At 34.2% G+C, this 121,896-nt stretch overlaps 1 protein-coding gene across 1 annotated transcript; it reads right to left on the reverse strand.

Annotated features, from left to right (window-relative positions):
- Window positions 1–54,335: 54,335 nt before the first annotated feature.
- Window positions 54,336–113,342, reverse strand: LOC145243997 (uncharacterized). The gene is made up of 6 exons (XM_080107144.1): window positions 113,238–113,342; window positions 103,177–103,343; window positions 82,506–82,614; window positions 65,986–66,257; window positions 59,647–59,812; window positions 54,336–54,719 (listed from the first exon to the last, which is right to left on the reverse strand). Exons 1-6 carry the CDS (start codon window positions 113,254–113,256, stop codon window positions 54,517–54,519), a joined length of 936 nt encoding a protein of 311 aa, XP_079963270.1. The 5' UTR covers window positions 113,257–113,342; the 3' UTR covers window positions 54,336–54,516.
- Between the last annotated feature and the right edge of the window lie 8,554 nt (window positions 113,343–121,896).

Below are 121,896 nucleotides of genomic sequence, written 5' to 3' on the forward strand. Positions count from 1 at the left end.
TTTGCCTCGGATTGCCTGGGACCGGGTGTAACAGTTACCGGCCTAGTTCGCTCTCATAAATAAAGTTATCACGCCCACTCTGCCGTTCGGCTCTGTTTTATTAACAAAATACCAACAACTTCATTTCATTGATCAATTGTAGCCTAAATGAAAACTTTCTAGTGTTTAACTTTACGCGTCGCTTGAAGAGCTTCAGATTGTTCCCCTTTCTTGACGTTGATAATACAGTGAGGGTAGCATAATACTGTTACGTCGTAGAAGTCGCGTTTTAACGGAAACATTTAGAGGTCAGGGTTCAGTGGGGGGGGGGGGGCGGGCGAGTAGAAATTACACTAACCATATGATTTCCGGGTGGGCCCTTTTAAAAATAATTTTTAAAACTTTTTTTTCACGCCAAACCAGGGATATTGCAACTTGGACGAAATAGGATACTATTTGGTATCATGTATGTATGATAACGAACTGTGGGGAGTTGAGTTGTGAAGACCCTCGTTCTTTTTCTTGACTGGTGAGACTTGAATAAGTGTTTGCGTGCTGTCCCTTAAAGTGGGGACGGCAGGCGAAGGGTGGCTTGAGATAGTGAGATCTAATATACAGTAGCGGCCAAAGTTAAGGAACGGTCGATTATTTTTGAGTGGCTTCTAACTTTATCTATGAAATAGAAAAAATTTTTTTGGTTGGGTGAATTTTCCCATGTTTAATAATGGTAGTTAAATAAAATATATTTTTTTGATTTTGAATACATATTAGCTTTTTTTACATATAAATAAATTTAAATTACAGGCGTCCAAAAATTAAGGAACGCGGAAAATTAATACAAACTTTATCAATTTTAATAACAACATAACAAAATGTCGACTCCGAATATTCGAAAAATCTATCGATACAAGAAAAACAGCTTATTTGACCATTATGATGGGAGGGGGGGGGACCATAGGGGTGATTGCTAAAATATTGAACAGGTCTAAAACCGTTGTTTTTTCTGGTTATTGAAAATAGGGAAAAAGTTTACCATTGACTGAAAAGAAAAAAATTGGGCCGACCCCGAATAACTAAGACGGAGGATAGAAAAATCATTCGATCATGATCGCTTTAAAACTGCGGCTTCGATATTCCGGGACTTTATATCCGAAACTGGACAAAAAAAAAAAAAAAAAAAAAAAAATCCAGACAACCGATCTCACGAAGATTAAACGAAGTTGGATTATTTTTAAGAAGTCCATGCTCAAAGCCTTTAATTTCTATTAAAAATAAAAAGGCCAGATTGTTATTTACCGAAAAACATTTGTTTTTTTTTGGGGGGGGTGAGAAAATTCACTCTTTTCGGATCAGACAAAAGACCACATGTCAGAAGAAAAAAAATAGAGAAAGATTGTCCCCTAAGTGCGTTAAAAGTACAGTAAAATTTGAAGAGGAAGTTTAATGGTGTGGGGCACGATATCTTCAAAAGGAACTGGCTCCTTTGTGAGGATTCATGGAAAAGTAAATGCCCGAATGTACAGAGAATTGATTAGAGAACATGTGGTTCCTAATCTTTCTGATATCTTTATACAAGACAGCGCACCGGCGCACCGCACCGACCACCGTGTCATAAAGCAAAAATAATTTTAGAAGAACGAGATTCAATATTGGCGTTATGGATTGGCCAGCTCAGATACCCGACCTTAAGCCAATTGAAAATGTATAGAAAATTATTGGTGATAATCACAGACCCCCTCCCCCCCCCCAAAAAAAATCTTGATTATGGGAATGTATAAGAAAATCCTGGAATGATATCTCACCTATAACATATGAACGATTAGTTCTGTCTTGCACTTGCAGCAAAAGATGCCACTGTGTGATTGAAAACAAGGGGCTTTTCATTAAATACTGAAAGGATTCTTTGTTTATTTAGTAATAATTTCCTCCGTTCCTAAACTTTTGGACGCCAGTAATTTAATTAAATTTATTTATATGTAAAAAAAAACAAAAACTAATATGTATTCAAAATAAAAAAAATATATATTTTTTTTAATTACCATTACTAAACATTTGAAAATTCACAATTTTTTTCCACTTTTTCATAAAGTTAGAAGCCATTTAAAAGAACATGCTCGATCGTTACTTAGCTTTTGGACGCTACTATATTTATGTTACCACCCCCTCCCCCTTCGAGCGTATATTTTCTTTGTTTCTATCGCGAATAATTCAAACTAGTCAAAGATCGAGGCGCATATATCCAACTAATAAAAATAACAAATATTCAAAATGTATAGATATACACACACAATACCAATATTCAACCTCGCATCTATATAATATCCTGCACGTTCCATCCTTAGTTAATCCATACGTTATGCTTTGAAAAAGGTCAAATACAATTTTTTGAAAGCCAAACTGCTAAAAAAAAAATTGGCTTTAAAAAGTCCAATGTGAAAACCCTGGACAGGGAGATGAGAGTGGCCTCCCTTTGATGTAACCTCGTTTTCGAATATCAATATAATAATGGTGTAAGAAAGGAACTCGCACGAATTTCGACGTGCAGTGGCTCTTCAGCGAAACATAAAAAGGGAACATTCGAAAGAAACAGGACAAAAAAAGAACATTGTCTGCAAAGAGGTGCTGGACTGAAGAAGTAAATTAAAGTGTCTCTTACAGTGTGATTTTATTATTTGCATTGGACTTTAAACTAAAACACGGATCGGTTTTAGTTTAGTCATCTTTGTGGGACGAAACTGTTCCCAAACTAAAATTACTTGCGTCACTTGCAATGTATATTTTCTTATTGGGATTCGAATGCGTCAAAACAAGGTTTGACGTTAACGCAGTTTTTAGTTCAACGAATGCCTTTTGGCAATCTTGTCCAACTCTACATATTTTTAGTAAATGATTTAATGAGGCCCTTAAAGTATGGATATTCAATATATAGCTGTTGTAGTAATTTGCTAAACCTAAAAGTGATTGTAATTATGTCACGTTAGTCAGCGCGGGCATGTATTTTTATTGTCTGTCCGTTTTGGATCAAAAGTCGTACAGTTTTAATTAATTATCTGTTCTAGATATTTTATTTTTTGTAGACAAATGCCACATTTTTTTTTTTTTTTCGAACTCGGTTTAAAACCAATTTATATTTTTACCACTTCATTACATGGTTTTCATGTTCTTCACGATTTTCGCTTTTTATTTCAATATCATCTGAATAAGTTGTTGCGAAGTCTAAGTCTGCTAACGCTGTATCCATCTTTCGTTGGAAAATAACTGGTGGCATTTTTATTATTCCATATTGCAGTCTTTATTTCAAATTATCCTTTATGTATATTAATGGTTTATAATCCGGTACACTTTTCTTCCACTGGGGGTTTCAAATATGCCTCTCACAAATCTAATTTGCAAATATTTCCTCCGCTGCTGGGAGGGAATAATTTATTTATTTCAAATCTTTAAGATCGGTAGAATAATTTGCGCAAATTCTGATTTTATTATTTAAGGGTTGCACTTGCAGTGTGTCTTTTTTTTCTAATTATTCGGTATTATTATACAAACACCGTGACAGCGTTAGGGTTAGGATTAGGGGTTAGGGTCAGGGTTAGGGTTAATTCGCTGTCACGGTGTTTGTATAGTTTTACCAATTATTCTTCCTTATTAATGATTTCTGTCGACGCTTTTAGATCCGAAAACTGTCATTACATTTTCATTCAATTCGAACTTTGCATTAGCTTTAAAACAAATTCCAATTCTTATGAAAAAGATTCTGGTAAATCTTAACTCTTATTTATCTGATTTTTTTTTTTTTTTTTTTTTTTTTTTTTGGTACTAGTGCAAGTGCACATATTGATCCGTGCTGAAATAACTTTATTTAAAAAAAACATTCTTAACATGGGGAGGGTGTTTTGTAACTATTCTATACCTTACAATTGAAGAAAAAAAAAAAAAACTTTAATTAAAATTGGAAATACGATTTAAAAAAAAATAGCGCGGATCAGTAATTACACTAGCACCGATTTTTTTTTTTAATTTTATCAGAATTTGTCGCAATACCATCTATTTTATTGCAGAAATTATTCATTGAAATGTTAAATAAATCGAATTCTTACATCCGCTTGGTTCTCATTAAATTGTGATTTTTTTTTTTTTTTTTTTTTTTTTTTTTCCGTTAAAAGAAATATTTAATCCAATTTCACCCATAAGTTTTAATTTGTCACCGGTAAAACTTCTGGAATCTTTTAGTTACTTAGTGTTGGGCATTTTATTTGTTTTTCCAAGTCTAAATTCTGTTGAATTTCTATAAAGAGAACAAATGTCACGCAAGGGGGAAGACTTAAGTGGGGATTACTTATAAAATTATAACGAATGGATGAGGAATATATATATATATATATATATATATATATATATATATATATATATATATAAAATTAAATGAAGGGCGAATGGGATTACGAGCGAGTGAATTATACGTTGTAAAATATTTACGCGATAAAAAAAAAAAAACAAAGCACAAGGTAAAAAAAAAACGTATTTTAAATTTAATCCTTGTTAAGGCTGTGAGGAATTCCATTTATATTAATGATGTCCATTTAAAAACAAAATCTGCTATGCCTGTGAATTAAAAGGAAATACATTCTTCAACAAAGGCAACAAGTTTTTTATAAGTAATCCCCACTTCAGTCTTCCCTCTTGCGTGACATTTGTTCTCTTTATAGAAATTCAACGTTTGACTCTTGATGAGTTTGTTGATGAAAGGGGTCCCTAGAGTCTTTATAATTTGTGTACCGTAAAACACTTGTTATATATATATATATATAACAAGAAAACCTTACAGCTTTATTTTAAGTTTTATTGCAAAAATCAATTCAGGTAACTTTATTAGTAGAGCTTACATTTATACAACGTAGTCGCCTTCGGTCTCAATCACCACCTAAATACCGGTCCGGAGCTGGGAGCAGGCCTTTTCTACAAGCGCCGGCGGGAGCGCGGTGAATACTCGACGGGTTGGCGGCGATCAGGCTGGCTTTGGTGTTGTAGGAGGTCATGTTGGTGATGTTCTCGACATATAACCAAATGAAGTAGTTCAGTGGGTTCAGGTCGGGGGAGGAGGGGAGCCAGTAAGAGAAGGGTATAAAGTCGTAGCATTTGAAGCCAAGCCTATGGGTCGGCACTGTCCTTCTGCCATATCCAGGGTCTGCCAGTGACCACCTGATTTTACCAGGGGATCACCACACTCTTCAGCACGTCCAGATATACTTTGGTCTTGACTTTCAATTTAGTCATTTTGTTTCATAGTACATCAACCCCTTTGGGTTATTCATGTCACATCTGGTTATTTTGTAGATGTTTTTATTAAGCTCTTTGTAATTTCAATCACTAGTTTGTAGTTTTTGGTTTGGTTATTTTATAATGGATTCTGGTTTTGTTCTCTGCCTTGCAGAACATGAATAAGTTTTGCAATGGGAGGAGACGAATTACAATATTAATGTTTGACGCGTTTTAAGTTAGGAAACTAATCAGAAAGTGGGGAGGGGGAAGGGAAATGGAAAAAGGGGTGGTTGTTGTTTCAAACCGATTTCGAAGATGTAAAATGAGGGTGCTGGCAATGGTCCTGTTGTCATAACTTGGATCGGCAGAGAGCATGAATTGTACGGCGGTGCATTTCTGATCTCGCTCGTTGAACATAGAGCGACAGAAGGTTTCTATCGTTCTTGGAATTTGTACAGAACTGGCCAACTAGTAGATGGTCTGCAACAAAGAAAATCGGTATTCATGAAACAGAAATTAAATCAAGTTGTCTTTTCTAGGGCGACAATTTTATCGTTCCACCCTGTATTTTCTTTGAAATTTCTCAATTGTTATTTTGTCAGCCGTCAACTGTACGGCGCTTTTACTTTTTATTTTTACTCCTTTCGCAGTTTTTATTTTTTATTTTTTTGCTTTGTTGAAGAATGTATGTCTTTTGAATCCACAGGCATAGCAGGTTTTGTTTTTAAATGGACAGCATTAATATAAATGGAATTCCTCACAGCCTTAACAAGGATTAAATTTAAAATACGTTTGTTTTTTTTGTTTTACCTTGTGCTTTTTTTTTTTTTTTTTTTTTTATCGCGTAAATATTTGCTATATGATTTTGTTCGATTTTTGTGTTTTCAATTCTCAAATTTAGAATTCTTTGGTATTTTTCTGTTAAATTTTGGAGAGTAATGTTTTGATTCTACTTCATCTTTGTTAGTAACCTGGTCTTTTTTTCTGGTGGGAAGGTTAAACCTTGTATGAATATTAGACATTTAAACATATCGGACGTTTTCTCGTTTAAGTGGAACTTTTCACGGTATCTATTTAAAGAATTAGCATACATTGTGTTACTCTCCGAATATTTTTTTTCGTCAGGTTTAGGCATTGCTCTCTAAATATCTTCATATATCTTAATATTTGTATTGTTCCTTAGAACGTTACTTTAACGGGGCGCCTTGCCGAATAAAGATCGTCTATTTTTCATGTTTTACTGGCCCGGAATTTTCTAATAAGAATCTTATTCCCTCCAGTTTTTACGATCTTTTTCAAAAACATTTTTGGTACTTTAATTAAATACCTTACAAATTTGGTACAATCCTATTCTCTCAGTAACCCGTAGTGACTGGTGCAAACCAAAAAAGAAAAATGGCTGTTGCTTCTCACCTCATGCAAATGAATATAAATATAAAAAAAAAAAAAGCTTTATTTTATTTTTTTTTTTATTTTTTTTAGAGATTGGGTGGATTTTGGAGTAATAAGTCTTGACATCAGTGTCGCATTTAACCCCGGAAATTGTCAGTCGAAAGTGTGGCTTAGTTAACACTTGATCATTTAACCTCCAGTTATTTCGGACGATTAGTTTTTTGTACGGAAGTAAAATGGAAAAAACTCTTGAAAGTGAACAGCGATATCGTGAAGACGTTCAGTGGAAAAGGCATTTAATAACCTGATTGGCAAAAATGAAGCTGTTTGCAAAGCTGGAGACAATTCATGGCCTTAGAAGTTTTGTCGTTTCTAGAAGAGGACGTTTTAACCCTGCATCTCTAAAGGAGGAAGATCAATGGGATGTAAAGAAGATAGCGGCGAAACTAAAGGCGATGTTTACTGAAGGAATTTTCTCTGCATACGCAAAACTGGGGAAGACAGACTGCTGAGGCAGTCGATGTATATACAACAATGTACAAAGATTAGCGGAATTAACAGGATTCCAGGGCACAAGACAAGAGCAGGTCGTGAGACTCACTTTTGTTCGCGAAAAATAATTCTATGGCACTACAGCAGTTACCGAATGCGAAAGAACTGCCGATCAGTGAAATAATTTCAAATGCCAGGGTGCTTACGGCCGCGGGGACTCCGGAAGTTGCAGTAGTTACGAAACGAGAACCTTAGAGAGCGTAAACGGGTTGATGATAGATCAAGAATAAGGAAACTATTTAGCGGCGAATTGTACTACAATTGTAAAGGTTCTCACCTAGCGATGGATAGCATAAACGGCGTATGATAACTTATGGCAAATCAAAGCACTACATGAGTTTCTGCCCACAGGGAAACAAAAATGGGACAACCGATGCGTCGGCGGTTACCCCTTTACATCAATGTCGCAAAATGGATTACTACCAACATTAGGATTGTTAGTAAATGACATAAGAGTGAGAGCCATCATCGATACTGGCTGTACTACCATGTCAGTTCGATCAGGTCTTTCAAGTGATTGTAGGGGCAAAAGTACCATAAAAGCGGTGAACATAAGGTTGCATGCAGAGGAATTAGCATTGTAACATTGGAAATACACGAATGAACGAGTATCGAGGCAATTCTACTGGAAAATAATCATCGATGGTGTTGATATAATAGTGAGGATGGATATTATCTGCCAACTTGGAGGGGGTATTATCGACGAAAATGGTAACGTGGAGATTAGAGGAAGAGATTGTGCTACAAACATACATCTACACCGAGCGAATAATAATAATAAAAAAAAAACAATGTTAAGTGGTGGACACAAAGCGCGAAATTTAATGGAATAGGGTGGACTGTTGAGTGGAAGTAAACTTCAGAACCCCCAATATTAAAAAACAACGTTGATCGTTATTATACAAAGCTAACTGAAGAACAAAATGTTGATTTCGATAATAAAGTTAAACGGTGGATTTCATAAGGAATTGATTGGGAAGATAGGGCAGGTAACAAGACGAGAAGTTGTGGAAGAGGTTCTACAAATATGTCCGGTTCAAAGGAAATGACATATTCTCAAATTAGAAAAAGGCATTGTATGGTGCGATGTAATCAGCATGGCCACTGGCGTGTGCGTTGAAACTGATGGTTTGATAGTCGAAGATTCAGCATTGGTTAAGAAAGAAATGTGATTACAATCATATCAACATCACTGATCTGGAACCTACGGAAAAGGATGTGAATCTTGTATTAAAATGGAGTCTGAAATAAATCGAGATTTAAACTGATTTAGTTGCTTTTCGTAGCTGAGTTAATTTTATGGTAATTGATGAGAAAAGGATCCAAGCAAAAGGATTAGCAGAATTAATTAACCTACGACGTTTAGGGATTTTAAGAGAAATGATTGAGGAGTTTGACTTAAAGTTAACTGTAACATTTGTGCTTTCTAGCAAAAATAAGGGCGATATTCTGACCAGGATGAAAAAAGTTGGCTTGAACTAGAGAGAACGATTACGGCAGCGTGCCGTATCGAACAATATAAAGTGAAGGAATAGCCCTAGCTACACATAAGAATAGAAACTTTATCTAGTGTGGAAGTCTACCCGGAGGTGACGACGGATAGTGTGCAAAAGATAGTCAGAAACTGATTAATGTCAGACGATCGACTCGCCATCAACCATTCCTAAACCACAAGATGTTCAAGTGGCCGCCGATTGGACGCTGTTGTCTATTGACGTCACACTATAAAGGAGGAATCTATCTATCTATCTATAGTAGATCGTAGCCCAGGGAGATTTGCCATTTAGAGAGAGATTCAAGCAGTAACAACGGACATAATTGCAAGAGAATTGCAAGAAAGAAAAATTTTGAGCATGGACCAGTCGAAGAGGCGCTGATGAACAATGAAGCGGCGTTCCGTTTGGAGATATTTCAGAGGAAGTTGGATAAGTGGACTATCAGGCAGTATTATAGAGCAGCATATCTCCCGAGTGGAAATGGTATCGTTGAACGGAACCATAGAACTATAAAAGCTATTGCTGAGAGAGGGGGAATATCACTTATAGAAGTAGTGTTTTGGTTCAATATGACATCTAAATCTGGGAAGCTTGGAAAAACACTGCCGCATAGGGCTATTTTTTAATACGAATGGCAACACCCTAGAGTTAGAGTTGAAAGGTGGTGTGGGTTTAATCGCTTGGGACCTACTGCACAACAAAATGCACAAAAGGTACGATTACTAGGACATAGTTGCATAACAATATCGAGATCGACGGTGTACTAAGACATCTTCTTGACATTAGGTTGATTGGGGAGAGATTCAGAGGACGATTGAGATAATGAGCAACAGGAAGCCGAACAGAAACATTGCGAAGTTTCCAAAGAGAACGATGTCCGCTGAGGTTGGATGACTATTTAATGTGAGTGATCCAAGAGCTAAGATTGAATGCTATAAAAATGTTGTACAAACCTGTTCTCTCAGCAGCCCGTAGTGTGTTGTACAAACAAAAAGAATAAAGAAAAGAAAAAAAAATGTGTCTGCTGCTTCTCTTTATATGCCGCCGATCTTGTCACCTCGTATGAAAATGAGATGCTTACGGTTTAAATATTAAAAAAAAAAAAGCTTGATTTTTCATAGACTGGGTTGATTTTGGAGTTGGATATCGGAGTAGCAAGCCTTGACAGCAATCTGTCGCATTTAATCCCGGAAGTTTTTAGTTGAAAGTTCGGCATATTTAACACTTGATCATTTGATTTTAGGTACCTGCAAAAGAACCTTTCGAATGTGACTTCTGGTTTATAAATGAAATTGCCGACTGAATTTATTATCGACTCCTGCAAAAAGTATTCGAGTATGTGGAATCGATGCCTTCTTTGCCAAATTGTTCTAGTAGTTTCTCAAATCATTTTCCCTGTCGTTCGGTATTTTCTTCAAATCTTTTTTCAACTTTTCTGCTTCGTCCTGGCGTAATTTCTCTTCTTGTAGAAATTCTAGAAAACAGATTCTGAAGTTTTCCATTTTCTCGTTTTCATTCTTGAATGACGTTGTAGATTTATTTTAAGTTCGTAATAAATTCAAATTCTTCGATCGCCATTCTGTTGTTGATTCGTAATAAATTCGAATCTTCGTCGCCAATCTATTATATTGCACACACACACACACACAAAACAAAAAAAACGATAAAACAGACAGAATGTTAAAAACTACTTTAAGTAGTCTCACAAGAAAACGTAATTATAACAGTAGCTGTTAGTTACAAATCCATATTAATACAATAGGTATTCTCTTCTGTGCACCTTCTTTTATATTTTCGGGTAACCGGAAGTCATATGGTATGAGCTACGTCACAACACTTTTATTAATAATGTAGATTTCATATCCATCTCTCTGAAATGGAAACCATACTATTACTTCTATTAATAATGTAGATTATGTATCTATCTGAATCCCAAAACTATATCGTTATATCTATTAATGTTGGAGATTTCCTATCTGAAGCCGAAACTATACTATCACTTATATTAATAATGGAGATGTGGTTGGTATATGTTAGTCTGAAACTAAAGCAATACTATTGTTTATATTTGAAGCAAGATCTATATTATTACTATCTTTATGGTCAATTTAGTTTACTATACCTTTTCAGCCTTTATGTACGTTTTCATCGATAACTTTCCTCCTATAAAACCAACATTTGGATCTGGTTCATCAATTTTCTTGCACATTGTCATTAAGAAGAATAAACTGTAATTTGATTTAATTCCTCACAGAAAATATTTTGTCTGAGTCGGAATCATTTTAACGTAGCCACCATATTAAAAAAAAAGGGGGGAAACAACTCATTTCATCTTAAAAAAACCTTAGTATTTGATATTGGTACATCAGTTTTTTCTTGTGGATCATTGCAGCGGGTCATTAAGAAGAATAAAAGGTCATTCGATTTAATGAACAGAAATGAAAAGTTCATGCACTGAATTTCGGTACTGAATATTTCTTGTACTGTAATTGGTTGAACGAAATTGCTTATTTACACTTTTCTTCAATCAAGAGTCGATATGATAGACCAACATTCACTGCCGCTGCTGCTGCTTCCAACATGTTATTTTCAAAAGTCAGAACATACGACATATAATTACGTTTGACTGATCTTTGTGGAAGTGAGAATAAACAGCCAATCTCCATATCATGACCAGGGCTCGACTCAATCTATGATCCTTTCCTAAAAACATTTACAACAAACACTCGTGCAGCTGAAACCACTGTCAACAATTTCCCCCACTCTCTATCTACGCCTAAATCTAAACGCAAAATCCATGAACAAATCTTTTTTCCTAAAACTGTCCGCTGGTTTGCTTTCCAGTTGACTGCAATATGGTCGTCTTTAAGTCCAATATAAGCAGGTTCGTGTTGAGTTGTCGTCTTAAATAATCAATGTTTTTTTTTAATTGCTATTACTAACGATCATTACGCTGTTGTCTCACTGATCACTTCACACTCATTAACCCTTATCCTCGAGTTGCCTTAAGGCCTTGATAAATGGTGACTCCCTTATATATATATATTTATTTATTTCTGTAGAAATATATTTTCTTATAATATACATCAATCCTTGTTTAAGAAGTTCAATGTAATTAGAGAGCAATATCAAGAATAAATGACAAAAAGTTATATTCCAAAATTCATAATGTTGACCATCTTATAATTTATTCTTTTAATTCAGTTGACTTATACAAGAATTATAGAAGTCAGGTGAATTAAAGGAATGAATTCATGATGTTGACCATCTTATAATTCCTTCAATTTAATTTATTCCTTTAATTCAGTTGACTTATACAATTCTTGTATAAGTCAACTGAATTAAAGAAATAAATTATAAGATGGTCAACATCATGAATGTTGGGATATAGTTTTTGTCATTTATTCCTCCTCTCTCTCTCTCTCTCATCCCCCTCTCTCTCTCTCTCTCCCTCTCTCTCTCATCCCCCTCTCTCTCTCATCCCCCCCTCTCTCTCATCCCCCCTCTCTCTCTCATCCCCCCTCTCTCTCTCATCCCCCCTCTCTCTTTCTCTCTCTCTCTCTATCTATATATATATATATATATATATATATATATATAATTATTTTTTTACTATAATGTTTTCATTTATTACCTTTAATGAACACGTGTCGATAAATTAAACAAGTCATAAAAAAATATTCTCGTTTTGCTTTCCTTCTTTCATATCATAAAGAGAACTTTTACTGACTGTTTCTGTGATGTGTGATTGTTATTTACCTGCCTTCCCGCGAGGGCTGGGTATGATACAAACTCGTTTGATGCAAGATATAGTTCTTTTTAATATTATATTCTCAAATACCTCACACTTAAATGTGAAAACTTGCATAGTTGTCTAGCTAACCTATTCGCTAGCTAATCGTTGTGCGCCTATATATTACACATAAATGGTCGCTTGATTTAATGGTACCATTCTAGTCTTCATAGTTCTTCATCTTTTTGAGTTAAAAATAGAAAGCTTTACTTTTGGAACGACCCTTGTATAACGTCTATGCACAGCCATCGTTCATCGATGGCAAAAGACCCAGCTCTCGTTTTGTGGAATTCCAGATGGTTTCTGTTGATATAATCCCTCCCCCGGTTTGTATAATTCAGGATGTTGTCTCCTTGCATGTTACCCCCCCCCCTCCATTGTATGTAATTCTGATGTTGTATCCTGCGTGTGTTTATCCCCACCCCGCTTTGTGTAATACGGGATGTTGTCTTCTAGTATGTTAAATCCCCCACCCCATCCCGTTTTGTGGAATTTTGGATGTTGTCTCCGAGTAATTTAAGACCACCTCCTACTGGAATGTTAAGACCACCCCTTCCACCGTTTTATTTATTTTTAGTTGTTTTTTTTTTGTTTTTTGTAATTCGCAGTGTTGCCTATTTATATGTTAAGACCCCCACCCCCGTTTAGTGTAATTGCGACATTTTCTGGATGTTGTCTCCTGGTATATTAAGACCTTCCGTTTTATGTAATTCGGGATGTTGTCTCTTGGTGTGTTTAGACTCTCCCCTGTTTTCTATAATTCGGTATGTTCTCTTCTGATCTATAACTTTTTTGTGTAATTCGGGATGTTTTCTCCTGCGTGTGTTAGCCCTCTAACCCGCTTCATATAATTCATAATGCTGTCTCCTGGAATATTAAAACGCCTCCACCGTTTTGTGTAATTCGAGATGTTGTCTTTTCGTATGGTAACACCCCCTCGTTTTGTATAATTTGCAATGTTTTCTTCTGGTGTGTTCGTATAGTAAGAGCCCCCCTCTTAGGGACGTTATCTCCTGTTACATTGATATCCCCTCCTGCATTTTATATAATTATGTAATTTGAGATGGTGTTTCCTGGCCTGCTAACGTCCCCACCTGCCCAGTTTTATGTACTTGTGGATGTTGTCTCTTAGTATATTAAGACTCTCCCCACCTATTTTATGTAATGCGGAAATGTCTTCTGGTATGTTAAAACCACCACCTTTCGTGTAATTTGGGATGCAGTCTCTTAGCATACAATCACGTCGGGAGGTGTTTTTACAATCCTGCTTCACGAGACCAATTAGTGCAACAAGGCCACCCCCAGTCCTAAACACAGGGTCTAACCCTAAGTCCCTGTGGCTTCACTAATATCTTCATCTAGTGATGGACCCTTAAAAATGTAACCAGACACTTGTTATTGGAACTACTGGTCTGATGATCAGAGCGCACAAAATGCGCCTAAGTCTGGGTGGCAACATTTTTATCTCGTAGGATGGCCGTTCGTCGTCAAACGCTGTGGTTGAGTTCTTCTCGTAATGATTTGGTGAATGGTTGGTATATGGCTTCTTTCAATGCAGTCTGGGCTGGTTATGGTATCGACGCTGTAAATAACTGTGTTTTCAAATCCAAGGAATTCAACCATAAATAATAATTCAGAGATCATTTTCTTACAAACGGGAATAATTATTCATAAGATACGTCAGTGTACACTTTGTGCAAAGGAAAGTTTAATTATTCGGGTTCTTAACAGTTTCAAGATGCAGGATTTTTTTCAACTTGGATTCTTTCGGATGGTTTCTCAGTCAGAGGAGGAAAAACTTTTCAACTTGGATCTTTAAGGGAGGCTTCCAGTTTTTTGGGTTAAAGCCCCCAAACCGGTGTGTACTCTTCTATGACCAGCAAGCAAATCCGTCATCTACTAAAGACAATCGTTTTTATGCAACCCTAATTCCGACTACCATCTCTTTGAGATTAATATTTCCTCTTCTATCGTTTGAAGATACCTTCTTCCCTTCTATCTTTCTCTTCTCTTTTCCTTCTTCTTCTGAATCTCTTTTCTTTCTATATCTCTCTTCGTCCATATCTCTCTTTAATTCGCCCTTTCTTTCTTTCTCTTAAACCCCCTTTCTCTCTCCCTTTCTTCTCCTTTGCCCCAAATAAACTTTATTATTAAACTACGCTGGACGTCTGCTCGTGTTATGTGTCCATAAGCCTCCAGCTAAACAAACATGACAATCCCTGACGACGTGTTATGAAAACCAAATCAAGAAACAGAAAACAAAGTCCGTCTAAAATCCCCTTTTCAATGTAACAGATAACTTGTTGATACTTCGCTGGGGAGTTCTCATCTCAATTATCATCGACAGGCTCATTTTTCTACCAGTTTTGAAAAATACATATTATTTTATCATTCTGATAAAGTATCTGGGTTCTTTGACCAAGTGTCAGCACCCTCACTATTAAATCTAACCCTTAGCCCGTAAGCAAGGTAATTTGGTACTATTCGGCGCATGCAACAGCGTTACAGGTATATTAAGATACCCTCATTTTGAGTAATTTGTAATGTTGTCTCCTACTATGTTAAGAACCCCTCCTCCATTTTGTGTAATTTGTAATGTTGTCTCCTACTATGTTAAGAACCCCTCCTCCGTTTTAATTTTAGGATGTTTGTAGTATTTCTTAGATGCATTTACAACGTCTATTAGTTGCGCTGTCCGTCGGTCCGTCTGTCATGTTTAAGTTTGAAATAGCATTTTCATTTGTCTGTAACGATTAAGTTTGAAAGAGTATTTTTGTAGGTCTGTCACGTTTAAGTTCGAAATAGTATTTTCGTCCGTCTTTCATACTTACATTTGAAATAGAATTTTAAAAGGTCTGCCTCGCTTAAGTCTGAAATAGCGGGGGGGGGGTCAGTTTATTACCCTTATTTTCGTCGCTGTGTAATGCTTAAGTTTGAAATAGAATGTTCATGGGTCTTTCAGGCTTAAGCTAATTTTATCGTCCCGGAACTTAAATTATTAACGTTTCTTCTAAAACTGCACTGGTTTGTCCTTTTGACGACTGACTTCACATGTGCGTTCTTGGCTGCTTCCCAACATTTTTTTTTTCTCAGTTTTTTTTTTTTTTTTTTTCAATTTTTGATCACCTGAAGATAATTTGACGTAGAGTGGAAACCGTTTATTATTATCTCCGGCATTAAACTGCCTTCAAGTGGAGACCCGTTAAATCGACCAGATGAGCCAGTAGGGAACTTCAGTTTTCTACTAATGTTGGGACGATTAATCGAAATCGGAATCGGGAATCGAAAAAATCGGAACTTTTGGGTGTATCGGAATCGGTATCGGAATCGGAAAAGGCTCAAATTATGTCGACAAACCTTACTCGTTAAACTGCAATGAATGAAAAAGTAGCATTCGATGCTCCTTGTCCAGTTATCGCTTCGGACAATCACATCGGTTCTGCTTTGGTTGACAAACGAGAACTTGTTGTAACCGTTTGATGTAATGTTTCACTGATAACATTAAAATCATAGCGTCTCTGTTCTTCACATGCTGCACTTCAATTTCTTGTTCTCTATCAGTGGAGGAGAAATCCTTCACGACTGAGACAATTTTTATTTTTGTTCCTTTTCTTCACGTTAAAAAACGACCCTGGTGTCTAACTATGTCCTGTGGGGAGGCATTGTAAATAGGAACATTAAAATCATAGTTTCACTAGATATAAAATAGCTATTGTAAATGACGTACGATTGATTACAAACGCATTCTGCTTAAACACTACGCAACACACAAATTAACTAAATAAATACCAGTTTTTCAGTCGGTGTTAAGTTATCTATATAAACATAAAGAGCATTCGTCTGTATGCCAGTGATACATTTTACGATAACCAGAAAAAGCAACGGATTTAATATATGGACTCTAAGCAAGTTTTGATGAGAAAGAAAGACCAAGAAGTTTTAGAGTCGATTTCTTATCGAGAGCAAAGCCATCCATTAGAATATAAGGAAAAAAAGGAACACGCCTGTGATTGAAAGACCATAGCTGAGTCTTTGCAGAATTAAACCCAATCCATAACTGAACCCAGATCAACTTCTAGATCAACTGCTTATTTCAACTGATCCGAAAAAGATGGACAAGAAGCAATACCAGAATAGACGATGGTGTCATCAGCATAAATGTTGATTCTCTTAATAATATTCTCTGGAAGGTCACTGATATAGATAAGAAACAGTGTTGGACCTAGAATATAGCCCTGAGGAACACCGGCATTGATAGAAAAAGAAAATGAAGATACTCCATCAAGAATTACTCGTAAGTTTCGATAAGAAAGAAAAGACCTAACAATATCAAGAACTTTACTACCAATACCATAACCTCGAAGTTTATTTAGAAAATCAGGATTCTACACTCTGTCGAACTCTTTCGAAATGTCAAGCGCAATGACACTCCCGTCGCCTGAACCAAAGACGAACCATAAACAAGAATGTTTACATCATTTCATTTCTAGTTTTCAGCTAATCAAATTCATTCTTTAAGAGATGATGTTTTTGATTCAATTATACGGATTGTTCCAGAAGTCTTGGACGCATTTCAAGTTCTTATATTTGTTAAACTAGGAATGCCAGTGTAAGATGAAACTGGTGTCATTTTTTTTTTTTTTAAGTTAAATCAACTGTTTTTTTGTTTTTTGTAATTCTGACGATTTTTTCATATCCCTTTCAGATGCAGTATTGGCGTTCATTCAACCAGAAAAGGCGTCTTACGTTCTTGAAATTGCAAAATCTGAATCATGAACACGTGTTCAACGTGCATTTCGCATAAAATTCTAAAAAGAAAAAAAAATGCACCTAGAAGAACACCGATATTGAGATGAAGTCGTAAATTCATGAAGGATGAGTGTTTGTGCCCAACTAAGGGAAAATGGGAATCTTCTTTAGAATTTAACCCATTTCCAAAACAAAAATACAGAAAAATCTTTTTAAAAACTCCTTCGGGTACGTACCTGTCACGGAACAAAGATATCATATTCCAAAAGTCGCGTACATTGATCAAGTATTTTTTTAAAGTAAGAAAATCAAATTTTACGACCAAGCGAGACATTATGTTTTGATCCGCCATGTTTTATAAATAAAATGACAACTTAATTCAAACTATCGAGATCAAACTCAGCTATGCAATGGCTAATATTTCCTAGTAAACTCGCTAAAAATCGGAAAGAAAATAATTTTCTGTATAAAAAACCATTTGATCAATTTATGTGATTTCTGGAATATGGATTCTGCGTTCCGTGTCGGGTACGTACATCATAAATATTTTTCTGCAATTTAGTTTTAACCGAACATGATGTTGCTAAGGGAGTTCAAACTGCCTTCAAGCTGAGACCCGTTAAATCGATAAGAAGAGCCAGTAGGAAACTTCAGTTTTCTAATAATGTTGGGACGAGTAATCGAAATCAGAATCGGGAATCGAAAAAAAAATCGGAACTTTTGGGAGTATCAGAATCGGGAAATGTTGTGCCTGTTTCATGGTGCTCAAAACGATTCCTTTTATCGTTTTTCATCGTTTTTTAAGTTCATTTTCCACGGCTTGTATTAATGAAATGATAAATATTTAGTTTAAACTATCAGTAAAAGTAAACTCTGTAAGTCACATACATAAGTGTATATTTTACATTTGCGAAAATGTACACACATTTTACATAGGGTTTTGCGGTAATCCGACCTCCCCTACAACAAAATCAACTCTTTATTTAAAAATTTAAATAGAATTGAAATCGGTAATTGTATCGGAATCGAAATAAGCAATTATATCAGAAGCGGAAAAAATATTGGAATTCTCCCAACACTGTTTTCTACAACAACTGTTGTGCATGTCTTAAACAGCTACACACGACATCTTACACGCTACAGTTAGCAAATGACAGACTTCTGAAACACCCTGTAATTTCCTTTCCAAAATACTGAAGTTTCGTCTTCAACAATTTTAATATTATTTTCTACAATTAAAATTAGAATACCGTTTATAATCAAGTAGTGAGAGGCGTGTATTGCCCGGGAAAATGTGTAAGCCAAGAAACACCTGCTCCTAACCCTGAATCTCATATAAGAATTTTTACTTGATTTGCTTAAATTACCAGTAAGTATTGTAGCCTCTTTCAATTATAAAATTTATAACTAATAATGTGCATATAAACGTTCGTATTATTTCAGAATCAAGAAATAACATCCTCATTGCAGTTATGCAATGATTACTTTTATGTTGTAATTTTTAGGGGGCGAGAATGGACGGAAATTGTAAATTATATTATCTATACACAAACACTTGAAGGAAAGTCTTATTTGGTACAAAATAAAAGTATTATTTTAAAGTAGATCAACCTTTGATTAAAATTACATTTGAAGTAAAATAATAAAAAATAATAAACAGAAATTACATGTCTAAATAAAAATTAACATTGAAACGTTCATATTACGCTATAACTAAGAACGGGCATCAACGTACGTTTTTATGTTAACCGACCTACTTTCTTGCATGATGCGACAACTACGCTAATGCCTCTGATAACTGACTGGTAAAAAAAAAGAAAACGGTACTTGATAGCTTGAAACAATGTGAGAGAAATACTCGTACACAAAGCGTAACAACCAAGCGTGAAAAGTATTATATAATGGTTACTAAGTGTTAGTTTCAAACAAAGAAGTATAGGGGACATTTTGTTATGCGTATTATAAGAACACTATGTGGAAGAAAATTGTGGATATTTTTGCATTGTTTGCAATTTGAAATCATAACTGTGGAAAGTTTTTTTTATTAGCGTCGTACTTCTTGCTGACGTGAATAATGATTAATAAGAATGAGGATATATATATACATATATATATATATATATATATATATATATATAAATTAATAAAAAGTGATTCTAACTAGAAATTAAATTTATAATGTATTTCTAGAAATATTTTCATGACCAAAACAGTGTGTTAAAACAACTAAACTTTAAATAAACGCATGCGTTGCATATGCTTTTCTTTTTGTTTTTTGTTTTTTTCAACAAATGTTTACCCACTGCACTTGTGGGTTATCGCCGGTAAGCGATCAAAAAACGATTCAAATTAAATAAAAATCTTTTTGTTTTACGTACGTGTTTCTTCATTCTTTTTAGCGTCACTTCCCATACGTGTGTGGCCGTTGATCTTTCAGTTGCTTTTAATCTTCTATTAGTTCAACACGGATAAAATTCATGCATATAGAAACAAGAAGACTAGTTGGTAGTTTTAAAGGCTTTATTGAGGAGAGATTCGTTCACAAAAATTAACTCATTATAAAACAAACTAGCTGTACATTCCTGGCGTTGCCAGATAAAAATATATTGCCAGGCGAAAGGTTTCGTTACATACTATTTAAGATACACCAACTATCCTAAGTTGTTGCGAGTTTCCTGAAAGTTGACAGTATTTTGGATTTTTGGAAGCATAAAACAGTCATTTTCATCTATGAAATTCGAACACGGAAAAATCTCCTAGTTTGAAGGGAAATAACTCATAGGTTAAATGAAAACTTCCTTCCGTGTTTAAATGCAGCTGATGTTGGCTAAATCAAATTAAATGTAAATTAAGTTAAAAATAAATTAATGAATCTATTTTATATGATACTTCTAAATAGAATACGTAAAATAATTCTATATCTTACCTCCATTAAAATTTTTGAGCTAATTTTTAAAATAGATTTCCTTTAATGTAATATATAAATAAATAAATCCTTTAATGTAATATATAAATAAGATAGAATCTTGAATGTTGATTCCTTTTGAATAAATGGCATATATAGAAATTATGCAGATATAGAAGTATATAAGAGTTCGATTTCAGTATAAAAATCAATTTGTGAAACTGTACCTTTTGTATATATTGTAAGTTGTGAAAAAAAATAAAAGGAAACAAAAAAGCACAGAGACAAGAATATGACTTTATTATAATGGATATTACAAGTACTCCTTTCTTACTTAATTTCTTTACTTAATTCAAAATTGATCGACGAACGGAGTTTCAAGGAGATTCATTTGATATCTGCATTGTGAGGACATGTGAATTGACTTCTTTCTTGCTACAAACTGTTCTAAAACCTGAGTCGGATACGTGATGCATTTCCACTCACAATTTGGCACTTGCTTTCACTTGCTTTTGTATTGTCTTGGGAGTTGACCTCTCAACGCCTATCGCCTTATTATGCACTGGTTCCATTTCCGTTCGTGGCCAGGCCGTACTTACATATACTTCATGGAACACTCTCGAAATTCATACTAGTTGATATAATCTCTACCTACCGGCGTAGGTCCCCAATATATAATATTTATTTTACTGTGTTTGGGTCGAAGAATGAGGACTTATTACTATCAGAGTAGACTCTCCTACTCTTGCATTGAAATCAATAAGCAAAGAAAAACAGCTGAGTGAATTAAAATATACAAATCTGTGAATTTGAACGAAAGTTTGGGGAAAGTACGTACCGATAATTGGACTAAAGCGAACACGAAGTAGAATTCTATGTACAGCTCCAATTTGTAGAGTTATATCTACGAAACAAATAAGAGAAATCTAGGCACTTCTGCATTTTAGTTTTCTTTAGCTTTCATTTTTGGAAGAGTTCGATTCAGAGCAAGTGGAGACAATCACGAAATTTGCGGAACTTTTGTGAAAGTTTTCGAAATTTTTTAAAAATACGTTAAAACAGTAACATTGTGAGATAACAGTAAGTTTTGATCACCGGTACATTTATTAAATTGAATGATTTTGTTAACAAACACTTAAAAAAAAAAACAGTTTTCGTAATAAATCAAAATTTTGAAGTAAAATAAAACAATTTCCATATGAATTAAAATTTTGAAATTATAACAATAAAAGTGTGAAACTTTTGTTCTTGTTTTGTATGAGAATTCGAAAAAAATTAAAACAATAAATATTTTATAGAGAAAGATTTATAAATAATTTAGAGTATTCAAGCCCATTTCAGAATAAATTATTGACAAAAGTTTCGTAAATTTTGTTATTGTCTCCCCTTGCCCAGAATCAAACTTTTCCAAAAATGAAAATCAAAGAAGGCTAAAGAGTACCAAAATTTACTTTATACATAAAATAAGAAAGAATAATCTCTACTCGAATGATTTCAGGAGTACTATTTGTTAGCCTATTATTGCTTATGAATAAAGAACTACTATTAGCTGAATCAATAATAAAAAACGCTAACTTATGCAACAACTAGATTTTTACTATTCATATAACCTATTGTGTGTTTGTCTTCAATTAATCTTTCAATTTTCGTGTTAACTACTTTATCTTCACTACTACGGACCGACAGTTAATCACACACATAATATACTTAGTAGTGTATGAGTCACAACACCTGTAGCTTATAACACACGCACGTGCGCGTTAATTCGAAATAAATTTACATATACAAATATAACTCTATTTGTTCTCTAAAATAAACATTGTACATTTTATTTGCATAAAATAAAATATAAACTTTGTTAACTTTCTTTACACTCAGCTACAAAATCAACTTCATCCATTATTTAAAATATACATAGGCATATATATATATATATATATATATATATATATATATATATATATATATATATAACTACTTAATTTACTCAGATAAAATTAGTATGTGAAAGTATAAATTTATGCGTAAAACTTTAAGTATTTACTTCAAAAGTGCTCAATACATAGGTAGAGCTAGTTAGTAAGTTATAAAATATATATGGCGATTAAGCTACACTGAATATTCCGCGTTTCATCTACTCTAGGACTCTTCAGGCTTATGCGCGAATTTTGCGGTTGTTTGTCGTTTTTATATACGCATCTTCTATTGAGATTTTAGTTAGCGAATCATCTTTCTAGTATCCACCGCGCCCTTCGTATCAGCCAATGAGCATGCACTTATCGGACAAAGGCCTATTCGACATCTGGTTGACCTGTTCCTTTGTGTGTGCTCTATTTAGCCTAGTTTCTTGGTCTGTTTTAAATCTAGGTTAGGTTATTTTTTTCCATGTTAGTTTATATATAAATATATATATATATACTGCTGATGCTATTCTCTATCTATATAAGAGCCAGGTACGTCCAAGGATGGAATACTGTTGCCACATCTGGGCAGGAGCTGCTAGAAAGGACTTGTCCTGCCTTGATAGAGTTCAAAATAGACTTCGTAGCCTCGTAGGAGATGTCCTTTTCTCCTCCTTGCAACCTCTATCTCACAGAAGAGATGTTGCGAGTTTGTCTCTGATGTATCGTTATTTTCATGGAAAGTGTTCGACTGAGCTTCAATCTATGGTCCCCCCTCGCCAAACTTTCACAAGAAACACTCGTTTAGCTGTAAACACTATCAATAATTCCCCCCACTCTTTATCTGTGCCTAAACCTAAACGTAGATTCCATGAACAAAGCTTCTTTCTTAGAACTGCACGCCTGTGGAATTGTCTTCCGTTTTCCTGCTTTCCGGCTGACTACAATATGGTTGTGTTCAAGTCTAACGTAAATAAGTTCTTGATGAGCCATTCCATATAAGTTATCAAATTTAGCAAATTTTCATTACTAATGATTACTATATTGTCCAATTTCTACTGTACACTCTGTAACCCTTATCCTTGAGTGGCCTCTTGGCCTTGATAATGTGGTGATGCCTATGTAAAAAAATACATATATGCACATATATATATATCTATATATCTATATATATATATATGTATATATATATATGTATATATATATATATATGTGTGATCGTTTATGTATATTCATGTTAATTTAATTTATTTGTTTATTTTCTATTGTTTTTGTTAGTTTTAAAACTATTTTGTATCGCTATCCTAGAGTAAATTTTATCTTGTGAACACAGTTGTTTGCTATCCTAGAGTAAATTTTATCTTGTGAACACAGTTGTTTGCTATTTCTCTTCTACAGTTTAATAGATACGGGGGTTCTTTAAAATACAGGATAGCAAATTTTTCATGAAGGCATAATCTACATGAGTCGTCTAGGTCCCTACACGTGGTAGCTTGTCTTATTATTTTCCATTCGACTACCGGCGAATGTCCGCTTTCCTTGAGTTCCCAGTATTTATTTGCTAGCGTTGTTTTCATACGATGTTTTTTTTATTGTTGAATGAACTTTTGTGGTCATAATATCGAGTTTTGAAATCTAAGGAAGTCATACCTACGTAATATTTCTTGTTATTCGGGTTTTCTTTCGCAAATATTGTGGCCTGGTAAACTACGCTTTTGGTTAGACATTTATTTTGAAGTGGGCAAAGTGTGCGGTGTTTACAGTTGCATTTATCTTGCTCGTTATTAGTATTTTTATTTCTAGTATGGTTGTTCTTGTCCGGGGTTAGTTTATTATTATTATTATTATTATTATTATTATTATTATTATTATTATTATTATTATTATTATTATTATTATTATTTCTGCTAGTGTTAGTTTTATTTTTGTCATGGTGTCTACTTTTTTATTGTTTATTTTGTTGTTGTTTACATTGTTTTTATTTAATATTTTCTTATTATGTGCTTTAATTATCATCTCTAAATTTTCGTAACAACTGTAGGATAACTTTAAGGTATTTTTATTGAAAATTTTGTGTAAGGGGTTGGTTGCGGGAAAGTGTTTTTCAGTAAGATCTAGAAATTTATTGTTAAGTTTTGTTTTTAACATTTGATTGTATGGGGCCGTATACCAAATTATAGTTCTTTTTCTTCTACTTTTAATTTTATTATAGTTATTGGTGTTTTGTTGCTTATATTTTATATCGATATTTTTGTATCCACTATTTTTAGGGCCGTTTCATAGATATTGGTTGACCTGTTAAATGCATTTTCATCGCTTGAGTTATTACTGAGTCTACTTACGATCGAGTTAGGAATCTGTTTTATAATTGATGGTGGGTGATTGGACTTAGAGTTTATGTATATTGGAGTAGCGTTATCTTTTAAGTAGGGTTCATATGTGTTTTTATCTAAATTTAACGTTACGTCCAGGAAGTTTGTTATTTTTATGTTAGCTGATACGTCTGCTTTTAGGCCTAATTTTTTTCATTTCCTTGTGTATGATTTTCTTAAAGTTATCTCCCTTGACTTTGTTGGAGTTTTTTTATTATAGCTAGTCCGTCATCTCTATATAGGCCGATGTCTGTAGTATCAAATATGCTTATGAAGATATATAGAATGAATAATCCCACAAGATCTGATGCCTCTGCAGAATCCCTGGCACCCATCGCCAAATCAAAGGAATTTTTCATTTTAGTTTTTATCCATTCGTTATTGTTATTTATTAGAACTGATTTTCTACATTTTTTTTAATGATGTTGATTTCTTCCGAGGATATATCAGTGTATGCCTCGGCAAATTTTAGGGCAATGTTAAAAAGTTCTTCGGATATCGAGGGATAGAAGTCTATGATGTCGAACTGTATAAACGTACATTTATCTTTGTTTTCTATATTTTTAAACCAGGTGATTGCTTCGTTAGTATTTGCCCACTGGTTTAGTTCTAGGTCTTGTTTGATTTGTTTGTTTACCCTAGAAAGTATAGTTTTGCTAATTCTACCTATTTCTGGTTTAGTTGGGTTTATCAAACGGGTGCTGGGATTATTATTAAAGTCCCATTTGTGGTCTTTAAGCAGAATGTATGCCTCTCTAGGTTTCAATTTGCCAACTTTATCGCTAATTTTTAATTCATCGGTAATTTGTTTACTTTCAGTATTTATTATATCTATGTAGTCGAATTCGTTTGTATCTAGTTTTTTTGTAATGTTTTCTGTGATTAGTTTGTTATATTCTTGTTTATCTATTTCATAAAAGCTTCTAGTTTTATCTGCTTTTACAAAGATTTTATTAGAGTCGTTTATGTTTCTAACGATTTTGTGTAGTTTCCGTTCGAAATTGTAAGGTTGATTGTGGAATTCTAGGTTTTTAATTACGTTTAAAAGGTCATTTTCAAAGTTTATCAAAAGGTCTACTGTTTTCGCATTTTTAAGGGTTTTAAAACCATAGGGTTCTTTTTTGTTTACGTTTTCATTTTTAAGGAAGAAATTTGCTCGCCATCGCATTCGGCGTATTAGTTCATCTGTTTTTTTTAATTAATTTAATAATATAGCTATGCTTGCTAGGTGTGGGGATGTTTTTTAGTGATGTTTCGAAATTAACTCTTTCCATATCTATTTTTAATGTGGTGAAAGAAATTCTTTTGAGAGTTCTCAACTGTTTCAGGAGCTAAGTATAACTACTTAATTTACTCACATAAAATTAGTATACGAAAATATAAATTTATGCGTAAAACTTTAAGTATTTACTTCAAAAGTGCTCAATACGTAGGTAGAGCTAGTTAGCAAGTTATAAAATATATCTGGCGATTAAGCTACACTGAATATTCCGCGTTTCATCCACTCTAGGACTCTTCAGGCTTATGCGCGAATTTTATGGTTGTTTGTCGTTTTTATACACGCATCTTCTATTGAGATTTTAGTTAGCGAATCATCTTTCTAGTATCCACCGCGCCCTTCCTATCAGCCAATATATATATATATATATATATATATATATATATATATATATATATATATATATATATATAGCAGATCCGTTAACCGTCATGAAAAATGAAAGTACGGTTGTTGTTATTGTTGTTGTTGTTGAACCTCCAACCTCCTCATATTAAGAACGGTTTTCGGAATAAACACCTCCAACCTCTTCATGTTAGAAACGGCCTTTGGAATGGTTACCCACAACATCTCCATGTTAAGACCGGCGTTCGGAATAGATACCCCCTACTTTGTAAGTGGAGATGTGTGTCAAAATATTTGCCACAAATTTAACCTTGATAATCGCTGTCAGAATCCCCACGCGCAAATATTATGAACCAAAAAAAAATTAGATGTGGCAGATCGGATAGAATTAGATTTGTTCTTCGTCCGTGTGTACTAATCTTGTGGCCAGTGTTTTAAAGTGCATAATACAAGGCTCTATATCTCGGAAGGACTTGTATCTGGCAAATATAAATGAGATATTCTTAATCAGCATAATGGAAAACCTATTAGAATGTCGCCATTTTAAAGAAAAGTGTGTAGGTGGAACTAAAGTAAAAAATTGTCTTAAAAATAAACAATTAGTCTATAAGCAAACATATAAGAAATAAGTGGTCTCGTATGCAAATTAATTTAGTTTAAAACATACCTGCAAAAAGTATTGGAGAGTCAGTTTAATTGTAAGCGGTTAATACTGAAAACGAAAAATAAATAATGGTACCCGTTTTACATGAAAGGGCTGCCCCCTTCTCGTGTAAGTAAGAAGACAGACTAGATAAGTAAAAATGATATTATAAAAAGGCTAGAATCGACCTGTGGGTAAGTGGATAATTGAAATCCTAGGAATGTTAATTCTTTTAGAAGTAGCTAAATATTTTTTATGTCCAAAAAGAAAGCGATTGACCATTCTTTTAGAATAAGTGGATATTAAAAATGTCAGTTAAAAGAATGGACAATGCGAGTTAAAAAAAAAAACATTGTTTGAAAATAGGTTAGATATTAAACAATTACAATTGAGGATGCTTTGTTTGCCAAAAGTGTGTTTGGGCAGACATATGTAAATCCACGTGAAAGTAGTCACGTTGGGAACCACACTTCTGACGTCATAAACAAAGGATATTTCTCAATATAAGAATCGAGGGTTTGAAGTTGATGAGCCGTATTAGGATCAGATAATCAGAGCAGATCACACACGGTGATAGAGTCAGTTGGAGAGTGGGAGCCCCTTAGAGACGAAGGAAGAAGAGTAGACCATGTAGTCGAAAAGGCTTGAACTCCTGACATCACTAATCGGCCGACGAGAAATAAAAAAAATCATCAATAATTTTGTAAATGTGTTTTGTATATTCATCTATAAACGAACTTTTGTAGACCCCCCCTACAAGTAACTAACCCTAACCCTTCATCATAAGAATGAATCTCCTCTCCTCTATATGTATTAAGAACTGTTGCATCCTGTCTCCCAAACTGTATTAATATGAAGTTCCAAAGAATCACCCCAGTCTGATATAAATGTCTCTCCCCGTATTTATCATCGCAATCGTCATGATGTTCAAACTCTTATAAATGTCTTCCCCTTATTATCATCGTCATCTGTTCTGAATCCCCATTATACATGTCACGTTAATGTGTCTCCGATATGAACCCGTCATCTCTTTCAATATGTATCTCTATGCAACACCCGTAAATGGTCATGTGGTGTTTTAGGGTTTGATTTGTGTTTTTTTTTGGGGGGGGGGTATCTGCGAGATGTTACGGTGTGCATAACTATAGGAAAAAATAAAATTACAAAAAAAAAATGACGAAAGGCCCCGTTATAAGACAAAGTAAAAGAAAAAAAAAGAAAGAAAAAATAGCATCGTTGTCTGTTCGTTAATGAGAATCGAAATCGAAAAAACAAAAAAACAACAAAAAAATGTTACCTGTTAATATTATGTTTCATGAGGTTTTTTAAAATTGTTTTTTGGGGGGAGGATATCTGTAGGATGTTAATGCGTGCATGGATATAGAAAAAAAAGAAAGAAACGCCTTGTTCTAAAACAAAGTAAAAGAAAAACCAAAAAATAGCATCATTATCGGTTCGTTAAGGGGAATCGAAATAAGAAAAAAAAATGCTACCCGTAAATATAATTGTTATATTACAGGGATTTTTAAAAAATTGGGGAGTGGACATTTGCACGATGTTAATGTGTGCATAGGTATAGAAAAAGAAGGAAACGCTCACTTATAAAGCAAAGTAAAAGAGAACAATCTCATTATCATCGGTTCTGTAAAGAGAATCGAAATCGAAAATAAAAAACAATGCTACCTGTAAATATTAATGTTATGTTTCAGGGTTTTTTTTTGTTTTTGTTTTTTTGTTTATTATTTTGGGGGGAATATCTGCTAGATGTTAAGGTGTGCATGGGTATAGGAAAAAATAAAATAAAGAAAAACAAAACAAAAAAGGAAACAAGGTAAAAGAAAAAAAAATAGCATCATTGTCGGTTCCTTAAGGAGAATCGAAACCGGAAAAAAATATAATGCTAACCGTAAATATTATGGTTTTGTATCAAGGATGGTTTTTGGTAGATGAGTAGTTGTGTAGTGATAATGTGTGCGTAGGTATCGGTAAGGGTACCAGTACCTAAGTTTCTGATTATGTGCGGTTAATATTTTTGTATTTGGTTTAATATTTACAAAACGATTGCCTCGTGTAGCAAGGGACGCCATATTTGAAAAAGTTGTTGACTATTCGTTTATGAATTAAGATGTGTAATCTGGAGTAATGGATTTGTCAGCTCTCAGCCAATGACAGCTGGCGGAATTTGAGAAGGGAGAGTTTATTATTTTTGAATTGGGAAATGGAAAGATAATGTTATGTTTATGATTTTATGATCCAGTTACAAAGGGTGCCATGAAATATATGTATAATCTGTATATTTCCTCCCGGTAATGACTGGGGGCGGTTCGAGGAATTAATATTTAGAGGGAAAAATCGGAACTACTTCCTCTAAAGATGTTGCGATTCTGATGATGTTGCTCCTAGGATGTAATGTAGGATTTTAATATAACGACTAAATGTGTCTTAAATGTCGTCCTAAAGTTACATAAGGTCTTGTATGTGGCATCTGTTGTTACAAACATACGGTAATTTGGTCCAGACGGGAATTTCTGTAATCAAAATATATATATATATATATATATATATATATATATATATATATATATATATGTATATTGCAATCATGAAAGGAAGATGAAAATTCATGATTAGAACGTTAAAATAAAGTCAACTTTTAAAATAAAGTTAACGGGGTGAAGAGAATAAAAGGGGGGGGGAAAGAAGATAGAGGAGTCAGCTGACCGGTTTCGCCCTCGCTTTATCAAAGCTGTATCGAGGGATTTGAGTGAAAAAAAAAAGAGGAAAGACACGAATGGGAATCGAAATTATGTACAGATAAAAATAACGTTGCGTTACGTTATGCATGGGGGAAAAAAATAGGGAACGCAATTGAAATACAACGTTATATTACTCGAAAATCCTTGAGACTAATCACGCTCAAACCTAAGAGGCATTCCTTCTGCTTGCAGAGGGAAGCCCTTCTGCAAGCAGAAGGGATGCCTCTTAGTGATTAGTCTCAAGAATCTTCGAGTAATATAACGTTGTATTTCAATTGCGTCCCCCAATTTTTGTTTTTCCCCTCCATATATATCATAACGCAAGAATCGAGATGGAGTAAAAGGGGAAATACAAATTCGAAGTGGTTTGAAAAGAGAAGAATTTCCTTTTTATGGAAAAGGAAAATATATTTAAAAAGAACATTGTTTTCATATAATGTTTTTGGACAAAGTTGAAGTGGAAGTTTTATCTTTTAAAACATGTTAAAAGAACGAGAAAGACAGACGAAATGGACCTTTAAAAAAAAAGTCTTAAGATAATTTATGTCACTTTCTTTTCAGTTTTATATAAATGTTTTTGTTTTTTTTAGTTGAAAAACGAGAGTAGTTCCCGTTCCTATCCATTTCATCGTCATTGCTTAGGGCGTAAAATTAACCTTTAACACTTTGTCCCTTTTGAGGAATCGCCTCTTATATAAGAATTTATCAGTTTTATGTGCTTATTTTATACTTTTGTTTGCTTTTAAATGGCTGCTTCGGTTAACAAAGTTAACCGCACTCTGGGAAGCAAAAGCAACAGGTTTTATTTCTAACTTTATATATGAGTTTCCTTCCATCACGGGTGAGATTTTGCTTCTTTTTCATATGGATAGGACTCTGTAGAATTACTTTATTTCTTATTTAAAAATAAACCTCCTCAGTGATTTTACGTGATTTTGTTTTTGTTTGTTTCTTTGCATGTTTTCTCACCGTGTGTTATTAATAGTTGATTTGAGTTTGTATTACTGTACACATAGATTCGGAAAATTTGTCAAAAAACAAAAAACAAATATATAACAAATAAATGTTTTCAAAGGCAAGATAAGTTACTTTTCTACCTAACTGTATATGTTTTTAGTGTTTTTTTATTTAATGTAACATGTTTATTCAGCTCGAAAAACATACAATGTTTACTACTACAAAAAACCAGACAAAATACTGTTAGAAACTCGCTCAATATATGTTACCGTGACATGTGACATAGGCTGACGTATATTCGGTGGGGTTTTAAAAGTATTTTGTCTAGTTTTTTTTTATTTTTAACTCCTTTTCCCAAACTTACCGTGTCAAAGAGAGAGTCGGGCGCCATTTTTAATTTTCCAATACATCGATAAACATTGTATCTTTTTCGAGCTGAATAAACATGTTACATTAAATAAAAACACTAAAAACATATCCAGTTAGGTAGAAAAGCAACTTATCTTGCCTTTGATAACATTTATTTGTTATATATTTGTTTTGTTTTTTTGACAATTTTTTCGAATCTATGTCTACAGTAATACGAACCCGTTGATTTTAGTAATTGAAGATTGATCACTTTTTATAATTAAAGTATATTTTATTTCTGACTCTGAAATATTGGGGTTTTATACAAAATAAGTAAATGTTTATAATGTTTTATTTTTATGATAAGTAGTACGTTCAATTTATTTTCAGTCTTTCTGTATACGTATGTGTAGGTGTATCAGAATTTTTGACACCCCTAACACGAAACTGCGAATAAAATATAAAAAAAAAACTCGTAATTTCTCTTTTTAAAGTGGGTTGTTTATTTTCTTTATGGATTATACTTCCAAAATAAACTATTAAATGTACCTACCTGTCATGTCGAAATTAGTACAAATTCCAAAAATTATGGAAAATGAATTAATAGAAAAATATTTACAAGAAAATATAGTGCTTGTGTAGATTAGGAATCTTTGACACTAACGCATTTCAGGTGAAAATATAATTACCTACTTACTTTTCATGTCGAAATTAGTATAAATGCCAAAAATTATGAAAAATGAATAGAAAAATAAATTCTCTTCTAAGAGGAGTAGAAACTTTGTTCTAGTAGTGCTTTGGATGTCCTCTAAATTCAGAGCTTTCAGCAGCGCTTTGGAGGCCTCATGACGGTACTTTTTTCATTGCTCACTTATGAAATTGTTTTTGTTTATTCATTATATTTTGCTTCAAAATTTCGAGTTCCTAACCGCCCTTTCAGATGTTCAAAAGGCCATAAATGATAGGCCACTAACATTTATTCCAGCTTCTGATAGAGGCCTTGATGGGTTGACTCCCAACCATTTTTTGCAGACAAGATATCATCCCCGCCTGCTTATCAATCTTAGTGGTTCAGAGGACCCTTGTCCAGAACCTCCAAATAGAAATTCGCTCTTACATTCCCTTGAAATGAGGGATGAATTTGTCAGTAAATTTAAACGTAGTTGGCATAATGACTACTTGCTCTCAATTAGAGAAGTAGACGCCCACATTACAGAAAATGAAACCTCTAAAATATCAGAGGGTAAAATTGTTCTTATCAAAGCTCCTAATAAGTCCCGGCCCTTCTGGGGGTTGGGTAAGGTAGTAAAATTATTGGTCAGAAAGGACAACAGGGTTCGTTCAGCCTCAGTGCTGAAAGACGGGTGTGTCCAAATTCATTCCTTAAAAAATATTTATCCTTCAGAGATAAAACATAACCCTGAACCTGCATTAGCAGAATTTGCGGAAGAAGGAAGCCCCTTCTTTTGCCCTACATGTTCAGTCGCCAACGACGGAACAACACCTATGGTGTGTTGCGACTCGTGCAATGAGTGGTACCATTTTGGTTGTGTCGGGGTCGACCAACAAGTTACCGTTGAAGATTGGGTGTGTCCGGATTGTGCGGACCAAACACCAAGATAATAATTGTATATTCCTTTTATAGACTCATCAGCAGAGTCATACATTTTATTACTAATAAATTCTCTGATTGCCATAGAGAGATCGTTATAAGTTCAGATTGACAACAGATACACATTGAATTTAATTGCTATTATTGTGTTAATATTAAGTCCTTTGGGACAGAATTTCATTGTAATAACTTGTCCAAATAGGCGACAATCATTAATTTCCCGATAAAAAAAAGAAAGAAATGAGTAATCCATTTCTTTCTCTTCCTTCCTTTGGCAGTGTGTTAGAAATTTCAGAATGCAAGGGCGATAATTGCTAGATTGTTCCAATCACGCGATTATTTTGACCAATGAAATTGCATTGTTTCAGTTGCTGCGGAGGATTCAGGAATTGGCGGGAACATTGTGTTTCTTCAAATAGATTTCCATTCCGTGTCGAGCAAAGCAGACGCGTGGTGTCTCGCTCCGTGCCGAATGAACTATAAGGCAGGGTTCTATTCTATTTGTTATCTCTGCTCACTTAAATGCGGATACAAGCCTGAGGCAAAAATGTTTTATGGACTAATTACATTCATCATCATTGCCCGCAGGAGGGCATCCTTTATTATGGAACATCGATCGCAATGTGCGTTGTTCTTATTTGACCAGTCTGGAAGGATTTCGAGAACCCTCTACCACTTCTACGAGCGGCTGAATTCAACCAGCATCTTCCACAGAAGAAATCTACCTACACCTTTCGAGGCATAAACTACCCGCCATTTGGCCGAAGCTAAAGAGGTGCACTCTTTTGTAAATATGGACTCATTTTACCTTTCTTGTAAATAAAATATTCTTGGAATTTAAGGTGAGCCTTTGTTGCTTTTCTGAGTGTCTCTTTCATTCTGCCAAAGGCAAAAACGAGTAAGAGAAATTCTTACATTAAATTTGAATACATTAATTTTTTTTGTTTGTTTCGTTAAGTTACGAGCACGCACGACTGTAAACGAATGTTAAATTTAATATAAAATTTTATATTTTACCATAGAAACATTTTTTTTTAATGTCGCTTTTATTTATTGTACAGTTACTTTTACGGAACGATGACTGACGCTACCAGTCACGTCGACTGAATCCACCAGCGCCGAAAGATTCCAGCAACAGCAGCGAACTTCAACTTCCACTCTCCAGTGGGTTCCTGCTCATTCCCACAGCCTTTCTAGCCCTTGGTGCCTCCAGCTCGCTCCAGCGTCTTCAGCTCACTCCTGCAGCCTTCCAGCTCCTCCTGTAGCTTTCCGGCAACCTCACCTGCACCTCGCTCCTCTGGCCTGCAACCTTGCTCCTCCGGCCTGCAACCTCATTCTTCCGGCTTGCCACCTCGCCTGCACCTCGCTCCTCTGGCCTGCAAACCTCGCTCCTCCGGCCTGCAACTTTCCTTGCACCTCGCACCGCTTGTCTGCTACCTCCTCACACCTTGTTCCTCCGGTCAGCAACCTCGCTCGCACCTGACTCCCTACCGACTGTCCGTTCCTTAACACTGACCCCCGCGTTCTCAGTGTCCACTATCCGTTCCAGATCGCCCTGACGTCCAGCCGATCGTTCCAGACCCAGCGAGCAACCCTGAACCACGCTACGTCTAGAGTACCTGTTCCATCCAGACCTCCAGACCTTAGCCTCCAGTGACGTGCGACCTTCCAGGCGACCAGCATCCAGATCATACGAATTTTCGCTTCCTTTGCAAATAAAAGGCGAACCCTCGTCTTTAACCAAACAACCTGTGGTCTGTCATTCTTCTTTGCCTTTTTGCTGTTTACTTTTTGCCTGTGTCTACCTTATTGGTTGTTGGGTCGATTGTCCCCGGACGACCGGCCCCACAACAAAAGATGCTGGCGGAGTTTGGAGAGTACCGTTTATAAATGCCTTTTATTAAAACTGAAAAAAAAAAAAAGCCGAGCCAAATCCTTTCCTTTTTCCTTGTGACTATCTCTGCATAAAATGTGTTGGGTCCAAGTGAAAATGTAACATTATTTGGTGCTGTAATGATCAGGCTTTTTTGCAAAAAAAAAAAAAAAAAAAAAAAAAGACAAAAAAAGAAAAGGTGCAAAATGAGAGAAAAGGTTACCAAGTGAAAAAATTCAGTCACAAAGAAAGGAAGAAACAACGAACCAAGCCAAGAAAGAAAAGCAAAACAAAATTCAAAAGCAATGCATCAATCTATGAGTATCATCGTTCGCTTTTTTTTTCTTTTCTGCTTTACTTCCCAATTTTTTCTCCTGTTTTGTCGGTCATAGTTTATTTACGCAAGGAGGTAGAAATACGAAAATAGTAAATAAATAAATAATAAATAAATAGGCAGCTTGTAAATAACTTGTATACTAAAATGAACCAGGAACATTTCCTTACGGAAGCACTAATGGGTTTGGCTGGTGAATTCATGAAAGCAGTTCGTGATGTGGCTGCTTCAGTGCAGACCAGTTCGCACTTAAACAGCGTGTGTCATGATTGATAAAGACAAGCACACATATGAAAGGTGGACTAATGACCGGGAAAGGTTTTTTTAATCGCAGAGTCGTCTGAGCAAGATGTGCCGGTCAGCACCTTTGACCAAAAGGGTCTCCGCGGGGGAACTTAGTTTACCGTCAATATCTTTTCAACTGACGAATGTGGGTGCGTACGTGCGTCTGTCTGTCTGTCTGTCTCTCTCTGTCTCTCTCTCTCTCTCCCTTTTATGTCATTTTCATTTAAGTCCTCACGGATATTTCTGTCTGTCTGTCTGTCTGTCTGTCTCTCACTCTCTCTCGTATCTTTTCCTTTTTTTTTTTTTTTTTTTTTTTTTTTTTTTTTTTTTTGGTAGTCACCTTCATTGCTTGACGCTGATTGGGTGTGCTGTGAAAACAATCCCAGAAATCTTTCTTCCGCCCTTTTTCAAATCAGTTCCCGAGAAGACATCGGAGAGAAAAGTCTTGTTGCTGGAATTACGTCGTGGAGACCACACTCAACCTCCTTATTAAGGGTGGAAGGCCTTTATTGAGTGGTTGAATTTGGTGTTTTAAAACACATCATTTATTGAAGAAGTTAACCCCTTTCAGAGAAAGAAGAACGACATAAAAAAGATTGGCCGAGCCGGTCACTATAATTATTATTATTTTAAACTGTTAATGAGAGACTCAGACTCACCAACAGCGATTTATTTCTTTGTCCCCGTTCGAACGGGAGAAGAAGTAGCAAGAAACCAACCCTTTGAGAGAAAGGGAGAATTATTTCTGGGAAAGCAGAAAAAAAAGGACAACCCTTTTCAGAGAGAAGGTTTTCCATTCAGACCCTCAATTCTTCGAGGAGAGAGAACCCAAACTTTTAAAAGAATAGATAAGAAAACGAAAGAAAAAAAAAAGAAACCAACCCTTTCAGAGAAAGGAAAAATTATTTTTGGGGTAGCTGAAGAAAAGATAACCTCTTTCTGAGAGCCAAGCTTTGAAAATAATCTTTTGAAGGTTTTGCTTGTTTCGAGATAAAAAAAAAAAAAAAAAAAAAAACAGAGAGAGAGAAGAAGAGAGAGAGAGAAAAAGAACTTTAAAGGAACCTTGCAACCTGCATATTTTATTTCCTGGAAAAAGAGAAAAGAACTTTTTGTTGAAAGACTGAATTTAAAGACTTGAAAAAAGAATAAATATTTTCTATTTTTGTATGTGCTTTTCATTTCAGCCTTTCTTTCAAGTAAGAACTGTGTTTTGCATTTGTTTTTATTTTTATTTCATATGTTACCTTACAGGTTTTTAAAACCTGAGCTTAGGAAAATATAAGCAACCGTAACATTTTGTTTCTTTAAATAAATTCGGATCATTTTAAACTCATTTCGGGTCGGTATTTCATTTGCTCATTTCTCTTTGCTTTGCTTGTTTATTTTTGTCCTTTTTCCCCCCTTTAATTTGTTACCCTAAAAAGCGGATTTTAGTGACGACCTCAAAAATTTCGTCATTTCATGCGCACTTGATATATCAAATAGTTTATTCGGTTTTTAATAAGAATTTCGAATTAAACATTTAGAAATGAACATATTTATATGAAGGTATATTTTCTCCGTGATAAAAGCGCTGTTTAAGTGCAAATTCAAAATGTAAGATGAGTAAACCAATTTAATGCAGATTTTAAAAAAACATAAACAAACATTTATTTATTTATTTGCGGACTATTATGCTTATCTTCTAGTTGTTATTTCACAGCGTTTCAACCAACTATTCCTTTGGCATTCGGGGGGTCGTGGCGCAGTAGATAGAGACGTTGAATCTCTACGGTTTCAGGTGAGCATTGCCTGAAGATAGTGGTTTCACTCCTGCCCAAAGCTAGTCAGAGGCTTAGTTGGCCAAAACGTGGTGAGATGACAACAACTATGGAAGGCAGTAATTGCTGAGGATGCAGTTAAGAGATTCAGCATTCTTATCCCGTCGCAGTTAACCACCTGACGAAGGCTAGAGGAATAGTTGACCGAAACGTCGTGAAACAACAACTAGAGATAAGGATAATAGTTTGCAATAAATAAATGGATAAATAATACAAATGTGCTCATCTCAATAAGAATTCCAAACATTTATTTGTTTATAAATTGAACTTTTCGACGTAATCACGTCTTCATCAGGGTAGACAGTTTCTTTCATTTTTTTTTATTCCTCGTGACATGATGCCACTGAGAATACTAAATATCTCCAGTTTTCGTCATCGTCATCATCATCATCATCATCATCTATATATATATATTAATAAATAATTTTACCAAGAATTCTTGATAAGCTTTCGTTTCGGTTTCGATTATAGCTGATGGCACTTAAGTCATCTATTTTTTTTTTATAAATAATTTTACTAAGAATTCTTCATAAGTTTTGGTTTCGGTTTTGATTATAGCTGATGGCACTTAAGTCATCTATTTTTTTTATAAATAATTTTACTAAGAATTCTTCATAAGTTTTGGTTTCGGTTTCGATTATAGCTGATGGCACTTAAGTCATCTATTTTTTTATAAATAATTTTACCAAAAATTCATAAGTTTTGGTTTCGGTTTCGATTATAGCTGAAGGAACTCAAGTTTATATATATATATATATAAAGTTTTGGTTTCAGTTTCAATTCAAGATGATGCACCCAAGTCATATAGATATATTTTTTTATTTTGAAATCGTAACTTTATAATATATAAAAATCGATAGAACATTAACTCTATAATAATCTATACGAAATCTGCAAGAATTAAAATATCATATTTAAGCATGCTTTACGACTGGGTCCCTGCTAGCTTAGATAAATACTTTTGCAGTTTTAACAAAAGAGCTACAATAATATCAGACCATCTTCATTTATGCTGAACATCTACAGAATGCCAACATCATTATATTATATATGAATGAGCCCCCTGTTGAATTTTCTCAGGTCTCACTAGTTATTATTATTATTATTTTACAGATTAGTAAAGGTTAAAAATTTCCAAACAAAAAGGACCCGTATAATTCTTAGCATAGGTTATAGTGAGTGACTTATAAATATAATTTTGTAATTTTTTGAACCGTGTCTGGTGCTTTTATTTTTCAGTATTGGTAAAAAAAAAAATAGATGACTTAAGTGCCATCAGCTATAATCGAAACCGAAACGAAAGCTTATCAAGAATTCTTGGTAAAATTACAAACACACATTTCTTATAAAACTAATACCGAGCACAGAATTATTAATATTTAAAGATATTTTTAATTTTAAAACTAATGACAAGCAAAATTGCATGTCGGTCAAGAAGACACTTAATGTTAACTGAACATTATTCTTTAATGCTAAAACTGACGCTCTTTTAGAGGTTATGCTAACTAGTCTGGTCAAGAATTTCAGATAGGTAGCTTTAACCAAAAGAAAACTAAGTAGGCAGTCAGCATGAAAATCTTCTATCAAACCAGCACAAGAGGAGAAATATTAAGCCAGCATCAGTCGGCCATGTTGGCTAATCAATCTACAAAGGACCATATAGCCTCTTGGCGGTACACCAGTAATTATTCCACGCCACGGTGGTTGGGAACAACTGGTTTGATGTTTAGACATTTTTCTTTGAAGAGTTGTGAGCTTGCAAATCGCCCGTTTTCATCTGCAGTTCTTCGTTAAGTATTTCAACGTCACAACCAAGGTAAAAAAATCAATGTTTCTCAATTGCCTTGAAATCAGCAAACCTAATAAATTCCTCGTTTAAAGCTATCAACTAGCTTGATAATGATTGTGCAACAGCTCGTGCCTTCAACAAAATAACAAAGATTTTCTTATCTAGCTACTAGGAAAAAACTTTGAAAACTCTACCAAATGCCTCCCCCAATTTTGGGTTTAAACACTTGAAATTTTAGATATAGGTTACTTGGACATCGATCAAACTTTTTAATTTGATTTGAGCCCAAAACAATAAATTTTAAGAGGTCAAAATTGAGGTCAAAGTTTAAAAAAATTTTACTTCTGCAGTCTCTACTAAATTACTCAGCCAGTTTTTGGTCTAAACATTTGAAATTTTATATAAAGTGCATTCATACATAGGAAAAGCTTTTTAATCAGCTTTTGGCCAAAAATTTGGCTGCCAAGGGGTCAAAGTTCAAAAGATTTGACCATTGAAGTCTCTAGCAAATTATTCAGCCAATTTTGGGTCTAAACATTTGAAATTTTACATAAAGGGTATTCAGACATGCAGCAAGCTTTTTAACCAGTTTTGGGGCGAGAATTTGGCTGCCAAGAGGTCACAGTTGAATGAGTTGAAACTTCTCCACCAATTTTGGGTTTAAACACTTGAAATTTTAGATGTAGGTTACCTGGACATTAGTCAAACTTTATATATATATATATATATATATATATATATATGTATATATATATATGCACATAAAGTTATGAACAGTACATAGAACATAGAAGTTATGAACAGTACATAGTACATAGAACAGTACATATGAACAGTTCAAAGCCGGGCTGAACTGCTAGTTAAAAGATAAAGAAAGAAAATAAAGAAAAATCTGTATGATGTATATACTTGTGATGAAACGAAAATATCATATTCCAAAAGTCAGGTAAATTGATGAAATATTTTTATTTTTATAAGGTAAATCATTCATAGGCGATTAATCAGAATTTGTAGACATTTCAGCATAAATCTAGTATTAATTATTGAATTTACTCCCTTGCTTTTTTAGATTTTGTTTTTCAAAATGGCAAGCGAAATAGTCATTCTTCAGATACTCATAAAATTTGATTTATTTATTTAAAAATAAAACTACTTGATCAATTTACGTGATTTTTGAAATATGATATTTTAGTTTAATTACATGTAAGTAGCCTATACAGATTTTTTATTTTTGTTTTTCAATATCGGGAGAATTCTGGAATTCTGGACCAAACCAAAAGTTTCTGTTGCATTTCAACTTTGCGATATCATCATTATAATCATCATCACGATTTTTTAGCACTACTACAGAAAAAATCCCTTTCACCATGTTTTTCCTTAGCGAGGCATGATCACATAGGACATGGTTAGCTGTTGAAGTCATTTTTCACAAAGTTTTTGGTTTTCCTTTTAATGGTAGGAAGATGAATTCTTGCCATGAATATCTTCAAGGAGAAACTAAAGATTGGAGCCCAACCGAGCACCTTCCATAATAATAATAATAATAATAGAGAGAGAGAGAGACAAAGAGAGAGAGAGAAAAAGAGAGAGAGAGAGAGAGAGAGAGAGAGAAAGAGAGAGACTAACGACGTCTTTGTAGTGAAAATGGGTTTATAGAGGGAGAGAAACATTTCCCACTAGATTTTAAAGTTGATTCTCAAGGCAGGAAAGAATGCTCTGGGTGACACCTCCTAAATGTGGTGGTAATATTCCATCTTTGGGTGTATCTGACTTATATAGGAAGGGAATTGCATCAAGAAGCAAATACTATCACCATCATCATCATTATCATCATCATTATCATTATGGTTTTTGATCTCACTTTGAGGAAGAGGAAATCCTCCATAGTTTCCTTTCATGTTATTTTGTCCCTAGTTAAGTGTGGCTATGTAGGCTCCAATCCATTGTTGAGATCCTCTCCCCCAGTTATTAGGTCTTCGTTTTTGTTTTTCTCATTGCCTTGGGGTCTATTCTGTCACTCTAGATGTTCACCTGTTGTCTATAAATTTTGAAAGGTGACCTGCCCGTCTGTGATTTGCTGTTCGTATGATGTTGATGATGTCATTTACTCCAGTTTGCTGTCCAATCCAGGTGTTTCTTTTGCTTTCAAATACCCCAATGTCAATTGCGTTGTATCACTCTTACCTTTTTCTATTGCTGCATTATTGTGTACTCATATTTCATATATTGATATATTTATTGAATATTTTCTGTTTAATCTTCATCGTCAACTTTTTACTCTTAATGATGAAGATGACCATCTAAGCGTAATTAACTTTTCCATTTCAGACATAATTATCAGCATCACTTATCAGCATTTAAAATTGGCCTTTTAATAACTTTATTTGACTGTAAACATTTTGTCTACGAACAGCCTTTAATGGGAAGACTTACCTTTTTTTTACTGACTACCAACTAGCCAGTGTTGGGAAGAGAGAGAGAGAGAGAGAGAGAGAGAGAGAGAGAGAGAGAGAGATAGAGAGAGAATCAAAGTTAGGAAATTTAGTTTGAATACAAAAGCATATTTACATATTTTTACATCTTGATGATGTTGTCAATCCAAGCGCAATTAACTTGGCATGGTATTAGCTTCGTCTCTAACCATCTTCTCTAGATAGATATAGTAATTATATTTCTCTTGTTGCGGTTATCATCGTTGTCGCATTAACAAGAATAACAAAAGTGGCTTTTTAATAAAATTATTTTATTGTAAACATTTTGTCTACAGATTTAAATGGGAAGACTTTTCTTTTACTGACTACCAGCTAGCCAGTGAGAGAGTGTGTTAAGCAAAGTTAATGCAAAGCTAGTAGTTTTAGTTTGAATACGAAAACATTTTTACGTATTTTTACATTGTAAATAGATCCCATATGTGGCTGTTACAAAACTCATTGATGAAAACGTTACAAAATATATTAAAGCTAAACTCTTTTGTTTTGGAACTTTTTTTAATATTGCTGGATTGTTGAATCAAGATTTGTAATTTCTAAAACTAATAAAAAAAGATTTTTGGCTATGCCCAAAAATTCAGCATTGGAAAGAGAGCCAGAGAGAGAGAGAGAGAGAAAGAGAGAGAGAGAGAGAGAGAGCTAAGCAAAGTTAGTAGTTTTAGCTTGAATTACATATTTTTACTGATTTTTATGCTGTTCTTCAAGTGTTTGTTTTTCCAGACTGTTGTACAGTCTGCCAACCGCGCTGTTTGCCTTGTCCAATCACTTGTTGATTTCCCTGTCAAGCTGGGCATCTGATGCGATGATACACCCAGATAGGTAAACTGGTGAACGGTCTTCAGCTCAGTCTTGCCAATGGAAGACTTCCGTCTTTTTTAAGTTAACCTCACAAAAATCAGTGTGTACAGAGCCGTAATACTCTCCACCCACCTGTACAGCTCTGAGTTGTAAACAACCTATCGTCACCAACAACGACTCCCAAGCATTTCCATCAGTGCTGTCTCCACACCATCCTCAAAGTTCACTGGAGTGACCATCTCACCAATGTTGAGGTCATTGAGCAGGTAGAGATCACCAGCATCGAGACCATGCTGCTGAAGTCGCAGCTATGCTGGGCTGGGCATGTCTCCAGAACGGAGGATCATCGCCTGCCCAAAATAGCCTTATATGGCGAACTCTCCACTGACCACCATGACAAAGAGGCACTGAAGAAACGATTTGAGATCTCCTGCACAGAGAATCTGCAGGAGAAACGCTGGTGGAGGAAGATCAGGGAAGCCTCAGCAGCCGTACCTGATGTGACTTTTGACTGCAGTCACTGCGGCCAAACCTGCTTGTCCTGCATAGAATCTTTGTTCGCGATGTCAAGCCAAGATTATGTTATGCATGTAAAAAGAAGAGTTGCCGGCTCTGTACTCACTGATTTTTGTGAGGTTAACTTAAAAAAGATGGAAGTCCTCCACCAGCCCGTTCCTCGGGTAGAGTACTGCTCTCCCCGCATCACCATTGGCCAGACTGAGCTGAAATTCAAAATCACATGAAAGTTCAGTTATTATTATGTACCTTGTTAATTGATTATTTTTGCATGCACTTTTGCAATCATCGCAGTTACCTTAAAGCTTTTGTTCTATGTATTTTAATCGTACAAAATGCTAAAATATAACTTTTATATACATTTTCATCTATTTTAGTTGTTCTAATAAGCTGTAATAGATAATTACCTGAACAAATCACGCCCTTATCTATATATTTCTCTTGCTACCTCCTACTCTATGTTGATTCACCCACTCTCTAGTATTTCTTAATGTCTCCATGAATATTTAAAAAAAAAAAAAAAAAAAGAGTAACTTATCTTTTTGAAGTGTCATCTAAATTATATACATATTTGGACACACCACAAACATGCATGTAAATTAGATGGCAAAATAATGTCTTTTTACTTCTATATAAGGAAAAGATAATAATTGTTTTCTATAATAACAATAATAACAATAATTAAAATAATAATAATTGTAAAAGAGAATATATTGAAATTACTAGAACATGCATCGAAGCACAGAAATTAAGAGCCCATGATTTCTGAAAAATCTACAATCATGAGGTTGTTTGCATGGCAACTGAGAAGGCTAGCATACTTGCAAGTCGGTTTGCCTCCAACTCCACATTTCTCACACCTTTCTCAGGTGCATGATATCATAAAAAAACCTAGACACCTCAAAAGCATGTGGACCCGATCTCATCCCAGCTGTGCTATTAAAAAAATGCTCTGCTGAGGTTGCTCCAGTCTTCTTCAAACTTTACAAAAAATGCCTTAACGAATCTTGTTTTCCTGACTGGCGAAAGAACTGACCCATTTAATTATCATCCCATTAGCCTCGTCCTGTTTTTGCCAAAATATTTGCGTCCATAATTAATCAACGTCTAGTCCACCACCTCATAGCTTCTAAACTTTTGTCTGACCAACAATATGGGTTTAGGCAAGCCCATTCTACAGCAGATATCCTAACTGAAATCTCTGAACGTATATACCATCCACTGGACAAAACAGGGGAGGGTAGAGCGGTACCCCTAGATAAATCTACGGATTTTGACAGGGTATGGCATGATGGTCTTTTCAGGAAAATCAGATGTTACGGTATCACTGGACGAATACTTAACATAATTAAATCCTTAAATAAGAGAAGAATCCAGGTTGTCCTTGACAGTTGTACATCTAAACAATATGATATAAATGCAGGTGTACCTCAGGGGTTGATCCTTGGTCTTTTATTATTTTTTCTTATTCTTAATATTCATAAATGACCTCCCTAATAAAATTGTCTCTGAGATTGGTATATTTGCTGATGACACCACACTCTATAACGGGCACTAGGGGAAAACGAATGAACACATATCTAAGGAAATGGCAGAAACACTAGCAGAAGACCTCGAATCTGTAATGGAATGGGGACAAAAATGGATGATCACATTCAATGCTGCCAAGACTAAGCTTGTTTCCTTCAATAATTACAAGAAAACTTCTCAACCACCAATAGCTATGACTAAAAATATATTACCTCTTACATAGTACTTCTTTCAAACTCCCCAGCTTAACATTCACAGGGAAAATGAGCTGGAACAGATATATTGAGAGCATTGCCAACGCTGCTGCAAAGAAAGTGGGCTCTCTCTACAACACTATTCAAGTCTCCATGAAAAAGTTTTTCTCATGGAGGGCAGTTTAGGTCATTTTTCAAAATAAGGTTATATGGCTTGTCATGCCATTTTTCCGGATCCAAATTTAATGGAGAATTAAAAATAAACTGTCAAAAATACAAAATCTGGTCTAGTTTTAGAGATATTTTAGCATTTTCAAAGTGTCAGATCGCTAAATTGAAAATTAGTATTTTGACTGGTTTACTGGACATAATAAAACCATAGTCCTTGTACTGTTTGTTTTTCACTAGGAACCTAAAATTGAAATTGAAAATAAGATACTTTTTTGAAGAGGCTGGAAGATTTACTGATTATCAAATTCAGAAATAACATGCACGATCATACAGATTGCAAACAAAATAAGTCACTTTACAAAGAAAAACTATTAAGTAGTGTATGACAATCTTATTCCTAAGGCAATGTTACATTAATGCATGATATGCTTCGATTTTGAAGGCAGTGCAGCATCACTTAAGTTTTCACTAAGTTTCTGGATATGATTAACACGTTTCTGGTTGTAGCTGTCCTTGCCGACCCATTTCACAATCAGTTTCTCTTTGCCCAGAGAAGTGGCGTTGTAAGTGCCACTTAATTGATCCCATTGAACTACATACAATATTTGAATGTGAACTACCATCAAAATGACTTTTTGATAATATTGTACCACAACAACAGCATGAAATAAAGGGAACAACAATTCAACTCTTGTGTTCAATATAGTAAAACAATCTAACGTCATTATCGTAACAAATGTAGAATATGTCTAAGTAGTATATACTGTGGCAATTTACCAGAGCTTCAATTCTGTGATTGTGTACTTTGGCTACATTGTTTTGGACATAATTCATGGGGTTTCCAGCATTTTCCTAGCATACATACCATGAAAAGATCACTTTTTCAGAAAATTTGAAAATTTGACCTGGATGATAAATTAATGTGTTGTCTGAATTTCAATACTAATAAAAAATTTGGCTCATACATATTTTCATAAACACTAGGAAGAAACTTTTCTATGAGTTGAATTTTTTTTTTTATTTAGATTTATTTAGAGCCTGTGATTTAATTTATCAAAAAAAATTATTTTCGGTTTCAAAAGCCAACATTCTCTACAAAATTAGTTGTAACTTTTCCTGTTTGCATCAGATTTTAATAAAACTGGCGTTTTCTGATAAGTGGATCGTATGTTGCAATGGAATGACTTATATTTCACACTTCATGTATGCATTAGAAACTCTGTGGCCTTTAAAGCTAAAAAAAAAATGTAAAACTTGGAAAAAAATTTTTAAAAATTGTCACAGACTATGTGCATTCTTGCATGGCAAATCCCCAATAAACATTTTTGGTCTTTTTGCTGAATTCAATCTACATATGGTACTTTCTTGCTTGAATGCCTTATTATGTGTCTTGGCAAAGTGAATTTGAAATACAACTTTTTTTTCTGACGGCCTTAAAAAGTTTTATCACAAATTTAGACCCATTTTTCACTAATTTTTCACACAAATGGTGCTCTAGCTTGAAAAATGTAAGTTAAAAATAAGTAAACCCTATATGATTTTGAAAGCTAAACTTATTGGCTAAAAACCTAACCACATGCCTTGATCTGTGCTTGTGAAGGGTGACTGAAAATAATTTTAGCTTCACATGAGAAAAACTGGATACTTGAAGTGTCCTACCATGCTAGAATGGCCTGGAGAACAATGGAGACTTGAAGTGTCCTACCATACTAGAAGGCTACTTATGCCTGAAAGTATCCTGTACAAGGCCGCCATTCACCCATGTATGGAGTATTGTTGTCACATTTGGGCTAGTGCATCTGCTACTTGCTTCTGGACAGGATTCAAAAGAAAGTCGCTAACCTACTAGGTCCTAAATTGTCATCAAAGCTTCAACCTCTGTCCCATTGACAAAATGTTGCATCCCTCTGCCTGTTCTACAAGTATTTTAATGGTGAATGCTCGGACGAACTACAAGCCCTTGTACCCCTTCAACATAAATACCCCTGAAAAGCAATAAAATTCCACCCCTACACACTAGAGATCCCTAGATGTAAGAAAGCCTTCTACTCTAATAGTTTCTTCCCTAGAACTGCTAGACTTTGGAACTCTTTTCTGGATTCCTGCTTTCCCAACTATACTGACATGCAGAAGTTCAAGTGTAATGTGAACAGACATCTCGCTGCTCAACTCCCTACATAATATCCCTGCAACTTATGTCCTTAATAGTAGCCCTCTACATCAAAGTGGCACTGTGCCTTGTTTGGGGTGAAAATGGAATTTTTTTAAAAAAGCCGATTTTTGATGATTGTGGAATGCCAACTAACAAAATTGGCTCTTTATTAACTTTATTTGACTGTAAACATTTTGTCTACAAACAACCTTTAATGGAAAGACTTTTCTTTTACTGACTACCAGCTAGCCAGTGTTAGAAAGAGAGAGAGAGAGAGAGAGAGAGAGAGGGAGAGAGAGAGAGAGAGAGCTAAGCAAAGCTAATATAATAATAATAATAATAATAATAATAATAATAATATGACTAACAACAACAATAACAACAACAATAACAATAATAATAATAACTGATTTCTGAAGCTGGTAAAGTGCCAACTAACAATCAAAGGAATTTGTGCTATTTTTTTTTTCAACTTACAATTGTTGTAACTTGTGCCATACATGCAGGAAAGCAAGTTGCCATCATTATTACAGAATTATTAGCTGCTTGTTTTTGTATGTGCACCTGCATGATCCGTTCAAACTGAAATCAAATCCCATAATTTACATTTTCAAAAAGGACTAAGGCAAGATAACACTGTTGGAATACAGGGGAGGTTTATTCAACTTGATCTTCATACCAAATCACTGATCAATGGTGTGTGTGTGTGGGGGGGAGACAGATCGATAATTACTGGTTAATTGTATTTTGTTAACTCATCTCAACTTTTCATAGTGTGCTTCCAATAAACAAACTTTTCTCTCTTTTACTTCCTCTTTGAACCATGTGACATTATATGCGTTTCAATTAATTCCCAGTTCAGAAAAATGTACATCGACTGAACTTTCATTTCCTGTTATTCTCAACACTTTTGCATTTTGCCTTTTTGTCTTGTGTTCATAGCAAATGCAAAATCTCAACGCTGTTCGTCACGCTCCGATTCCTCTGATAAATCTCACAATGGATGTATTTCAAATTCAAAAATCTTTGTTAATACTTTTCTCACAATTAAGCAGTTGACATTTAAATATTATAGGACATTAGTAAAATGTGTGTGCTTTCCAAGGTCAAACAGGACAAATTGTCAGTAAAAGGTCAAAGAGGCTTGAAAAATGTTCATCAGCATCGTATATGCATGTGGATTTGTTAACAATCTGTGTTGGTTCATATACATGGGAAACATCAAAACAAAACGAAATTTCCTCATCAGTGTTGCTAAGGTGTTGACTACAACATTGTCATCTTCAAGTCCCATGCCAACAAATACTTGTCAGCAACCCTTTCAAGTAATGAAATTCTACCCATTCCACACATCGGTTCCAATTTTCTAATAGTATTGTTCATCATTCAACTGACAATCTTACTAATCCTTATCCTCGATCAGCTTTTGGCTTTGATAAGTAATTAGTATTAAAAAAAAAAGAAAAGTAAAATAGAAATAGAAAGAAATAGTAACAGAAAAACATGACTTTTAAACTATTTTGGAGGGGTGGGTGCGGGTAGAGGTGGGGTAAATTGAAGATCCATACCATTCCTTGAGTGGTTTTTGGCCTTGATAAACTTTGGAATAGTCTGTATTTCAGTCACAGTGCACTTATTGAATTCATTGCCTACATCACTGGATCCATAACGTTTGTATTTTAAAGAAAAGAAAGAGAGAATTTCTTGATGTATGATGCATTAAAAAGGCAACGCAGCAATGATGCACAAAAAAAAAAATGAATGTATTATTCATCCAGTTTGCAGCATCTAAATATTTATCTGTGAATGAAGGAGCACCATCAGTTGTAATAGTTTCAAGTTCAGCCCTCTGTAAAATTAAGATGGCCTAAGCACTGATTTTTGATTCATTACCGACGGTCTGACTATCTGATAGATCTTGCTTGTTAGGACCTAAAAGCGATGACATCATTTTTCAGCTCATGGGCCTTAATGACATATATTATGAAGGTTGGGGCTAAACGCAGAGCTATTTTGCAAATCTTTCCCAGAAACAGAATATTTGAGAGACTTCAGAGATAATAATTCCTTTGTAATGTCAAAGGTCAATTTTTGTTAAGTTCAATGTATATTCATTGTATGTCATCGATTCATTTATTGACTTGACAACTTTTGCTGGCTGGGTGGCAGGATGGGTAGAGCTGGCTCTTCCCATCGAACACATAGCATCTCAAATGAACACAGACCATACATGACAGTCAGCTGCAGCTGAGACAGTTATAGGCAGTCAGTCCTGGGATCAGCAATCAACACCGTAGACCTGTGAACTGGAGGTAGGGTAGACATTGACTTGGATAGTGTAAAATCCCAGCTACATGGACATCTTTGAAGTGGTTCTGGATCTATTGTTTCATGGATGAACTCTGGTGCATTGCAGCATGCAGTGGTGCTGAACCAGCAAAGTCATATTTAAAAACGCTTGGTTAAAGAAGGATTATCCTGCATTGCATTCAGATTTGTGTATTGGAAACGAAATAATGCCAGTAGATCTGCAGAATTAGATCGAGATCCACAGTTCTCATCGGTCAGGTCTCACGGCTGTAGAAAAGTATTGTCTGAATAAGCGCTTGCTAAATCCGGACTATTGTGATCTCGGGATTGTAATTCATTCATTTTAGAACAATTCAAAGCAAAACTGGAGACAAAAGTTTTCACAATTACAAAATGATGCTAAAACGTTCAAAAAGTTCAAAGACATGCTCATGCATGCAGTGTAAACAGTGTATTGGTACAAGGGCAGACTCCAACTTACACAGCCACACACTAATATGGTCACGGACAGTATAAGTTAGTGGTATTATTTGGATTCTTCGGACTACTGTTCTCATCTTGAGTGTCATTTTCACTATGTTTTGATTGATGTAACCTCTGATCTTCTTCGGGTATATCTTGTTCAACTTGGGAATCTTTCTGTTTAACTCAGGAATCTGCACAACAGAATGGTATTTACTTCATAGAGGGAGCATGCTCTTGTTCTGTAAGCCATGACTGAAGAGAGGTCCTGTGTTTTTCAGTCGCCCGCACTGAGGATTGAACCTTCAACTTTCAGGAGAAAATCACTTTTCCAACTGAATTTTTCCAGTGTGAATCCATATAATCTACCTAAAGCACTGAATTGAGAATTCTGACATGCAAAGCCAATCATTTGTCGTAACAAAATTGCCGGATTAATCATTTGTGAAGAAAATGTTAATGTTTCACAATATTATTATTTGGAAGTGTGTGGCTATTTATTGCTTATTGTTTAGGGCTTTTTTTTTTTTTTTTGTCAAATTTACATACATTTTTTCTCAAATAACGTGATTGATCAGCATGAAGATTTTGGCAAGATGCACGCAAATGGTAGGTTGCTCATCTCTGACCAATAACATGAATCACTGCATAAAAGAACTGGTATTTTTAATATTTAAAGAATAGTTGAAAAACAATATATAATCCATTACACTTGGATTTTATTGTTTGAATCAAGAAAAAGTTGGTTTGCTAAAAAAATAGACAATTCAAATCGGACTTTCTTTTCACATATCTATGGCCCCCGCCACGTCTCTTTTTGTCTCTCCAGCTATGGGTTTAATAGTATTATTAATAACTTGTGATACACTCTATTGTTTATAAAAGATTATTCAATAAGATTATTATAATAACAAAAATATATTGAATTTCAAGTGAAACAAATGGTACCTATGTAATTATCAGGTCTCAAATAGTAACATATCCAAAAATTATGGAAAACGATAGGGTAGAAAAATAATTATTAATGAAAAAAGAAATTTGTGAAATGAAGTGAAATCACTGTTTGGGTTACTAAAAAAAAAAAGAAAAAGTTGACAGGGGAGATAATTAAGAGATAATTAAGTTCTGTTGCTTATGTTACATGATTAATGTAATTCAAAATGTCAGATAAATTTTATTCCTCATATAAACTTTATTGAAAACTGTTTTTCATTAATAATTATTTTTCTATCTTATCGTTTCTTTTTTTTTTTTTTTTTACACAGTGATCACCACTTATCAAGGCCCGGAAGCCACTCAGGGATAAGGGTTACTGCAAGTACATTACGTTAGTGTGGAGATTTGATGAAGTGTTTACTTAAAGGAGCGGTTCATTAGGAATTTGTTAACATTGGACTTGAAGACATCCAAGTTGTAGTCCGGTGGGAAGCAGGCAGACGGAACAGAGTTCCACAGGCATGCAGTTTCCTGTAATTTTTGGATATGCTATCTTTTGCGACATGACAATTACGCACATACCATTTGTTTTGCTTGAAATTCAATATTTTTTCATTATTATACTATAACAGCACAGATTATTGTATAATTATTTTTACTACCTGAGACTATTAATACACAGAAAGGGAGAGGGGAGGCGTATAAATAAGATGGTCGGATGGAATATCCATGATGCTATATTTTGGGATGCCTTTCCTTTGTCAGGCATCTGTTCGACTTTAAAACATGTGTGATGGATCTTACTGTAGATCGAGCTATTCCGCAGAATTTGTATATGACTTTATTTGTTTCAGATGCATAACTAGTATTATCGGATATGTGTTGACACTCAGTATTATTTATATTTCTTTTTTTTATTAACATTTAACCTTAGTTATTTATATTTGCATTCTTAACTAATCATTATTTGTTTACCTTATTTAAATTTTTTTTTAATTGCTGCGGTTCTGCTCGACTGATCTATTCTGCAGAAATTGGAAGTTAATTATTGTTTCAGATGTGTAACTAGTATTATCGGGCATATAATGGCACTCTATATTATTCATAATTTAAAAAAAAAATTATTTATTTTTAACCTAATTTATATTTAATGTTATTTATTTTTACTTATTATTAGCTGACATCAGTTGAATTTAAAACTTGAAGTATGCTTGATTGAAATTATGAGAGATCTCTGCTTTAAGCTATGAGAGTAATTTCGCTGTTTGATTTTCATAGATCAAGATGACTGTGTTTTATGTTTCTGTAAATCAAACATGTGGTCCACTTTCAGGAAAATCGTAAAAGAATTAAGAGTTAGGCTATTCTTAAATAGTAAGTGATTAAACCCTCTACCTGGCAATGCCAGATATATATGACTAGTGCATATATATATATATATATATATATATATATATATATTGTACAAAATTCCAAAACACAAAGACAAAGTTACAAACAGCAAACTCTAAACAGCTTAATTTTGCATCTGAATTCTCTGAAATTTGTATTTACGACTTGAATAGAATACACTGCATACTCTTCACTGCACCCTGATTAATACCAATGTCTATCACTCATCTTCAGCGTAATGACAGAACAATGTTCAAAAGTGATATATAATGTCAAATCAGCATAGCGGCTCTGATGAGCACCTGACAATTAGTCGGCTATGTTAGTTTGGGCATATCTGAGCTTGAATTCCTGTTTTTTCTTAAGACCCCCCCCCTCAGCCATAAATTTTGGCAATTATCTAAATTATAAAATTCATGTAATCGATTATGATGAAAATTTGAATAAAGATTCTAGACATAAGGTTTATTATCATGCTTTTAATCTTTATAAGGGTACATTTAAACTGGTGTAAAACTATCTGTTTGGGAAATTAGTTTTACCCCTTATATGACAAATAATCATCTAGTATATATATATATATATATATATATATATATATATATATGAATAAAATAAAGCAAGATATAAACGATGCTTTAGACGTAATGTGAATAAAAAGGAAAAACCTAAAAGAGTAAAAACAAAAATAAAATCAACATTTCGTCCCTATTTCAGGGGTCATCATCAGGATTTCTAGGCGAGGATGTACAGGAAGACGGTCATATATCACATACGAAAGAGAAGTTCAGTTCTCTTTCTGTTCTGGAGAGCCTCTGAAATAGGGATGAAACGTTGATTTTATTTTTGTTTTTACTCTTTTAGGTTTTTCCTTTTTATTCACACACACACACACACACACACACACATATATATATATATATATATATATATATATATATATATATATATATATATATATATATATACTAGGTGCCTTTAATAAGTTTTCAGACTTTTTTCATATGGGCACTTTTATTGATAGTACACACATAAAACTCTAGTCTCCTTCAAAATAATCTCCTCCGGCTGAAATGCACTTTCGTCTCATAACGACAGCCTCTAAGGTTTTCCTTGAGTTTAGGGAATAACTAAAAGTCATAGGGAGCAAGATCTTGAACTATAGGGAGGGTGAGGAAGTGTCTTGATGCCAATTATGGTCAAATAGTCTGTGACAAGGATGGAGTTGTGAACTGATGCATTCGCCCAAATCTCCTGCATCTTCTGTTCCTTGCACATAACTGTGTGTACAGTTCCCACATTGACATCAAACTGTGCACTTATTGTCTATAGACACATGACGATCCTTATCCATAAAATTCTTTATTAGACCAATCAACTCAGGTGTTCTTTCTTATTCCTCCCACACCTCTCATCATTCCTTACAGACTCCTTGCCTTCCTTGAATTTCTTATGTCACTCCAAAACTGATGCTCGATTCATGCAAGATGGCCCAAAAGCAGTCTGAAACATTCCATATGTTTCTGTGTCATTTTTCCAAATTTAAAACAGAATTTTATTGCATATCGTCCTTCTAAAGTGTCCTCACGTCCAGATTGCATTTTTGAAATTCACCTACTGTAACAAGCAGGCTTTAGTAGGGTGTATTCCAATTCCTGCTGTAGCTGTTCATTTAACCTAATACCATAAAAACTGGTCAGTCATCACATAAGATATATAGCAATAACATACTGAATTTTCAAGAGTCTACGACAACTTTAAATGTTTGTACAAAAAAGTCTGGAAACATATTGAAGGCACCTTATATATATGTGTGTGTATGTGTGTGTGTGTGTGTGTGAAAAACTGCAAAGACCTTGAGGTGGAAGGCTGAGGGAAAGTTGGATGATCAAGAAAACTTGGATGTGGTGAAATTTGAACAGAATCAATTCTCAAAAAGGCCAAGCTTGGTGACTGAGATTGTAAGCTGATAGAAAAGCATAAAACCCCTAAAACAAAAGCTGACAATAAAGTGGACGATGTTGAGGATGGTGATCTCCAACTTAAATTATGCCCATTAACTTATGTTTGCACAGGTCGTGATCCTCTGACTCTTGTCTCTGTTTGATGCTTGATTTCGACACCGACTGTAGTGTCAACCATGTGACTTTGGTCACTGCTGTAACAAAAGTTTATTGCTTCCCAAAACAAAATCACAAAAAACAAAAACAAGTAATGATGTCTTGTTTTGAGATATTTAAAATAACATTTGATTTCTCTACCACACAACAGACTTGCAGAACAATTTCCAATTGAAAACAATCTTTCACCTAAGTGCTCAAAAGCTCCTTTGTCTCTGAGACCAACAAAAACCAGAAATTTCCTCTTTCCCTGTCTTTCTCTGAATATATATAGATATCAATTGTACCATATCCATGAGACCACTTGAGATTTATCAGCAGCTCTTAATCTACGAGCATAAAAATTGACTGATTAGGATATCTATTACCTGGAGTAGACATAACTTTTGTAGAATCTCAAGTGATCGGCTTTCTCAGCATGAACCCTCATTTTTAAGAAGTCATTATTTTATTAAAGAAGCTAATTAATATTTATATATGGTTCTTTCTCTTAACTAATTTTTCCCCATTGTAGGCCTGTTGTTTGTAGCATTTCAACTATGTATCCCATTAAACATGCAGTAGTATACATGTTTACACTTTGGCGAAAGTGGCTGGCACATCTTTTCAATGACTTATCAACAAAATTGATGGTATCAACACTCGCAACTGTGTATTGTCAGACATTATAGGGAGATGTGTGCAGAAGAGGAGACTCTGATGGTATGGCCTCATTGAAAGTGTACATGTTTACAAGCCTCATCAAGATTTATCTTTTAAATGAAATGTTTAAATATTAAAGTTAGGTTGAATTTTTGTGTTTCATAAAAATATTAAAATTATATTGAACTTTTGTATTTATGGTTAAAGTGCACAAATATCATATTTTATTCATATATAAATTTACAGATGGTACTTCATGATAGACCTATATGGTTGTAGTTCCCCCCCCTTCTCCTAGTTGTCTAATAATATTAGTGTCTTTAGTTATGAGAGTTTAAACTTAAATGAAATGAAGACAGAATGATTCATCATGATTCGACAACTTTGTTCTCGGAGCTGCTCTCACTGCTGTTGCTGCTGCTGGTTTCTGTGGAACTATGGACAAATTCAGCCGCAGCCGCATCGATTGCTTGAATGATGGAAGAAATAGCAGATGGCAAATGCAGTTCTACAAGAAACATTCCGCTGCTTTCCTGAAATTGGTGCAACCATTCACTTGAATATCGTTGAGCTGAAGAAAAAAAAGAAGAAATTATGTCAAAACTGACAAATACAATAAAAACAAGGTGAGACCTGTAAGAGGCCTGGCAATCATGCGACTAGGGCCTATAAGTAAGGGTGAGCATGATTATAATATCCTGAGCAAAGTTCTAACACAAACAGGATCCTAGAATTCCTAGTTTCTCTAATATCATTCAAATAATTCCTAAATGCAATTTGATGACAAAATAAACGTTTTTCTTTACTAGGAAGGTCACCGCTTATCAAGGACTAAAGGTCACTATAGGATAAGGGTCAATCAGTGTCCAATGAGACAACACCATGATGATCAGTAATGGTGGAACTTGGGTAGTATTTAACTATTTAAGAGGATGGCTCAACAAGAACTTATTTACATTAGACTTGAAAACCACCATGTTATAGTCAGCAGGGAAAGAGACCCATATTATCTTCCACAGATGGTTGGTTCTAAGAAAGAAACTTTGCTCATGAAATATTAATTTAGTTTTATGCACAGATAAAGAGTAAGTGAAACTAGTATACTGGTTGAACCTCATAAAACCTTCATGAAAACACAATTGTAAAAATATGTTGTTATTGTGAAAAGTCAACAAAGATTATTCATATCATTTGGATTCTTTGGACTATTGATCTCATCTTGGGTGTTATTTTCATATTTCAGTTGATATAACCTCTGACTCAACTGGTATGAATATAACCTACTCAGGCCATGCCAAGTGATAACAGTATAGATATTGCTTCAAACAGACAGATACATAATCTCTATTAGTAATGGATTTAAAGAGGGTTCTTAAACCGATTGTATGAGACCTGTTGGGTGATAACCTTCACTGATGTATGCACAAGTAAACTCAAATGCCCTTGCAAATGATCTGAGGTTCGGGTTCTTCAACCTTAATGTGGGACTAGCAACTGAGAGCTGAACACATTTCTCCATGGTTATATAAATTCCATGGCTAGGGAACAAGAACAGTGGAGAGAATGATACTACTCCAACAGCACTCAGCAAGATTGCCCAGACAACAGCAGAAACACCCCCTAAAGCCCAGTCCTTCCTCACCATGGTAAGGAGAATGTAAAACATGATAGTGTCAAAACTACTGGCTAACAGGGCTCTGGTGAAAATCCAGGAGGAGAGAACAACTGCCACGGCAAGTTAGAAAATATGATATGCGCAAACATAGGTCTGTGGAGTGATGATCCATTCTCTTTGTATATAACAGACTAGCAAGACTACCTGGCATTAAAAACAAATAAAAAAAGAATGTGCAATATCTATATATTGCACATACATTGGCCGGGCAAATTTTTTTTTAATTTCACACAAATATAATTTATATGTTTGGAAGTGTTCTTAGATAGGTTTTGTATCAGAATGCCTCTGATAAGCATCAATAATCCCAAAATTCTGATTACAGTTTAATTTTTACACCTTCACACCCTTATACAGCCTAACATCATAGGTACATTTGAGAAGTTTTATCATCACACAAGCAGAAAGGCCCAGCATATAAACTCAACAGTAGGTTCTTTCATAAGACACGGAGTGTACAAAATGAATGTTTCTGTTTAGAACACGATTAAACCATGATACTTGACTTTTAAACTTTAATTCAAGCCATATAAAAATAATTCTGTAAAATTAAGAGTAGGTATTCTACAGTACAATGTAAACTACAATGTATTGTGGACTAAGTCAATGCATGGAGGCATATGAAGTTTCCTCCTGGTGTACCCGTGGTAGGTCCACGACTAGAGCAGCCAATCAGTTAATTTGATAAAAAAAATGGTCGATTACATCAATTTCAATAACAATAAAAGGTACTGAAACTGTGAAACATTAGTTGATCCTCATTCAATTCTGGGCAACGTCTGGTCTCCTGCTATTTGAGACTGAGTAGTTTTTACTTTGCAACATAGCCACATATAAACTAATGAGAAATATAATATAGGATACAATGAGAAATATAATATAGGTTACAAGCTTAATAAAAAATTTGTGAAATAAAATATTTCACAAATTACACTTTCTGTAAAATAATTTACCATTCCAAGCTAAATATATCCCACACTTAATTTCTGTCATTCTTTTATAAAAAGCATTTCAAGTTCATCAGCTGTTATCATGCAACATTGTTGGGACAATTAATCGGAATTGGAATTCAGATAAATCATAGTTTTTTAGGGTATCGGAATCGAAATCGTAAAAATTTTAGCCTATTTTCCGATGCCAAAACCAATTCCTTAAATTATCTTTTTTATCTAGTTTTGGTTTAAGAAACATATTCCACTGCTTGTAGTAATAATAAAATGTAAATATTTATTGATTTTAACTTAAACTAAAATCTCTAGATCACCCCCTCACAAGTGTGTTTTATGCTTGAGAAAATATAGGCACATTTAAGATGTGTCTTTACAGTAATCGGGACAAAATAACACTTTTATAGTTAAATATTTAGAGATTTATAAGGCATCGAAATCAGTAATTGTATCGGAATCGGGAAAAATACTGGAATCGTCCCATCACTACTTTGCACCTTGATCCATTAAACTGACAATTTCTTACTTATTGAAATCCAAATATGTTTATAGTTGGAAAGAAAAGAAAATAATCTTAAAATAAACTTGGCTCTTTTTGCAAGAGTTACAAGTTAAAGTTTGTTTTTCTATTTAAAATCAAATGAGGCAACAATATACAAATTACAACAAACCATTTATTAACTTGTATGCAGCGGAATGCAAGTTATTTTCTTGAAGTTAAATCATGGTAAATAATTACGGTAGCAAAAATGGTTTTACAATAACAAAAGTTGACCTTTTGTAAGCGTAACAACAATATAGATTAAAGACCAGTCGGGGGCGAGGTCAGAGGGTTGAAGAAGGGGAGGAGAAATTTCTATACCCACAAAAATCGGAGAGGAGGCAGTTAAACCTGGAAGTGGTAGAATTATGTAGACTACTAGATAATTCAAGAGTTTGTACTGGGAACTGAAACATGTCGACCCAATTTAGTCTGGAAAAAATTATCGAACGGTGTAAGGTATACTTAGAACTGAAATATAATATGAAGAGTACCAAGTTTTTTTGTTTTGTTTTTTTTACATGGGGGTCACCACTTATAATGGCCCGAAGGCCACTCAGGGATAAGGGTTATTGCGTGTACAGTAATCAATGAGATAGTATTGTAGTAATCATTAGTATTGGGGGTTTTGATAGAGTGTCTTACTTAAGGGGGCGGTTTGTCAGGAGTTTGTTTATGTTGGACTTGAAGACGTCCAAGTTGTAGTCAGGTGGGAAACAGGCAAGAGGCAGAGAGTTCCACTGGCGTGCAGTTCTAAGAAAGATGCTTTGCTCATGTAATCTACGTTTGGATTTAGGCACAGATAAAGAGTGGGGAAAATTATTGACAGTAGTTTCAGCCAGACGGGTGTTTCTCGTGAAAGATTGGCGAGGGGGGATGAGGGATTGGAGCTCAGACGAGCACTTGCCATGGAAATAGCGATAAAACAAAGATAGGCTTGCAACGTCTCTTCTGTGGGAGAGAGGTTGCAGGGAAGAGAAAAGAGCATTCCCCACTAAACCACGAAGTCTATTTTGTACTCTGTCAAGGCAGGATAGGCTGTTTTTAGCAGCTCCTGCCCAGATGTGGCAGCAGTACTCCATCCTTGGACGTACTTGGCTTTCATAAAGATAGAGAATTGCATCAGTAGTGAGATATCTTCTGGAGTGGTAGAAGGATCCTACCATTTTCCCAGCGTCCTTGGCAACAGATTTGATGTACGTGTTCCATTTTAGATCAGGAGTAAAGGTCAAACCCAGAAGCTTGTCAAAACATGGAGCCTCTCCAAGACGAGAGCCATCCATTTCAATTGATGCCAGATGGGGATCAGAGTTGCATGGTTTTAGCATGATTTAAATGAATCAGTTTCCTATGTTAATTTATTTTATTTGCTACATTCTTTAACTGCATTTATAAGGCGTTCAGTTGTGAAACTTACAGGTGAGGTTCATACGCATCAACAGCCAACAGTATTATATAACTGTCTCACCTCCTTAAAAAAAAGAAGTAAACTAAATCGTTTTAAAATCTCTTTTATAAATTAGTATGATGTGAAACTTGAAAGCTTGTACTCTTATAAAGCAATTTATTGAATAAATTGTGGAAAATTAGAACTAAAATTTAATAATTCTTTGATATTTCGCGTTTAAAAGAGTTGTCTTCTAGTCAGGATTCAGCATCATAGATTTGAGGTGAATCTCTGTCCCACTTGACGGTTCCTCATAAGATGCAGAAACGTGTCTGTAATTTGATTACCCCCCCCTCCCCTTCTCCTCTGCAACCTCTCTCTTACAAACGTGATGTTGCTTGCTAGTCTCAGTTTTTTCTATAAATACTATTATGGCATGGGTATTTCAGAATTGTCCGTTCTATTCTCCCACTTCCCTTTGTTCTAGCTTGTTTGACTTGAATATGAAAAGTAACCATGGATAGAGAAAATATATATAACAATAAAACAATAAAATAAATCTGACGGTGTTAAAAACCCCAGAAAATCTTTACGTTTTGCTAATACTACCTTTATGTATATTTTGTAAGTTAGTGGCCTGGCAAGACCACAGAGGAAACAACCGAAACAGCAAAACTGAAGCTGGCCTGCCACAACACTATACATACAAATGTAGGCAAATTTGGGCATATTTCCTGTTTTGAACTCTCATTCTAATACAACGTGTGTTCCAGTAGCTTCTTTCCAAGAACAACAAACTTGTGGAACTCTCTCCTTGCTAACTGTTTTCATCCTACCTATAGCATTGCTATTTACATCAAGTGGCTTCATGTCTTGATGAAAAGAAAGAAAAGACAATGGTATCGAGTTGCATAGAGTATTAGCATGGTAGATGTTTACATCACTTACCTAGGTCAGTAGATTGAATGGATATTTCCTCAGGTAGAATAGCCAACAAATTCAGGTATGAAAGTTTACAGTCAAGTATACAGTCGTGCCTGATCAATTTGAAGCATACAAGCTCCCGAGCCAAGGAATACTGCATGCAAGTTATCATACCCGGTCCAAAGCGTTCCTTAAAAAAATATGAAAAGTAAACATTGATAGAGAAAATATATATAACGATAAAACGATAAAATAAATCTGACGGGGGAAAAAAAAACTGGAAAAAACCCCCAGAAAATCTTTTCATTTTGCTAATACTACATCTAAGTATATTTTGTATATTAGTGGCCTGGCGAGGCCACAGGGGAGACAACCGAGGCAGCAAAACTGAAGCTAGTCTGCCAGGATACTATATATACAAATGTAGGCAAATTTGGGCATATTTTATTGATTTGAAAAGAAAGGTTCTTTTTTACCAACTTTCATAAAATTTTAATCATCAAATCTTCAAAAAGCCTGCAAATTTTCATGTAGTTTTGTCCCATAGAACTAAAGATGTGAGCATTTTAATATTCAATTCAGTTAGAAGTATATATATATATATATATATATATATATATATATATATATATATATATATATATATATATATACACATACACACACACACCAGCTGTTTTGGACATTTTATAAGTTCCAAATCACAACGACTATTGATCAGAATTTAACAAATAAAGGCTCGTTGGAAAGATAACGACCTGAATTATGTAGTGGGTTATATGACATTTGTCCTTAAGGTCACACATTAAAGGGGTCATCAATCATCCAGAGCCTATTTTTGGTACTTTTTACAGCCATAAAATGTTTCAATCATAGTCATTTGTTTTCCTAATTTTGCATATGAATTACAAAATATCTGATATTTCCCCCAAATCTCTGGCCTTGACAGAGGGGAGACTAAAACTTGCTGCTATGGTTTTAAATGATCTGAAATAACAGCAAGGGGAGACTTCATTTCAAATATTTTTCATATGTTATATCTCCCCTCTTTGGTTTTCATACATAAAGTCAATTTCACAATGTATAAGGATTATTTGATACTGGAGATATTCATAATTGTACCCTATTTCCAAAAGAGGAGAGATATAACATGAGATATATTTGGAATCAAGTCTTCCCTTGCTGTTATTTAAGATCATTTGAAACCATAGCAACAAGTCTTAGTCTCCCCTTCATCAAAGCCAAACGTTTTGGGGAAATATATATATGATAACTAATGGTGTGTGTGTGTGTGTGTATATATATATATATATATATATATATATATATATATATATATATATATATATATTTGTTTATTGTTATATAAACATGCTCACATCCCGCTATTTGTAGCAGCGGGATGTGAGCATGTTTATATAACAATAAACAAGTATTATCAGCTCTTTTTATTGAGCACTATCTAACAACCTCGTTGAATTCATTAGTCCATTACTTTTGAATATAAAAAAACCCGAGTATATATATATATATATATATATATATATATATTTGTGCATGTGGAAGAGTATAAGAAGGCTATAGAAATGCAAGGAGCAGGGAACCGAGTGTTATCAAGTTCCCTGCATTAATATTGTCTTCTTATATTCTTCCACATTTATTTATCAGCAATGCTTCAAGCAAACTACCTTTCCTCATATATATAAGTGGGAGTACATTTAAAATGACTGGGAGTAACAATACCCCATCATTTGTTTTTTTATATTGAATAAATTCAAATCAAGGATCATTGAAATGGGCACAAAAAACAAAGAAATATTACCTTTAGTGTTTTAAAATCGGTCCATTAGAACTGGAGTAATGACTATTCAAAGTATTAAAAAATGCGTGGTTCACTGGACATTTTTCTTAAGTCAGTCCTATTCAAAAGGATATAAACGTGACAGAAAATGGTAGGAAATTTGCACAATTTACAGATCAACCCATCCTTAAAAAGCTGTATCTTCAGATCTTTTTAAGGTATTATGATGAAATTTTTTAACATATGAAGCTTCAAATGGCTGTATTTACGACTATCTCACTTGGTAACTTACGGACTAATTAGCATATTTAAGTTTCATTTTAACGGCTTTAAGTGGAAACATCATAAAAACAGCTAAGAAAAATGGAAGGTAAGGTGTTATCATCATATGAAGTATTATTCTGATGGACATTATCATTTGTTATTATCACATCATGAAAAATCCAACATGGTGACCGAGTAATCCAAGATGGCCACCACGATACAATTCAAAGAAAATATTAACAAAATATGGCTTGTAGCATATCAAATGAAAGGAAATTTTGTACTTACAACAATTGTAATGTTTTCAAGTACATTAAACTAATTAGCATAATTAAGTCTCATTTTAACGGCTTTAAGTTGCCGTGACAATTATCGGGTGGGTTTCTACCACTATTTTTTATAATTTTTTATTTTTTAGTAATCATCAAGACTTCAAAGATTTCAAGAGATATTGCAGCCATTTTTTCTTGTTCTTATGTAACGCTTGACACTACATGTTTTTCAAACAAAATAAATATTTACAACACCCAAAATTTATAGAAGTAGGTAGAAGAGTAAATTATCTTGCCTTTGATAACATCTATTTGTTATATATTTGCTTTTTGACCATGTTTTCATACCTCTGTGAATTGTAAATCAAACCCAATAAATGCTATCATAGGCAAGATAAGTTATTCTTTTACTTAACTGGGTGAGTGGTTTGTGTGTTTTAACTCATTTAAAAGCGTTTGTTACTTAAATAAAAAAAAAATGATGTTGAGTTAAGCTGTTTGAATTAAATTCAATGAAAACAATGTTTTAACGAAATAAAACACATTACAGTGCTATTTTTGTAATACTATTTTCAAGTTAAATGCAAGTTTTATGATATATTCTTTTATTAAATTGTTAGGTGAAAGTATAGAATAGTTACAAAACACCCTCCCCTCTCCATATTAAGAATAGGTTTCTAAATAATAACGCTAACATAATTGTAATTTTTGATTAAATTGTTAAGTGAAAATACAGAATAGTTACAAAACACTTTCTTATCCCCATGCTAAGAATGGGTTTCTAAATAAAGCGTTTCAGAAATTTGTGGGACTGTTTTAGGTCACAGACCTCACTCAATTACCAAAATTCAGGAAATCAATCAATTTTAATGAAATTTTCAGTGTTTATTAATTTACAGTGACAGAATATTATATAAATATGTATAAACATAACATACGGCACTCAGAAAACAATCAAATATCAGCACTAGCTATCATTTCTATCGATGCGCATGTAAAAAATTCTTAACCAATTCTTTTCAAATTTTATAACAAAAGAAATAAATATATTAGCTATTACATACCGTTTGAAAGAAGTTTCTATCTTGCTTTATTTTTGTACTAGAAAGCCTCAATTTCAAGATGACTTCTTACTGGAGAGTTACACATGTTTTGTTCAAATTCCGTGATATAGACGATTCTTTTCTCTTATTGTTTTAAAAATATGAAATGTCATCAACTAGTAGAAGTTCTATGTCTAGTATTTATATGAACAAACCTAAAATGCGTGGGTCTGAAAAGTCATCGACTGCTCACAGACATGCCATACCAGTGTGTTTCATTGTTAATAGGCAGAATCAAATAGCAATTTCTTGGAATATATAAATTACAAAAAAAATATTAAAATACCATTTTAAAGATAATTTTATTCTGAATCAGTATATAAGTTTTATATTGATTGATGTAACAGAAATCTATTTATTATTGATTTGAAAACTATGACTATCAGATTAAGTTGCAAACGTGCCTTGTTCAGCGTTAAATGGTATGTCCTTTGGTATTACTAACTGAGAGAGATACACCCAATCTTCATTAAGAAATGTGTCTAGAAGGAAAACTCTGATGTAAAACCTGACATCTATAGTTTGCTTTGTCTTGTGGCAGCCATTGCACAGACTGAAGTTAGCAGTTGTTCCAAAAATATGGATGGTCCTACACAAAGCCTTCACCTCTACAAATAAATGATATGCATGGATTTCAGACAACTTTATTGTATGAACCTCATACATTAAAAATCGACAGGAAACTCCATTTTGTTTTGTTTAATATATTTCCATTTCATTTTTACTTTTTTTATCTATCTATCTATCTATCTATCCGTCTGTCTATCTATCTATTTATTTATCTGTCTGTCTATCTGTCTATCTATCTTTACATAGATTTAAATTTATTATACCCTGATTACTATATATATTAACCCAAATTACAGATCTTCTCATTTTTACCACTTTTAACCCGAAAAAACCCACACAACAGTTAGGTGAAATGTTGACTTTAAAGTCTTTTGCGCTTCCATTTGAACTTTCTCTCTCTCTCTCTCTCTAATATATATATAGAGATAGATAGATAGATATATAGATATAGATATATATTTATTATTATTATCATTTTATGTATCTACATAAAATTTTATGTATCTATTTTCAGTATTTACTTCAAAAGTGTCCAATACGTAAGTAAGGCTATGTAGTAAGTTTTGAAAACATATATGGTTATTAAGCGACTCAGAATTTTTTGTGTTTCATCCTATTGCCTGATGAATCATCATGAGAATGAAACATGGAAAATTCTGTCGCTTGATTGCCATATATATATATATACATATACATATATATATATATATATATATAATTTCTGTGGAAATATTTTTTTTTAATTATATTTCACATATTTATACCAATCCTTAATTTATGGAGCTCAATGTATTTACAAAGCATATAATAAATAAATGACAAAAGTCTGCATTTCAAATTTCATGATGTTGACTATCTTACAATTATATATATCAAGCCACACTGATGAGCTGTGAAACAGCGAAACAGTACTGTATGTGAATGACTATAATGCTCCCTATCTTGGGTTGAGCATATTGGGAAGTGATATACAAACTGCCATTAGCATATTAAGCGATGCTATTTGTGTAAACAAATCGAGCTTAGGTATTTGGACGATGTCAAAGCATTGTTATTTCACTGCCCGCACAGCAGCAGCTGAATAGTGTAATGGTAAGAAGCCTTGACTGTTGTTTGGGTGGTCAGGTTTCGATCCTGGCTTGAGATAGTTGCCTGTCTATCTGCACTGATGAGCTGTGATACAGCGAAACATTACTGCATGTGGATGAGATTATATATATATATATATATATATATATATATATATATATATATATATACAGAAAGAGAGAGAGAGAGAGAGATACATAACAGTGGAGTTGAGATTCTTCTTTCTTACTATCAAAAAAACTGTCAAGTAAATATTCGTTAATCAGTAAAACAAATGTCACTTTTTGAAATGTATTTATTCAAAATTGCACTTTTTTTAGTTAATAGGATGGCTCTTACGTTGTGTGTGGATATAAATATGTTCCAAAATGATATACATGTTAAATAGTGAGGGTTTATATTTTATCTGTATATTCATGTGTATGTATATACGTCATATCATTTAGTTGATTGTCTAGTGTGTATATTTTAATATTTATGCAACAGTTCTAACAGGAAACGATTGACGTGGACGTATCGAAGCAGTTGTAGACAAACAGTTCTTTTTAACAGGTGTAAATAAACACAACACATATTTGGAAATATACAAACATTTATTTTCATGATTCGGGCCGGCATCTTCAGAGATTACAACGTCTTCTCATCTTGGCTACCTGAGAAAATGCTGCTCTCTGCGTCATGGAGAGACCAACTTTTCCTTGAGTCATCCATTCTCTCTGATGTTCAGCTAATGACTGACGCATCTACATATCATCACGTGGCTAAGACCCCAACTGTTGATGTAACATAAATCTGGTTATTTGTTTATCCAAACCAAAAATTATGTTTTCCTGTATTTTCTAAAATCACATTCTTTTCGTAGTTGTTTATTATTTCAGTTGTCAATCACTTTTTCCTAATCTACTTTTTTATTTTTCTAATCATAATAATCGATCCAGCGACCCACCCTCGTTCAAATCAATTAATAATAATAATAATAGTAATAATAATGTTTTGATCCTTGGCCCTGCCTGCCACAGTTAACACAGACACTATGCTATGATCACAACCAAAGGGTCAGATCATTACATGGCATAATTTGATTTTGGAACAATTCATTTAAAAACAAGTCAGAATTGATTAAGCTAACAAAGTACCTATTTACAATGTCTCCCCACGGGACAGAGTTAGACACCAGGGTCGTTTTTTTAACATGGAGAAAAGGTACAAAAATAAAAAATTGTCTCAGTCGTGAAGGATTTCTCCTAAAGTAAAGATAACTTACCAAAGTTTCATGTATGTCTTTGTCTCTGACCGAGTAAGCATACAAATACTCCAAGATTTCTTTTGCAACACTGCAGACATCGGGAATGTTGAAACTCTTCTTGTTTAAAATGCTATCCAACGGGATAAAAGGTGGCAAATCGTAACTTTCTACTTTAATTTGGTCGTTAAAGAAACAAATCTCCAAGTTGTACGTACACTGGTAAAAGCCGTTGCTTGTCGAAGTAAATTTCATCAACATGTTGTTCTTTTTACTGTAGCAAACTTTTATACCTGAAAGAAACAAAGCAGGTTGCAATAAATAAAATTCAGCATATTATTTACATCATAAGAATTCAAACACAACAAAAATATTTAGAAGATGATCGTTTCTAGAACAATTTAGAATATTTTATATGCATATATATGAGGGTCGTTCCTAAAGTAAAGCCTTTTTTTTTTAATTAAAAAAGTTGAATGCTATGAAGACAAGTGATACCATTAAAATGAACGACCTTTTGTGCACAGGAATTTATTTTTCTACACAGGCACTACCACTCTCAATGTATTTTTACTAGGAATTCAATAACGTATCCCTGCTTTTGATGCACGATCATGACAGAGGTTGCTTTCTTAGAGTCTCACACTGTCAATATCTGTAACACAGAGATGAAACTTTCACGTTATGAATGCATGTTCGGTCATCATAATAATCCAATTTGCAATCTCCTCTGATCTATTTGGATGGAATAAAAAATGGAAGGTTTTATTTTTGGAATTCCCTTCGTGTGTGTATAATATATATATATATATATATATATATGAGCAAATGATTAATAAAACATGTTAAAAGACATCTTGAAAAAGAGTTAAAAACATATTTAATTTTAAAAAAGGAAGCACAAGATAAGTGGATAGTCCTTAATCCGCGGAGTTTCGAAGAAATACTCTCGAGTATTTCTTCGAAACTCCGCGGATTAAGGACTATCCACTTATCTTGTGCTTCCTTTTTTAAAATTAAATATGTTTTTAACTCTTTTTCAAGATGTCTTTTAACATGTTTTATTAATCATTTGTTCATATAATAAGCTCTATTTCCTTTTCGGTTTTATTGAGCTTTTACATCTGGTTGAGATTACTTTACCTGTAAATATTAACTCTTTAATATTTATAATATATTTTAAGTTTACCATTTTGATTACCTTGGTAAACTTATTGTAATTTTTATTTTATATATATATATATATATATATATATATATATATATATATATATATATATATATATACAGTGATGATCATATTTATTGGCACGGTAAAATAAAAGTTAAATTTTGTCTAATAAATTCTAAAAAAGGGATTAAATTAAAGAAAATAACAAAGTATATTATGTATTTTTAACTGGCCTTTCCGATGCAGCAATCGGATTTTAGAAAAAATAAATAACAAAGGAACAACAAACATAATTGCAAAAAACCCTTGTTCAAAATTATTGGCACGGCTTTGTTTTTCTTTTAGTATCAGTATAATATCGATCAATTTCCGGTTTACGTGCTTTCTGAACTTTTTTATAGCCATATTATGCTTGTTTAACGCTAATTCAGTGAATAATTTTTTTCAGATAATTTTTAGATAGCGATTTATTTAAACTATTATAAGTGACTAAATTATAATTTTCAATCGCCATGGTTAAAACTAAGGAACACAGCGAAGACGTCAGGAAGCTTGTTGTAGCATGCCATACCAATGGGGAGGGCTATGATAAGATTTCAAAGAAGCTAAACCTTCCCAAATCCACTGTTAGAGCCATAATAAACAAGTTCAAATCGCAAGGCCACGTTATGAGTTTAGAGGGTAGAGGGAGAAAAAGGATTCTTTCCCCAAGAGATGAACGGAAAATTGTTCGACAAGTAAAACAAAACCCAAGGATCTCTGTTGGGGAGATTGTTGATGAACAGAGCACCTCTGGAGTGAATGTATCTCGACATACAGTTGGTAGAGTTTTGAAGAGAGCTGGTTTAAAAGCATGTCGTCCGAGAAAGACTCCCTTATTGAAGCCTATGCACCTGAAAGCAAGGCTAGCCTTTGCAAAACGTCATATTGATAAAGATGTTGCATTCTGGAAACGTGTTCTATGGACTGACGAAACGAAAATAGAGTTATTTGGCCATAATAAAGTGTCTTATATTTACAGAAAATCTGGCGAAGCTTTCCTGCCTAAGAACACCATACCCACAGTGAAGCACGGTGGAGGCAGTTTGATGTTTTGGGGATCCTTTGCTGCCTCTGGACCAGGGCGACTTGTTAAGGTCACAGGTAGCATAAAAAAGGAAGATTATGTTAAAATATTGGATGAAAACCTGAAAGACTCTGCTAAAGAGCTCTCACTTGGTCGTCGTTGGTGGTTCATGCAAGATAATGACCCAAAGCATTCGGCTAAACTGACTAAGAAATGGCTTGAGGACAATCATATTAATGTTTTGGAGTGGCCATCACAAAGCCCAGACCTTAATCCAATTGAAAATTTATGGAGAACATTAAAATTGAGGGTAATGCAAAGGAAGCCTAAGAATCTTATTCAATTGGAGGATTATTGTCAGGAAGAGTGGGCTAAAATTACTACTGAAGAGTGCAACAACTTGGTTGTAAACTATGAAAAGCGACTGAGGAAGGTAATCAAGGCCAAAGGCTATACAATTGATTATTAAATAAATTGTGCCAATAATTTTGAACAAGGGTTTTTTGCAATTATGTTTGTTGTTCCTTTGTTATTTATTTTTTCTAAAATCCGATTGCTGCATCGGAAAGGCCAGTTAAAAATACATAATATACTTTGTTATTTTCTTTAATTTAATCCCTTTTTTAGAATTTATTAGACAAAATTTAACTTTTATTTTACCGTGCCAATAAATATGATCATCACTGTATATATATATATATATATATATATATATATATATATATATATATATATATATATATATAAAGTAAAAAATGGTCACACATTTTGTGAAGACACTTATTTTTAAAGTAAAATTTAAATGGGAAAGTCCGGTTGGTGAATTTCTTTTTCTTTTTCTTCATTTTGGTGTTATGGCGAAGAGAATTTACGTGCCGTTCCGGTGGTTTCAAGTGTGTAATGCTCCAGTTTCAAGCGGGATTTAAAGTAAAAGATGGTCACACTTGAAACCACCGAAACGACACGTAAATTTTCTTCTCTTTGTCATAATACCAAAATGAAGAAAAAGAAAAAGAAATTCACAAACCAGACTTTCGACCCTGATGAGGCTATGTATTAGCGAAATATCGGACTTACAAAACAAAAAAATCAGTAAATAAAATTGATTTTATCATTATATTCGACACTTCAAAGTTTTCAAATTCTTATTTAAATATATATATATATATATATATGAGAAAGAAGGAGAGAGTGAGTGAGTTGAGACAAATAAAATTAGCAAATTATTTATATCACAAGAATTCAAGCACCACAAATATTTGGTATACGATCATTTCAAAAACGATTGGGAATCTTTAATTTTTTATTATACTATAGATGATTTGAAAAAGTCTCTTCACCAGAATCTCTCATAATATCAGAAGTAGAAACTCAGCAAGAAAAACATCAAACTATTATGTTTTTAAATATATCAGGTTGACAAGAAAGTCCTTGCAGTTTTTAATTTTTAAATTCAGTTGAACATATCTTGGCTCAAACAAAAATTTATTGATTAAAATATGCACCATCAGAAGCAACACACTTGTAGCAACGCAAAACAAGTGTATTTATGCCAGTGACGTAAAAATGTTCTGGTGGCGATGAAGTTGCTGATGCATTTTTGATATCGCTTAGGTTATATATAACCGTTTTTGAAGGATTTCTCACACAGAAAGTTGTTGAGATGCTTGAAAAAGTAATAGTCGGTAAGTGAGAGGTCTGGAGAGAATGGCAGATGAGGCAGAGTTTTGTAGCCCAATTTGTTCGACTTCTGCAGGGTCAGTTTAGCAACATGCAATCGGGCATTGTCGTGGATGAGAATTGGGCCTTTTCTGTTGACTAATGTTGAGTGTGGTTTCCGATGCATTTCATCCATTTGTTGACAGTACTTTTCTGCCGTAATCGTTTCGCCTGCATTCAAAAGACTGTAATGGATTAGACCGGTCGCAGACCACCAAACAGCCAGCATGACCTTCTTTTGGTGCAACTCTGGCTTCGGAAAGTGTCGTGGAGCTTTGTCGGTGTCTAACCACTGAGCTGAGCATCACCGGTTGTCATAAAAAACCCACTTTTCATCGCAAGTCAAAACCCAGTCGAGAAACAGGTCATTCTTGTTGCGTAAAAGAAGGGAAGATGACACTTTGTAATGACATTTCCTTTGGTTGTTGTTCAATTCATGACGCACCCATTTATCAAGTTTTTTTTGTCTTTCTAATCTCTTTTAAGTGGTTGAAAATTGTTGTATACGTTAGTCTAATTAAGAAGCAAGTTCTCAAACAGTTGTGTGTGGATTGCGTTTGACTAAGGCTCTTAATTGATTGTTGTCAACATCCGATGGCTGACTACTATGCTCATCATCTTCAAGACTGCCATTGCTGTCACAAAATTTCTTAAACCATCATTGTGCTATGTGTTCAATAGTGGTTCCTGGGCTAAATGCTTCATTGATATCACAAGTTGTTTCAGTCTGGCTTGAATTGAAATGAGAAAAATGTGCGAATTTGCTTTTTTTCCATCTTGTATTCAACGTTCTGAAAAGAAAACAATTGTTTGTAATTTAAATGATTAGATAGAGTGAAAAACGCTTTTTAAAATGATATATAAAGTAAAGGTATTATAATGAAAACTTATTTGAAAATAAAAATAAAAATTCCGCAAGAACTTTCTTTGCAACCTAATATATATCCAGATATTACAGGAAACAGAACTACTGAGCTGATATTAATAACTGAAATATTTGGTGCATCAAAATGCATGTATTTTGACTTTACTTATATTTGTTATACATGAATTGTTTTTTTACTAGGAAGTTATCACTTATGAAGGCCAGAAGGCCACTCGAGGATAAGGGTTAATGAATGTAAGGTGGTAGTGAAGTAATTGTTAATGATGTAAATTTGGTGGAATTTGATTAGTTACGAGGATTACTTAAAAGGAACTTGTTTACATTAGATTCAATGGATACCATGTTGTATTTAGCCGGGAAGCATGCCAGCAGAACAGTGTTCCAAATGTGGGCAGTTCTGGGAAAGAAGCTTTGTTCATGGAATCTGCGTCTACATTTAGGCACAGATAGAGAGTGGGGAAAATCATATATAGTGGTTGTAGCTAGTCGAGTATTCTATTGTACTCTACTCAAGAGTTTTTTTTCTAAGAGTTACCACTTATCAAAGCCTAAAGGCTACTTGAGGATATGGGTTAATGAGTGTCAGGTGAATGGTGAAACAACACCGTGATGATGGAAGTTTGTTAGAATCAGATTATTTAAGAGGATGACTGGAGAAAAATTTGTTTAGATTATTATCTGAAAACAACAATGTTGTAGTCAACTGGGAAGCAACCCTGTGATACTTTGTTCCACAATCAATCAAGTACTTTGTTCATTAAAGTCTGATTTAGTTTTAGGCACAGAGAAGGAGAAAAGAAAATTATTGACATTTGTTGTAGCTGAATGAGATTTTGTTGTGAATGTTTTTTTACGGAACGTGGTGGGGGGGGGATAGATTGAAGCTCAACTGCATACCTGCCATAAAAACAATGCTAGCAACGTCTCTTCTAGTAGTAGAAAGAAGAGAGCGTCACCCACTAGATTGTGAAATTGTTTTTTTTTTTTTGTTTGATTGTTTTGTTTTACAGCCTATCAACTAGTGTAGGGATGATTAATCGGAATCAGTATCGGAATTGGTATCGGTATCGAAATCGGGAAAATCTGAGTCTCATTTCTGATCCGAAAACGATTCTTTTATTTTTTTCTGACAATTATAAAGAAACAAACACCATTTATTTACCAGAAGAATATTTATTTATAACATGAAAATAAGGGATACAGAACCAGGTTTTCTAGGTTCAATTTAATTATTTTATTTATAAATTATAGCAAACAAAGTAAATAATCAAGAGTTCACTTACTTTTATTGCCTTAGGAAACCCTTTGAAATGACCACACTTATTTTAGTACGTAGGTGATAAGAGTCAATATGATACTCCTTAGAGTTCACAGTTAAATTAAAAGATTTAAAATGCTCCTAACAAGTTTTATTTTTAGTTTTTCTGGCATTGGCCTAGTCTCTTGTTGTCTGGAGTGGTCATCTTTGAAATAATTCTATGTTTTATTGCATTATTTTTTTTTTTTGCCACAAGTGTAAAATACAAATAAAAACACTCATGAGTTTATCAAAACCTTGGATAAAATACTCGTACTTTAAGGATGACCGTTTAGAAATTTATCCAATTATGAAAAATAAATTATATGTACATTTAAAATCACCACCACAATGAAATTCTACTTTTTTAGGTGATTATGTGTGAACACACTGAAAAAGAAAACAAATAATTATTGTAAAATGTAGAATGGGTTGAGCTGCACATATAAATTTAGCATAAAATGATCCTCTATTTTTGGGTCATTCTATCTTTTAGGGCAGTTAACCAAATTAAGTCTGACCGGCAAAGTCATAAAAGCACTCGTAATTGCTTTATTGTTCGCATTACCACACAGAAAAAAATTGGAATCGGGAATTTCGAACAGAATCGGTAATTGTATCGGAATTGGAAAAAATTTTTGGAAACGTCCCATCACTACTATCAACCCTTTTCGGTTATTCAATGCCGGATCCAGTAATTTTGGGAAAAAGTTTTTATACTTTAAGTTCTTTATATCTTCAAATATGTATACATGGTGCTTGCTTTGCTTTTTTTCTATAGGAAAATTGTTGTTTTTGTTTTTGACTTTGCAGAACATGATTGAGTTTACAACGGAAAAGGGGAAGAAAAACAATGACATTAATGTTTGGTGCGTTTTAGGTTAGAAAGTCAGTATCCTCAGACATTCTGATCTGGTAGCACTAATTGATTTTGTACCCTATCAAGACACGACAGGATGCTCCAAGCAGCACCTCCCCAGATGTGGCAATACTCCATCTTAGAACGTACTGCACACAGAAAGTCAAAGAATTCTGATTTCTAATTTTAAAAGAAACAAATAATTTGCATAAAATTCCTATTCAGTTTGTCAGCAATTAGAGTAGCCAATGTTAAAGCTGAAATTGAGATTAATTTTCCGACTTGAAGGAGCCACATTATATGTGCGTGCAGAAAGTAGAGCAGAAAAAACTGACAACAACTTGGATGATGATATTCCACTGATAAATAGTAAAAACATATTTAAGATTAGTAATAGTTTAGTCATCTCTTTGACAACATTATTTTGTAAGGTTAATCTGAAAATTTAGAAAATCAAATAATGTTATGAAATTATTTTAGTAAATGATTAAAATTTTATTTTTGAGACTTTCAATGTAAGACACCTTTTTCAAAGAAGATTTTTTTTTTCATTATTTTGGTCATATAACACTGATGGGTTAACCCCTCGTGGAAAGAGAAAAGGATACGTCCGTACTACATTAGTAAGGGGTACTAATAAAGTCTAGAAGGTTTGGAGGTGATTAGCAATTGGAAAGAGCCCCTGGTGCATATCAATCTAGAAAGGGCAGAGAAATGAGCAGGCTTTTCGGTATGAGTTTTCTATGGAAATAGGTAAACTTTAAAAATATTAGAAAGTTCCGAGGGAGAATTAAATGTTTTTCCACGAATATTGAGCTTTTTCATCTGGCTATGATTGTCCAATAAATATTAGTATTAGTATTCTTTTTAAGTTTACAGAATTATTCAATGTGTAAACATGGAAAAAAAAAACAACTTTTGGTTGATGTAATCTGTGATCTTCTTCAGGTGTATCTTATTAAACTCAGGAATCAGCAAAGAATTTTGAATGGAGCCACAGCATGGTGGATCAAGTACTTGTAAAATTCAGTTATAAAATTTACACTCTAGAGATTGAAGGTTCAATCTTCAGTGCAGGCGACATACAATTAGGACTTCTACCCAGTCGTAGCTGATGAAACAAAAGCATGCTATCCTTGTGGATAAAATAAAAGGTTCTGTTCAAAATTCCATGTAGATTCTGGAGTTTGACAGAAAGATTCCCAAGTTCAACAAAGATACACCTGAAGAAGTTCGGATGTTACATTGTCCAAAATGTAGTGAAAATAACATTCAGGATGAGAACAATATTTCGAATAATACGAATAATTGGTAAAATAGAGAAAATTTCTTTAACAAATCACATTTCAATTTTTTATTTAAACACTGCATCTATTTATGGCAATTTAGCTTGATTTAATTTCAAAACAATTATGTTCAGCATTTTCTTGAACAACTCCAATCGGTTTCAACTAAGAAGGTAAAAATTAAGAAAAAGACACCAAATGCGCATGTTGGCTTGGGGAGGCGGGGGGTAGACAGGAAGTCATTCTTTGATGAACAAAAGTCATCTAATTGTTCTCCTCCATTATATATTATTGTTTGAAGTCTCAGTTTTCATGGCAAAATTAACATTTCCAGTTTTCAGAGAGAACTGTCAGAGGAGGGAAAAGGAAGGCAGGAGGAGGAAGAGGAACAGAGTAAATAAAAACAAGAATGTAAGAGAGATGACAAAAAGAGAATGAGAAGTAAAAATCAGCGAAATAATCTTTTTCTTTCTTTTTTCCTCACTGTAACGTCATCTTGCACACGGTTTGGTTATTTGCATATGTTGACTGCTGCTGCTGCCGTATGTCTATGCTCTGTTACAGAGGATGGGGGAGACAGAGTCACCCTCAAGGTGTTTCTTAATACAAGCCTGTATAACATATGCATTAATTTTTTTCACTTTTGGTAATCAATCAGTTTGAGTCCGCACTAACTCAGATATCCATCAATAATTGAATTGAATTTGAAAAAAAATATATTATAACTTTTACCATCGGAATTCTGTAATTTATAACTATCTTCCACCATATCACTTTTTTTTTTTCATTTTAATTTTTTTACAATTTTAAAAATATTCAATTTTCTGAGTAGGGTTCAAAAATGTACTTATTATCGATTTTGTGAGAAGTGTAAACACAGTGACAGTTATTGAAATAATTTTTGGTAAACTTATAGTTTTTAACTTCCTCGGGGGTGCACACAGACAAGTAAAAAATCAACAATGTAATTGTAGTAACCTTGCAAACCAGTAATAATCAAGGCAAATAGTGATATAGTTAATAAAAATTGTATCAGCAAAACTATGTTACAGAAGTACACGTCATGATTCTGGGGATCATAACGGCCACAAATTACTACCGCTATTTACTTGCTACCCACCGCAGGAAGATGTCACACAAGGCTAGGAAGGTTGGGAAAGTCAAGCCAGCACTTCGAAAGGAGAAACACTTGACATATTAAAAATTGTCCGAGCAGCCTTATCAGCATTCCTTGGTCAGAGCGCCTCAGGCAGTAAGCAAAAAACTTCAAAGACAGGAAGCAAGGCCTGGGAGCATGAACCTCCTAGGACTACCCAGAACAATGCTTCAGTCTGCCAGATAAATGGCCATTGAAAGGATCCATTTTTAGCCGAACTGATTGTCGCGGTCGTAACCTTTACCGGCAAACCATTGCAAACGCAATCAGACACCAAATGAATCACAACCCAATAATGTGTTAGACATAACTATATTTACAGTCTCTGGATAAGTCCATTATTCCTGAAATAGGGACATCAGCTTACCCCATAACAATAATCTAATGAAAGATGATCTACTTAACAGACACAAAACCAAAAATAAATAAACTGTAACAATGAAACAATGTCAAAACTACAAAAAATGCTTCTTCTTTTTAGTAAATGGGAGTTACCTCCCTTAGATAATCCTCCTCTAAAACAGAAGCACCCCGTGTTTGGGGGTAAGAAAAAGTAAAAAAAAAAGAAAAAAAGAAGGTTATAAATACAATAAATTTGTCTGACATAACCGCAGACCCCACCATATTATGTACTCCGTTTTGATCAAAATGAAGTATACTTATCCAAGTACCCTATGTAATGCAATTTCAGAATATGTTAAGTTATGGGGATCTCTCTCCTGTGCCTAAAACTAAACAGGAATTCCATGAGTTTTATTTTTTTTCCTAGAACTGTCTGTCAGTAGAACACAATACAGTGGGGTTGCTTCCCAGCTAACTATAATATGGTCATTTTCAAATACAATTTAAATAAGTTCTTGCTGAGCGGTCCTCTTAAATAATTTAGCCCTACCCAAGTTCCGCCGTTACTGATCATGTTATCTCACTACCCAACACTTATTAACCCTTATCCTACTTATCCTTATCAAGGCTTGGAGGCCTTGATAAGTGGTGATCCCCTTAGTCAAAAAAAAAAGACAAAAATCTAGTAGGTGACCAAAAAAAAAAAAAAAAAAAAAAAAAAAAAAAAAAAAAAAAGGAACAGACAGAAACTATAATTCCAAAATTCTAAATAGAGAGTAACAGGTGATAAGGGTGTTAATAAAATAGAAATTATAATGATGAATGATACTCAGTAATCTGCGTTAACTGCCAGTTTATTTCAATTTATTCTAATTAGAACTGAGAGATAGACTCTATTCATGTCTGCAGTTGACAGTAATTTCGAATCTGTTCTTTAATACATTAGGCTGTTTTTTTATGATTTTTCATTTACGCACAGAGAGTATCGACTCAGTAATGAATTACAAGTTGATGAATGTTTCAGTTGGTTGTTTTATTTCCCACGTCAAGAGTTTTTCCCCCTTAACTTTTCCTTATTATCCTGATAATACAGGCTGGCCCATTTAAAAGTAGCCCGATCTCTCTAATCTTTCTCTAATCAGACCGGCTGCAGACCATCAAACAGTCACCAAAACCTTTTTTTGGTGCAATTTCGGTTTTGGGAAGTGTTGTGGAGCTTCTTCGGCATCCAACTACTGTGCTGAACGTCGCTGGTTGTAGTAGAGGATCCATTTCTTATCACACGTCACAATCCACTCGATAAATGGGTTGTTTTGTTATGCAGAAAGAGCATCAAAGGCACCTCAAAACAACGATTTTTTGATTATCGTTCAATTCATGCGGCACTCATTTATCCAACTATTTTGACTTCTCTATTTGCTTTAAATGGCAAACAATTGTTGAGTGGTCAACCTCAAGTTTAACAGCAATTTCTCGTGTGGTTTTGCGAGGATCAGCTACAATTGAAGCTTTCAAATGTTCATTATCAACCACAGTCGGGCAGTCACGACAATCTTCATCTTCAAGGCTCATGTCACCATTGCGAAATTTCTTGAACCACCGTTGTGCAACATTATTGATATCATGAGCTGTCTCGGCAGCTTTTTGGTCTAGTTTGCACTGAAACAAGAAAAGCGTGTAAATTTGAATTTTGTCCATGCTGTCGAACAGCCTGCAAAAAAATGATGGAATGATTGAGAATGGTAACGAATAACACGATTCGATAGAGCGAAAAATTATATATAGCATAGCTATATATATCAATGAATTAATTTAGAAATCATATATAAAAGTAACGTATGTGAGACAACAATATTGTTTTTGCACCAACATAATACATATATATATATATATATATATATATATATATATATATACATACTAGCTGTACCCTGCCACGCGTTGCTGTGGCTCAAATTCGTGCAATGGAAAAAGTTCCAAAATGAGAAAAAGCATGTTTCTTATAGGTTTAATTTCCCATTTTGTATGGGTACACAGTTTTTGTTGTTCCATTTTCTTAGCTGATATGGAGTTTTTTTTGGCTAGGTGACTCTTGAACATGTAACATAAACTGTCGATGTGAAAAAACATTCAGTGAATAGTTGTAAACCACACAATTGTAAAGATTGTTCCCTTAGTTTTGTTGATGGCTATTGCAAATGACACTAAAATTATGAAAGTCCAGTTTCCTAAAGTGTAATGGTGTATCCGGTGGAATCATAGGAATGTGTGGAATGAAGATATATTCACCTGTGAAAGTACCTGTTAAGATTGTTGTTTCTATGATACTGTTTGTTAATTTTTTTACTGCAAGGCATGTGCCATTCCAAAGCTTGGATTGGTTTATATTTCACAACATGATAATTAGTATGCCAATTTTCATTACATTACATTGCAGTACATGCGGTGGCATCCCTGGCAAATCTAGCTGTTGGATAATTAACCACTTTATCTGCTTTCACAACAGTGTCGATGGATTTGTATTTGGAATTTTACGTTGAATAATAGTGCTATGTTCATGGATGTCTTTGTATTGAGCTGCAAGAAAAGCTCGTTCAGTCAGTCAAGTGGAATTCATATAATTAATTTGAATATCTGAAAAAAACTTTTTAACCAACTCTTCTTTTGATGTAATAAAATTACAGAAGTTAAGAATCAAAGAATTTCGCCCTTAACTCGGATCAGCCGGCACTTTTCCATACCCAATTTCCCATAAGTGATGCAAAAATTTCTGTGCAGATCAAACAGTCTGCAACTGGACACACATATTTTGAGTTAAGTTCAATGTCTTCACATGGCACCAAAAAGTAGAGTATTTGAGACAAGCATTTATTTCATCTGCTGGAGTTGATTGAGGAATTGCATGTAACATTTGCCTGAAATCTTCTGCAAGCAATATTACTGCATTCCCAAATGGTCTGACATTACCACGCAAATCTTGCAAGCATCGACCAAGAGCCTCAAGTGATTTTTTTGCGTGCCATTGTGTGTTCATCCCAAACAATAAGTTTGCATTTTTGCAATATTTTTTCCCATACTGGATGTTTTGGAGATGTTGATGTTTGGAGATTATTGAAAAATTGAATGTTTAATAGTAGTTTCAAAGTAGAATAAGTAGTTCTTCTACTTAGTACCAAGGTCACAGGTATTCCACATGCAGCAAGGGCTAAGGCTATGTCATTTTGTCACCGAATGGCTGCCAAAATCAATTTCATTAGAAAGGTTTTACCAGTTACTCCTGGTGCCGTTCAAAGTAGCAGTAATTTCCAAATAACTTCTAATCTCACACTAAGTAAATTAGGTGACTAAAATAGGATTTATCCATGTTTTACAATGCCTTATTGACTGTTATTAATTTAGGAGACTAAGATAGGATGAGGGATTAGACATGGACAGTTATAGAGGAAGATATATAGGTAGAAAAGAGAAAGTAAGAGGGAAATAGAGAAAGAGAAAGTACATCTTTTAAACTCCTCGGCCTAACGTTCACAGGAAACATGAGTTGGAAAAATTACATTGAGAGCATTGGCAGGACCGCTGTGAAAAATGTAGGTTCTCTCTACCATGCTAGAAAGCTACTAATGCCCGAAAGTATCCTGTACCTCTATAAGGCCACCATTCGCCCATGTATGGAGTATTGTTGTCATATTTGGGCTGGTGCATCTGCTACTAGTCTCTGACTCCTAGACAAGGTTCAAAAGAGAGTCGCCAACCTGATAGGTCCTGAACTGCCATCTAAGCTTCAGCCTCTGTTCCATTGCCGAAATGTAGCATCCCTCTGCCTGTTCTACAAGTACTCCAATGAACTGCAAGCACTTGTACCCCCTCAACGTAAATACCCCCGACAAATCCGACAAGCAGTAAAATCCCACCCCTTCACAGTAGAGATCCCTAGATATAAGAGAACCGTCTACTCCAGTAGTTTGTTCCCCAGAACCGGTAGACTTTGGAATTCCCTTCCAGGTTCCTGCTTCCCCTACTGTACTGACATGCAGAAGTTCAAGTGTAACGTGAACCAACATCTTGCTGCCCAACTCCCCACATAGTACCCCTGTAGCTTATGTCCCTGATAGTAGCCCCCTACATCAAAGTGGCAATGTACCTTGTTTGGGGTGAAAATGTAATAAAAAAAAAAAGATAGAGAGAGATAGAGGGATTGAGAGATAGACAGAGAGAGGGAAGAGTTAGAAACAGAGAGGGAATGAGACAGAGGAAAGGAGAGAAGGAGAGAGAGAGAGAGAGGCTCAAAGAGAGATTGAGAGGGTGATAAAGAGAAAGAGAGGGAGAGATGGATGGAGAGAGATATTAAGAGAGGAAGACAGAGAGGGGGAGAGAAACAGAGGATGAACTACATTTCACCATTTTTTTCGTCAATTAGTAGAGGAGAAATCCTTTGAGACTGAGGCAATTTTTATTTTTGTTACTATCCAGAGTACACTTTTTTCGGGAGCTACATTTTCCACACATTAGAAACCGACCGGGTTATCTGTACTTTCACCTAACAATTTAATAAATAAAAGATATTGTAAAACTTGAATTTAAGGCGAAAATACTATTTTAAAAAATAGCACGGTACCATAAGTGCATAAGCGCCATTTTATTTTAAATATTTATTTTCCAAATGAATGCTTGAATAAATCCACAATGAATTAAATTTTAAGTGTTGTGTAATTATTTTCTCAGCATTCGGCTTTCACTGGTGCATGATGTCAACAGCCGGATAAAGCCGAGCGTTGCCGATGTAATAATAACAAAGCTATGCGAAAGAAATTATAAAGTAAAATTTTAAATGTAGAAACAAAACATCAACAGAAAAACACAAAATAAACAAACAAAAACCTAACGTTCATTTGTATTTCTTATTAAATGTTTGTAGAAAATGTCAAATTTTTTTGTCAAATAAATAAATTTTAAGCAAATTTTGCAATAAATAATAGCAACGTCGTTAATTTTACGACATGCCCCAGCATATTATAAACACCCCAACATCCCCATGTTAAAAATGGCTTTCGGAATAACTCCACCCCACCACCCAACCTCCCCATGTTAAGAACGACTTTCGAGGTTTGGGGGTGGGGATGTTTAATCCGAAAGCCATTTTTAACATGGGGAGGTTAGGTTATTTATAATTTGCTGGAGCAAGTCGTAAAAATTAACCAGCAACTTTCTTGTTAAAATATTTTTTTTTTATAGTTTAGAAAAAGTGAAACAAACTTTTTTGTGTATTTTTTTTTGTTTTTTTGCAAGTATTTAAACAACAAACAAAACTGGTGTATATATATTGCCGAATCCCGGCGAGTAGTTTTTATTATTATTATTATTTTGTTACGCCAGGGAGGAACACGTAAAGAAAATGCAGGAAGGAAAAAAAAAAAAAATTAATGCAATTTTTTCTATAAAAAAACAAAACAGGATTAATGGTATACTTATCGATATGAAATGTCGCTGAATAATCGGAATAGCAGATTCAATATAAACCGGAAGTATTTCTGGTAAATAGCCTCGGCTGAAATCGTTACTTTCCGTTCCAATATCGAAAAAAGTTTATTCAATATGCTAATATTTTTTTACTTTTTAATATTTAAAAACACAGTTGGGTTAGATACAATCACTGTTGCAAAATATGAAAAACAGACTTGTAGTTTTCTAGTTTAGTTAAGTTGAACAAACTAGACGTTTTATTTATATATATATATATAGATATATATATTAGTGGGAGGACGATTAATCGAAATCGAAATCGAAAAAATCAGAGCTTTTTGAGATATCAGAATCGGTATTGAAATAAAAACATTGGAGCCTATTTTCCAATGCTAAAAGAGATTTCTTAAATTATCATTTTTTATTTGATTTTGGTTTAAGAAGCATCTTCCACTGCTGATAGTAATAATAAAATAATGAATATTTATTGATTAAACTTCCAGTAAGAGTAAAATCTCTACTTACCCCCCCCCCCACCTCACAAGTGTGTTTTTACGTTTGAGAAAATATAGGAACATTTAAGATGTGTTTTTGTGGTAATCGGGAAAAAATAACATTTTATAGTTAAATATTTAGAGATTTATAAGAACTCGGAATCGGGAATTGTATCAAAATCGGGAAAAAATACTGGAATCATCCCATCACTAATATATATATATATATATATATATATATATATATATATATATATATATATGAAAATGTTGATGGTAAATCTGTGAATGATCTAGGAGACTGCGACTGGGTGTTGGCATGAAAAATGGTTATAGTCAGCTGTCTTCCCTAATTTTCTGCAAGGCTGCTATAATAACCGATGCAGAAGCAAAATAGTTCCTTCCATATTATCTCTTTTCTATAGCTAAATTTTTTAAAGATTTAAAAACAATCAGAATTGGTAATTGTATCAGAATCAAAATAATATATGAATCCTCCCATCACGAATATATATATATATATATATATATATATATATATATATATATATATATATATATATATATCGCGGTTAATCATCTGAAGAAGGTCAGAGTTGGCCGAAACGTGGTGAAACAGAAACAATAACAACTATGAAATTGAGGATAACAGTCTGCAAAAGACGCAAATTTTATTCATATTGCTATTTACATCTTGAAAATTAAATTCTTAGCAAATATACTAATATTTATTCTGCGCTGAGCAACTTTCAGTCTGAAATAGTCTGGAAAATTAAAGAAGTAAAAAAAAAAAACAATTTCTTACCCATCAGCCCATAGATATCTAAAATCTCTTCCAGAAGGTATTTTTGCTGAGAAAAATTAAGTTTTGGTCTCGTCTCAATAAATCCAGATTTGTTCTTCACAAAATTCAGCTGCAAAAAACAAAACAAAAAAAAAGTAAATAAATAAAAAATAAAGATGAATAAATAAATGGAATTGAAAGAAAGCAAGCACCAGAAAGAACATATTTGATAACTGTGAGTATATATATATATATATATATATATATATATATATATATATATATATATATATATATAATATAAAGCTGAACGTCTGTGTGTGTGCGTGTGTGTCTGGTCACGAATAGGCTCCTATATGGTTGACTATTTTAAAAAACTGATTACATATAATGACAGAAGATGTATCAAGACACAGGAATGGGTATGTTTGATCTGGTAGAACAGTGGTTCATAAAAATTGTGGGGTCTGCATTCGCACCTGGCCCCCAAAGTATGGCAATAAAAAATGAAAAAAAAAAAAAAAACGTTTACAAGTGTTTTTAATATAGATGTATATAAGAATACTTTGATAAGTATGTTTCAACTTAAATAGGGATGGTATAATAAAATTGTGGGGTCTGCATTCGTATCTGTACTCCATGGAAATATGGCACAAACTTTAACAAAGACTTTTCATATCTATTTGCGTAAGTATACTTTGATAATTATGTTTCAGTTTGAAGAAATATGGTATAATAAAATTATTGGGTGTTCATTCGCGCCTGACCTCCATAGAATGTAAATATGTTACAAAGTTTAACAAGGTTTTTTAAAGGGGGTGAGGATCCATAATAATACCTTAACTTTAATCTTAATTCATGTTAGCTTTTATCTATTTTTTTGAGTTGAATCATATTGTGTCGAATAAATTCACATTCTTATTAAAGTGAAAGCCCAAAAAAAAAAGTCGGAACTTTAGACAATTCTTGACACAAATTTTGCATAACTCTATTTTTTTCCTTTTCCACTTGCACGTGGCACTCTTTCGAAAATAGATAAATAATAAAAAATAAGAACGTTACTTGTTATCGTGTCAAAAGAAGGAAAAAATCCTGTTCACGTGATTACATGTCTTTTTAAAAACATTTACATAACCTTTTTATTTTTATTTATATATCTGTTTAAGATTTTTTTGTCAGTATACTAGAAGGAATTCAGTTGATTACAACCCTTTCCGCGTGTTCTTTACATTACAATAGTACAACCCTGAATCTGACGGCGCAATACTACACCGTTCAATACTGTAAAACTGAAACGAAGCTGTTCTGCTTGAAAAGGGTGCCATTTTCTTCTTATTCATAATTATATCGATTCTTTGCTTTAAAAAACTAAAGTAATTATGTGTGTACTTTTTTAATACCCCATTTTGCTGTTTCGGATTATTTTACTAAAGTAAGTAAAGCTTCATTATTTTTCAAAACTGTTTTTGTTTCTTTGTTTTTCAATATTTCGTCGATATTATTTAGTAAGAGTGTTTAGCAGAAAAGCCAACAAACAACTACCCCCAAAAAAATAAATATACAAGAAATAAATGTTACCATAGTCAATAAAAGTTCAGTTCATGTTTTTTTTTGTTTTGAAATAGTTTTTAATGCTCTTTACTTGAAATAATTTCAGTGAACTGAAATTAAAACAAAATTTGAGGCGATAACTACTTAAATGAATTTTTATATAAACTACACATGCCATAATCGAATATTCCTCAAGCACAAAATAATGGAAAACATTAAAATATGTTTATAAATATTCCTTACGTTGATGGAACTCTCTTAAATTGCTAACACAGAATGCTCAGGTGCCCCTCCTTCAAATTGAAAACGGGGCTCTCCATTTCAAAGTCGCTGCCATTTTGATTTTTTTTTAAACCGGTTCGTGAATTAAAAAAAAATTTCTTTTTTACAAACTACTTAAAAATACAAACCAATGAACTTTTCTACCATAAAAGTAACTTTTATTGACTATGGTAACATTTATTTCTTGTATATTTATATTATTACTAGCAAAAGTACCTGTCGTTGACTGGGTTCAAAAACAGCCTACAGAAAATGAACTCTGATTTATGAAAGTATGGTAGGTTATGAAAAGGAAGGGTTGTAAAGAGATAGCTTCGAATTTGGGGGTATCAAAAGCAAAGCAAAATATGATGAAAGTAAAAAATAAAATAGATAAACCTCATAATTTATTATACCATACCTGTTCACACTGAAACACTTATCACAATATTCTGTGGATCTATATTAAAAAACTTTGTTAAACTTTGTGACATATTTCCATTCTATGGAGGTCAGGCACGAACGAACACCCAATAATTTTATTATACCATGTTTCTTCAAACTGAAACATAATTATCAAAGTATACTTACGCAGATAGATAGTAAAAGTCTTTATTAAAGTTTGTGCCTATTTCCATTCTATGGAGGCCAGGCGCGAACGCAGACACCACAATTTTATCATACCATCACTATTTAAGTTAAAACATACTTATCAAAGTATTCTTATGTACATCTATATCAAAAACACTTGTAAACGTTTTTTTTATTTTTTATTTCCATACTTTGTGGACCAGGCACGAACCCAGACCCCACAATTTTAACGAACCACTGTTCTGCCAGATCAAACATACCCATTCCTGTGTCTTGATACATCTTCTATCATTATATGTAATCAGTTTTTTAAAATAGTCAACCATATAGGAGCCTATTCGTGACCAGACACACACACACACACACACATACATTCAGCTTTATATTATAGATATATATAACATTTTCTCTTTGTAAGGAAACATCATTTTGTTGGTCACTCTTGGCTACGAATGGAAACAAAGTTGATATAAAAAAATATATTTTCGCGAAAATGTTCTTTACTTTTAACGAACCACTGTTCTGCCAGATCAAACATACCCATTCCTGTGTCTTGATACATCTTCTATCATTATATGTAATCAGTTTTTTAAAATAGTCAACCATATAGGAGCCTATTCGTGACCAGACACACACACACACACATTCAGCTTTATATTATAGATATATATAACATTTTCTCTTTGTAAGGAAACATCATTTTGTTGGTCACTCTTGGCTACGCATGGAAACAAAGTTGATATAAAAAATATATTTTTGCGAAAATTTTCTTTACTTTCATCATATTTTGCTTAGGGTAAAATTTTTGAATATCAAAACCTATCTCTTTACAACCCCCTCCTTTTCATAACCTATTATACTTTAATCAATCACAGTCCATTTTCTGTAGGCTATTTTTCAACCCAGTCAACGACAGGTACTTCTGCTAGTATATATATATATATATATATATATATATGTATAAGATACTGTGTGTGTGTGTGTGTGTGTGTGTGTGCACGCGAGAAAGAGAGAGTTCCTTATGGACTTCAAAATGTCTGGGTCGATTTTTTTAAATTTCACATAAATGTACTTTAGTACTTTATGTGCCTGGGAGTGTTCTTATGTAGGTCTTGTATCAAAATACATCTGATAAATATTGAAATTGACAAAATCTCAGTAAAGCGGTAATATATATATATATATATATATATATATATATATATATATATATATATATATATGTTCCTTTTGTGTTACTTTTTTTTTTTTTTTTTAGCTAAATCTGTGTTGTAGTTTGTAGGCTGTCAAATATCCATTCCAAATTTTCTTTAATTCCATTTTCATTATTAATAAATTCCACGTCTTTCGTTTTTTTATTTATGGGAAATCAGGTTTGTTTTTTACATTTTCATAGTATTTCGTGAAAAATAGTAATAAAATATGCTATATTTCATCAAAAATAGTAATAAAATATGCTATATTTTATGAAAAATAGTAATAAAATATGCTATAATTCATGCAAAAAAAATTCAAAGTTTCTTATTTGTAAAAAGATATTATTTTCAACCAAAAAAACATTGCTTTGATCTTTCAATCTTTAAAACAACATTATTTGTCTATTTTCTCATTCTCTCTTTAGCAGATGTCCTTCCCTTCCTATTTGTTTGTATTTCCTTCCATTTCAACTTTAACTATGGTGCCTGAGCCCATAATCCATTTGATTTCTTAAAAAAAAAATAGTCAACGTTTTTCTTGGAAAATTGAAGGCCTATTTATTTTTTCAGTTTAAATATAAACAATTTTGTTTTTAATTCCTTTTCCATCTCTTAAAAGGAAAATCCGGGCAACGATGTATGAGAACAACTTTTAATTAAAAAAAAAAAAAAAAAAGAAATAGCTACTTATTAAAATGTTTAACAAGAAAATTGCAGATACATTAAATTTTTAAAGAATTAAAAAAAACAAAACAATTCAGATGATTAAAAAGATTTTTTATTGAAATACATATACATAAAAAAAAATTTCTGTTTCATTTAGATGTTTACTATAAGCATATGTCGAGGCAGCAGGAAAAAAAAAAACATTGTGACGGTATGTGCAATAAATATGAGTCAAGATTATATAAAAGGTTGTACATCCTCCAAGATAAAGCAATTCTTTTGTTATTGTAGCTATTCAATTTCATTTTCTCGTTGCATGGAAAAGTCTCTTTGTGCTGTTATACAACCAACATCTGATGTGGCAAAGACATGCTAAATGGAGATATGGTGGGGGGGACAGTGATTTGCACAAAATCTAGCCAAGATTCGCATATTTAATTCAAATATATTACATCCAACCAGAACAATTATTTCGATTATTCAGACTGCTGCTCTCATCTTGAGTGTTATTTTCACATTGTTTTGGTCAATGTAACTTCTGACCTTCTCTGAAATCTGCACAGAATTTCAAACGGAACCTTTATTTAATTCACGGTGGTATCATGCACTCGTTCTATCATTAATGACTAGGGCTATGACAAGAGCATATTCTTTTCATTATTTTGACTCTCGAGTATATATCAGTTAATATTTTATATGTTTTTATATAGAGTGATGTGGTTCTCGATTGATTAACCGTGTCGGATATATACTCAAGAGTCAAAACAATGATTGTCATAGCCCTAGTAATGACTGGGTAAAAGTCCCAAGTAGTTTGAAATTGTATTTTTTAGTGTCGCCCTGAGGATTGAACCTTCAACCTCTAGAAGAGTGTAACTTACAATTGAATTTTACCAAATACCTTAACCACTGCACCACGGGTTGTCGCAGACAGTGGATAAGGTACTTGGTAAAATTCACTTGTAAAGTTACACTGTTCTGGATGTTGTAAGGTTCAATCCTCCGTGCAGGTGATACTGAAAAATATAATTGCAAATTACTTAATATTTCTACCAAGTCATGACTGACACAATGAGAGCATAGGTTAAATAAAAAGTTCTGTTCGAAATTTTGTGCAGATTCCCAAGTTCAACAAGATATAGCTGAAGAGAGTTGGAGGTTACATCGAACGAAATGTGAAAATAATACTCAAGATGAAAACAGTAGTCCGAATAATCAAAATATGAATTATCAATCCTCATCTCAAAAATTCAGATTCATCCAACATAACATTTAATTATTTTCTTTCTAAAACAAAAGAACTAGTCATAATGAAGAAAGGCTTGTAGTCACTGAGAGTCAGCTTCCAAACATACTTGTCAGTTAATGAAAAATATTTCAATTGGCTTGATCATAAAACTACTGACATGTTTATTACGCTCTAATCTAAGAATCAGTATACCGTGTATTTTGGCATATAAGGCGACCGTCAGATAAGACAAGGTACAACATTGGAGCAAATTTTAATAAATTTATCATAAAGCGCTTGTATAAGACAACTGCTAAATCACAAAACCATGTTTGTTTAGCCTAGGCTAGAGATTGCAACACCCGGTATCTTATGAAATATTGGCTTTTAAAGATGAGTTTTTAACGTTAAGGTCGTCATATACACCAAAATATACGGTAGTATCACTTTTTGGAAAAAACAACACAGACTGCGTTCCTCACACAAAGTAGTCAGTAAGTAAATTAGCACATTTTTTTTAAATAAAAGGAATTACTACTTATGAAGGTCAGATGCCATTTGAGGATAAAGGTTTCGATATTCTTGCCTCTCTACAAGGGCAGAGTTAGACACAAGATTGGTTTTTAATGTGGGGAAAACCCAGCTCCCCAAAAAGGAGCATTCCAGATAGGAACCAAAATAAAAATTGTCTCAGTCATGAAGGATTTCTCCTCCACTGACCGAGGGTAGAAAAGGTGAAGTGTAGTATCAGAACAGATGCTACACTTTGTTCCTGTCCAAAAGGCCAAAGACATTAGAAGAGTCAATGAAATGGAATGATTGTTACAAGTCCGAATAATTGTGTGGACGGTTCTAGATAGGAATCTGTTGAAGAAAACCAAGTTATAATTTGCGAGGAAATTTTACTTGCCACTGGCCACACTGAGGAAGAAAGGAAAGTTTTTCTTTGCTGTAGTAGCAAGACAGTTGTTTAATTTTCTTTCAGTGAACCACCTATTACTAAGAATTTTATTTTTATCTGCTAGAAAACATTAGTATTGTCACTGTAAGGTTGTTAGTATACGAAAATTTTACCCCTCGATACAAAACAACTTACATGTATATAAAAATATGATACTAATTATTACTTTTCACGTATACATTGTCAGCCATTTGATGCTTTCTAAAGTTTATCATATCCAATTTCACTGCATATCCACAGTAACGGCAAAAACCGTCGAGAACAATGTTCAGTGCGTAGTGGAATGGGGCTGTAAATGGTTGGTAACATGTCATGCTACTAAGACTAATCTTCTTTCCTTTAACAATTACAAAAAACACTTTCTGAACCAACGACTGCCATGACAAATAATACCCTTCCTGAGAGTTCATATTTCAAACTCCTTAGCCCAACATTCACAGGCAACATGAATTGGAACAAACACATTTAAGACATTGCCAAGGCTGCCGCAAAGAAGGTAGGCTCCTTGTACTGTGCTAGAAAATTACTCACGCCAGAGAGAATCCTGTATCTTTACAAAGCCACCATTCACCCATGCATGGAGGTTTGTTGCCACATCTGGGCTGGTGCATCTACCACTAGTCTTTCACTCTTAGAGAGGGTCCAAAAAAGAGTCTCAAATAATAATAAGCCCTGCACTGTCAGCCAAACTCCAACCTTGGTCTCATCACAGCAATGTTCCTGTTTTACAAGTACTTTAATGGAATGTGCTCTGATGAACTCACAGTACCTGACCCCCCTGGACATACATACCCCTGAGTAACCTGGCAATCAGCAAAATCCCACCCCTTCACTATTGAGGTCCCTAGATGTCAGAAAGCCTCATACTCTAATAGTTTCTTCCTTCGGGCTGTTGGATTTTGAAATTCTCCTCTCGGTTTCCTGCTTTCCTAACTGTTTAAACTTGCAGAAATTTAAATGTAATGTGAACAAATATTTCGCTGTTCAAATCACCACAGTCCCCTGTTTTATGTTAAATAGTAGCCCCTTACATTCCAAATATGCCTTGTTTGGGATTGAAAAAGAGTAAAAACAAAAAAAAAATAAATAAACAAAGATCAAATGGTTGGATGGATAACCAGAAAGTGCAAACAAGAAGAAAATAGAAAATTTCTCAGATTGACAAGACACACCTGACAAAGCTCAGATGAAACATTGTGAGAATAACATCCAAGAAAAGAACAGAAGTCGGAATAATATCAATCCTCATCTAAAAAAAATTATGAAACAAAATTCAGTTTATTATTAATTTTCTTGTTTTCTTACTGAGTCACCAGTTATCAAGATCAAAAGCTGCTCAAGGATACGGGGGTTAATGAAACAAGAATGATTGTCAGTGGAAAGATGAGAAGCACTATACTATGAGAAGCACTATACTATGAGAGTACAAATATTGGCTAATCGTATGAACTACATTTGATTACATCTGAGGCAGTTTTTGACAAGAATTTGTCGACATTGGTTATGAACACAACCAAGTTCCAATCAGCAGAGAAGCAGTCCTGCAATGATGTGTTCCACAGTTGGGAAATCCTTGCAAAAAGGCTTTGTCTGTGAAAATTGTACAAGTAAGTCACCACTTATCAAGGTCTGAGGGCCACTCAAGGATAAGGGTTAATGAGTGTATAGTGGTCACCCGAACAACAGCGTAGTAATCGTTAGTAATTGAAATTGGGTATAATTTGATTTTTTAAGGCAATGGCTCAACAAGAACTTGTTTACATTGGACTTGAACACAACCATATTGTAGTCAATCAGAAAGTAAGCCAACGGAACAGAATTCCACAGGTGGTTAATTCTAAGAAAGAAACTTTGTTCATGGAATCTGTGTTTAGATTTAGTCAGATAGAGAGTTGTGGAAATTATTGATAGTGGTTGTAGTTAGACGAGTGTTTTTAATGAAAGTTTGGCAAGGACCATAGATTGAAGCTCAGATGAGCATCTGCCATGAAAATAATGATAGAGCAGAGATATGCTTGCAACGTCTCTTCTGTGGGAAAGAGGTTGCAGGGAGGAGAAAAGGATATCATCTACTAAGGTTTCAAAGCCGGTTTTGAATTCTGTCAAGGTAGAATAGGGTGCTCCGAGCAGCTCTTGCTCAGATGTGATAATGGTACTTTATCCTAGGACATACTTGGAGGTAGAGGATTGCATCGGCAGTGAGATATCTGCCGGAGCAGTAAAATGATCCAACAATTTTTCTGGCAATCTTTGCAACGGTGGTAGAAAACAAGTTCTTGCTGTAAATCTTATACCAAGAGGAACTAAAATTTGGAGCTCAGTCGAGCATATGCCATGAAAATAAGGATATAGTAAAGAGGGAGTGTCAAATATTAAATAATATGCAAAAATTAATGTATTTTACAATTTTTTAAAAAAATATAATTTTCAACTGCGCCTAGCATTTAAAAGAAAAACAAACCAATAGAGTTGCGTGCATCACAGATGTAAGAATAGTTTGTTACTGCTGCTTCATTTTATCTAAACAACTGTTAATTAACAAAAAGCAAACAAATGATTTCAGTGTTGAGCCTATAAATAATGTATATTATATTATTTTAAATAATGAAGTATTATTAGTTTAAACAATTGTAATTCAATTTGATTTCGATGCTATCAAGATGACATGAAGATTGGGCACACTATGTACGAAAGCACTTTCTTATATGCAATATCATCGCACTGTCGGATTAATTATATGTATTGCATCCGGGCAGAAATGTCCCTGTGGCGGTAACCAGTTGATCATTTTCATCATATTCAGCTTAACATCCGTTTTACATGCTGCCAGCCATTGGACAGCTTTAAAAAAATTGACTTTGAAACTAGGTCTGCCTAAAAAGTATCCGACCTTAGGCCAGAAAAATATATTTCACATACCTGACAGGGTTTGGATACTAATCCCTTTTAAAGTAGGCCCCTTGTGCTTGCACGCACTTAGCTCAATGATCCTTGCACTGCCGGAAACACTTCTGGAAGTCTTCTTTTAGAATGATCTTCATCTACCACCATAGTGTTCCACATTATCTTTTCTCTACTCACAAAACAGGATCATGTCTGGAGAGTAAGGAGGGTGGTGAACGACTGGAATTCCATGTTTGGCCAAGAAATGTTGGATCAATTGGGATGAGTGTGTGAGGACGTTGTTATGATGCGGTTACCAATTTTTCGCTGTCCACATATCTGATCTTTTGCGCTGAAATGCATCACGGAGATGCTGGAGAACATCTTGATAGTACCCATTTGCCACTGTTTACCCTTCTGGTGCATATCCGTGATGCACATTTCCACAGATATCAACGAAGACAGTCAGCATCACCTCAGTTTTGCTTCTTTAATTTATTCCTTGTCTTTTGTGGCCCTGTCGGTGGGGCATTAGAATACACCGACTGCCCCCCTGCAGAGGGTAAAAGTCTCTCAATGGGGGTCCTGGATATGACCTTAAACTATATCCAGTGGTGAGGCCCCAGCTTGTGGGCTTTGGGGAGTGTGGAACCACCCTTTAATTACCATTGCTCCCAGGTCCACTCTGACCCGGAGTGGTAGTACCTGTTAGGGTTCCAACTATGGGTTAAATAGAAACCGACTGGAAAACAACAAATATATTCTATTAAAAATTTTTTCTTCAAAATATTTGGATTCGGCATTAAATAACCCGAAAAGGGTTGATATGCCATAAAACAAAAAAAAACAACCAACAATCCTTGTCTTTTGTCACTTTCTTCCATGTAGCAGCTGGTTACTTTTGATACATTTAAAATAAAGCTTCTCTCCTTTCACTGCCAAAGCTCAAATCCTCATTTTACCCCAGCTAAAATGGATGGCACCTCTCCTTGAGAAAACTCCCTGTTTTAATAAGCTTCTGAGACTGACCTTCATTCCAGATCGGAAATGGAAAACTCAAATTAGATCTGTTGCTAAGATCTCTGGAAAAATGGCTTGATTATTCTATCAATCTAGAAAGCATCTCACTTCTGAGGAATTCTCTACCCATATAAGAGCATGATATAGCCTAAGATGGAATATTGTTGCCACATTTAAAGAGGTGCCACTCAGAGCAACTCTCTTCTGCCTTGATATAGTACAAAATCGATTTTCAAATCTATTGCGAAATGTTTTCTTCTCTTCCCTGCAGCCTCTTTCTCACAGAAGAGATGTTTCTAGTCTGTTATTATTTTCATGGCAGGTGTCTGACCGCACTTCAATCTCTGGTTCTCCTAAGTAAAACATTTACCATATGAACTCGGCTAGCTTCAAGCACTGTAAATAATTTTCCTATTTTCCTCTGTATACCTTAAACTAAACATAACTTCCATGAATATAGTGTCTTTCTAAGAACTGTCCATCTGTGGAATACAATATCATGGAGCTACTTCCCAGCTGACTACATCATGGTAGTTTTCAATTGCCATATTAACAAATTCTTGAGGAGTCATTCTATTAAGTAATCGAATTCAACCATGGTTTGCAATCCTCATGATTTATCTAACACAAACCATCAACCATTGCCCTCGAGTGGCTTTGAGGCCTTGGTAAGTGGTAACTAATAGTAAAAATAAGCAAAACGCACACACACACACACACACACACACACACAAAATACTTTATTTGACTATCCATGCAAATGAACTTAGTATGATCAATGTAATTCACAGATGCAAGCATTCAAACAAACATGTCTGAATTGCTTTAATGTTTCAAGCGTTTAATTTTATAAGTTAAATTATGCAGCTCATGATCACAAACGATTTGTGAGAATAAAAAGAAGTCGGATCCAGATGCTACTGATCCTCAGATGGATGAATGATTTCACAATAATAACAAAGACTGCACATAGGAGTGACATCTGAAGCCCGAAGTATCAGGTGGTTTCATCCCCCAACATTTACTAACCCTTTGTTTTTTCCACTATCACAACAGCTGTTATCGGAGGATATTATCTTAATACACGTGAAAAATAGAACATTACCAAATGCGATCATAGACCAGTGGTTATAGTGACAGCGTCGTCGTCTTAAGTTTGCACGTTTGCGCCAACATATCGGACATTTTTTTAATTTTTTATTTTAAAGTTTAAATATTCAAATAAGGTTATTTACGCCATTTTTTGTTTGTTTATTCTTTATTTTCTCTTTTTTTTATTTTTCCATCACGTTCGCTGTTTTTTGTTTTTTTTGTTTTTGCTTTTCCGATTTTTTAAAAGAAAATAGTCTATTATATAAAGGGCAAAATGGGTGTGTGCATGTCCACAAAAGGTTTTTGGGTGGGGGTTCTTGCGTTGGTTAGATTACGGGAGAAGTTTTCCTATGCCATTTTTTTTCGTTCGCTTATTCTTGATTTTCCATCACATTCGCTGTTTTGTTTTTCTTTTTGTTCTTCCGCTTTTTTTTAAACTGGGTTATTTCTGCCATTTTTTTCATTCGCTTATTATTTTATTATTGTTTTGATTTAACCCACCCCCACACCTCCCCACACCCTAGCAACACCGAGTACCTCGCTAGTCTATTATATAAAGGGCAAAATGGGTGTGTGCATGTCCACAAAAGGTTTTTGGGTGGGGGTTCTTGCGTTGGTTAGATTACGGGAGAAGTTTTCCTATACTTCCTAGATCATAATATCTCACATTCGCAAACGGACATGGTTTCTTTCCTTTTTTTTTCATCGTTTTCAAAAATGTTTGTCTTTTTCGTATAAATAAAGTGAAACTAACTGAACGCAGATACTACCCGACCGGGTAGTATCTGTTCTGTAATAGGTCCTTGGTCAATGTAGGGGAAACCTTTCATACTAAGACAATTACTATTTATATATATATATTGCCAGAGTGCCCCCGTTTTGAGGGAGCTGCTTTTCCTGCACATTAAAAACAACCTTCGTGGGAGGTTTAAAAGCAACGCCATTTCTGCAAGTCATTTTTTGTTTGACGACATTAAATTTGAACGCTTTACACTTCCGATCACATTGAGTAGCCGTAAGACATCAGATTTTCTTTCTATTCCATCTTCGCATCACGGGTTTGAGCCTGTCTGCTTGCTACCACTTTTTTTTTTTTGCTCAACACACACCTCCAAACACCTTGGCAACGTCTATATATATAAAGGGCAACATGTGTATGTGTGTGTTTGTATGTCTCGCAAAAACTTTTGACAGATGTGTTGGAACATAAAAAAAATTGACCACAAATATCGAAAAATTGGTCAAAAGATTCATTCTTTGACCGTCAACTGGGTCGTTTTTTCCAAGGAGGGGGTCACTTTTTTCATCAACATTTTTGCAAATCATTCAAACCTTGCATGAACGACGTTGCATAAAAAAGGTTAATGTCTGTGATCTCACAATCGCAATGGGCGCATCGATAAGACCGTTTGCTTTTTTTCACCCCCTTTTCCTCTTGCGCGTTATGAGTTCGAGCCTGTCTAATACTCTTAATTTTTTTTTGGGGGGGGGGAGCTCGCACGGGTACTCGCTGCTATTTAGAGTTGTTTTAATCATTTTATTTTTTTTGCTCAACCAACCCCCTTATACACACCTCGACACGCCCGGGCAACGCCAGGCACCCAGGCTAGTCTAAGGTAAAATAACAACGAAAAGAAATGCAGTATTGCATATTTTTTCTCTTCTCAAGAAAAGTATAAGGTGCCTTCAATAAGTTTCCAGATTTTTTTCGCATGGGCACTTTTATTGATAGTATACACATGAAACTCTAGTCCCCTTCGAAATAATCTCGTATTTTTTTTTTTTTTTATATATACGCATTACCACTTATCAAGGCCCAGAGGCCACTCGAGGATAAGGGTTAAAGTGTGTACAGTAGTCAATTGGACAATATAGTAATTGATAGTAATGGAAATTTGGTAAATTTGTTGACTTAAGTGGAACTTGTTTACCTTGGACGTGAAGACAACCATATTGTAGTCAGCTGGAAAGGAGGATGACGGAAGACAGTTCCACAAGCGTGCACTTCTAAGAAAGAAACTTTGTTCATGGAATCAGATAAAGATTGGGGTAATTATTGATAGTGCTTTCAGCTAGACAAGTGTTTCTTGTGAAAGTTTGGCGAGGAGGAACCATAGATTGAAGCTCAGTCGAGCAGTTGACATGAAAATAACAATAAAGTAAAGACAAACTCACAACATCTCTTCTGTGAGGAATAGGTTGCAGGGAAGAAAAAAGGACATCCCCCAGGAGGCTACCAAGTCTATTTTGAACTCTATCAAGGCAAAATAAGTCCTTTCTAGCAGCTCCTGCCCATATGTGGCAAAAGTACTCCATCCTTGGACGTACTTGGCTCTTATATAGAGAGAGATTGCATCAGCAGTGAAATATCTACTGGATCGATAGAAGGATCCCACCATTTTCCCAGCGGCCTTGGCAACGGATTTGATGTATGTGTTCCATTTCAGATTAGGAGTAAAGGTCAAGTCCAGAAGCTTGTCAAAACATGAGGCCTCCCCAAGACGAGAGCCATTCATTTCTATTGATGCCAGATGGGGATCAGAGCATTGATCATGTAAAGATAAAAGCTTGGTTTTAGATGCAGTAAAAGGAACCAGCTACTTCTATCCCCATTGTACCACTTAGTCAAGATCAGAGGAGAGAGAATCAGAGAGAATTTGGTCGTTTACAGTCTTAGATGTGCTACCATAGATGATAGCGTCATCAGCATAGATGTTGATGAATGATGTAAGGATGTGATTTGGAAGATCATTAATATAGATCAGGAAGAGAGTTGGGCCCAGGATGGACCCCTGAGGGACTCCAGCATTAATACTGTGAGCTTCTGATTTCTGTCCATCAACCACTACTCTTATGAACCTATCAAAGAGAAATGATTTAATAATTGAGAAGACATTTCCAGCTATAGTATAGCTGGAGATCTTGTGAAGTAAACCTTTATGCCATACCCTATCAAAGGCCTTTGATATGTTAAGAGCAATTGCCCTAGAAAGGTTGCCACCATCAAGAGATTCGCTAATCCTATGAGATATAACTTCTGTGAAAAACAACTTAATACGCTATATAAAGTTCATCATATCGACAAGTGGCTATATTTCTTTAAGATGAGTTCATTTTTATATGCACAGAGATAGACAATATCGCACACACCAAATTAGAAAAATACACCAACATTTCTTGTATGTAAAAAATAAATTGTCCATCACTGAAAATAGTAACCTGCCTTGAAGTAAGCATGAAAAAACTAATAAAGCTATGGATAGCACTGGAGAAAGAATTGTATATTTATAGAGCAAGAGCTTAATCTATCTATCTATACTCCTATAAATTCGTTTTTCTTTTTTGTGTATTGATATTCATATTAAAAACCCTCTTTTCTATTTATTTAAAAAGAAAATACAATTTTCTTATATATGGGTTGTAGAATTGTATTCACTAGCAAACGATTTAGCTAATTTGCATATTCTTTTAAACATTCATTTTAATTAATTTCCTATTAGTATTTGCGGTTTTCTTATGGGATGATCATCTTTAGTTAACTATTATGTGTAATTATATTCATGCAGATATTCTACATGATTTATACTTGCACAATATTTGCGTAAAAAGTTTAAAGTAAACACAAAATTGTTTGCATATATATTTATGTATACACATATATTTTTGTTTAATCTCTATCTATCTATATATATAACTATGAAAGTGAACGTGTCTGTGTGTCTGTCTGTGTGTTTCTCTGTGTACATTTCCCTACACAATAACTTGGTCAATTTTAAGTCTACAGACTTAAAATTTGATATACAGGGTACTGACATTTGGGAAAATCTTTGTAATCCATTTTCGGACGGAAATTTGGCTGTTAAGGGATCAAAGTTCAATGATTTGACCTTTGAGAACTCTACCAAACTCCTTCGTCAATTTAGGGTATAAACAATTGAAATTTTAGATATAGGTTCCTTGGACATGGATCTAACTTAATAACTTCATTTGAGCCCAAAACAATGTTAAGGGGTCATAATAGGGATCAAAGTTAAAAAAAATTTGAGTTCTGCAGTCTCTACCAAATTACTCAGACAATTTCTGGTCTAAACATTTGAAATTTTACATAAAACGTATTCAGAGATAGGGCAAGCTTTTTAATCAGTTTGGGTTGAAAATTTGAGCTACCAATATATAAATGTATGTATGTTTGCATGTCTGCCTAAAACTTTCGACAGAGGCGACGGATTTTCACAAGATCAGTATCGTTTTGAAGCTCAACCCTTCAGACAACAAATACCGAAAAATTGGCTAAAAACATTAATTTCTTCACCTGGCCACTTTTCAACAGGGAGGGGTCGCTTTTTTCATTGATATTTTCGAAAGTCACCCCCTCTTTTCAATTGTCTAGCCTTAATTTAAACCTACATCACTTCCGGTTTGGCGGTGGTTGTAACAGCAAAGATGTCACATTTTTTTTCCTGTTCTTTTCCTCCTTCGCGGTATGGGTTCGAGCCTGCCTTCCTACTACAACTTTTTTTTTTTTTCTCAACATACACCTCCAAACACCCGCGCAACGCTGGGCTTAAATACATTCAAATTTTATGAAAATAAAATCTCAATGTATACATTCAAATTTTATGAAAATAAAATCTCAATGTATACATTCAAATTTTATGAAAATAAAATCCCAATGTATACATTCAAATTTTATGAAAATAAAATCCCAAAATTTGAACAAAGAGAATTTCACTATTTTTACTCATTTTTGTGATAACATAATTACACTATTTTTATTTGTGCTGATTCAGAACCTGACCCGAGGCTGTGTCAGCATCTTCCAGCAGTTTACAGTAAGCAGCCAGAAAAGTTGCTGGAAAGACCAATATGAACACTATGAGATGATAAATTAAAAATGCTGAAAAAAAAACTTTAATAAGATACGACTTAACATAAGTTGAATTATATGAAAGAAATTTTTTCTTTCTAGAAAAGTATATTAAAAAATTTTTTTTCAAACAAAATGTTTTTTTTAAAATGAAAACCCAAACAACTTTTTTTGATACATAGGAGTCACCACTTATCAAGGCCCGGGGACAATTTGAGGATGAGAGTTAATGAGTGTACAGTAGTCAATGACATAATATTGTAGTAATCGTCAGAAGTGGAAATTTGGTAAATTGGATTACTTAAGAGGACAGTTCATTAGGAATTGGTTTACGTTGGACTTGAAGACGACCAAATTGTAGTCAGTTGGAAAGCAGGCAAACAGAAGAAATGAATGGAATGAATGAAAATCAATAATTCTTTTTCTTTTCTCAATTTTATTTTTCATTTTGCAAAAAAAAAAAAAAGTTTTAATGAAAAAAAAAGTGTTCTTTTTGTAAAAAGAAAAAAATTTTTTTTTCATGGAAACAACTATGATCGAATTTTTTTTTTTTTTCCAACAATAATATCAGATAAGTGATTACTTTCCTATTAATGAAAACATTGTCTGTTGATTGCTGATTGGTTTATTGTGTCGACTTTTTCTAACTGCTTTTCTGACAGCTTACTGTAAACTGCTGAAAATGTTTATGCAATCTTGGGTAACGTTCTGGATCAATACTATGACCGGGTCGGACTCATACTGAAACTGATTGTTGTTATTGTTGAGCATCATTCATTTTGTATGAATCAAATGATTACTGTTGGCATTCATTTCCTTAATATCTTTCTAGTTAGAATTCTTTCTAGAAAGACATTGGGTACTTACAGGAAGGACCACGTGAAAGTTGCCAACATCCTAAGTGAAAGTGTTTCTGTGGGAACAAACTGGATTCGAACTTGGCATACCCAAGTTGTCAGCTCATGCCACTAACTACTTAACAACTGTTACCTCCTCTGAATCAGGTGATGGATGCTTTGTAAATGTAACTTTTGTCGTTTCTGATTTTTAGAAGAAAGCATACACAATTGTATGACTTACCTTTAAATAATAAGCTAATAGGCAACCCAAAAAAGTAAAAAAAAAAAACTCTCTATATCTTTCTCTACCCCCTCCTCTCTATTTCTTCCTCTTTCCAGTCAAGGAGGAATTCCTGTTCTTCAACCCAAGATCAAACAGATACTACATTTTCATCCATGAGCAAAGTTTCTTTCCTAGAACTGTCCACCTGAGAAACATAATACTGCAGGGAGTTTTTTTTTTTTTTTTTTTTTAAAATAGGCATAACCACTTATCAAGGCCAGAGACCACTCGAGGATAAGGGTTACGAGTGTACAGTAGTCAATTGGACAATATAGTAATCGTTAGTAATGGAAATTCGGTAAATTTGTTAACTTAAGTGGAACGGCTCATCAAGAACTTGTTTATGTTGGACTTGAAGACAACCATATTGTAGTCAGCTGGAAAGCAGGAAAACTGAAGAGAGTTCCATAGGCGTGCAACTCTGAGAAAAAAGCTTTGTTTATGGAATCTATGTTTAGGTTTAGGCACAGATAAAGAGTATGGGGAATTATTGATAGTTTTTTCAGCTAGACGATTGTTTCTTGTGAAAGTCTGGCGAGGGGGGGACCATAGATTGAAGCTCAGTCGAGCACTTGCCATGAAAATAACGATAAAGCCGAGACAAACTCGCAACATCTCTTAGAGGTTGCAGGGAAGCTTTCCAGTTGACTAAAACAGAGTCACTTTCAAGTTCACCCAATTTCCACCACGACTAATCATTACAGTGTTGTCTCACCACCCACATTATACTCATTAACCCTTATCCTCAAGTCGCCTTTGGGCTTTGATAAGCAGTGACTCACTTGTAAAAAAGAAAATTAAGCTCTTAAAAAATGCATTTTAGTCTGAGGTTGATAAAAAAAAAAAGTCTCTATAAATGTCGCCCTTGCCCTTCCACATTAACTTTGTTCGTGGTGACTACCAAAAGAATTAAAAATAAAAAAACGTGTTTATATTCTACCGAAATCATTGCTAAAAAAGAATATATTGGGTTTGTCGGTGTATCTTGTGCAGTTTCTGATTTTTATCTGGAACAAAAATCCAGTAAGGGAGACCATTTTACATATTTACCAATCGAAATAAGTTCCGGCCTTAAAAAGTAAACAATGTTATTAAATGTTATTTATGTCGAAAGTAAACAATGTTATTTAGTTTTGATCACCCTTGCCACGAAAATGCAAGGTAAAAAATATAAATATCTGTAAAATGATTTTTACAGAAATAATTATGTTTATTTAAATTGTTTTTTAACAAAATGTTTCTTTTCAGAGATTCATATTCATAATGTAGTTTAATTATATTTAGGCAACTGCATATTTTTTAACATGTTTATTTAATATATTAAATGTGAAAAATACATATTTTCTTAATGTTTATTTTATTTTTCATTTATTTATTTTAATTTATTACATTTAAAAAATATTTTCCTTTCAACATTAATTATTCCAGTAAAATGCTTCTCTAAATAAACATATTTAAACAAACTAGAAAAATAAATATTTTTAAAAATATGTAAATAAATATTTACAAAATAAACATTTAAAAATATGTAAATAAACATATTTTTAAAATATGTAAACATATTTTTAAAAAATATATGTAAATAAACATCTTTTACAAAGGTGTAAGTAAGCATATTTTATAAATATGTAAATAAACACATTTTTTTTAATATATAAATAAACATCTTTTAATATATATAAATAAAAATATTTTTTTAAAAGCCTGTAAATTAAAAAAAATGTAAATAAGCATATTTATTTAAACTGATTTTTTAAAATAAATATGTTATTTACATATTTTTCAGATTAAGTGAAGGATCATAATTCAAATTAAGTAACACCATTTACTTTTGAGGACTTTTAAGATCAGATTTTTTTTTTTATCTTTAAATACACAAAATTACCAACTCGAATAAAGAAAATAAACCTGACTAAAAATTGATCAAGAATATTTGCAATTATTTTTCTACATCTGAAAATTTGCTGTTTAATTTGCATATTGAATATTAAAAAAAAAATCTATCTAAAAGACTTATATTTGACACGTTTTTTTGGTTCTTATCAATTACATAATTTTTAGAATAAGACATTTTTTCTTCCATAACAGGTATGCACATCATAAAGATTTTTTAGTATTTTTGCTTTTTCAATCAGGTTGAACCATTTTTTTTATATTGTTACATGATAAGGGCTGCCCCCTTTTCATATAAGTATAAAAATAGAGAGATTTAGTTAAAATGAAAATGAAATAGAATAGACGAAATTCGAACCTCGTAAATTAGGTTTAGAAATAGATTACGAGAGAGAATTAGAAAATGGAATGTAAAACAAACCATTGTTTAGCTTAGAGATAAAATAGTTTCAAGAAAAGAATGTGCATTGTCAATTTTGTTATGAAAAATTCAATTGAGGAATGCAACTATACAAGATAATTTAATAAACATGTTTTTAACATATTGGAAATATAGGTTACTGGGATTATAAGTTAAAATTCCTTTTGTAAACAAAGGAAAAAGTTTTGGACACGCATGTCCAGAACACGTGAAAGAAGACACATGTTTTAACATGTGTATGACGTCATGGAAAATGGGAAGTTCTAGAGATAGTTAGAAACTTAAGAGAAACTGGGGAGAGAAACTGGGAGAGAGTTTGAGGACGACAAACGATAGTCTGCAGTTGGGATTCGAACGTCTAAAAGCGAAACGGTTACTTTTGAAACTTAGAATGTGAAGCTTTGAATTCTTGACTCAGAAAACCACGACCGGTCTGCAGAAGAAATAAACCCATCATATGTTTTTATAAACGTCGTCTTTGTGTTGTAATTCTACCAAAAGGTAAAGTGAAAATTGTTATTATATGTCTTGTATATCATGTGGTTTAGAATGTCTTGACATACACATCTCATATCTACAATGTGAACTCTACATCTCATATCTACAATGTGAACTCTACATCTCATATCTACACTTCTAAGCATGAACATTTAATATATATGAATACTGTCATAACACGAACAATCTCTCTTACAACATCTCTCTCTCTAAGACTCAAAGACTCTCTAACATGCACTTTAATAAGACTCACTTATAACAAAGAACAATAATAACGAATAATAACAACAAAAAACAATAATAATAATGATATATATAACAATATGACCTTTTGTAGATTTTTAGTTCAACTAGCATATTATTAACCACAATCAGGTAACCGTTTTATTGCTGTTAATGAGAATGTGTGCAATTTTGTGTGCAGGTTATTTTTTTAACTCACCTGTTTTGTTTTTATTTCCAACTGTTGCTTGATACGATCTCGTTGTTGGCACAGCTGCACCACCTGCTGTTGCAATTGTGCAAGGCTTGCACGCTCCACCTGCACGTTGCTCAGCACTGGACGGTGGTCATTTTCCAGTTTACACAAGTACGAGAAAAAACTATCTTCTAAAAAAAGAGGAAAAACAGAATGAAACAGTAAATGAGAAAAAAAATGAAGAAACAAAGAAAAGAAAAAAAATAAATGAAAAAAAAGAAAAAAGAAAAAGTAAAAAGAAAAAGTAAAAAAGGTAAAAAAGAGAAGGTAAAAAGAAAACGTAAAAAAGAAAAAGTAAAAAAGGTAAAAAAGAAAAGGTAAAAAAAGAAAAAGTAAAAAAGTAAAAAAGAAAAGGTAAAAAGAAAAGGTAAAAAAGAAAAAGTAAAAAAAGGTAAAAAAGAAAAAGTAAAAAAAGGTAAAAAAGAAAAGGTAAAAAAAGAAAAAGTAAAAAAGTAAAAAAGAAAAGGTAAAAAGAAAAGGTAAAAAAGAAAAAGTAAAAAAAGGTAAAAAAGAAAAAGTAAAAAAAGGTAAAAAAGAAAAAGTAAAAAAAGGTAAAAAAAGAAAAGGTAAAAATGAAAAGGTAAAAAAGAAAAGGTAAAAAAAAGAAAAAGTAAAAAAAGGTAAAAAAGAAAAAGTAAAAAAAAAAAGGTAAAAAAGGAAAGGTAAAAAAGAAAAGGTAAAAAAAGAAAAGGAAAAAAGAAAAAGGAGTGAGAAAATGTATAATAAGAATGAAATTTATAATATTTATAATGATTCATATTAAATAATCAGCAGATTTTGTCAAAACAAGATACAAAAAAAGTCTTAGCAAATAAAAAAAAATTAATTCATTGATTTTTTAATAAAACTTGCAATAAAATATTACTAGGTTGAAGAGAGATTTATTATGAAATATGATATTTATAGTATATCTGTATTTAACGAGGTTATTTTTTTAAACATATTTTGTCTAGAACAACTACAAAAAAATACAAAAAGTAAATTTAATCTAATTATCTAATAAAATTGAAATAAGAAGTTTTTCTTTGATTATTAATGAGGGGTGAGAAGTGTGAAGGGCCTCCACATTTTGGCCAAGTTTCAGGAAAATTTAATGGATGAATCAAATGCTATGGGGCAAAAGTGTAATTTTGTGGCATTTTTTACCTCTTTTCAGCCCCTGGGGACACCAAATCCCAGTGTAAAGGGATAACGGTGCAGTTTCAGGCTTTAACCCATGTATATTTGAGTTGACCACCGTGAAAAACCACTATATAGTCAGACATATAAAGTTTTTGTTGAGAAATATGGAAAAAGAGCCACAAAAAGCGTCATTTTTAGCACTATAAGTCCCCGGAGACGTGAACCAGAATTTTGCCAGGGTCACCCATACTGGATTTATATTAAGAACAATGGGTTCCACATTTTGCCAAGTTTCAGAAAAATCTAATGTATGGATCAAAAGTCATGGGGCAAAACGTGTCATTTTTGGCCATTTTGGTGCATTTTTGACCTCTTTTGAGCCTCTGTGGACGCAACGGGAATTTTCACAGAAAAATTTTTTTTACTGTGCACATTTAATTAATGAAATAGAGTTTTTGGCAAAATTTCAGGAAAAACTAATGGATGGCTATCTCGCAATTGTCCAGATGCACGGACGCCACTAAAAACATAGGTCCCTCTCCAATAAATCAGGGGACCGACAAGATACAGAGAAAAGTGATGACGTAATCTCGGCTTACTTGTCAGTCGGATACTTGGCTATCGATTAATGTAGTATTTGGAAGAGTCCATCAATGGTAACAGTCCCATAACATAGATATAAATTAACAACCAAATAAAATTTGGTGAAGAAATAATTATTTAATCTAAACAGGATGCTCTTTTCACAAAACCATTTTATTAAAATGGCTGAATTATTTTCTAAGAAACAGAAATGCATACTAGAAGATTTGATATAACCAATAAATTAAATCTCTTTGGATGCAACTAGCACTTTATTTGTTATTTCCTTTAAAGCACTGGCACTCGCTGCTTCCACCATACTTATTTTTGTCAATGCTCTGCATAGTGATTGACACACAAAACCTCTGTAACAAAGATTCATTCTTAACATGGGGAAGGAGTTTTGTTAATTATTCTGTTTCTACACAGCCTTCTTTATTGCACATACCAATCACTATTTTCAAGTGTTTATGAAAAAATTCAAATAGGATTTTCTCAACCAACAACAAACTAATGGAAACCAGATTTAAAAAAAAAATTCTTTAATTGCTTCACTTCTTTCATTGAATTACAAATAAAAAGTATGAGAAAATATTTTAGAAATCTGTACTTGTTTAATATACTCATCCTTTTTACATTTACAAATATATATGTGAATATTGCACAGGGTTTTGAAGTAATTTGAAAATTAAAAAAAAAAAAAAAATCAATATATTTCAAAAAAGATATTTTTAAATCAAATCAGAATTCTATCAGAATTGAAAATTTAGAACAGAATGGATAATTCTATTAGAATTGAAAATTTAGAACAGAATTGAAAATTTAGAACAGAATTGGTAATTATATTAGAACTGGAATTTAGAATAGAATTGGTAATTCTATCAAAATGCAGGGAAAGTCTTTTAATCGTCCTGTCACTAGAAATAACACAGCAGAACTCTTCCTCATTGTTGAGAGTACCCAAATCATCTCTTGGAAAAGATTCACATTAACATTCACATTTGCTGGTCATTTTCTTAATCATTGTGAATGCCCACTTAAACTCCAAATGGATAATGAAATTCACCATTAAGTAGTTGAGAGGAATCTTTGCAACACATGGTTTTCCTCTGCTGGATGTAAGTGACAATGGTCTTTGTTTCTCCAATGATGAGTTCAAAGGGAGAGGGGTTGAACCGGGGCGATACATATCCTCATGAGTCTTTCTCCAACACATTAGAATTTATGTCCCCCAACTCCTTCCTTATTAATGAGTTATTTCCTTGTCCCTTAAAGCTGGCAGGATTTCCGATCCCTGTTGCTATGGGTCACATGATGTAGCTTATAAAAACCCTTGCATAGCCATAAGTGTGCCCTGCCTCTTTTTCACCGCTTTTTTTTTTTTAAATTTTATCCACAAGCAGGACACGGTTGAGGCTTGGTGAATAATGCCCAAGACAGCAGTTACAGAAACCCAGTTCCTTCCCAACCATTACCAACCTGAACAGAAGACTATTTGCGACAAACCCGAGATGGCAGTTACAAGTTAGCCATCATTTATCATTGAATTCCTGCTTGGATTGCAACCAAGCCTGATACAAAAAGAACCAGAATTGAGGGACGCACATGTACAAGTTATTACATGAACTTTTCATTCCCAAGTAAGTTCTTGTGGAACACGTCTTTTTGAAAATTTTCTTCTTTTCTGCACTATTAACTTTTTTTTGTATCATCTATTTGTTCATCTATCTGTTCATCTATTTGTTCATCTATTTGTTCATCTATCTGTTCATCTATTTGTTCATCTATCTGTTCATCTATCTGTTCATCTATTTGTTCATCTATTTGTTCATCTATTTGTTCATCTATCTGTTCATCTATTTGTTCATCTATCTGTTCATCTATCTGTTCATCTATTTGTTCATCTATTTGTTCATCTATCTGTTCATCTATCTGTTCATCTATTTGTTCATCTATCTGTTCATCTATTTGTTCATCTATCTGTTCATCTATCTGTTCATCTATTTGTTCATCTATCTGTTCATCTATTTGTTCATCTATCTGTTCATCTATCTGTTCATCTATTTGTTCATCTATCTGTTCATCTATTTGTTCATCCATTTGTTCATCTATCTGTTCATCTATTTGTTCATCTATTTATTACAAAATGTTTACTTTCATTACGTTGATGACACCTTTTGTTTATTTGACATAGAGATGAAGGCAGATGCTTTTTTTGTGTCCCTCAATAATGTTTATCCAACCCTTAAGTTTTCGGTAGACAAAAAAACAAATTCTATTCTTTCGTTTTTGGATGTTCTTGTGTCCAAAACATCCTCCTGTTTTCTTACTTCTGTTTATCGTAAACCAACATTTACTGGTCTCTATATGCGGTGGGACTCTATATGCGGTGGGACTCTTTTTGCCCTACAAATAAATAACTTATTTTAATCAAAACTTTAGCACATAAGGCCTTAAAGTTAATCTGCATGACAAGCTTAAATTCATTACGAAGACCCTTTGTAACAATGGCTACCCCTTAGATATTGTTGAAATTACTATTAATAAGAAAGTTTCCAATTTTTACAAATCTAAAGAAATTGTAGCTTCGTCTACCTTGGCTAGGTACTACCAGTGACCGTTTTGCTAAGCAAATTTCTTTGTCTGTACAACGGTGTTATTTTGCATTGAATCCATGCACTGTTTTTTCAACCAGACCTATGTTTTCATCCATTTGCAAAGATGTTCTTCCCTCTCACCATAATAATCCTATTATTTATTTATTCAAATGTAGTTGCAGCACACACTACGTTTTGCGAACATCACAAAGATTGGATTTTCGTTTGAAACAACATGTATCATCAAAGATACGGTATGCAAATTTTTCACCTTCGGATGTTCTGAGTAGTACGTATAGTTCTACCATTTGCAAACACCGCATAAATAACCCTGCATGTGCCACAAATTTCAGTGCTGACATGTTTACGATCTTGAGTAAGTCGCACTCACCTTTTCATCTAAAAATTCTAGAAACTATTTTTATTAAGTCTTTGAGACCTTCTCTTTGCAAGCAAAAAGAAAATCTTTTAAGACTTAATTTAGTTTCTATGTAAGTCTCCCTCCCCTCCCACAGCTTTTTTTTTTTTTTTACTCCCCCGCTATATTCATGACTATTTTTTTAAAATCGTATTTTCCTCGATTTAGCTCTGTTGAGCAAGGCATGAAATCTTGTTAGCTAATCTTTATTTTCAGTTTTTATTTTTTTAAATCATCATGTTGATTGGTCTGTATTTAGCCATAATATATATATATATATATATATATATATATATATATATATATATATATGGATAGATAGATAGATAGATAGATAGATAGATAGATAGATAGATCACTTTTTGGGGCAATTTTATAAGTTCCAAATCTCAGCGACTATTGATCAGAATTTAACAAATGAAGGCTTGGTGGAAAGATAATGTCCTGAATTGTGTAATGGGCTATGTGACATTTGCCCTTAAGGTCGCACATTAAAGGGATCATCCATCATCCATCATCCAGAGCCTATTTTTGGCACTTTTTTTACAACCATAAAATGTTTCAATTATAGTCATTAATTTTCCTAGTTTTACATATGAATTACAAAATATCTAATATTTCTCCAAAACCTCTCGCCTTGATGGAGGAGCGACTAAAACTTGCTGCTATGGTTTCAAATGATCTGAAATAACAGCAAGGGGGAACCTGATTCCAAATATTTCTCATGTTATATTTCCCCTCTTTGATTTTCATACATAAAGTCCATTTCACAGTGTATAAAGATTATTTGATACTAGAGATATTCATAATCATACCCTATTTCCAAAAAAAGGGAGATATAACATATGAGAAATATTTGGAATCAAGTCTCTCCTTACTGTTATTTCAGATCATTTGAAATCATAGCAGCAAGTTTTAATCTCCCCTCCATCAAGGCCAGAGGTTTTGGGGAAATATATATATACATTTTGGGTTTGCTCAAGTGCTGCAGGACTGTGTATACTTGCATTTTATGCTGTCAATCCTGTTTCACAGTGAATACCCTAAAATGTACTTTTTTGATTAATTTTTACCAGTTAAAAAACATAGGTAACTTTTTACTTACTTTCCACTTGAACAATAACCTTTTAAATGACGACTTTTAAAGGTTTTCAAGTATGCTGAGAACGAATATCGCATTAAAAATTTCCGCAAACAAATAGTTTTAAAAAATATGCACGTGTACAACAATGGCCACTACTTATATCATAAGGAATCATATAGCTTAATATCCAAAAAACTAATTGTTTTGCAGAAATTTTAAATACGATATTCGTTTTCAGCATACTCGAAAACCTATGTAGTCGTCATTTCAAAGGTAATTTTAAGATGGAACGCAAGTAAAAATTTACCAAAAAATATTCAGTGCTTATTAAGATACAGTCGACAAATCGATTTTCTTTAAAATGTTGTTTTAAGCAAAAACAATATTATGTACTTAATTATCATGTCGAAAATAGTAATATATCCAAAAATTAAAAAAAGTTATTTGAGTATATTTTACTGTACACAGTCCTTCGAAACAGTGTCAAAAAATCAAATATATGATAAATAAATGTTACCAAAGGCACGATAAGTTACTCTTCTACCTAACTGGGTAGGTTTTTAGTGTTTTTACTTAATGTAAAATATTTATTTGACTCGGAAAACAAGCATTACAAAGGGTACGCGACCACAAGAAAAAATGGCCGCGTAACAAATACATTGTGGCTATTTTTTCTTGTGGTCACATATCCTTTGAACTTGCTTGTTTTTTGAGCCGATTAAACATCTTACATTTTAGTAAAAACATTTTAAAAAAACCCTACCCAATTGGGTAGAAGAGTAACTTATCTTGCCTTTATTTGTTATATATTTGATGTGGCGAAAATTGTGGGAACGCAGGTTTACCTCTTAAATGGCCTCTGTGTACGTTTTGCTGACGCAGCGTCATGATGCTGAAAAAGGTCCAAGATAGCGCCTGCGGCCTTATATAACAATGCAGTCTTGCAGAATCTTGTGTGCTCTTGTGCACATATGCAAATTTGGAGGACTCTGTCTTTTATAAAAATAGGCCACTGGAGCAGATGAGACAGATAAAACAAGCGCTGTATGGAGCATTCGGTGCAGATGCTTTTGTTGCCTGGAGGCAATTCCCTGAACATCGGCTTGGGTCAGGGGAGACTGGACGTCTACCTGGCCGACAACAAGCTTGCTGCTCTCTTTGACGGTGCAAGCAACCGAATATTGGCACGCGCATTTTTGTCTGGGCTCCTGGATGACGCCAGTCGGCTGTTTCAGGTGTCGTCGAAGCTCAATGAGCTTGGGTTGGAGGAGTTGTTGGCTAGAGCCCAAAACATCCTAAAGAACGGTCTTGGCGGCGGTTAACGCACTGGAATCGCCTACAGAGAACCAACAGTGCTACAAATGTGGCGGCCTCCAACCACTTCACCAGAGACTGCAGAAGTGGTGCAAACCGCACCCCAGACTATGGAGCACGGAAACTAGGACGCTGTCACTGATGCGACAAGCCAGGCCACGAATTGTCTGGGAAGCGGGCAAGGAGAGGAAGCTGTGGCGCCAGCACCCTCCTCAAAGCAACACTGAACAAGGTGTTTCCTGTTGCTCTGGCAGCTGACGGATTTATCGTAGAAGATGCCTGCTAGCTTCGGCCGGAAAATGACGCTGGGCACATAAACCTGGCTGAGCTTGATGCTACACTCAAAGGGGTAAATCTGGCGCTTCAGTGGCAGGCCAGAGTGCTACACATCGTCACAGACTCCACGTACGTGCATCAGTGGATAACCGATGCCTTGAGTGGGAAAGCACTGTTGACAATGAAGGGATCGTCCGGAATGCTAATACGAAGATGACTTGCTACCCTGACCAAGATCATTAAGGAATTCAACCTGACCATAGATGTGACACTGGTGCAGTCCTGTCAGAATCGCACGGATCACCTGACCAGAGTGCCACGCCGTTGGCTGGACCTGCCAAAAGAAGTGGATGAACCAGCACCTGTGAATTACGCCGTAGTGGGGCGTCAGCTTAGTCAGGGGCGTGTTGCTGATGTCCATTGCCAAAGCGGGCACCCAGTGTAAACCGAACCCTTTACTTCGCCAGGCTAGTTGACCCCTATGTGTCAAAGAGGGACGTGAAAACTGTTGTGAGGTGCTGGGTCGATCGACTGGAAGGTTTCACAGCTATGTATCAAAGAGGAACGTGAAATCTGTTGTAAGAAGCTGTGAAACCTGCCAGTCGATCGACCCAGCACCTGTCTGGTGGGAGAACGGAAAACTGAGTGTGAGAGGAAATTGGAACAGGCTCGCAATGGACGTAACTCACCACACCGGCGGGCATTTTTTGATGCTCATCGATTGCGGACCGTCTAGATTTGCATTGTGGCGGCCCATTCGCCGGCAGGACTCGGCTGCCGTTGTCTGTGAGCTGGAAAGTGTCTTCCTTGAGCGTGGTCCCCCTTGTGAGATACTGACCAACAATGGCACTGCCTTTGTTAGTGAGCAGTTCAAACAGTTCACAGACGGCTGTCGTATACGTCTGCGCTTTCGGTGCGCCCATGCCCATGTGCCTAGCAGGAATGGAATTATTGAGAGAAACCACAGTACCATCAAGACCATCGCAGCTAGGAAGGGGTGTACGGTGCCTGAAGCGGTCTATTGGTATAACGTCACCCCTAAGGACAACATTTCACCCTCTACCGTGCCAGCCGAAGCACTGCACAGGTACCACGTCAGGGTGAGAGGTGTAGAGACCAGCCCACTGCCCAAGCCAGAGGCGACAACAGAGTATCAAAGAGGTGGATGCTGTCTGGTTAAGAACCCCTGTGGCAAGTGCACCACATGCTATGGAATTGGACGTGTTACTGAGATGATCAGCCCGCAATCGGTGCAGGTTGATGGGGTGCCCCATCACATCAAGGATCTTCAATCGACATCACAAGTGCAGCTGCCACTCAGCGATGAGGGCGAGACTGGATCTGAGACCAGTGAACCATCATTCTGGGTTATGCCAACTTCATCGGATAGCGACCCTGAGATTAACAGCCTTAGGTTCACCGACCCTAAAACCGAGGACGAAAGCACAGGTGAGGACGAAGCCCCCGGTTCTCCCCTCCAAAGAAAAAGGTCACCGCGTTCCTGCCCTCTCTGTGATAATGTAATGATATCGGGGGGAAGTTTGGCAAAAATTGTGGGAACGCAGGTTTACCTCTTAAACGGCCTCGGTGTGTGCTTTGCCGACGCAGCGTCATGATGCTGAAAAAGGTTCAAGATGGCGCCTGCGGCCTTATATAACAATGCAGTCTCGCAGAATTTTGTGTGCTCTCGCACACGTATGCAAATTTGGAGGACTCTGTCTTTTATAAAAACAGGCCACTGGAGCAGATGGTACAGATTCGAAAACGAGTCTACAGAAAGTACTGACGGACGCCGCCGCTGTAGTGAGCTGAGGTTTTGTGTACTCTTTTTTCTTTGCAACAACATTTGATTTTTTGACCATTTTTTCGAAGAACTGTGAACAGTAAAACATACCCACTTTTTTACAGTTAAAAGTAATTTTTACGAAAAATTAAGTAAAATCGCATTTTTCTTAGGCGTTATAAAGTAGACAGTAGAAGTCTACACGTAGAGGACATAACTCCGAAACGAACATTTTAGATTACTTGTTCATGGCTGCAATATTTGTTGTCTATAGTGATAGACATTTTTCTTACTAAAAGCACAATAGCAGTTGTTCTACTTGATGAATTTTAGTAATTTTTTTAATATATTACTATTTTCGACATGGCAGTTAAGTGCGTAACATTGTTTTTGCTTAAAACGATATATTTAAAAAATAATTTTGTTGACATCTTAACAAATACCAAATATTCTGTTATTCTGAAAAATAGCTAAGTTTGTTTGCTTATTTTAAAACTGGTAAACAAACACAAATCAGAACGGGCTTTTCATCGTCAAGCAGAACGGTCAGCACAAAACGGATGTAAATACAGATATGCAAAACTTGAACAAAGCCAAAGTTTTGTTTATTTATTTATTTGCATCACAGAGTCCTGTATTTTGAAAATAAAAATCGATTATTTGTCTCTAGATCTTGGTATAGAGCTTTGTTTTCAAATGCATCCCCAAACAGACATAGAGACAAAAAGAAAGGCAGATAGACAATATTTATGTCTTTCATTGTTTGAAGCTCGAGACTTTGGCTTTTTGTTTCAGGAAAAAAAAGGGGGAAACGAAAAAAGAGTTTCGCAAACAAAAATATTGTCTTACCTTTAAATTTCACCGCCATTTTATTTAAACGTCGGTGATGTTTACAAATCTAAAACCGGTGTACGACAAGTTTTTGTCCTCGACATAAAACAATACCGTTCTAAAATTACCCTGTTTAAAATTATTATTTCTTTCATAAAAATCGCTTATATAATAATGTAAAAAACTTCAATATTACTTTTCTACAAAATATTAAAAAAATCTACATAACATAAAATCAGCATCATATTTGTCGCTTGTTCAATTTACGAACTGTACTATGTTTTAGATAGAATTTTCAAAGAAAATTCGATTTGTAAGGTATCTTTTGTTTGTTAAATTTTAAGGTGAAACTACAGACTAGTTTTAAAAAATCCCCTCCCCATGTTAAGAATGAATTTCTAAATAATACCGTCATTATTTTATGCTCCCTAGACTGCACAAGTATCTCATATACACTGTAGTTATTTATCTCGCTCCCACAATGTGGATAATGCGACACAAGGGCCGGAAAATGGGATTTAAAAAGCCAGCACCCGAAAGAACGAGCATTTTGATCTGCAAATAATGAATGTCAGAACATCCTCATCGGCATTCACCCGAGAAGGATGCCTCAGACGATTAGCAATAAACTAAAGCCTTTTCAAAGGGAGAAGGCAAAATATGGGAAGGCAGATCTAGAACTGCATATAACCAGAGACATATCTCAGTCAATAGAGAATAAGCCATCTCAACAATGGCCAAAACTCTGCTGGCTTTGGTATCTGAAGGTTTCCTTTCAGCTATGAGAAATTGGGGAATCTGCAAAATTCATTCCAAAAGTAAGGCCTCCTATTTTTTTTTACTTAAAAACTAAAATGCCGAAGAGTTATGAAAACAGGAGTAGTACCATTAAAAGGAGCAACCTTTTGTGCTCCGGAATTTACTTTTCTACATTGTCATCACTATTCGCAATGCACTTTTGTCAGCCTCTTTGGATGCTTCGGTCGAAAAAGTTTGGAGAGCACTTTGTTAATCATATCTCTGTTGCCACTCTGAAATTGACGAACCCATCTTCTAACTGTGCTGACATCAATTGCAACAGCTTTGTAAACATTCAACAAATGCTGGTAAATATTGATTGGTTCAATTTTTTCTGCATGGAGAAATTCGATGACGCATATTTGCTTCTGCCGCACATCTATGATAGGGGTTGCTTTCTTAGAATCTCACACTTTCAATATTTGCAACAGATAAAGTTCAAAATAGACTTTGTAGCCTAGTAGGGATGCCCTTATCTTTTCCCTGCAACCTCTTTCTCACAGAGGAGATGTTGTGAGTCTGTCTCTGCTTTATCGTTATTTTCATGGCAAGTGCTCGTCTGAGCTCCAATCTATGGTCCCCTCTCACCAAACTTTCACAAGAAACACTCGTCTAGCTGAAAACATTAGCAATAATTTCTCCCACTCTTTATCTGTGCCTAAACCTAAACGTAGATTCCATGAACAAAGTTTCTTTCTTAGAACTGCACTGCACGCCTGTGGAACTGTCTTCCATTTGCCTGCTTTCCAGCTAACTACAATATGGTTTTCTTCAAGTCCAGCGTAAACAAGTTCTTGATGATCCGTTCCACTTAAATTAACAAATTTACCAAATTTCCATTACTAACGATTACTATATTGTCCAATTGACTACTGTACACTCTTTAACCCTTATCCTTGAGTGGCCTCTGGGCCTTGATAAGTGGTGATGCCTATGTCACACAAAAAAAAGAAGGATGAAAATTTCAGGTCACGAATGCATAAGTTCAGTCATCATAACAATGTAATTTGTAATCTTATCTTGTCCATTTGGGCAGAATAAAAAATAGGAGGCATTACTTTTGGAACATCACTCATATAGTAAAGTAGGTGTTGGACATTCCTCCACCTGCACCTCTCCTGAACCGGTATTGCTTAACTCCAGTGACATGGAAAAGTCTAAGACGATTAGAAACGACGTTAGGATACATAGAGAAAAATTGGTGCTACTTTGGTGTTTTTCCTCTCTGAGATAATACTTGCACAATGCGTGACCAACGCTTGAGAGTGTAACAATTACATGATGAAAGATCTATTTTCTCTTATTTGTACACGCAATCCCTTGTGTAATGATAATTTGTGAAGACTAGGCAACTGCAAACATCAGTGCATTGATATACCAGCGATTAGTGCATCAGTACATATATGCACTAGTGTTTTCTGTCCAAAGCCGGTATTGGTGCCAAATATGAGAGTTTGAGTCAAGACTTCAACATAAACAAACATGGTATTTCCTCTCGCCTCCCGTCATCATCATGGTGATCATCATCATATCATATGAATCCAAAGATTCCATTGTTGGCATTGGTTCCCCTGATATTTTTGTAGCCAGAATTCTTTCTAGAAAGACATTGAATACTTATGGGAGGGACCATAAGAAGGTTGCCAATATTCTAAGTGAATATGAGTTTTTTGAAATGAACTGGATTCGAACTCTGAACACCCAGGTTGTCATTATGGTAATGAGAGGCAGGGATAAACTAAAGACCAATTGGAATTATATTACATTTCTACTATGATGCCGGTATTTGTGCAGAATTTGGATCAGATGTAACTAATCGTCCGCTTGGATTTGCTCAGAACATGACGTCATGCGTTTGGGTTTGACTGTAATCTAAAGTAAGACGCCAATTAATGCGCAGCAAAGGAGCAGATGATCTTTGGGGAAAATATTAGAAAAAAATCAACAGGACCAGTCGGGGGTTCTTCAACAATTATCTCTTCGAGTTTATGTGGAAACAGAAATTTGGTAATGATCCTTTTGTCTCCATCTTAAACCATATATCAGAAAGCTACCTGGTTGGGTTGGCAAAGTTTCTTCCACGTCCGCTGTTTCTTCTTACCCCACTTTAACACTGTTTGATGCAACCGTAGAAAAGTCTACCTAATCCTCAGGGAATATCCCAGCTGTCTTAATTTAATCTAATTTTATAATATTGGTTGCCCAGCCCCACCCTACATGAAAAAAAATGTTCATGAAAAGAAAAAAAAATGAAAAAGTTTACATTAGTTACAAAAAAATATGCAAACAAAATAATACATAAAAAACACATTTTAAAAAGTGTGTTTTTTTTTTAGAAAACTTTTTTTTTTTAAATATGACAAAAAAATTTAGTTTTCTTATTAGTTTTGTTCAATTTTGTTTGATCAAAAAAAAAAAAATGGTTGCAAAAAAAAAAATACAGCTTGTTTATTTTTTTCACTTAAAAATAATGTTACAAGAATAAAATGAAAAGTGTTACGCTAGGTCGTTGTTTCTTTTTTATTTTCGTTATATATATTTTTTCTGGTGATTTTATTATATTTAAATGTTTTTTTTTTTCCAGTATTTTCCTTCAGTAGCGTTGTTACGCTTTGATGATTGGCGACGCTCGGCGAAAGCTGGCAGTTGACATGTTCCGAGCAAAACTGAGCAGCCAGTTATTTACGTCTGGTTCAAATTCTGCACAAGTACCATGATACCTGTCAGTATAGTAACTAAACTCACTTATCTACATTCCTGAAATTTTGTTCCATTCAAATAAAAGACATACAGAATGTTCCAAAAGTCTTAGACACATTTCAAGTTCTCATATCTGCTTAACTAGGAATGATAGTAAGATGAAAATGGTGTCATTAAACGCATAACATCAATGAAAACAGGTGAAATATTAAGGAAAACACTTGAATGTGCAGACTAACACACATGAGCTACAGACACAAACTGGACATACAGATACTGCTACAGATGTAAAATGGCTACAGATGTATAACACAAAGGAACATCACATGGAATCATGAAAACTGAAACGTTATAATTGTAAGTTTTTTTTGTGTGTGTGTATGGTACCATGAATTAGCACTACACCAAATAAGTATGGAAGGTCAAGGAGGATTGAAAACCTAAGGAGGAAAAGAACTAGCCAGACCTCCACTGGATGAGTGCAAAGAGGACTGGGATCTTGACGAGGTTTATTGCCACCCAAATTCCAGTGAAGACCAATGGTCACTGCCAACAAGAAATCAATGGTAAGCGTCTGTTGCAATAATGTAAATTCTTTTTCAAAGGTTATCAAAAAAGGTGGAGAATACTGGAAATTGGAGAAACTCGTCGTCACTCAGACTCCAGAGAACACCACAAGTTGTTTTCAAAGAGAAATCTTTGATGATGGCTTGTTTGATTACTCTGAGTGAGTAATAATAAAAAAAAGTAATAATAATGATAATAATCATCATCATCACCATCACCACCACCACCACTTGGGTGACTTGAAAATGCACTAGAATGCTAATATATAACATTAGGGCCAGCTTCCATTGTTGAGGCAGTTTGCTGGAGACTGTTTGAATGTTTCAGTTGGCTAGATGGCACATCTCTGTATTCTCCTTGCATTGATTTGTATGTTGAAAGGCACGTTTTACCACTGATCAATTACCATCTCCTTGGCAAGATATTGACAGATTTGGGTGACTATTACACATAGCTGTGTGTGTCTCTCAATGGAAGAAGGAGTTTAGCTCTTCGCAACTCTTTTCAAGAAAGAGACCAGGTTAATTTAAATAACCCCACCAAACTGTTAAAGTACTTTCTCTCCTAATACATACACTATCATAGAATCAAATGCACAAAATGCATTTGATTCTATGATGGTGTATATATTAGGAAAGAAAGTCTTTCCAAAGATTTTTGGATTTCTTATTCTATATCTCCCTAGCATCTGGTTAGGATTAAGGTGAGATTATGCTGGCGAGAGTTTAGTAAACTCAAGCTCAACTGGATCATCCTGATTTCAATTGAGTGTCAAGTGTTGGTGAAGCTTGAGATATTTGCTGACTACATGGTGTAGTTTAGCCGCTTAGATAGTCTACAGAAGTGCAGATTATGTTTTGCAAATGTCTTCTGCTTGTATATAAGGCTAAGTCTGCTCCTTTCTGTGTAACCTATTCTGCATTTGAGCCAACTTCAGAAATTCCTTTACTGTTCAAAAGTTGGTTAGATTAAAAATAAAAAAGGGGAATATGCTAGATTCAAAATAAAAAAGGGGATATGCAACAAAACAAAAATTCAATTAAAACGATTTATTTACTTAAATTTAACAAAGAAATAGTAAAAAAATAGAATGTTCGCACTAAATATGATCTAATTCAGCGGTAAATTTTCTTTTTTTTTTTTCGCTCATACATTTTTTTTACAAGTTAGATATTTATCTATTTGATTTTGTCTGTATTATTTATATTATTCGAACTCATATTCGAATAATCAATTATTATCAATATTATTATCAATATTGTTATATTCACAATATTTCAGTTGATGTAATCTTGTTAATGGGAATATTTATGCCAAACTGGGGAACTTTGCACTGATTGTCAGCATCAGAGTGTAATAAATATTCCTTCCTTGCTAGCTCAGGACGAACCTGAGGATCTGAATGATTGTTCTGTTTAATCATAGGCAGTCATCCTCTTAGGCATTACCTTCTCCTTTGTAAGGCTTGAGTTGATGGGGATTTTCAATGATGCTTTGAGCATCTGGTACCTTGTTTAGCCTGATGTGTGAAGCTCGACAAGTCTTTGGAACTGATTTCTTTGCTTGGTTTGTGTGGGAAATGTTTTTCCTTTGCCTTCGGCAGTTTCCCTAAGCAGATGGATAGTCTTTCCACTAAAGATGATATGGATCTTACCTGTCTGTTGTGGATTTGAGAAATCATTCTGATATTCCAGCTCAGTTTGTCTCATATTTTATAACCTATAAGTAGGTTCATGATAGGGATTACCTGTTGTTGAATTGTAACGTTACGTTATGTGGTGTTACACTTTATTTTAGTAATTCATAAAAATAAAACTGCAAAGAAATAAATAAAAATCCGGGTCAGCATTTTTCTTCCTTTTTTTAACACAAATCGTTTATTACTATTTTTCTTTCTTCCCTTCCCGTCTCAACATCGCTTGCTTATGCTCCACTACACGCCGGCCGTAGATAACGTGGTGTCCTTTTTGTCTTTTTCTTCAGATGCCAGCTCACACCAATTTCCTAATTTGCATACGCATTCAAACGTTGCTCCTGCTGCTAATACAATCGCTTACCATTCATCCATCCTTCTGTTGTTGCCGATTTTTTTTTTTTACAAGGTAGTCACGACTTATCAAGGCCCGGAAGCCATTTGAGGATAAGGATTATTGCGTGTACAGTAATCAATGGGATAGTATCGTAGTAATCGATGATTATGACATTTTCATACGCACTCATATGTGCTCTGTTACAAAATGATAAGTATACTTTCAATTAAATACGTTCCGTTCCTTCTTGAAAATGAGGTCAGTTGAATTTTAGTCAAAATGAAAAAAATTACCCCCATTCGCCCCTCTTTTTTTATACATGGGGGAGGGTCACCACTTATCAAGGCCCAGAGGCCACTCGAGGATAAGGGTTAATGGGTATACATTAGTCATTGTGATTTTAGCGTAGTAAACATTAGTGGGAATTTTGTAACTTGGATTACTTAGGGGGACGGTTCGATAAGAACTTTTTGACGTTGGACTTGAAGACAATCAGATTGTAGTCAGCTGGAAAGCAGGCAAACAGAATAGAGTTCCACAGGCGAACAGTTCTAAGAAAGAAGCCCTGTTCATGCAATCTACGTTTAGGTGTAGGCACAAATAAAGAGTGTGGGGAATTGTTGATAGTGGTTCTGGCTAGACAAGTGTTTTTCGTGAAAGTCTGGTGAGGGGGATCATAGATTAAAGTTCAGATGAGCACCTGCCATGAAAATAACGATAAAGCAGGGACAGGCTCGCTATGTCTCTTCTGTAGGAAAGAGGTTGCAGGGAAGAGAAAAGGACATCCCCCCCACAAGGTTACGAAGTCTATTTTTGAACTCTGTCAAGACAGGATAAGCTGCTTCTAGCAGCTCCTGCCCAGATATGGTTACAGTACTCCATCGTTGGCCAAACCTGGCTTTTATATAGGTAGAGAATTGCATCAGCAGTGAGATATCTACTGGAGTGGTAGAAGGATTGTACCATTTTTCCCGCGACTTTGGCAATGGATTTGATATACGTGTTCCATTTCAGATCGGGAGTAAAGGTCAAGCCCAGAAGCTTGTCAAAACAGGAAGCCTCCCCAAGACAAGAGCCATTCATTTCGATTGATGGCAGCTGGGCAACAGAGCATTGATGATGTAAAGATAGAAGCTTGGTTTTAGATGCATCAAAAGTAACTAGCCTCTTTTTTCCCCATTGTACCACATGCTCAAGATCAGAGGAGAGAGAGTCAGAGATAACTTGGTCGTTTATGGTCTTAGATGTGCTACCATAGATGGTAGTGTCATCAGCATAAATGTCTATGAATGATCTAAGGATGTGGTTTTTGAAGATCATGGATGTAGATCAGAAAGAGAGTTGGACCTAGGATGGACCCCTGAGGGACTCCAGCATTAATACTGAGAGCCTCTGATTTCTGCCCATCAACCCCTACTCTTAAGAACCTATCAGAGAAATGATTTAATAGTTGAGAAGACATTTCCAGCTATATCATGATTGGAGATTTTGTGAATTAGACCTTTATGCTATACCTTATCAAAGGCCTTTGATATGTCAAAAGTTTATGACATTTTTTTTCGACCATCAAATTTTAAAAGCAGAATAGCAAAAAATTGCATCATAATATCCTGCTGACTTTGCAGACCGGGAGCAGCTCAGGGTTTTTGGGGATTGATGGGCGTTTTTGTTGATAATTAGGCACCTCCACAGCGATGTGTAAAAGGTCAGTATTACCACCATCACCACCACGAGAGAGTGGCCGTGGTATTACCGTGACTACCGAGAGTAAAGGAGGCCGATGCACATGACTGTATGACGTCATTATCAGATTCACTTGTAGGGATATGGTCTAGGCTATCAACAGCAGTTTCGTCTAGTTTTCAGTTTGCTGTCTAACACGGCGTATTCTTGCATTGTTACAAAATTGCCGGGGAAATTATCTAAAAGGCCCCAAAGTACATATATTTTCTTATCCTAAACTTTCTCAATTTGGATACGTGCCATTAGAAGGGAAAATTTTATTCCAACCAAATATAGTAAAGTAAGTGATGTTATTTGTTAATAATTAAACGTGTATTGAATTAGAACTGTATTCAAGTGATTTCATAACGTTTGATAACATTGTTAATATAAATTAAAGAAACAATACTATTTATTGTTAATACAGCAAATATTATGTTGATATCTTTAAGTGTTGATTTTCTTATAAGGCTAAAAAGTCTATCAGGAAGGTTGAAAATTTAATTTAATTTTGTTTTAGGTTTTAAAATTATAAACAAATAATTTTTGCATGAGAATAATTATCAAAATGTTTTTTTTTAAATAATAAATAAAATCTTTCATTGAGCATGTCCAAATATTTGAAAGTTCTATATTTTTTTCTAAAGTCGGTTTGAAAATTATTCAACTCGTGGTTATTAATGAAATTAGCCGTGACTGAGCGTTATATATTAAAATTGATTGTTTCTTTTTAGAATTATAAAGAAATAATTTTTACATGAGAATAATTGTCAAAATGTTTTTTTTAATAATGAATAAAACCTTTCATTGAGTATGTCCAAATATTTGAATGTTCTATATTTTTTTTCTAAAGTCGGTTT

Source organism: Euprymna scolopes, chromosome 22 (genome assembly GCF_053919585.1).
Source record: "Euprymna scolopes isolate OS-2025 chromosome 22, ASM5391958v1, whole genome shotgun sequence".
Taxonomy (NCBI): Eukaryota; Metazoa; Mollusca; class Cephalopoda; order Sepiida; family Sepiolidae; genus Euprymna; species Euprymna scolopes.

What these genes read in the sequence shown, in the direction of transcription:
- LOC145243997 (XM_080107144.1), bottom strand. An exon ending in AAGACATACATGAAACTTTG is followed by an intron (nt 59,813 to 65,985) that starts GTAAGTTATCTT and finishes TATTTTTTTAAG; the next exon opens with GAACGCTTTGGACCGGGTAT. An exon ending in CATTCAATCTACTGACCTAG is followed by an intron (nt 54,720 to 59,646) that starts GTAAGTGATGTA and finishes TTTTTTCTTCAG; the next exon opens with CTCAACGATATTCAAGTGAA.